This window comes from Phyllobates terribilis, unplaced genomic scaffold, assembly GCF_046119375.1.
Source record: "Phyllobates terribilis strain yellow unplaced genomic scaffold, ASM4611937v1 Scaffold_12__6_contigs__length_324123572, whole genome shotgun sequence".
NCBI lineage: Eukaryota > Metazoa > Chordata > Amphibia > Anura > Dendrobatidae > Phyllobates > Phyllobates terribilis.
Window position 1 is genome coordinate 90945178 of NW_027362772.1, and position 144179 is coordinate 91089356.

The 144179-nt window shown below is 46.8% G+C and overlaps 1 protein-coding gene across 2 annotated transcripts; it reads right to left on the reverse strand.

The window, feature by feature from the left end:
* Positions 1–6089: 6089 nt before the first annotated feature.
* ARHGEF19 (Rho guanine nucleotide exchange factor 19) lies at positions 6090–118153 on the reverse strand. 2 transcript variants are annotated; one of them, XM_073656133.1, is made up of 16 exons: positions 117800–118153; positions 73794–74284; positions 68228–68473; positions 67958–68051; positions 65987–66153; positions 37644–37891; positions 36401–36561; positions 35510–35662; positions 35159–35288; positions 34747–34821; positions 29360–29449; positions 29083–29246; positions 27044–27202; positions 26835–26914; positions 26614–26718; positions 6090–6826 (listed from the first exon to the last, which is right to left on the reverse strand). In XM_073656133.1, exons 1-16 carry the CDS (start codon positions 117802–117804, stop codon positions 6669–6671), a joined length of 2526 nt encoding a protein of 841 aa, XP_073512234.1. In that variant the 5' UTR covers positions 117805–118153; the 3' UTR covers positions 6090–6668. The 2 variants fall into 2 exon arrangements, with proteins under 2 accessions (XP_073512234.1, XP_073512233.1); XM_073656132.1 differs by having other exon boundaries at positions 68228–68530.
* Positions 118154–144179: the final 26026 nt, after the last annotated feature.

Below are 144179 nucleotides of genomic sequence, written 5' to 3' on the forward strand. Positions count from 1 at the left end.
CACAGTGACTGCACCAGCAGAATAGTGAGTGCAGCTCTGGAGTATAATACAGGATGTAACTCAGGATCAGTAATGTAATGTATGTACACAGTGATTGCACCAGCAGAATAGTGAGTGCAGCTCTGGAGTATAATACAGGATGTAACTCAGGATCAGTAATGTAATGTATGTACACAGTGACTGCACCAGCAGAATAGTGAGTGCAGCTCTGGAGTATAATACAGGATGTAACTCCAGATCAGTAATGTAATGTATGTACACAGTGACTGCACCAGCAGAATAGTGAGTGCAGCTCTGGGGTATAATACAGGATGTAACTCAGGATCAGTAATGTAATGTATGTACACAGTGACTGCACCAGCAGAATAGTGAGTGCAGCTCTGGAGTATAATACAGGATGTAACTCAGGATCAGTAATGTAATGTATGTACACAGTGACTGCACCAGCAGAATAGTGAGTGCAGCTCTGGAGTATAATACAGGATGTAACTCAGGATCAGTAATGTAATGTATGTACACAGTGACTGCACCAGCAGAATAGTGAGTGCAGCTCTGGAGTATAATACAGGAGGTAACTCAGGATCAGTAATGTAATGTATGTACACAGTGACTGCACCAGCAGAATAATGAGTGCAGCTCTGGAGTATAATACAGGATGTAACTCAGGATCAGTAATGTAATGTATGTACACAGTGACTGCACCAGCAGAATAGTGAGTGCAGCTCTGGGGTATAATACAGGATGTAACTCAGGATCAGTAATGTAATGTATGTATACAGTGACTGCACCAGCAGAATAGTGAGTGCAGCTCTGGAGTATAATACAGGATGCAACTCCGGATCAGTAATGTAATGTATATACACAGTGACTGCACCAGCAGAATAGTGAGTGCAGCTCTGGAGTATAATACAGGAGGTAACTCAGGATCAGTAATGTAATGTATGTATACAGTGACTGCACTAGCAGAATAGTGAGTGCAGCTCTGGAGTATAATACAGGATGTAACTCAGGATCAGTAATGTAATGTATATACACAGTGACTGCACCAGCAGAATAGTGAGTGCAGCTCTGGGGTATAATACAGGATGTAACTCAGGATCAGTAATGTAATGTATGTACACAGTGACTGCACCAGCAGAATAGTGAGTGCAGCTCTGGAGTATAATACAGGATGTAACTCAGGATAAGTAATGTAATGTATGTACACAGTGACTGCACCAGCAGAATAGTGAGTGCAGCTCTGGAGTATAATACAGGATGTAACTCAGGATCAGTAATGTAATGTATGTACACAGTGACTGCACCAGCAGAATAGTGAGTGCAGCTCTGGAGTATAATACAGGATGTAACTCAGGATCAGTAATGTAATGTATGTACACAGTGACTGCACCAGCAGAATAGTGAGTGCAGCTCTGGAGTATAATACAGGATGCAACTCAGGATCAGTAATGTAATGTATATAGACAGTGACTGCACCAGCAGAATAGTGAGTGCAGCTCTGGAGTATAATACAGGATGTAACTCAGGATCAATAATGTAATGTATGTACACAGTGACTGCACCAGCAGAATAGTGAGTACAGCTCTGGAGTATAATACAGGAGGTAACTCAGGATCAGTAATGTAATGTATGTACACAGTAACTGCTCCAGCAGAATAGTGAGTGCAGCTCTGGAGTATAATACAGGAGGTAACTCAGGGTCAGTAATGTAATGTATGTACACAGTAACTGCTCCAGCAGAATAGTGAGTGCAGCTCTGGAGTATAATACAGGATGCAACTCAGGATCAGTAATGGAATGTATATACACAGTGACTGCACCAGCAGAATAGTGAGTGCAGCTCTGGAGTATAATACAGGATGCAACTCAGGATCAGTAATGTAATGTATGTATACAGTGACTGCACTAGCAGAATAGTGAGTGCAGCTCTGGAGTATAATACAGGATGTAACTCAGGATCAGTAATGTAATGTATGTACACAGTGACTGCACCAGCAGAATAGTGAGTGCAGCTCTGGAGTATAATACAGGAGGTAACTCACGGTCAGTAATGTAATGTATGTACACAGTAACTGCTCCAGCAGAATAGTGAGTGCAGCTCTGGAGTATAATACAGGATGTAACTCAGGATCAGTAATGTAATGTATGTACACAGTAACTGCTCCAGCAGAATAGTGAGTGCAGCTCTGGAGTATAATACAGGAGGTAACTCAGGATCAGTAATGTAATGTATGTACACAGTGACTGCACCAGCAGAATAGTGAGTGCAGCTCTGGAGTATAATACAGGATGTAACTCAGGATCAGTAATGTAATGTATGTACACAGTAACTGCACCAGCAGAATAGTGAGTGCAGCTCTGGAGTATAATACAGGATGCAACTCAGGATCAGTAATGTAATGCATGTACACAGTGACTCCACCAGCAGAATAGTGAGTGCAGCTCTGGAGTATAATACAGGATGTAACCCAGGATCAGTAATGTAATGTATGTACACAGTGATTGCACCAGCAGAATAGTGAGTGCAGCTCTGGGGTATAATACAGGATGTAACTCAGGATCAGTAATGTAATGTATGTATACAGTGACTGTACCAGCAGAATAGTGAGTGCAGCTCTGGAGTATAATACAGGATGTAACTCAGGATCAGTAATGTAATGTATGTATACAGTGACTGTACCAGCAGAATAGTGAGTGCAGCTCTGGAGTATAATACAGGATGTAACTCCGGATCAGTAATGTAATGTATGTACACAGTGACTGCACCAGCAGAATAGTGAGTGCAGCTCTGGAGTATAATACAGGAGGTAACTCAGGATCAGTAATATAATGTATGTACACAGTGACTGCACCAGCAGAATAGTGAGTGCAGCTCTGGGGTATAATACAGGAGGTAACTCAGGATCAGTAATGTAATGTATGTACACAGTGACTGCACCAGCAGAATAATGAGTGCAGCTCTGGAGTATAATACAGGATGTAACTCAGGATCAGTAATGTAATGTATGTACACAGTGACTGCACCAGCAGAATAGTGAGTGCAGCTCTGGGGTATAATACAGGAGGTAACTCAGGATCAGTAATGTAATGTATGTACACAGTGACTGCACCAGCAGAATAGTGAGTGCAGCTCTGGGGTATAATACAGGATGTAACTCAGGATCAGTAATGTAATGTATGTACACAGTGACAGCACCAGCAGAATAGTGAGTGCAGCTCTGGAGTATAATACAGGAGGTAACTCAGGATCAGTAATGTATGTACACAGTGACTCCACCAGCAGAATAGTGAGTGCAGCTCTGGAGTATAATACAGGATGTAACTCAGGATCAGTAATGTAATGTATGTACACAGTGACTGCACCAGCAGAATAGTGAGTGCAGCTCTGGAGTATAATACAGGATGTAACTCAGGATCAGTAATGTAATGTATGTACACAATGACTCCACCAGCAGAATAGTGAGTGCAGCTCTGGAGTATAATACAGGATGTAACTCAGGATCAGTAATGTAATGTATGTACACAGTGATTGCACCAGCAGAATAGTGAGTGCAGCTCTGGAGTATAATACAGGATGTAACTCAGGATCAGTAATGTAATGTATGTACACAGTGACTGCACCAGCAGAATAGTGAGTGCAGCTCTGGGGTATAATACAGGATGTAACTCAGGATCAGTAATGTAATGTATGTACACAGTGACAGCACCAGCAGAATAGTGAGTGCAGCTCTGGAGTATAATACAGGATGTAACTCAGGATCAGTAATGTAATGTATGTACACAGTGACTGCACCAGCAGAATAGTGAGTGCAGCTCTGGAGTATAATACAGGAGGTAACTCAGGATCAGTAATGTAATGTATGTACACAGTGACTGCACCAGCAGAATAGTGAGTGCAGCTCTGGAGTATAATACAGGATGTAACTCAGGATCAGTAATGTAATGTATGTACACAGTGACAGCACCAGCAGAATAGTGAGTGCAGCTCTGGAGTATAATACAGGATGTAACTCAGGATCAGTAATGTAATGTATGTACACTGACTGCACCAGCAGAATAGTGAGTGCAGCTCTGGAGTATAATACAGGAGGTAACTCAGGATCAGTAATGTAATGTATGTACACAGTGACTGCACCAGCAGAATAGTGAGTGCAGCTCTGGAGTATAATACAGGATGTAACTCAGGATCAGTAATGTAATGTATGTACACAGTGACTGCACCAGCAGAATAGTGAGTGCAGCTCTGGAGTATAATACAGGATGTAACTCAGGATCAGTAATGTAATGTATGTACACAGTGACTGCAGCAGCAGAATAGTGAGTGCAGCTCTGAAGTATAATACAGGAGGTAACTCAGGATCAGTAATGTAATGTATGTACACTGTGACAGCACCAGCAGAATAGTGAGTGCAGCTCTGGAATATAATACAGGAGGTAACTCAGGATCAGTAATGTAATGTATGTACACTGTGACAGCACCAGCAGAATAGTGAGTGCAGCTCTGGAATATAATACAGGAGGTAACTCAGGATCAGTAATGTAATGTATGTACACAGTGACTGCACCAGCAGAATAGTGAGTGCAGCTCTGGAGTATAATACAGGAGGTAACTCAGGATCAGTAATGTATGTACACAGTGACTGCACCAGCAGAATAGTGAGTGCAGCTCTGGAGTATAATACAGGAGGTAACTCAGGATCAGTAATGTATGTACACAGTGACTGCACCAGCAGAATAGTGAGTGCAGCTCTGGAGTATAATACAGGAGGTAACTCAGGATCAGTAATGTAATGTATGTACACAGTGACTGCACCAGCAGAATAGTGAGTGCAGCTCTGGAGTATAATACAGGAGGTAACTCAGGATCAGTAATGTATGTACACAGTGACTGCACCAGCAGAATAGTGAGTGCAGCTCTGGAGTATAATACAGGAGGTAACTCAGGATCAGTAATGTATGTACACAGTGACTGCACCAGCAGAATAGTGAGTGCAGCTCTGGAGTATAATACAGGAGGTAACTCAGGATCAGTAATGTAATGTATGTACACAGTGACTGCACCAGCAGAATAGTGAGTACAGCTCTGGAGTATAATACAGGAGGTAACTCAGGATCAGTAATGTAATGTATGTACACAGTGACTGCACCAGCAGAATAGTGAGTACAGCTCTGGAGTATAATACAGGAGGTAACTCAGGATCAGTAATGTAATGTATGTACACAGTGACTGCACCAGCAGAATAGTGAGTACAGCTCTGGAGTATAATACAGGAGGTAACTCAGGATCAGTATGTATTAAAACCTCAAAGACATGAGCAAAAATCAAATAATAAAACAAGCTCCAACAGGCGAAAAGATGTCAGGGAACCCTGTATGAAGAAAGGGCACCAAGACCCTAATGAATCTGTACGCCGTCCCTGTCCGGTGATTATACAGTAGCTGCCGGCAGCGTCTCTGGACTTGTCTCCATCGAGCACATCGGGGACGTCACTGGTCGGTGATCACACAGGAGCTGCAGCGTCTCCGGAGTTGTCTCCATTGAGCACATCGGGGACGTCATTGGTCGGTGATTACACAGGAGCTGCTGGCAGCGGATCTTGATGATTTGTACAATCAGCGGCAGAACCTTCCTCAGACGACCATTAATGACCTCAGTGACAGCAGCCGAGGCCGGGGGTGCCGGGATTTCTGCACGTGGTGCATATGTGATCCTGAATTAATACAGAAGTGAAGTTTCCTTTTTCCATCATTTGCAGATCAGTAACGTCTCCGTCCGGTGATTTCCATCTTTCCGCGACTCTTCCTTCCTGGTCTCAATATTAAGGAATGGAGGAAGCCTCAACGTTCACTTTGTGGGCAGCAGGTCTTCAGGAAGAGTCTGAACTTCTTAACATTGATGAATTTTACTACAATGGACTTTGGATGAAGCGCCGATTTGTACAAATATCCCCATTTATCTGGTGCATGTAACGCCACACCCTCCGGCAGGGTTCCGGTTAATGCCGTGGACTGTGCAGATCTGTATAGGAATAACCGGAAGTAGTTGTGTTCTCGCCTCGCCGCCAAAGTCTGAGAAATAACAGAGACGCTAATCTGAAAAGATTTAATTACATGACAATGTAAATCTATGTACAGAACGCGGTGGAGGTGCCACGTCTTGCGGTGGTGCCACGTCTTGCGGTGGTGCCACGTCCTGTGGTGCAATCAGTAGCCTTGTGACCACCCAATAACAGGATTAGACATTTACGGTGTCTCTCGAGATGTTCTGCACACCCACAATGGCCGGAATATCTTATTACCGGCAAACTCTTGTCACGTGTGTCACTATCGTGCTGCAGATCTCCTGGTCCGACGGCGCCCAGGTCCGTTCTGGAAAGGATTGGTCGGGTAGTTCCTCCTGTAACGCCGCGGCTCCGGGGAGGATCCGGTCACTCGTCCTTCCTTGGATTAGGAGAAGTGAATCTCAGCAGTCCTGTGTGACAGGTTCAAAGGCCATCTCTATATCCCAAAAGATATGAGGGTCCCCCCCCCCACAAATGAGGGGCCACGTGAGCGAACAACAGGGAAAAGGTGAACTACAGGAAGACTGCTGAAATGTACAGGACATTGAAATGTTCTATGTGCGGACCACGACCCCCATGGTACATGTCACTGAGTGGTCTCTGGGTCTACGGGGGCTTCATCTCTAGTTTACTAGTGGCGTGTTTGATCCTCTTGTTCTCCCGCAGGTTGCGCAGCCGAGCGTTCTTACTGGTGATTTCCTCCACATGAGTCGCTGGCGCCCAGCCCCTCTCTCCATCCGAAAGTCGAATGCCTTCCATCCATCCTGCCAAAAAGTAAGACACGTGTTATACAATGGCCCCGAGCAAAGAGACACAGACATGTACAAGTCAAACCAGGACAGGAGCAAAACGTCAGCGACTTACAGCAATTGGAAGAAACAAAATATCACAAAGGAGGAAGCACAGAGTTCATTTACCCTACAAGAAACTTTCTCCTATGATCCGTTACTTCCCCTAGAAAACAACTACTGCCCCCAATGTACAAGTATAAAACTACTATAATACTGCCCCCTATGTACAAGAATATAACTACTAGAATACTGCCCCCTATGTACAAGAATATAACTACTATAATACTGCTCCTATGTACAAGAATATAACTACTATAATACTGCCCCTATGTACAAGAATATAACTACTATAATACTGCTCCTATGTACAAGAATATAACTACTATAATACTGCTCCTATGTACAAGAATATAACTACTATAATACTGCCCTTATGTACAAGAATATAACTACTATAATACTGCTCCCTATGTACAAGAATATAACTACTATAATACTGCTTCCTATGTACAAGAATATAACTACTATAATACTGCCCCTATGTACAAGAATATATCTACTATAATACTGCCCCTATGTACAAGAATATATCTACTATAATACTGCCCCCAATGTACAAGTATAAAACTACTATAATACTGCCCCCTATGTACAAGAATATAACTACTATAATACTGCCGCTATGTACAAGAATATAACTACTATAATACTGCTCCTATGTACAAGAATATAACTACTATAATACTGCTCCTATGTACAGGAATATAACTACTATAATACTGCCCCCTATATACAAGAATATAACTACTATAATACTGCCCCTATGTACAAGAATATAACTACTATAATACTGCCCCTATGTACAAGAATATAACTACTATAATACTGCCCCTATGTACAAGAATATAACTACTATAATACTGCCCCTATGTACAAGAATATAACTACTATAATACTGCCCCTATGTATAAGAATATAACTACTATAATACTGCTCCTATGTTCAAGAATATAACTACTATAATACTGCTCCTATGTACAAGAATATAACTACTATAATACTGCCCCTATGTACAAGAATATAACTACTATAATACTGCTCCTATGTACAAGAATATAACTACTATAATACTGCCCCTATGTATAAGAATATAACTACTATAATACTGCTCCTATGTTCAAGAATATAACTACTATAATACTGCTCCTATGTACAAGAATATAACTACTATAATACTGCCCCTATGTACAAGAATATAACTACTATAATACTGCCCCTATGTACAAGAATATAACTACTATAATACTGCCCCTATGTACAAGAATATAACTACTATAATACTGCCCCTATGTATAAGAATATAACTGCTATAATACTGCTCCTATGTACAAGAATATAACTACTATAATACTGCTCCTATGTACAAGAATATAACTACTATAATACTGCCCCCTATGTACAAGAATATAACTACTATAATACTGCCTCTATGTACAAGAATATAACTACTATAATACTGCCTCTATGTACAAGAATATAACTACTATAATACTGCCCCCTATGTACAAGAATATAACTACTATAATACTGCCCCTATGTACAAGAATATAACTACTATAATACTGCTCCTATGTACAAGAATATAACTACTATAATACTGCCCCCTATGTACAAGAATATAACTACTATAATACTGCCCCTATGTACAAGAATATAACTACTATAATACTGCTCCCTATGTATAAGAATATAACTACTATAATACTGCCCCTATGTACAAGAATATAACTACTATAATACAGCTCCTATGTACAAATATATAACTACTATAATACTGTTCCTATGTACAAGAATATAACTACTATAATACTGCCCCTATGTACAAGAATATAACTACTATAATACTGCCACTATATACAAGAATATAACTACTATAATACTGCCCCCTATGTACAAGAATATAACTACTATAATACAGCTCCTATGTACAAATATATAACTACTATAATACTGTTCCTATGTACAAGAATATAACTACTATAATACTGCCCCTATGTACAAGAATATAACTACTATAATACTGCCACTATATACAAGAATATAACTACTATAATACTGCTCCTATGTACAAGAATATAACTACTATAATACAGCTCCTATGTACAAATATATAACTACTATAATACTGTTCCTATGTACAAGAATATAACTACTATAATACTGCCCCTATGTACAAGAATATAACTACTATAATACTGCCACTATATACAAGAATATAACTACTATAATACTGCCCCTATGTACAAGAATATAACTACTATAATACTGCCACTATATACAAGAATATAACTACTATAATACTGCCCCCTATGTACAAGAATATAACTACTATAATACTGCTCCTATGTACAAGAATATAACTACTATAATACTGCCCCTATGTACAAGAATATAACTACTATAATACTGCCCCTATGTACAAGTATAAAACTACTATAATACTGCTCCTATGTACAAGAATATAACTACCATAATACTGCCCCTATGTACAAGAATATAACTACTATAATACTGCTCCTATGTACAAGAATATAACTACTATAATACTGCCCCTATGTACAAGTATAAAACTACTATAATACTGCCCCCTATGTACAAGACTATAACTACTATAATACTGCCCCTATTGTCAAGAATATAACTACTATAATACTGCCCCTATGTACAAGAATATAACTACTATAATACTGCTCCTATGTACAAGAATATAACTGCTATAATACTGCCCCCTATGTACAAGAATATAACTACTATAATACTGCTCCTATGTACAAGAATATAACTAGTATAATACTGCTCCCTATATACAAGTATATAACTACTATAATACTGCCCCCTATGTACAAGTATAAAACTACTATAATACTGCCCCCTATGTACAAGACTATAACTACTATAATACTGCCCCCTATGCACAAGAATATAACTACTATAATACTGCTCCTATGTACAAGAATATAACTACTATAATACTGCTCATATATACAAGAATATAACTACTATAATACTGCTCATATATACAAGAATATAAATACTATAATACTGCCCCCTATGTACAAGAATATAACTACTATAATACTGCCCCTATGTACAGGAATATAACTACTATAATACTGCTCCTATGTACAAGAATATAACTACTAGAATACTGCCCCTATGTACAGGAATATAACTACTATAATACTGCTCCCTATGTAAAAGAATATAACTACTATAATACTGCTCCCTATGTAAAAGAATATAACTACTATAATACTGCTCATATATACAAGAATATAACTACTATAATACTGCCCCCTATGTACAAGAATATAACTACTATAATACTGCTCATATATACAAGAATATAACTACTATAATACTGCTCCTATGTACAAGAATATAACTACTATAATACTGCTCATATATACAAGAATATAACTACTATAATACTGCTCATATATACAAGAATATAACTACTATAATACCGCTCCTATGTACAAGAATATAACTACTATAATACTGCTCCTATGTACAAGAATATAACTACTATAATACTGCCCCCTATGTACAAGAATATAACTACTATAATACTGCTCATATATACAAGAATATAACTACTATAATACTGCTCCTATATACAAGAATATAACTACTATAATACTGCCCCCTATGTACAAGAATATAACTACTATAATACTGCTCCTATATACAAGAATATAACTACTATAATACTGCCCCCTATGTACAAGAATATAACTACTATAATACTGCTCATATATACAAGAATATAACTACTATAATACTGCCCCTATGTACAAGACTATAACTACTAGAATACTGCTCCTATGTACAAGAATATAACTACTATAATACTGCTCCTATGTACAAGAATATAACTACTATAATACTGCCCCTATGTACAGGAATATAACTACTATAATACTGCTCCTATGTACAAGAATATAACTACTAGAATACTGCCCCTATGTACAGGAATATAACTACTATAATACTGCTCCCTATGTAAAAGAATATAACTACTATAATACTGCTCCTATGTATAAAAATATAACTACTATAATACTGCCCCCTATGTACAAGAATATAACTACTCTAATACTGCCCCGATGTACAAGAATATAACTACTATAATACTGCCCCTATGTACAAGAATATAACTACTATAATACTGCCCCTATGTACAAGAATATAACTACTATAATACTGCCCCTATGTACAAGAATATAACTACTATAATACTGCCCCTATGTATAAGAATATAACTACTATAATACTGCTCCTATGTTCAAGAATATAACTACTATAATACTGCTCCTATGTACAAGAATATAACTACTATAATACTGCCCCTATGTACAAGAATATAACTACTATAATACTGCTCCTATGTACAAGAATATAACTACTATAATACTGCTCCTATGTATAAGAATATAACTGCTATAATACTGCTCCTATGTACAAGAATATAACTACTATAATACTGCTCCCTATGTACAAGAATATAACTACTATAATACTGCTCCTATGTACAAGAATATAACTACTATAATACTGCTCCTATGTACAAGAATATAACTACTATAATACTGCCCCTATGTATAAGAATATAACTACTATAATACTGCTCCTATGTTCAAGAATATAACTACTATAATACTGCTCCTATGTACAAGAATATAACTACTATAATACTGCCCCTATGTACAAGAATATAACTACTATAATACTGCCTCCTATGTACAAGAATATAACTACTATAATACTGCCCCTATGTACAAGAATATAACTACTATAATACTGCCCCTATGTATAAGAATATAACTACTATAATACTGCTCCTATGTTCAAGAATATAACTACTATAATACTGCCCCTATGTACAAGAATATAACTACTATAATACTGCCTCCTATGTACAAGAATATAACTACTATAATACTGCTCCTATGTACAAGAATATAACTACTATAATACTGCCCCTATGTACAAGAATATAACTACTATAATACTGCTCCTATGTACAAGAATATAACTACTATAATACTGCCCCTATGTACAAGAATATAACTACTATAATACTGCTCATATATACAAGAATATAACTACTATAATACTGCTCATATATACAAGAATATAACTACTATAATACCGCTCCTATGTACAAGAATATAACTACTATAATACTGCTCCTATGTACAAGAATATAACTACTATAATACTGCTCCTATGTACAAGAATATAACTACTATAATACTGCCCCCTATGTACAAGAATATAACTACTATAATACTGCTCATATATACAAGAATATAACTACTATAATACTGCTCATATATACAAGAATATAACTACTATAATACTGCCCCCTATGTACAAGAATATAACTACTATAATACTGCTCCTATGTACAAGAATATAACTGCTATAATACTGCCCCCTATGTACAAGAATATAACTACTATAATACTGCTCCTATGTACAAGAATATAACTAGTATAATACTGCTCCCTATATACAAGTATACAACTACTATAATACTGCCCCCTATGTTCAAGTATAAAACTACTATAATACTGCCCCCTATGTACAAGACTATAACTACTATAATACTGCCCCCTATGCACAAGAATATAACTACTATAATACTGCTCCTATGTACAAGAATATAACTACTATAATACTGCTCATATATACAAGAATATAACTACTATAATACTGCTCATATATACAAGAATATAAATACTATAATACTGCCCCCTATGTACAAGAATATAACTACTATAATACTGCTCCTATATGCAAGAATATAACTACTATAATACTGCCCCCTATGTACAAGAATATAACTACTATAATACTGCTCATATATACAAGAATATAACTACTATAATACTGCTCCTATGTACAAGAATATAACTACTATAATACTGCCCCTATGTACAAGAATATAACTACTATAATACTGCTCATATATACAAGAATATAACTACTATAATACTGCTCATATATACAAGAATATAACTACTATAATACCGCTCCTATGTACAAGAATATAACTACTATAATACTGCTCCTATGTACAAGAATATAACTACTATAATACTGCCCCCTATGTACAAGAATATAACTACTATAATACTGCTCATATATACAAGAATATAACTACTATAATACTGCTCATATATACAAGAATATAACTACTATAATACTGCCCCCTATGTACAAGAATATAACTACTATAATACTGCTCCTATATACAAGAATATAACTACTATAATACTGCCCCCTATGTACAAGAATATAACTACTATAATACTGCTCATATATACAAGAATATAACTACTATAATACTGCCCCTATGTACAAGACTATAACTACTAGAATACTGCTCCTATGTACAAGAATATAACTACTATAATACTGCTCCTATGTACAAGAATATAACTACTATAATACTGCCCCTATGTACAGGAATATAACTACTATAATACTGCTCCTATGTACAAGAATATAACTACTAGAATACTGCCCCTATGTACAGGAATATAACTACTATAATACTGCTCCCTATGTAAAAGAATATAACTACTATAATACTGCTCCTATGTATAAAAATATAACTACTATAATACTGCCCCCTATGTACAAGAATATAACTACTCTAATACTGCCCCGATGTACAAGAATATAACTACTATAATACTGCCCCTATGTACAAGAATATAACTACTATAATACTGCCCCTATGTACAAGAATATAACTACTATAATACTGCTCCCTATGTACAAGAATATAACTACTATAATACTGCCCCTATGTACAAGAATATAACTGCTATAATACTGCCCCATGTACAACAATATAACTACTATAATACTGCCCCCTATATACAAGAATATAACTACTATAATACTGCCCCCTATGTACAAGAATATAACTACTATAATACTGCCCCCTATGTACAAGAATATAACTACTATAATACTGCCCCCTATGTACAAGAATATAACTACTATAATACTGCCCCTATGTACAAGAATATAACTACTAGAATACTGCCCCCTATGTACAAGAATATAACCCCTATAATACTGCTCCCTATGTACAGGAATATAACTACTATAATACTGCTCCTATGTACAAGAATATAACTACTAGAATACTGCCCCCTATGTACAAGAATATAACCCCTATAATACTGCTCCCTATGTACAGGAATATAACTACTATAATACTGCTCCTATGTACAAGAATATAACTACTAGAATACTGCCCCTATGTAAAAGAATATAACTACTATAATACTGCTCCTATGTATAAGAATATAACTACTATAATACTGCCCCCTATGTACAAGAATATAACTACTCTAATACTGCCCCGATGTACAAGAATATAACTACTATAATACTGCCCCTATGTACAAGAATATAACTACTATAATACTGCCCCTATGTACAAGAATATAACTACTATAATACTGCTCCCTATGTACAAGAATATAACTACTATAATACTGTCCCCTATGTACAAGAATATAACTACTATAATACTGCCCCTATGTACAAGACTATAACTACTATAATACTGCTCCTATGTACAAGAATATAACTGCTATAATACTGCCCCATGTACAACAATATAACTACTATAATACTGCCCCCTATATACAAGAATATAACTACTATAATACTGCCCCCTATGTACAAGAATATAACTACTATAATACTGCCCCCTATGTACAAGAATATAACTACTATAATACTGCCCCCTATGTACAAGAATATAACTACTATAATACTGCTCCTATGTACAAGAATATAACTACTATAATACTGCCCCCTATGTACAAGAATATAACTACTATAATACTGCCCCCTATGTACAAGAATATAACTACTATAATACTGCTCCTATGTACAAGAATATAACTACTATAATACTGCCCCTATGTACAAGAATATAACTACTATAATACTGCTCCTATGTACAAGAATATAACTACTATAATACTGCTCCTATGTACAAGAATATAACTACTATAATACTGCTCCTATGTACAAGAATATAACTACTATAATACTGCCTCCTATGTACAAGAACATAACTACTATAATACTACCCCCTATGTACAAGAATATAACTACTATAATACTGCCCCTATGTACAAGAATATAACTACTATAATACTGCCTCCTATGTACAAGAATATAACTACTATAATACTGCTCCCTATGTACAAGAATATAACTACTATAATACTGCCTCCTATGTACAAGAACATAACTACTATAATACTGCCCCCTATATACAAGAATATAACTACTATAATACTGCTCCTATGTACAAGAATATAACTACTATAATACTGCTCATATATACAAGAATATAACTACTATAATACTGCTCCTATGTACAAGAATATAACTACTATAATACTGCTCCTATGTACAAGAATATAACTACTATAATACTGCTCCTATGTACAAGAATATAACTACTATAATACTGCCCCCTATGTACAAGAATATAACTACTATAATACTGCCCCTATGTACAAGAATATAACTACTATAATACTGCTCCTATGTATAAGAATATAACTACTATAATACTGCTCCTATGTATAAGAATATAACTACTATAATACTGCCCCTATGTACAAGAATATAACTACTATAATACTGCTCCTATATACAAGAATATAACTACTATAATACTGCTCCTATGTATAAGAATATAACTACTATAATACTGCCCCCTATGTACAGGAGCATAGCTACTATAATACTGCTCCTATGTACAAGAATATAACTACTATAATACTGCCCCCTATGTACAAGACTATAACTACTATAATACTGCTCCTATGTACAAGAATATAACTACTATAATACTGCTCCTATGTACAAGAATATAACTGCTATAATACTACCCCCTATGTACAAGAATATAACTACTATAATACTGCTCCTATGTACAAGAATATAACTACTATAATACTGCTCCTATGTACAAGAATATAACTACTATAATATTGCTCCTATGTACAAGAATATACAGTGCCTACAAGTAGTATTCAACCCCCTGCAGATTTAGCTGGTTGACACATGCGGAAGTAACTTGGCATTGTGACATTTGTGCTGTAGATCAGCCTGGAAGTGGGAAATGCACTGCAGCAATTTTTTTTTTTTTTTTTTTAAAACGTTAAAAGTTAATTCCGAGTGTCATTTATTATTCAGCCCCTCAAACCACAAGAATTCTGTTTGGTCCCCCTAAAGTATTAAGAAGTAGATCAGGCACCAAGAATAATGAGCTTCACATGTGTGGATTAAAGATCTCTTTTGCCAGCCTTTTCTGACTATTTAAGACCCTCCCCAAACTTGTGAACAGCACTCAGACATGGTCAACATGGGAAAGACAAAGGAGCATTCCAAGGCCATCAGAGACAAGATCGTGGAGGGTCACAAGGCTGGCAAGGGGTACAAAACCCTTTCTAAGGAGTTGGGCCTACCTGTCTCCACTGTTGGGAGCATCATCCGTAAGTGGAAGGCTTATGGAACTACTGTTAGCCTTCCACGGCCAGGACAGCCTTTGAAAGTGTCCTCCCGTGCCGAGGCCAGGCTTGTCCGAAGAGTCAAGGCTAACCCAAGGACAACAAGGAAGGAGCTCTGGGAAGATCTCATGGCAGTGGGGACATTGGTTTCAGACAATACCATAAGTAACGTACTCCACTGCAATGGTCTCAGTTCCAGACGAGCCCGTAAGGTACCTTTACTTTCAAAGCGTCATGTCAAGGCTCGTCTACAGTTTGCTCATGATCACTTGGAGGACTCTGAGACAGACTGGTTCAAGGTTCTATGGTCTGATGAGACCAAGATAGAGATCTTTGGTGCCAACCACACACGTGACGTTTGGAGACTGGATGGCACTGCATACGACCCCAAGAATACCATCCCTACAGTCAAGCATGGTGGTGGCAGCATCATGCTGTGGGGCTGTTTCTCTGCCAAGGGGCCTGGCCATCTGGTCCGCATCCATGGGAAGATGGATAGCACGGCCTACCTGGAGATTTTGGCCAAGAACCTCCGCTCCTCCATCAAGGATCTTAAGATGGGTCGTAATTTCATCTTCCAACAAGACAACGACCCAAAGCACACAGCCAAGAAAACCAAGGCCTGGTTCAAGAGGGAAAAAGTCAAGGTGTTGGAGTGGCCTAGTCAGTCTCCTGACCTTAACCCAATTGAAAACTTGTGGAAGGAGCTCAAGAATAAAGTCCACATGAGACACCCAAAGAACCGAGATAACTTGGAGAAGATCTGCATGGAGGAGTGGGCCAAGATAACTCCACAGACCTGTGCCGGCCTGATCAGGTCTCATAAAAGACGATTATTAGCTGTAATTGCAAACAAGGGTTATTCCACAAAATATTAAACATAGGGGTTGTATAATAATTGACCCACACTTTTATGTTTAAAATTTAATAAAACTCAACTGAGCAACATAACTTTTTGGTTTGTAAGATTTATGCTTCTGTTCATAAAACCTACTCTCGTTTGCAGTTTGAAGGCTCTAACTTATTTGCATCTTATCAAACCAGCTAAATCTGCAGGGGGTTGAATACTACTTGTAGGCACTGTAACTACTATAATACTGCTCCTATGTACAAGAATATAACTACTATAATACTGCCCCTATATACAAGAATATAACTACTATAATACTGCCCCTATGTACAAGAGTATAACTACTATAATACTGCTCCCTATGTACAAGAATATAACTACTATAATACTGCTCCTATGTACAAGAATATAACTACTATAATACTGCCCCCTATATATATGAGATGATCTAGTGAATCCTGCTTTGAGCAGGGGGTTGGACCAAATGACCCAGGAGGTCCCTTCCAACTCTACCATTCTATGATTCTATACAAGAATATAACTACTATAATACTGCCCCCTATGTACAAGAATATAACTACTATAATACTGCCCCCTATGTACAAGAATATAACTACTATAATACTGCTCCTATGTACAAGAATATAACTACTATAATACTGCTCCTATATACAAGAATATAACTACTATAATACTGCTCCCTATGCACAAGAATATAACTACTATAATACTGCTCCCATGTACAAGAATATAACTACTATAATACTGCCCCTATGTACAAGAATATAACTACTATAATACTGCTCCTATGTACAAGAATATAACTACTATAATACTGCCTCCTATGTACAAGAATATAACTACTATAATACTGCTCCTATGTACAAGAATATAACTACTATAATACTGCTCCTATGTACAAGAATATAACTACTATAATACTGCCTCCTATGTACAAGAATATAACTACTATAATACTGCCTCCTATGTACAAGAATATAACTACTATAATACTGCTCCTATGTACAAGAATATAACTACTATAATACTGCTCCTATGTACAAGAATATAACTACTATAATACTGCCTCCTATGTACAAGAACATAACTACTATAATACTGCTCCCTATGTACAAGAATATAACTACTATAATACTGCTCCCTATGCACAAGAATATAACTACTATAATACTGCTCCTATGTATAAGAATATAACTACTATAATACTGCCCCTATGTACAAGAATATAACTACTATAATACTGCTCCTATGTACAAGAATATAACTACTATAATACTGCTCCTATGTACAAGAATATAACTACTATAATACTGCTCCTATGTACAAGAATATAACTACTATAATACTGCCTCCTATGTACAAGAACATAACTACTATAATACTACCCCCTATGTACAAGAATATAACTACTATAATACTGCCTCCTATGTACAAGAATATAACTACTATAATACTGCCCCTATGTACAAGAATATAACTACTATAATACTGCTCCCTATGTACAAGAATATAACTACTATAATACTGCCCCCTATGTACAAGAACATAACTACTATAATACTGCCCCTATGTACAAGAATATAACTACTATAATACTGCCTCCTATGTACAAGAACATAACTACTATAATACTACCCCCTATGTACAAGAATATAACTACTATAATACTGCCTCCTATGTACAAGAACATAACTACTATAATACTGCCCCCTATATACAAGAATATAACTACTATAATACTGCTCCTATGTAAAGAATATAACTACTATAATACTGCTCCTATGTACAAGAATATAACTACTATAATACTGCTCATATATACAAGAATATAACTACTATAATACTGCTCCTATGTACAAGAATATAACTACTATAATACTGCTCCTATGTACAAGAATATAACTACTATAATACTGCTCCTATGTACAAGAATATAACTACTATAATACTGCCCCCTATGTACAAGAATATAACTACTATAATACTGCCCCTATGTACAAGAATATAACTACTATAATACTGCTCCTATGTATAAGAATATAACTACTATAATACTGCTCCTATGTATAAGAATATAACTACTATAATACTGCCCCTATGTACAAGAATATAACTACTATAATACTGCTCCTATATACAAGAATATAACTACTATAATACTGCCCCTATGTACAAGAATATAACTACTATAATACTGCTCCTATATACAAGAATATAACTACTATAATACTGCTCCTATGTATAAGAATATAACTACTATAATACTGCCCCCTATGTACAGGAGCATAGCTACTATAATACTGCTCCTATGTACAAGAATATAACTACTATAATACTGCCCCCTATATACAAGAATATAACTACTATAATACTGCCCCCTATGTACAAGACTATAACTACTATAATACTGCTCCTATGTACAAGAATATAACTACTATAATACTGCCCCCTATGTACAAGAATATAACTGCTATAATACTACCCCCTATGTACAAGAATATAACTACTATAATACTGCTCCTATGTACAAGAATATAACTACTATAATATTGCTCCTATGTACAAGAATATACAGTGCCTACAAGTAGTATTCAACCCCCTGCAGATTTAGCTGGTTGACACATGCGGAATTAACTTGGCATTGTGACATTTGTACTGTAGATCAGCCTGGAAGTGGGAAATGCACTGCAGCAAATTTTCTTTTTTTTTTTTTTTTTTTTTTTTTAAAACGTTAAAAGTTAATTCAGAGTGTCATTTATTATTCAACCCCTCAAACCACAAGAATTCTGTTTGGTCCCCCTAAAGTATTAAGAAGTAGTTCAGGCACCAAGAATAATGAGCTTCACATGTGTGGATTAAAGATCTCTTTTGCCAGCCTTTTCTGACTATTTAAGACCCTCCCCAAACTTGTGAACAGCACTCAGACATGGTCAACATGGGAAAGACAAAGGAGCATTCCAAGGCCATCAGAGACAAGATCGTGGAGGGTCACAAGGCTGGCAAGGGGTACAAAACCCTTTCTAAGGAGTTGGGCCTACCTGTCTCCACTGTTGGGAGCATCATCCATAAGTGGAAGGCTTATGGAACTACTGTTAGCCTTCCACGGCCTGGACAGCCTTTGAAAGTGTCCTCCCGTGCCGAGGCCAGGCTTGTCCGAAGAGTCAAGGCTAACCCAAGGACAACAAGGAAGGAGCTCTGGGAAGATCTCATGGCAGTGGGGACATTGGTTTCAGACAATACCATAAGTAACGTACTCCACTGCAATGGTCTCAGTTCCAGACGAGCCCGTAAGGTACCTTTACTTTCAAAGCGTCATGTCAAGGCTCGTCTACAGTTTGCTCATGATCACTTGGAGGACTCTGAGACAGACTGGTTCAAGGTTCTATGGTCTGATGAGACCAAGATAGAGATCTTTGGTGCCAACCACACACGTGACGTTTGGAGACTGGATGGCACTGCATACGACCCCAAGAATACCATCCCTACAGTCAAGCATGGTGGTGGCAGCATCATGCTGTGGGGCTGTTTCTCTGCCAAGGGGCCTGGCCATCTGGTCCGCATCCATGGGAAGATGGATAGCACGGCCTACCTGGAGATTTTGGCCAAGAACCTCCGCTCCTCCATCAAGGATCTTAAGATGGGTCGTAATTTCATCTTCCAACAAGACAACGACCCAAAGCACACAGCCAAGAAAACCAAGGCCTGGTTCAAGAGGGAAAAAGTCAAGGTGTTGGAGTGGCCTAGTCAGTCTCCTGACCTTAACCCAATTGAAAACTTGTGGAAGGAGCTCAAGAATAAAGTCCACATGAGACACCCAAAGAACCGAGATAACTTGGAGAAGATCTGCATGGAGGAGTGGGCCAAGATAACTCCACAGACCTGTGCCGGCCTGATCAGGTCTTATAAAAGACGATTATTAGCTGTAATTGCAAACAAGGGTTATTCCACAAAATATTAAACATAGGGGTTGTATAATAATTGACCCACACTTTTATGTTTAAAATTTAATAAAACTCAACTGAGCAACATAACTTTTTGGTTTGTAAGATTTATGCTTCTGTTCATAAAACCTACTCTCGTTTGCAGTTTGAAGGCTCTAACTTATTTGCATCTTATCAAACCAGCTAAATCTGCAGGGGGTTGAATACTACTTGTAGGCACTGTAACTACTATAATACTGCTCCTATGTACAAGAATATAACTACTATAATACTGCCCCTATATACAAGAATATAACTACTATAATACTGCCCCTATGTACAAGAGTATAACTACTATAATACTGCTCCCTATGTACAAGAATATAACTACTATAATACTGCTCCTATGTACAAGAATATAACTACTATAATACTGCCCCCTATATATATGAGATGATCTAGTGAATCCTGCTTTGAGCAGGGGGTTGGACCAGATGACCCAGGAGGTCCCTTCCAACTCTACCATTCTATGATTCTATACAAGAATATAACTACTATAATACTGCCCCCTATGTACAAGAATATAACTACTATAATACTGCCCCCTATGTACAAGAATATAACTACTATAATACTGCCCCTATGTACAAGAATATAACTACTATAATACTGCTCCTATGTACAAGAATATAACTACTATAATACTGCCCCCTATGTACAAGAATATAACTACTATAATACTGCCCCCTATATATATGAGATGATCTAGTGAATCCTGCTTTGAGCAGGGGGTTGGACCAGATGACCCAGGAGGTCCCTTCCAACTCTACCATTCTATGATTCTATACAAGAATATAACTACTATAATACTGCCCCCTATGTACAAGAATATAACTACTATAATACTGCCCCCTATGTACAAGAATATAACTACTATAATACTGCCCCTATGTACAAGAATATAACTACTATAATACTGCTCCTATGTACAAGAATATAACTACTATAATACTGCCCCCTATGTACAAGAATATAACTACTATAATACTGCCCCCTATGTACAAGAATATAACTACTATAATACTGCTCCTATGTACAAGAATATAACTACTATAATACTGCTCCCTATGTACAAGAATATAACTACTATAATACTGCTCCCTATGTGCAAGAATATAACTACTATAATACTGCTCCCTATGTACAAGAATATAACTACTATAATACTGCCCCTATGTACAAGAATATAACTACTATAATACTGCTCCCTATGTAAAAGAATATAACTACTATAATACTGCCCCTATGTGCAAGAATATAACTACTATAATACTGCTCCCTATGTACAAGAATATAACTACTATAATACTGCCCCCTATGTACAAGAATATAACTACTATAATACTGCCCCCTATGTACAAGAACATAACTACTATAATACTGCTCCCTATGTACAAGAATATAACTACTATAATACTGCTCCCTATGTACAAGAATATAACTACTATAATACTGCTCCCTATGTACAAGAATATAACTACTATAATACTGCTCCTATGTACAAGAATATAACTACTATAATACTGCTCCTATGTACAAGAATATAACTACTATAATACTGCCCCCTATATATATGAGATGATCTAGTGAATCCTGCTTTGAGCAGGGGGTTGGACCAGATGACCCAGGAGGTCGCTTCCAACTCTACCATTCTATGATTCTATACAAGAATATAACTACTATAATACTGCCCCCTATGTACAAGAATATAACTACTATAATACTGCCCCCTATGTACAAGAATATAACTACTATAATACTGCCCCCTATGTACAAGAATATAACTACTATAATACTGCTCCTATGTACAAGAATATAACTACTATAATACTGCTCCTATATACAAGAATATAACTACTATAATACTGCCTCCTATGTACAAGAACATAACTACTATAATACTGCCCCTATGTACAAGAATATAACTACTATAATACTGCTCCTATATACAAGAATATAACTACTATAATACTGCCTCCTATGTACAAGAACATAACTACTATAATACTGCTCCCTATGTACAAGAATATAACTACTATAATACTGCTCCCTATGCACAAGAATATAACTACTATAATACTGCTCCTATGTATAAGAATATAACTACTATAATACTGCCCCTATGTGCAAGAATATAACTACTATAATACTGCTCCCTATGTACAAGAATATAACTACTATAATACTGCCCCCTATGTACAAGAATATAACTACTATAATACTGCCCCCTATGTACAAGAACATAACTACTATAATACTGCCCCCTATGTACAAGAATATAACTACTATAATACTGCCCCTATGTACAAGAATATAACTACTATAATACTGCCCCTATGTACAAGAATATAACTACTATAATACTGCTCCCTATGTACAAGAATATAACTACTATAATACTGCTCCCTATGTACAAGAATATAACTACTATAATACTGCCCCTATGTACAAGAATATAACTACTATAATACTGCTCCCTATGTAAAAGAATATAACTACTATAATACTGCCCCTATGTGCAAGAATATAACTACTATAATACTGCTCCCTATGTACAAGAATATAACTACTATAATACTGCCCCCTATGTACAAGAACATAACTACTATAATACTGCTCCCTATGTACAAGAATATAACTACTATAATACTGCTCCTATGTACAAGAATATAACTACTATAATACTGCCCCTATGTGCAAGAATATAACTACTATAATACTGCCCCTATGTACAAGAATATAACTACTATAATACTGCCCCTATGTGCAAGAATATAACTACTATAATACTGCTCCCTATGTACAAGAATATAACTACTATAATACTGCCCCCTATGTACAAGAATATAACTACTATAATACTGCCCCCTATGTACAAGAACATAACTACTATAATACTGCTCCCTATGTACAAGAACATAACTACTATAATACTGCTCCCTATGTACAAGAATATAACTACTATAATACTGCCCCTATGTACAAGAATATAACTATTATAATACTGCCCCTATGTACAAGAATATAGCTACTATAATACTGCCCCCTATATACAAGAATATAACTACTATAATACTGCCCCCTATGTATAAGAATATAACTACTATAATACTGCTCCTATGTACAAGAATATAACTACTATAATACTGCCCCTCTGTATAAGAATATAACTACTATAATACTGCCCCCTATGTACAAGAATATAACTACTATAATACTGCCCCCTATGTACAAGAATATAACTACTATAATACTGCCCCCTATGTACAAGAATATAACTAATATAATACTGCCCCCTATGTACAAGAATATAACTACTATAATACTGCCCCTATGTACAAGAATATAACTACTATAATACTGCCCCTATGTATAAGAATATAACTACTATAATACTGCTCCTATGTACAAGAATATAACTACTATAATACTGCTCCTATGTACAAGAATATAACTACTATAATACTGCTCCTATGTACAAGAATATAACTACTATAATACTGCCCCTATGTACAAGAACATAACTACTATAATACTGCCCCTATGTATAAGAATATAACTACTATAATACTGCTCCTATGTACAAGAATATAACTACTAGAATACTGCCCCCTATGTACAAGAATATAACTACTAGAATACTGCCCCCTATGTACAAGAATATAACTACTAGAATACTGCCCCTATGTACAAGAATATAACTACTATAATACTGCTCCCTATGTACAAGAATATAACTACTATAATACTGCCCCTATGTACAAGAATATAACTACTATAATACTGCTCCTATGTACAAGAATATAACTACTAGAATACTGCCCCCTATGTACAAGAATATAACTACTAGAATACTGCTCCTATGTACAAGAATATAACTACTAGAATACTGCCCCCTATGTACAAGAATATAACTACTAGAATACTGCCCCCTATGTACAAGAATATAACTACTAGAATACTGCCCCTATGTACAAGAATATAACTACTATAATACTGCTCCCTATGTACAAGAATATAACTACTATAATACTGCCCCCTATGTACAAGAATATAACTACTATAATACTGCTCCTATGTACAAGAATATAACTACTAGAATACTGCCCCCTATGTACAAGAATATAACTACTAGAATACTGCTCCTATGTACAAGAATATAACTACTAGAATACTGCCCCCTATGTACAAGAATATAACTACTAGAATACTGCCCCCTATGTACAAGAATATAACTACTAGAATACTGCCCCCTATGTACAAGAATATAACTACTATAATACTGCCCCCTATGTACAAGAATATAACTACTATAATACTGCCCCCTATGTACAAGAATATAACTACTATAATACTGCTCCTATGTACAAGAATATAACTACTATAATACTGCTCCTATGTACAAGAATATAACTACTATAATACTGCTCCTATGTACAAGAATATAACTACTATAATACTGCTCCTATGTACAAGAATATAACTACTATAATACTGCTCCTATGTACAAGAATATAACTACTATAATACTGCCCCTATGTACAAGAATATAACTATAATACTGCCCCTATAGACAAGAATATAACTACTATAATACTGCACCCTATGTACAAGAATATAACTACTATAATACTGCCCCTATGTACAAGAATATAACTACTATAATACTGCTCCTATGTACAAGAATATAACTACTATAATACTGCTCCTATGTACAAGAATATAACTACTATAATACTGCTCCTACGTACAAGAATATAACTACTATAATACTGCCCCCTATGTACAAGAATATAACTACTATAATACTGTTCCTATGTACAAGAATATAACTACTATAATACTGCCCCCTATGTACAAGAATATAACTACTATAATACTGCTCCTATGTACAAGAATATAACTACTATAATACTGTCCCCTATGTACAAGAATATAACTACTATAATACAGCCCCTATGTACAAGAATATAACTACTATAATACTGCCCCTATGTACAAGAATATAACTACTATAATACTGCTCCTATGTACTAGAATATAACTACTATAATACTGCCCCCTATATACAAGAATATAACTACTATAATACTGCTCCTATGTACAAGAATATAACTACTATAATACTGTCCCCTATGTACAAGAATATAACTACTATAATACAGCCCCTATGTACAAGAATATAACTACTATAATACTGCCCCCTATGTACAAGAATATAACTGAGAGGAGATATCCTGTGGCAGCAGATCAGCAGTGATTGCTCGGTGCGCGGCGCTCTCTCACCATCGGTGGTCTTGGCGGTGAGGCGGAGAATGTCGGCTTTCTCCAGGGTCAGCTCGTCGTGCTCCTGAGCCGTGTAACCCTTGATGCATTGCACTTGTGGGGCGTCTGGAAGGAGAGGGAGTATATTAGATGTCGCGCGTGTGTTGCATGTTATGGGGGGAGCAGCAGACACATGATTAGGAGGTGAGGCGCTTCCTTCTCATTATTCTCAGCGATCTCACCTTCACTTTCCGTCAGGTTCTCGAGGTCACTGAGTGGGTTTGAGGGACACATGGCCGAGATCCAGCGCTGCTTCTGACTCCTGAAGGGAGAGACAGTGAGGAACCATCATATATGGAGCAAGGACGGGTGACGTCTGCATTTATTGATCTCTGCTGTGGTCATGTAACCCCTGCTCCTGATGTAGTGCGGTGTACCCCCCCGCACTCACTCGCTCTGCGCTCGCAGTAGTATCTGGTGCTTGGGTTTCTGCTCGTGGCACAGCTGGACGTGGAAAACCTCCCCAGGAACCTCCTGCAGCTTCCAGCTCAGATCCGTCACTTTCAGGTCACACACCTGAGCGTGCGCAAAGACGGCGAAGCGGCCCAACCTGCGGAGCACAGAGAGCATTGACCAAAAGAAAGGAGACAATGTATCAACTGACAGCACAAACATAAAGCGTCAAAGTGGAGAGACCCAGGACCGTCATCCACGCTGGACCGTCTGTGCCACGTGGGGAGGTACAGGGAAAGGTCCATCTCACCAGCATCACTCTTCCCCAGGCCATGATCGCCTTTGCTCTCAGTCGCTGATGTATTATATCATCATTTTGGGGGTAATTTTAGCTGTTTCTTCGCAACCCAGGGCCTTGTCCTACTTTCAGCTCCTCACATATTTATACCCTGAGCAAAAGAGCAAGACGAAATGTAGAATTCTCCAACCCCCCCCCCCCCCCCCGACATGGAGCCTCACCCTGGGGCGACTCTTATATAGCACCATGTGGCAGCTTCCACTGAGAATCTCATTAATATACATGAACGGCAGTAATGTCCCTGGCGCCATATTTATTACTGGTGCATGAGTGATCCGTGGACATGGTGTGTATGGGGCGGCGGGGGCTCTCTGGGGCGGGGGGGGGGCTCTCTGGGACGGCCGGGCTCTCTGGGGCGGCGGGGCTCTCTGGGGCAGCCGGGCTCTCTGGGGCGGCGGGGGCTCTCTGGGGCGGCGGGGGCTCTCTGGGGCGGCGGGGCTCTCTGGGGCGGGGGGGGGGCTCTCTGGGACGGCCGGGCTCTCTGGGGCGGCGGGGCTCTCTGGGGCAGCCGGGCTCTCTGGGGCGGCGGGGGCTCTCTGGGGCGGCGGGGGCTCTCTGGGGCGGCGGGGGCTCTCTGGGACGGCGGGGCTCTCTGGGGCGGCCGGGCTCTCTGGGGCGGCGGGGCTCTCTGGGGCAGCCGGGCTCTCTGGGGCGGCGGGGCTCTCTGGGGCGGGGGGGCGGGGCTATCTGGGGCGGGGGGGGCTCTCTGGGACGGCGGGGCTCTCTGGGGCGGGGGGGGGGGGCTCTCTGGGGCGGCGGGGCTCTCTGGGGCGGCGGGGCTCTCTGGGGCGGCGGGGGCTCTCTGGGGCGGGCGGGGGCTCTCTGGGGCGGGGGGGGGCTCTCTGGGACTGCCGGGCTCTCTGGGGCGGCGGGGCTCTCTGGGGCGGCGGGGGCTCTCTGGGACGGCGGGGCTCTCTGGGGCGGCGGGGCTCTCTGGGGCAGCCGGGCTCTCTGGGGCGGCGGGGCTCTCTGGGACGGCGGGGCTCTCTGGGGCGGGGCTCTCTGGGGCGGGGCTCTCTGGGGCGGGGGGGCGGGGCTATCTGGGGCGGGGGGGGCTCTCTGGGGCGGCGGGGCTCTCTGGGACGATTGCTCAATTCTGTCCAAATTGTAAAGAACGCCAGGTCTTAAACCTTTCACAGGCGGCGCCCGAGCTATTTTCTGATTTCATGGGGTGGGGGGGTCTCTGTAGTTATACAGACTAGACTAACGCTTGCTTTACACTTGTCGAGCGCGACACGTAAGCCGATCGGTGCCGATTATGACACTGATTACTCCGGCCGACCGCACTTCCACCCACAGAACAGCTGTTAATATGATCGTTCTGTGCAGGACATTGTGTTGTCGGTGATTCTGCGCATCCTCGCTACCAGCAATGTCATCATCTCTCCACTCACTAATTACATACTGAGGGTCTGTTCATGTACAGCAGGGTATCTGAGTAAGCAGAGCTGCAGTGTAAAGCATGATGCAGGGACCAGAACCCTCTGATTACACAGTTCAGACTCCAATACACAGTGCGGCTAATCTGGAGTCACCGCTGTGCGCTATTGGAGCCTAACCAGCAGAAGATGTGTGCGGGCGGGACCGCACCTAGGCCAGACTGTCCTGTAATACACAGGTGTTGGGGGGTCCATTGGGGGGATGTCAGAGTGTTGGGGACACTTATTCATGGCACTCACTCCTTCTTTCTGGAGAGCAGGAGGCAGTCGTTAAACAGATGCAGATACACCGGTTTTGGGCACAGCTTAAACCGTGACCCGGCCGCGTTCGGAATCTGCATGTCCAGTTCTGTCAGTTCTCCATGCTTCACCAGCCAGCGAGACTGCGAGATCAGCGGGAAAATCTGCAGAGGACAAGATACAAGGTGCAGAGTGACGCATTACCGCATCCATCAGCATGGCAGCGCAGGGCAATCACCACCAGCACACGGGCAATCACCGGCACACGGGTCCTCACCTTACTCTCAAAGTGGATCTTCTTATTGAGATGAATGAGCTCCTCGGTTCTCTTCATGGACTGAACACTGGAATTACACTCCTTCACCAGCTGAGGAAGAAGAGGAGCCAATAAATATACTACAGTCACAAAGTCATCTATTACTGCGGACAACCAGCCTGTACACCATGTGAGACATAGTCAGCCCCGCCCTCTGTTACTGACAACCAGCCTGTACACCATGTGAGACATAGTCAGCCCCGCCCTCTGTTACTGACAACCAGCCTGTACACCATGTGAGACATAGTCAGCCCCGCCCTCTGTTACTGACAACCAGCCTGTACACCATGTGAGACATAGTCAGCCCCGCCCTCTGTTACTGACAACCAGCCTGTACACCATGTAAGACATAGTCAGCCCCGCCCTCTGTTACTGACAACCAGCCTGTACACCATGTGAGACATAGTCAGCCCCGCCCTCTGTTACTGACAACCAGCCTGTACACCATGTGAGACATAGTCAGCCCCGCCCTCTGATACTGACAACCAGTCTGTACACCATGTAAGACATAGTCAGCCCCGCCCTCTGTTACTGACAACCAGCCTGTACACCATGTGAGACATAGTCAGCCCCGCCCTCTGTTACTGACAACCAGCCTGTACACCATGTGAGACATAGTCAGCCCCACCCTCTGTTACTGACAACCAGCCTGTACACCATGTGAGACATAGTCAGCCCCGCCCTCTGTTACTGACAACCAGCCTGTACACCATGTGAGACATAGTCAGCCCCACCCTCTGTTACTGACAACCAGCCTGTACACCATGTGAGACATAGTCAGCCCCGCCCTCTGTTACTGACAACCAGCCTGTACACCATGTGAGACATAGTCAGCCCCGCCCTGTTACGGACAACCAGCCTGTACACCATGTGAGACATAGTCAGCCCCGCCCTCTGTTACTGACAACCAGCCTGTACACCATGTGAGACATAGTCAGCCCCGCCCTCTGTTACTGACAGCCAGCCTGTACACCATGTGAGACATAGTCAGCCCCGCCCTCTGTTACTGACAACCAGCCTATACACCATGTGAGAGGTCATCAGCCTCACCCCCTGGTGAAAACATCACTGATATATTATGAATGTGTTTAAGGCCCTAGCATACAATGTACACAGACAGACGCCTCTCAATCTTTGTGGTGGGTCAACAGTGGCTTGTGAAAGTATTCACCACCTTGGCATTTTTCGTGTTTTGCTACCTCAAAACCTAGAATTTCACTTTTTTTTTCAGGGTTTCCATCAGTTCTTGTAAAGAACATGCCGACAACTGTGAACATTTGGTTTTCTTTTTATTTTGACGCAAACAACAAATAGGAAAAAAGAACGAAAAACTTCAGTGTGCATAACTATTCACCACCCTAAAGCCAGTACTTTGTGGCCTTTTGCAGCAATTACAGCTGCAGGTCGCTTTGGATAAGTCTCTATGATCTTTCCACATCTGCCACTGGGGTTACTGCCCGTTCCTCAAGGCAAAACTGCTCCTTCTCCTTCAAGTTAGATGGTTTCCTTTGGTGAAAAGCGATCTTCACGTCTGACCACAGATTATCCATTGGATTAAGGTCTGGGCTGTGACTCAGCCACTCCAGAACATTTCCACGTTTCCCCTTACACCACTCGAGTGTTGCTTTACCAGTATGCTTTGGGTCATTGTCTTGTTGGAAAGTGAACTCCATCCCAGTCTCAAATCACTGACAGACAAACAGGTTTTGCTCAAGAATATCCCTGTATTTCACACCATCATCTTCCCCTCAACCTTTTTTCCTGTCCCTGCTGCTGAAAACCATCCCCACAGCATGATGCTGCCACCATCATGTTTCACTGTGGGGATGGTGTTCCTGGGGTGATGAGCTGTGTTGGTTTGGCGCCAGACATAGCGTTTACCTTGGTGGCCAAAAAGTTAAATTTTGGTCTCATCCGACCACAGCACCTTCCTCCATACATTTGGGGAGTCTCCCACATGTCTTTTGGCAAAGTCAAAACGAGCCTTACAATTTGTGTGTGTAAGTAAAGACTTTTTTCTGCCAACTCTTCTATAAAGGCCACCACTATGGAATGTACGGCTTATTGTGGTTGTATGGACAGATACTCTAGTCTCTGCTTGGGAACTCTGCAGCTCCTTCAGGGTTACCTTTGGTCTCTGTGCTGTCTCTCTGATTAATGCCCTTCTTGCCCGGGCTGAGAGTTTTGGTGGGCGCCCTCTCCTGGCAGATTTGTTGTGGTACTATGTTCTTTCCATTTGATGATAATGGATTTGATGGTGCTCCACGAGATCATTAGAGATTGGCTAACCCTGATTTGTACTTCTCAACAACTTTGTCCCTGACTTGTTTGGACATCTCCTTGGTCTTCATGGTGTTGTTTGGAGATCTCCTTGGTCTTCATGGTGTTGTTTGGAGATCTCCTTGGTCTTCCTGGTGTTGTTTGGAGATCTCTTTGGTCTTCCTGGTGTTGTTTGGAGATCTCCTTGGTCTTCCTGGTGTTGTTTGGAGATCTCCTTGGTCTTCATGGTGTTGTTTGGAGATCTCTTGTTGTTTGGAGCTCTCCTTGGTCTTCCTGGTGTTGTTTGGAGATCTCCTTGGTCTTCATGGTGTTGTTTGGAGATCTCCTTGGCCTTCATGGTGTTGTTTGGAGATCTCCTTGGCCTTCATGGTGTTGTTTGGAGATCTCCTTGGTCTTCATGGTGTTGTTTGGAGATCTCCTTGGTCTTCATGGTGTTGTTTGGAGATCTCCTTGGTCTTCATGGTGCTGTTTGGAGATCTCCTCGGTCTTCATTGTATTGTTTGGAGATCTCCTTGGCCTTCATGGTGTTGTTTGGAGATCTCCTCGGTCTTCATGGTGTTGTTTGGAGATCTCCCCGGTCTTCATGGTGTTGTTTGGAGATCTCCTTGGTCTTCATGGTGTTGTTTGGAGATCTCCTTGGTCTTCCTGGTGTTGTTTGGAGATCTCCTTGGTCTTCATGATGTTGTTTGGAGATCTCCTTGGCCTTCATGGTGTTGTTTGGAGATCTCCTTGGTCTTCATGGTGTTGTTTGGAGATCTCCTTGGTCTTCATGGTGTTGTTTGGAGATCTCCTTGGTCTTCATTGTATTGTTTGGAGATCTCCTCGGTCTTCATGGTGTTGTTTGGAGATCTCCTCGGTCTTCATGGTGTTGTTTGGAGATCTCCTTGGTCTTCATGGTGTTGTTTGGAGATCTCCTCGGTCTTCATGGTGGTTGGTTAGTGGTGCCTCCTGTTAATGGTGTTGCAGCCTCTGTGGGCTTTCAGAGAAGGTAAAGTATATACTGACCGACATGTGACATTAGATTGCACACAGGGGGACGTCCTGTCACTAATCAGGAACCTATGAAGGGAATTGCTTGCACTTCACAGTAAAAGGGGTGAACACATATGCACTTCCAATTTTTAGTTATTTGATCCCATAAATTTAATGTATGCCTATACACTCAAGGAAATAAGTATTTGATCCCTTGGTGTTTTTGTAAGTTTGCCCACTGACACAGACATGAACAGTCTATAATTTTAAGGGTCGGTTAATTTTAACATTGAGAGATAGAATATCCCCAAAAAAAAAATCAAGAAAATCACATTGTATGAATTAGATAAATGTATTTGCATTTTGCAGAAAGAAATAAGTATTTGATCCCCCTGGCAAACAACACTTAATACTTGGTAGCCCCTTGTTGGCAGCTCAGCAGTCAGACGTTGTTTGTAGTTGATGATGAGGGTTGTGCACATGTCAGGAGGAGTTTTGGTCCACTCCTCTTTGCCGATCATCTCTAAATCATTCAGATTTTGAGGCTGTCACTTGGCAACTGGGAGCTTCAACTCCCTCCATAAGTTTTCTATGGGATTAAGGTCTGGAGACTGGCTAGGCCACTCCATGACCTTACTGTGCTTCTTTTTGAGCCGCTCCTTTGTTGCCTTGGTTGTATGTTTTGGGTCATTGTCTTGCTGGAAGACTCAGCCACGACCCATTTTTAATGTCCTGGCGGAGGGAAGGAGGTTGTCACTCAGGATTTTACGGTACATGGCTGCATCCATTCTCCCATTGATGCGGTGAAGTAGTCCTGTGCCCTTAGCAGAGAAACACCCCGAGAACATAATGTTTCCACCTCCATGCTTGACAGTGGGGATGGTGTTCTTTGGGTCATATGCAGCATTTCTCTTCCTCCAAACACGGCAAGTTGAGCTAATGCCAAAGAGCTCAATTTTTGTCTCATCTGACCACAGCACCTTCTCCTAATAACTCACAGAATCATCCAGGTGTTCAGTGGTAAACTTCAGACGGGCCGGCACATGTGCCTTCTTCATCAGGGCGACCTTGCGGGCACTGCAGGATTTTAAACCTTTAAGGTGTAATGTGTTACCAATGGTTTTCTTGGTGACTGTGGTCTCAGCTGCCTGGAGATCATGAACAAGTTCCCCCTGTGTAGTTTTAGGCTGATCTCTCACCTTCCTCATCATCAAGGACACCCCACGAGGTGAGATTTTACATGGTGCTCCAGATCGATATAGATTGACAGTCATTTTGTATTTCATCCATTTTCTTACTATTGCACCAACAGTTGTCTCCTTCTCGCCCAGCGTCTTACTTATGGTTTTGTAGCCCATTCCAGCTTTCTGCAGGTCTATGATCTTGTCCCTGACATCCTTAGAAAGCTCTTTGGTCTTGCCCATGTTGTAGAGGTTAGATTCTGACTGATTAATTGAGTCTGTGGACAGGAGTCTTTTATACAGGTGACTATGTAAGACAGCTGTCTGTAATGCAGGTAACGAGTTCACTAGGAGCCAGAACTCATAATGGTTCGTAGGGGATCAAATACTTATTTCTCACTGCAAAATGCAAATACATTTATCTAATTTATACAATATGATGATTTTCTTGATTTTCAAATTAACATACGGTGACACTATAGCACACTGCTCCCATCTGCCGCACAGTCGAGCCGACGTCCAGGTGGCCTCCACATGTTCAGCCGTCCTGCCACATCCCCCCCCTGCCCAATAGTCACACCCGGGTGTCACATCTCAGCCGCCTGTCACCTCCAGTGCGACCACCAAGTCTACAACACCGCGCCAAGTACACAGAGACGCAATGACGAGGCGTCTGACCGCCGCGTCCTCCCCCACTGCCCATAAACCTGCATCACTGGCTCTATGTGAACGCTCCCCTGTACGGCCATTAGACTGTAAGCTCCTGAGGACAGAGATTGATGGGCAGGACGAGACGCATGCAGGAACTTTGGCGCCCGTCTGTGCTGGTCGCAGTTACACGGCCATCTACTATTCTTTTATATAGCGCCATTTACCCATAATCCCCCCCATCCCCAGCCCCCGCCATCCGCTTACCTTCTTGAGCTCAGTGAAGGCTTGGCTCGCCGTCTCTTCATTATGGGACCCGGGGGCCGTGTGTTTCAAGATGTTCTGCGGAGAAAGGGGGAACATGACAACTCTGACACAAAGTGGGGGAGGGGAAGGCTTGTAATAAATGATCTCCTATGTCACAGTTATATGTCCTACAGTCAGCGTCTCCCCAAGCTGATAACAGAAAGCAATAGATGGCAGTCTCCAGGTGAATGACAAAACGCTCTTATGATAGATGACTTGTCGGGAGCACCGTCCTCCGGCACTATGGATAACGTACCGAGCGATCATTAACGATCGTCCCCATACAGTTTATCATGTAAAAGCCATGAAGTGATCGCCGAGCGTCCATTAGTGTAAAGAGACCGAGCACATCCCCGGGATCCCCGCCACCTACCTCCACCAACATCTTCAGACGCATGATCCTCTGGAAAGGGAGGATGAGGAAGGAGGTCAGCGGCAGCCGCTGGCAAACCTGGTCTTCTTCCAACTTAGCCAGGACTCCACGAAAGCGAGTGTTCTCCTGTCTGTAGGGGCGATAATACAGCGCCGTATTACACCACATACAGAGCCCTGTTCACACTGCAACGTTGATGTTCACCCATTGCCTGCGCTTTGTCTTTCCGGGTGTTGCCGGTGCTGGTGATTACCATATCATCCTAATAATTCATCTCTTGTGACAACACTGTCCAGTACATGGAGAGGTCTCGGCTCGGCCATGCCGCTTGTGACGGGAGGTGGCACTTACAGCAGCCGCTGGTAGGTCTGTTCTTGGTAGGCCTGGTTGGTGACGTAGGGAAGGTAAACTCTCCGCAGCTCCGGACAGTGCAGCGACACGATGTCACAAACGTCAAATCTCAGGATGTCTTCCTCCAGACGCTCCTCCAGGTCCGCCAGGAACCTGTGGTCGTGGTGCAAGGGAGAAGCAACCATATAACGTAAGCATCCATCCTTTATGTTTAATATTCTGCCCCCTTGTGGTCAAAATTGGATAGAATTTTATCAAGCAGTTCTCGTTTTTGGTGTAAATTAATTGCACAAAAGTTTCACTTTTTTTTGTACCATGTTTGCCAAAAAGTTTTACACTGGAAAAATGGAGCAAATTTTGGTGCAAATCTGCAAGGTTGTGACTTTAGGACAGTCTAAAAGTGCAGCAAATTGAAGTATCGTGAATCACTTAATAACTTTTACGCCAAAGATCTCATTTTTTAAGACCGGCATAAACAAAACCAGTGTTAATCAATCTGTCCCAGTGGATTCTCCAGGTCCTAAACCAGGACAGGGCATATAAAGTCCAAAGGGAGACGTAAAGTGGGTCTACAGGCCAGACGGGAGCTATGGACATTGCAATCTATAAATGATGACCATCACTATCCTAGATACAGGCTCACACACCCTCAAAGAAAATCATGGATGCTGGAAAAAAAGTCCCCTATTTTTTGGGACTGTCCAGGAACTTTACAGAAAGTTTGCATAACTGACCAAAATGTCCAGGGAGAGTCAACAAAAGGTGAATGCAGAGGATGGAGAACAACAGTCCTCTGTGGTGATCTGAAATAAGTCACATATACCCCACTCTGTCCGAAATGGCGGTGAGGGGCAATAGAAAAGTTGATGCAAAGCTTCAAAATGTCCTCACCTCTCACTGATTTCCTTTACTTCTGGAAGTTTAGAGAAAAGCCACTGCTTCTCCTGAGCCCCTAGACATTCGTTGAGCTCTGGGGAGTTCAGAAAATGATCCACAACTATAGACAAACTATTAACATACGAAGCTTCTGAGGTCACCAACTCGAATTTAGCCTGAAGAGACAAAAACACATGAATGATGAGAAGAGACCGAGAACATGAAACATGGAGCCAGCAAATGGTGAGAAGAGACCAAGAACATGAGGCATGGAGCCAGCAAATGGTGAGAAGAGACCGGGAACATGAGACAGAGCCAGCAAAGGGTAAGAAGAGACCAAGAACATGAGGCATGGAGCCAGCAAATGGTGAGAAGAGACCGGGAACATGAGACATGGAGCCAGCAAATGGTGAGAAGAGACCGGGAACATGAGACAGAGCCAGCAAAGGGTAAGAAGAGACCAAGAACATGAGACATGGAGCCAGCAAATGGTGAGAAGAGACCAAGAACATGAGGCATGGAGCCAGCAAATGGTGAGAAGAGACCAAGAACATGAGGCATGGAGCCAGCAAATGGTGAGAAGAGACCGGGAACATGAGACATGGAGCCAGCAAATGGTGAGAAGAGACCGGGAACATGAGACATGGAGCCAGCGAATGGTGAGAAGAGACCGGGAACATGAGACATGGAGCCAGCAAATGGTGAGAAGAGACCGGGGACATGAGACATGGAGCAGGTTTGTGGTCCCGGCGTCAGTTCCTTGGAATTAATTTTTGGGCTGGTGTTGAGCACATGATATTATCTACATATAAAGATCAGCAAGCACCCAGATATATGGACGAATTAACTGACTCGCATCATTTTCTTGGGCTCAACCCACATCCAGAGCTGCATTCACAATTCTGCTGGCTTCTAGGGGACTTTGTGCTGCAGGGCTTCACCTTTCCTTGTGGCGCTCTGCATTGATGTGGTGCATTATGGGAGACAATAATGACAGTATTTAATTGGATGACTAATACAGCGGTGTGAAAGCTACTACTTCATCCACAATGTAATGCAACAGATGGCGGTACAACATAGGATGCTATGCTGTTCAGGGTGCGGCTGGGAGCTAACTTTCCAGTGCTAGCTAGCAGAATAGGGAATGCAGCTCTGGATGTCTGAATGCAGTAAATGTAGTCAGCTCTGCCCCTACATGAAGGTCTGTGTGACATTACAGAGGTGATAATGGCCGGGACACACTGTCTACATGTGGTACCTCCTGCAGTTTCCTCTCCTGGATGGTCAGGGTGTTGAGCAGGCCGCTGCCCCTCACATCCGGGATATCCTGCCATAGAGAGAAGGTAGAGCCTCGGGACGAGCGCTGGGAGCGGAAGGAGCTGCTGGGCGACAGGTTGCTCTTGGGACTTGCGGACACATCGTCTTCCTCCCCGGTGGCGTCTCCTCGCTTCTGCCTCTGTAGCTCTCGGTTTATGGCCACGTCACTGTACTCCTGATACAGGATTGCTGAAGACAAGACAGCAGCAGCAATATTACTGGGGAGCACAAGGGGGCGTATCATCAGCCGGGGGTCAATGTAGAGTCAGAGCACAGACAGACAGCCACGGGTAATCAGGACAGATAACAACGACCATACAAGAGGCAAAGGACAAGCCGGGCCCAAAGAGGACCACAAGAACACGGCCCAGTCTGCTGGAATCCTTTCCATTACTGTATTATACTCCAGAGCTGCACTCACTGTTCTGCTAGTGAAGTGACCGTGTATGTACATGACATAACTCAGGATCAGTACAGAATAAGTAATGTAATGTATGTACACAGTGACTGGACCAGCAGAATAGTGAGTGCAGCTCTGGAGTATAATACAGGATGTAACTCAGGATCAGTAATGTAATGTATGTACACAGTGACTGCACCAGCAGAATAGTGAGTGCAGCTCTGGAGTATAATACAGGATGTAACTCAGGATCAGTAATGTAATGTATGTACACAGTGACTCCACCAGCAGAATAGGGAGTGCAGCTCTGGGGTATAATACAGGAGGTGACTCAGGATCAGTAATGTAATGTATGTACACAGTGACTGCACCAGCAGAATAGTGAGTGCAGCTCTGGAGTATAATACAGGAGGTAACTCAGGATCAGTAATGTAATGTATGTACACAGTGACTGCACCAGCAGAATAGTGAGTGCAGCTCTGGAGTATAATACAGGAGGTAACTCAGGATCAGTAATGTAATGTATGTACACAGTGACTGCACCAGCAGAATAGTGAGTGCAGCTCTGGAGTATAATACAGGATGCAACTCAGGATCAGTAATGTAATGTATGTACACAGTGACTGCACCAGCAGAATAGTGAGTGCAGCTCTGGAGTATAATACAGGAGGTAACTCAGGATCAGTAATGTAATGTATGTACACAGTGACTGCACCAGCAGAGTAGTGAGTGCAGCTCTGGAGTATAATACAGGAGGTAACTCAGGATCAGTAATGTAATGTATGTACACAGTGACTGCACCAGCAGAATAGTGAGTGCAGCTCTGGAGTATAATACAGGATGCAACTCAGGATCAGTAATGTAATGTATGTACACAGTGACTGCACCAGCAGAATAGTGAGTGCAGCTCTGGAGTATAATACAGGATGTAACTCAGGATCAGTAATGTAATGTATGTACACAGTGACTGCACGAGCAGAATAGTGAGTGCAGCTCTGGAGTATAATACAGGAGGTAACTCAGGATCAGTAATGTAATGTATGTACACAGTGACTGCACCAGCAGAATAGTGAGTGCAGCTCTGGAGTATAATACAGGAGGTAACTCAGGATCAGTAATGTAATGTATGTACACAGTGACTGCACCAGCAGAATAGTGAGTGCAGCTCTGGAGTATAATACAGGATGTAACTCAGGATCAGTAATGTAATGTATGTACACAGTGACTGCACCAGCAGAATAGTGAGTGCAGCTCTGGAGTATAACACAGGATGTAACTCAGGATCAGTAATGTAATGTATGTACACAGTGACTGCACCATCAGAATAGTGAGTGCAGCTCTGGAGTATAATACAGGATGTAACTCAGGATCAGTAATGTAATGTATGTAAACAGTGACTGCAACAGCAGAATAGTGAGCGCAGCTCTGGAGTATAATACAGGATGTAACTCAGGATCAGTAATGTAATGTATGTACACAGTGACTGCACCAGCAGAATAGTGAGTGCAGCTCTGGAGTATAATACAGGAGGTAACTCAGGATCAGTAATGTAATGTATGTACACAGTGACTGCACCAGCAGAATAGTGAGTGCAGCTCTGGAGTATAATACAGGATGTAACTCAGGATCAGTAATGTAATGTATGTACACAGTGACTCCACCAGCAGAATAGGGAGTGCAGCTCTGGGGTATAATACAGGAGGTGACTCAGGATCAGTAATGTAATGTATGTACACAGTGACTGCACCAGCAGAATAGTGAGTGCAGCTCTGGAGTATAATACAGGAGGTAACTCAGGATCAGTAATGTAATGTATGTACACAGTGACTGCACCAGCAGAATAGTGAGTGCAGCTCTGGAGTGTAATACAAGAGGTAACTCAGGATCAGTAATGTAATGTATGTACACAGTGACTGCACCAGCAGAATAGTGAGTGCAGCTCTGGAGTATAATACAGGAGGTAACTCAGGATCAGTAATGTAATGTATGTACACAGTGACTCCACCAGCAGAATAGTGAGTGCAGCTCTGGAGTATAATACAGGATGTAACTCAGGATCAGTAATGTAATGTATGTACACAGTGACTGCACCAGCAGAATAGTGAGTGCAGCTCTGGAGTATAATACAGGATGTAAATCCGGATCAGTAATGTAATGTATATACACCGTGACTGCACCAGCAGAATAGTGAGTGCAGCTCTGGAGTATAATACAGGATGTAACTCAGGGTCAGTAATGTAATGTATGTACACAGTGACTGTACCAGCAGAATAGTGAGTGCAGCTCTTGAGTATAATACAGGATGTAAATCCGGATCAGTAATGTAATGTATATACACCGTGACTGCACCAGCAGAATAGTGAGTGCAGCTCTGGAGTATAATACTGGAGGTAAATCAGGATCAGTAATGTAATGTATGTGCTCAATGACTGCACCAGCAGAATAGTGAGTGCAGCTCTGGAGTATAATACAGGATGTAACTCAGGATCAGTAATGTAATGTATGTACACAGTGACTGCACCAGCAGAATAGTGAGTGCAGCTCTGGAGTATAATACAGGAGGTAACTCAGGATCATTAATGTAATGTATGTACACAGTGACTCCACCAGCAGAATAGTGAGTGCAGCTCTGGGGTATAATACAGGATGTAACTAAGGATCAGTAATGTAATGTATATACACCGTGACTGCACCAGCAGAATAGTGAGTGCAGCTCTGGAGTATAATACTGGAGGTAACTCAGGATCAGTAATGTAATGTATGTGCTCAGTGACTGCACCAGCAGAATAGTGAGTGCAGCTCTGGAGTATAATACAGGATGTAACTCAGGATCAGTAATGTAATGTATGTACACAGTGACTGCACCAGCAGAATAGTGAGTGCAGCTCTGGAGTGTAATACAGGATGTAACTCAGGATCAGTAATGTAATGTATGTACACAGTGACTGCACAAGCAGAATAGTGAGTGCAGCTCTGGAATATAATACAGGAGGTAACTCAGGATCAGTAATGTAATGTATGTACACAGTGACTGCACCAGCAGAATAGTGAGTGCAGCTCTGGAGTATAATACAGGATGTAACTCAGGATCAGTAATGTATGTACACAGTGACTGCACCAGCAGAATAGTGAGTGCTGCTCTGGAGTACAATACAGGATGTAACTCAGGATCAGTAATGTAATGTATGTACACAGTGACTGCACCAGCAGAATAGTGAGTGCAGCTCTGGTGTATAATTCAGGAGGTAACTCAGGATCAGTAATGTAATGTATGTACACAGTGACTGCACCAGCAGAATAGTGAGTGCAGCTGTGGAGTATAATACAGGAGGTAACTCAGGATCAGTAATGTATGTACACAGTGACTCCACCAGCAGAATAGTGAGTGCAGCTCTGGGGTATAATACAGGATGTAACTCAGGATCAGTAATGTAATGTATGTACACAGTGACTGCACCAGCAGAATAGTGAGTGCAGCTCTGGAGTATAATACAGGAGGTAACTCAGGATCAGTAATGTAATGTATGTACACAGTGACTGCACAAGCAGAATAGTGAGTGCAGCTCTGGAGTATAATACAGGAGGTAACTCAGGATCAGTAATGTATGTACACAGTGACTGCACCAGCAGAATAGTGAGTGCAGCTCTGGAGTATAATACAGGATGTAACTCAGGATCAGTAATGTAATGTATGTACACAGTGAGTGCACCAGCAGAATAGTGAGTGCAGCTCTGGATTATAATACAGGATGTAACTCAGGATCAGTAATGTAATGTATGTACACAGTGACTCCACCAGCAGAATAGTGAGTGCAGCTCTGGAGTACAATACAGGATGTAACTCAGGATCAGTAATGTAATGTATGTACACAGTGACTGCACCAGCAGAATAGTGAGTGCAGCTCTGGAGTATAATACAGGATGTAACTCCGGATCAGTAATGTAATGTATGTACACAGTGACTCCACCAGCAGAATAGCGAGTGCAGCTCTGGAGTATAATACAGGATGTAACTCAGGATCAGTAATGTAATGTATGTACACAGTGACTGCACCAGCAGAATAGTGAGTGCAGCTCTGGAGTATAATACAGGATGTAACTCCGGATCAGTAATGTAATGTATGTACACAGTGACTCCACCAGCAGAATAGCGAGTGGAGCTCTGGAGTATAATACAGGATGTAACTCAGGATCAGTAATGTAATGTATGTACACAATGACTGCACCAGGAGAATAGTGAGTGCAGCTCTGGAGTATAATACAGGATATAACTCAGGATCAGTAATGTAATGTATGTACACAGTGACTGCACCAGCAGAATAGTGAGTGCAGCTCTGGAGTATAATACAGGATGTAACTCAGGATCAGTAATGTAATGTATGTACACAGTGACTGCACCAGCAGAATAGTGAGTGCAGCTCTGGAGTATAATACAGGATGTAACTCAGGATCAGTAATGTAATGTATGTACACAGTGACTGCACCAGCAGAATAGTGAGTGCAGCTCTGGAGTATAATACAGGAGGTAACTCAGGATCAGTAATGTAATGTATGTACACAGTGACTGCACCAGCAGAATAGTGAGTGCAGCTCTGGAGTATAATACAGGATGTAACTCAGGATCAGTAATGTAATGTATGTACACAGTGACTGCACCAGCAGAATAGTGAGTGCAGCTCTGGAGTATAATACAGGAGGTAACTCAGGATCAGTAATGTAATGTATGTACACAGTGACTGCACCAGCAGAATAGTGAGTGCAGCTCTGGAGTATAATACAGGATGTAACTCAGGATCAGTAATGTAATGTATGTACACAGTGACTGCACCAGCAGAATAGTGAGTGCAGCTCTGGAGTATAATACAGGATGTAACTCAGGATCAGTAATGTAATGTATGTACACAGTGACTGCACCAGCAGAATAGTGAGTGCAGCTCTGGAGTATAATACAGGAGGTAACTCAGGATCAGTAATGTAATGTATGTACACAGTGACTGCACCAGCAGAATAGTGAGTGCAGCTCTGGAGTATAATACAGGATGTAACTTAGGATCAGTAATGTAATGTATGTGCAAAGTGACTGCACCAGCAGAATAGTGAGTGCAGCTCTGGAGTATAATACAGGATGTAACTCAGGATCAGTAATGTAATGTATGTACACAGTGACTGCACCAGCAGAATAGTGAGTGCAGCTCTGGAGTATAATACAGGATGTAACTCAGGATCAATAATGTAATGTATGTACACAGTGACTGCACCAGCAGAATAGTGAGTGCTGCTCTGGAGTATAATACAGGAGGTAACTCAGGATCAGTAATGTAATGTATGTACACAGTGACTGCACCAGCAGAATAGTGAGTGCTGCTCTGGAGTATAATACAGGATGTAACTCAGGATCAGTAATGTAATGTATGTACACAGTGACTGCACCAGCAGAATAGTGAGTGCAGCTCTTGAGTATAATACAGGATGTAACTCCGGATCAGTAATGTAATGTATATACACCGTGACTGCACCAGCAGAATAGTGAGTGCAGCTCTGGAGTATAATACTGGAGGTAACTCAGGATCAGTAATGTAATGTATGTGCTCAGTGACTGCACCAGCAGAATAGTGAGTGCAGCTCTGGAGTATAATACAGGATGTAACTCAGGATCAGTAATGTAATGTATGTACACAGTGACTGCACCAGCAGAATAGTGAGTGCAGCTCTGGAGTATAATACAGGAGGTAACTCAGGATCAATAATGTAATGTATGTACACAGTGACTGCACCAGCAGAATAGTGAGTGCAGCTCTGGAGTACAATACAGGATGTAACTCAGGATCAGTAATGTAATGTATGTACACAGTGACTGCACCAGCAGAATAGTGAGTGCAGCTCTGGTGTATAATTCAGGAGGTAACTCAGGATCAGTAATGTAATGTATGTACACAGTGACTGCACCAGCAGAATAGTGAGTGCAGCTCTGGAGTATAATACAGGATGTAACTCAGGATCAGTAATGTATGTACACAGTGACTGCACCAGCAAAATAGTGAGTGCAGCTGTGGAGTATAATACAGGAGGTAACTCAGGATCAGTAATGTATGTACACAGTGACTCCACCAGCAGAATAGTGAGTGCAGCTCTGGGGTATAATACAGGATGTAACTCAGGATCAGTAATGTAATGTATGTACACAGTGACTGCACCAGTAGAATAGAGTGCAGATCTGGAGTATAATACAGGATGTAACTCAGTATCAGTAATGTAATGTATGTACACAGTGACTGCACCAGCAGAATAGTGAGTGCAGCTCTGGAGTATAATACAGGATGTAACTCAGGATCAGTAATGTAATGTATGTACACAGTGACTGCACCAGCAGAATAGTGAGTGCAGCTCTGGGGTATAATACAGGATGTAACTCAGGATCAGTAATGTAATGTATGTACACAGTGACTCCACCAGCAGAATAGTGAGTGCAGCTCTGGGGTATAATACAGGATGTAACTCAGGATCAGTAATGTAATGTATGTACACAGTGACTGCACCAGCAGAATAGTGAGTGCAGCTCTGGAGTATAATACAGGAGGTAACTCAGGATCAGTAATGTATGTACACAGTGACTGCACCAGCAGAATAGTGAGTGCAGCTCTGGAGTATAATACAGGATGTAACTCAGGATCAGTAATGTAATGTATGTACTCAGTGACTGCACCAGCAGAATAGTGAGTGCAGCTCTGGAGTATAATACAGGAGGTAACTCAGGATCAGTAATGTAATGTATGTACACAGTGACTGCAGCAGCAGAATAGTGAGTGCAGCTCTGGGGTATAATACAGGAGGTAACTCAGGATCAGTAATGTATGTACACAGTGACTGCACCAGCAGAATAGTGAGTGCAGCTCTGGAGTATAATACAGGATGTAACTCAGGATCAGTAATGTAATGTATGTACACAGTGACTGCACCAGCAGAATAGTGAGTGCAGCTCTGGGGTATAATACAGGAGGTAACTCAGGATCAGTAATGTAATGTATGTACACAGTGACTGCACCAGCAGAATAGTGAGTGCAGCTCTGGAGTATAATACAGGATGTAACTCAGGATCAGTAATGTAATGTATGTACACAGTGACTGCACCAGCAGAATAGTGAGTGCAGCTCTGGAGTATAATACAGGAGGTAACTCAGGATCAGTAATGTAATGTATGTACACAGTGACTGCACCAGCAGAATAGTGAGTGCAGCTCTGGAGTATAATACAGGATGTAACTCAGGATCAGTAATGTAATGTATGTACACAGTGACTGCACCAGCAGAATAGTGAGTGCAGCTCTGGAGTATAATACAGGATGTAACTCAGGATCAGTAATGTAATGTATGTACACAGTGACTGCACCAGCAGAATAGTGAGTGCAGCTCTGGAGTATAATACAGGATGTAACTCAGGATCAGTAATGTAATGTATGTACACAGTGACTGCACCAGCAGAATAGTGAGTGCAGCTCTGGAGTATAATACAGGAGGTAACTCAGGATCAGTAATGTAATGTATGTACACAGTGACTGCACCAGCAGAATAGTGAGTGCAGCTCTGGAGTACAATACAGGATGTAACTCAGGATCAGTAATGTAATGTATTTACACAGTGACTGCACCAGCAGAATAGTGAGTGCAGCTCTAGAGTATAATACAGGAGGTTACTCAGGATCAGTAATGTAAAGTATGTACACAGTGACTGCACCAGCAGAATAGTGAGTGCAGCTCTGGAGTATAATACAGGAGGTAACTCAGGATCAGTAATGTAATGTATGTACACAGTGACTGCACCAGCAGAATAGTGAGTGCAGCTCTGGAGTATAATACAGGATGTAACTCAGGATCAGTAATGTAATGTATGTACACAGTGACTGCACCAGCAGAATAGTGAGTGCAGCTCTGGAGTATAATACTGGAGGTAACTCAGGATCAGTAACGTAATGTATGTGCTCAGTGACTGCACCAGCAGAATAGTGAGTGCAGCTCTGGAGTATAATACAGGATGTAACTCAGGATCAGTAATGTAATGTATGTACACAGTGACTGCACCAGCAGAATAGTGAGTGCAGCTCTGGAGTATAATACAGGAGGTAACTCAGGATCAATAATGTAATGTATGTACACAGTGACTGCACCAGCAGAATAGTGAGTGCAGCTCTGGAGTACAATACAGGATGTAACTCAGGATCAGTAATGTAATGTATGTACACAGTGACTGCACCAGCAGAATAGTGAGTGCAGCTCTGGTGTATAATTCAGGAGGTAACTCAGGATCAGTAATGTAATGTATGTACACAGTGACTGCACCAGCAGAATAGTGAGTGCAGCTCTGGAGTATAATACAGGATGTAACTCAGGATCAGTAATGTATGTACACAGTGACTGCACCAGCAGAATAGTGAGTGCAGCTGTGGAGTATAATACAGGAGGTAACTCAGGATCAGTAATGTATGTACACAGTGACTCCACCAGCAGAATAGTGAGTGCAGCTCTGGGGTATAATACAGGATGTAACTCAGGATCAGTAATGTAATGTATGTACACAGTGACTGCACCAGTAGAATAGAGTGCAGCTCTGGAGTATAATACAGGATGTAACTCAGTATCAGTAATGTAATGTATGTACACAGTGACTGCACCAGCAGAATAGTGAGTGCAGCTCTGGAGTATAATACAGGATGTAACTCAGGATCAGTAATGTAATGTATGTACACAGTGACTGCACCAGCAGAATAGTGAGTGCAGCTCTGGGGTATAATACAGGATGTAACTCAGGATCAGTAATGTAATGTATGTACACAGTGACTCCACCAGCAGAATAGTGAGTGCAGCTCTGGGGTATAATACAGGATGTAACTCAGGATCAGTAATGTAATGTATGTACACAGTGACTGCACCAGCAGAATAGTGAGTGCAGCTCTGGAGTATAATACAGGAGGTAACTCAGGATCAGTAATGTATGTACACAGTGACTGCACCAGCAGAATAGTGAGTGCAGCTATGGAGTATAATACAGGATGTAACTCAGGATCAGTAATGTAATGTATGTACTCAGTGACTGCACCAGCAGAATAGTGAGTGCAGCTCTGGAGTATAATACAGGAGGTAACTCAGGATCAGTAATGTAATGTATGTACACAGTGACTGCAGCAGCAGAATAGTGAGTGCAGCTCTGGGGTATAATACAGGAGGTAACTCAGGATCAGTAATGTATGTACACAGTGACTGCACCAGCAGAATAGTGAGTGCAGCTCTGGAGTATAATACAGGAGGTAACTCAGGATCAGTAATGTAATGTATGTACACAGTGACTGCACCAGCAGAATAGTGAGTGCAGCTCTGGAGTACAATACAGGATGTAACTCAGGATCAGTAATGTAATGTATTTACACAGTGACTGCACCAGCAGAATAGTGAGTGCAGCTCTAGAGTATAATACAGGAGGTTACTCAGGATCAGTAATGTAAAGTATGTACACAGTGACTGCACCAGCAGAATAGTGAGTGCAGCTCTGGAGTATAATACAGGAGGTAACTCAGGATCAGTAATGTAATGTATGTACACAGTGACTGCACCAGCAGAATAGTGAGTGCAGCTCTGGAGTATAATACAGGAGGTAACTCAGGATCAGTAATGTAATGTATGTACACAGTGACTGCAGCAGCAGAATAGTGAGTGCAGCTCTGGGGTATAATACAGGAGGTAACTCAGGATCAGTAATGTATGTACACAGTGACTGCACCAGCAGAATAGTGAGTGCAGCTCTGGAGTATAATACAGGATGTAACTCAGGATCAGTAATGTAATGTATGTACACAGTGACTGCACCAGCAGAATAGTGAGTGCAGCTCTGGGGTATAATACAGGAGGTAACTCAGGATCAGTAATGTATGTACACAGTGACTGCACCAGCAGAATAGTGAGTGCAGCTCTGGAGTATAATACAGGAGGTAACTCAGGATCAGTAATGTAATGTATGTACACAGTGACTGCACCAGCAGAATAGTGAGTGCAGCTCTGGAGTACAATACAGGATGTAACTCAGGATCAGTAATGTAATGTATTTACACAGTGACTGCACCAGCAGAATAGTGAGTGCAGCTCTAGAGTATAATACAGGAGGTTACTCAGGATCAGTAATGTAAAGTATGTACACAGTGACTGCACCAGCAGAATAGTGAGTGCAGCTCTGGAGTATAATACAGGAGGTAACTCAGGATCAGTAATGTAATGTATGTACACAGTGACTGCACCAGCAGAATAGTGAGTGCAGCTCTGGAGTATAATACAGGAGGTAACTCAGGATCAGTAATGTAATGTATGTACACAGTGACTCCACCAGCAGAATAGTGAGTGCAGCTCTGGAGTATAATACAGGATGTAACTCAGGATCAGTAATGTAATGTATGTACACAGTGACTGCACCAGCAGAATAGTGAGTGCAGCTCTGGAGTATAATACAGGATGTAACTCAGGATCAGTAATGTAATGTATGTACACAGTGACTGCACCAGCAGAATAGTGAGTGCAGCTCTGGAGTATAATACAGGAGGTAACTCAGGATCATTAATGTAATGTATGTACACAGTGACTCCACCAGCAGAATAGTGAGTGCAGCTCTGGAGTATAATACTGGAGGTAACTCAGGATCAGTAATGTCATGTATGTGCTCAGTGACTGCACCAGCAGAATAGTGAGTGCAGCTCTGGAGTATAATACAGGATGTAACTTAGGATCAGTAATGTAATGTATGTGCAAAGTGACTGCACCAGCAGAATAGTGAGTGCAGCTCTGGAGTATAATACAGGATGTAACTCAGGATCAGTAATGTAATGTATGTACACAGTGACTGCACCAGCAGAATAGTGAGTGCAGCTCTGGAGTATAATACAGGATGTAACTCAGGATCAGTAATGTAATGTATGTACACAGTGACTGCACCAGCAGAATAGTGAGTGCTGCTCTGGAGTATAATACAGGATGTAACTCAGGATCAGTAATGTAATGTATGTACACAGTGACTGCACCAGCAGAATAGTGAGTGCAGCTCTGGGGTATAATACAGGATGTAACTCAGGATCAGTAATGTAATATATGTACACAGTGACTGCACCAGCAGAATAGTGAGTGCTGCTCTGGAGTATAATACAGGATGTAACTCAGGATCAGTAATGTAATGTATGTACACAGTGACTGCACCAGCAGAATAGTGAGTGCTGCTCTGGAGTATAATACAGGATGTAACTCAGGATCAGTAATGTAATGTATGTACACAGTGACTGCACCAGCAGAATAGTGAGTGCTGCTCTGGAGTATAATACAGGATGTAACTCAGGATCAGTAATGTAATGTATGTACACAGTGACTGCACCAGCAGAATAGTGAGTGCAGCTCTGGGGTATAATACAGGATGTAACTCAGGATCAGTAATGTAATATATGTACACAGTGACTGCACCAGCAGAATAGTGAGTGCTGCTCTGGAGTATAATACAGGATGTAACTCAGGATCAGTAATGTAATATATGTACACAGTGACTGCACCAGCAGAATAGTGAGTGCTGCTCTGGAGTATAATACAGGATGTAACTCAGGATCAGTAATGTAATGTATGTACACAGTGACTGCACCAGCAGAATAGTGAGTGCTGCTCTGGAGTATAATACAGGATGTAACTCAGGATCAGTAATGTAATGTATGTACACAGTGACTGCACCAGCAGAATAGTGAGTGCAGCTCTGGGGTATAATACAGGAGGTAACTCAGGATCAGTAATGTAATGTATGTACACAGTGACTGCACCAGCAGAATAGTGAGTGCAGCTCTGGAGTATAATACAGGATGTAACTCAGGATCAGTAATGTAATGTATGTACACAGTGACTGCACCAGCAGAATAGTGAGTGCAGCTCTTGAGTATAATACAGGATGTAACTCAGGATCAGTAATGTAATATATGTACACAGTGACTGTACCAGCAGAATAGTGAGTGCAGCTCTTGAGTATAATACAGGATGTAAATCCGGATCAGTAATGTAATGTATATACACCGTGACTGCACCAGCAGAATAGTGAGTGCAGCTCTGGAGTATAATACTGGAGGTAAATCAGGATCAGTAATGTAATGTATGTGCTCAATGACTGCACCAGCAGAATAGTGAGTGCAGCTCTGGAGTATAATACAGGATGTAACTCAGGATCAGTAATGTAATGTATGTACACAGTGACTGCACCAGCAGAATAGTGAGTGCAGCTCTGGAGTATAATACAGGAGGTAACTCAGGATCATTAATGTAATGTATGTACACAGTGACTCCACCAGCAGAATAGTGAGTGCAGCTCTGGGGTATAATACAGGATGTAACTAAGGATCAGTAATGTAATGTATATACACCGTGACTGCACCAGCAGAATAGTGAGTGCAGCTCTGGAGTATAATACTGGAGGTAACTCAGGATCAGTAATGTAATGTATGTGCTCAGTGACTGCACCAGCAGAATAGTGAGTGCAGCTCTGGAGTATAATACAGGATGTAACTCAGGATCAGTAATGTAATGTATGTACACAGTGACTGCACCAGCAGAATAGTGAGTGCAGCTCTGGAGTATAATACAGGATGTAACTCAGGATCAGTAATGTAATGTATGTACACCGTGACTGCACAAGCAGAATAGTGAGTGCAGCTCTGGAATATAATACAGGAGGTAACTCAGGATCAGTAATGTAATGTATGTACACAGTGACTGCACCAGCAGAATAGTGAGTGCAGCTCTGGGGTATAATACAGGATGTAACTCAGGATCAGTAATGTAATGTATGTACACAGTGACTGCACCAGCAGAATAGTGAGTGCAGCTCTGGGGTATAATACAGGATGTAACTCAGGATCAGTAATGTAATGTATGTACACAGTGACTGCACCAGCAGAATAGTGAGTGCAGCTCTGGAGTATAATACAGGATGTAACTCAGGATCAGTAATGTATGTACACAGTGACTGCACCAGCAGAATAGTGAGTGCTGCTCTGGAGTACAATACAGGATGTAACTCAGGATCAGTAATGTAATGTATGTACACAGTGACTGCACCAGCAGAATAGTGAGTGCAGCTCTGGTGTATAATTCAGGAGGTAACTCAGGATCAGTAATGTAATGTATGTACACAGTGACTGCACCAGCAGAATAGTGAGTGCAGCTGTGGAGTATAATACAGGAGGTAACTCAGGATCAGTAATGTAATGTATGTACACAGTGAGTCCACCAGCAGAATAGTGAGTGCAGCTCTGGGGTATAATACAGGATGTAACTCAGGATCAGTAATGTAATGTATGTACACAGTGACTGCACCAGCAGAATAGTGAGTGCAGCTCTGGAGTATAATACAAGAGGTAACTCAGGATCAGTAATGTAATGTATGTACACAGTGACTGCACAAGCAGAATAGTGAGTGCAGCTCTGGAGTATAATACAGGAGGTAACTCAGGATCAGTAATGTATGTACACAGTGACTGCACCAGCAGAATAGTGAGTGCAGCTCTGGAGTATAATACAGGATGTAACTCAGGATCAGTAATGTAATGTATGTACACAGTGAGTCCACCAGCAGAATAGCGAGTGCAGCTCTGGAGTATAATACAGGATGTAACTCAGGATCAGTAATGTAATGTATGTACACAGTGACTGCACCAGCAGAATAGTGAGTGCAGCTCTGGATTATAATACAGGATGTAACTCAGGATCAGTAATGTAATGTATGTACACAGTGACTCCACCAGCAGAATAGTGAGTGCAGCTCTGGAGTACAATACAGGATGTAACTCAGGATCAGTAATGTAATGTATGTACACAGTGACTGCACCAGCAGAATAGTGAGTGCAGCTCTGGAGTATAATACAGGAGGTAACTCAGGATCATTAATGTAATGTATGTACACAGTGACTCCACCAGCAGAATAGTGAGTGCAGCTCTGGGGTATAATACAGGATGTAACTCAGGATCAGTAATGTAATGTATGTACACAATGACTGCACCAGGAGAATAGTGAGTGCAGCTCTGGAGTATAATACAGGATATAACTCAGGATCAGTAATGTAATGTATGTACACAGTGACTGCACCAGCAGAATAGTGAGTGCAGCTCTGGGGTATAATACAGGATGTAACTCAGGATCAGTAATGTAATGTATGTACACAGTGACTGCACCAGCAGAATAGTGAGTGCAGCTCTGGAGTATAATACAGGATGTAACTCAGGATTAGTAGTGTAATGTATAGACACAGTGACTGCACCAGCAGAATAGTGAGTGCAGCTCTGGAGTATAATACAGGATGTAACTCAGGATCAGTAATGTAATGTATGTACACAGTGACTGCACCAGCAGAATAGTGAGTGCAGCTCTGGAGTATAATACAGGATGTAACTCAGGATCAGTAATGTAATGTATGTACACAGTGACTGCACCAGCAGAATAGTGAGTGCAGCTCTGGAGTATAATACAGGATGTAACTCAGGATCAGTAATGTAATGTATGTACACAGTGACTGCACCAGCAGAATAGTGAGTGCAGCTCTGGAGTATAATACAGGATGTAACTCAGGATCAGTAATGTAATGTATGTACACAGTGACTGCACCAGCAGAATAGTGAGTGCAGCTCTGGAGTATAATACAGGAGGTAACTCAGGATCAGTAATGTAATGTATGTACACAGTGACTGCACCAGCAGAATAGTGAGTGCAGCTCTGGAGTATAATACAGGATGTAACTCAGGATCAGTAATGTAATGTATGTACACAGTGACTGCACCAGCAGAATAGTGAGTGCAGCTCTGGAGTATAATACAGGATGTAACTCAGGATCAGTAATGTAATGTATGTACACAGTGACTGCACCAGCAGAATAGTGAGTGCAGCTCTGGAGTATAATACAGGAGGTAACTCAGGATCAGTAATGTAATGTATGTACACAGTGACTGCACCAGCAGAATAGTGAGTGCAGCTCTGGAGTATAATACAGGATGTAACTCAGGATCAGTAATGTAATGTATGTACACAGTGACTGCACCAGCAGAATAGTGAGTGCAGCTCTGGAGTATAATACAGGAGGTAACTCAGGATCAGTAATGTAATGTATGTACACAGTGACTGCACCAGCAGAATAGTGAGTGCAGCTCTGGAGTATAATACAGGATGTAACTCAGGATCAGTAATGTAATGTATGTACACAGTGACTGCACCAGCAGAATAGTGAGTGCAGCTCTGGAGTATAATACAGGATGTAACTCAGGATCAGTAATGTAATGTATGTACACAGTGACTGCACCAGCAGAATAGTGAGTGCAGCTCTGGAGTATAATACAGGATGTAACTCAGGATCAGTAATGTAATGTATGTACACAGTGACTGCACCAGCAGAATAGTGAGTGCAGCTCTGGAGTATAATACAGGATGTAACTCAGGATCAATAATGTAATGTATGTACACAGTGACTGCACCAGCAGAATAGTGAGTGCTGCTCTAGAGTATAATACAGGATGTAACTCAGGATCAGTAATGTAATGTATGTACACAGTGACTGCACCAGCAGAATAGTGAGTGCAGCTCTTGAGTATAATACAGGATGTAACTCCGGATCAGTAATGTAATGTATATACACAGTGACTGCACCAGCAGAATAGTGAGTGCAGCTCTGGAGTATAATACAGGATGTAACTCAGGATCAGTAATGTAATGTATGTACACAGTGACTGCACCAGCAGAATAGTGAGTGCAGCTCTGGGGTATAATACAGGATGTAACTCAGGATCAGTAATGTAATGTATGTACACAGTGACTCCACCAGCAGAATAGTGAGTGCAGCTCTGGGGTATAATACAGGATGTAACTCAGGATCAGTAATGTAATGTATGTACACAGTGACTGCACCAGCAGAATAGTGAGTGCAGCTCTGGAGTATAATACAGGAGGTAACTCAGGATCAGTAATGTATGTACACAGTGACTGCACCAGCAGAATAGTGAGTGCAGCTATGGAGTATAATACAGGATGTAACTCAGGATCAGTAATGTAATGTATGTACTCAGTGACTGCACCAGCAGAATAGTGAGTGCAGCTCTGGAGTATAATACAGGAGGTAACTCAGGATCAGTAATGTAATGTATGTACACAGTGACTGCAGCAGCAGAATAGTGAGTGCAGCTCTGGGGTATAATACAGGAGGTAACTCAGGATCAGTAATGTATGTACACAGTGACTGCACCAGCAGAATAGTGAGTGCAGCTCTGGAGTATAATACAGGAGGTAACTCAGGATCAGTAATGTAATGTATGTACACAGTGACTGCACCAGCAGAATAGTGAGTGCAGCTCTGGAGTACAATACAGGATGTAACTCAGGATCAGTAATGTAATGTATTTACACAGTGACTGCACCAGCAGAATAGTGAGTGCAGCTCTAGAGTATAATACAGGAGGTTACTCAGGATCAGTAATGTAAAGTATGTACACAGTGACTGCACCAGCAGAATAGTGAGTGCAGCTCTGGAGTATAATACAGGAGGTAACTCAGGATCAGTAATGTAATGTATGTACACAGTGACTGCACCAGCAGAATAGTGAGTGCAGCTCTGGAGTATAATACAGGAGGTAACTCAGGATCAGTAATGTAATGTATGTACACAGTGACTGCAGCAGCAGAATAGTGAGTGCAGCTCTGGGGTATAATACAGGAGGTAACTCAGGATCAGTAATGTATGTACACAGTGACTGCACCAGCAGAATAGTGAGTGCAGCTCTGGAGTATAATACAGGATGTAACTCAGGATCAGTAATGTAATGTATGTACACAGTGACTGCACCAGCAGAATAGTGAGTGCAGCTCTGGGGTATAATACAGGAGGTAACTCAGGATCAGTAATGTATGTACACAGTGACTGCACCAGCAGAATAGTGAGTGCAGCTCTGGAGTATAATACAGGAGGTAACTCAGGATCAGTAATGTAATGTATGTACACAGTGACTGCACCAGCAGAATAGTGAGTGCAGCTCTGGAGTACAATACAGGATGTAACTCAGGATCAGTAATGTAATGTATTTACACAGTGACTGCACCAGCAGAATAGTGAGTGCAGCTCTAGAGTATAATACAGGAGGTTACTCAGGATCAGTAATGTAAAGTATGTACACAGTGACTGCACCAGCAGAATAGTGAGTGCAGCTCTGGAGTATAATACAGGAGGTAACTCAGGATCAGTAATGTAATGTATGTACACAGTGACTGCACCAGCAGAATAGTGAGTGCAGCTCTGGAGTATAATACAGGAGGTAACTCAGGATCAGTAATGTAATGTATGTACACAGTGACTCCACCAGCAGAATAGTGAGTGCAGCTCTGGAGTATAATACAGGATGTAACTCAGGATCAGTAATGTAATGTATGTACACAGTGACTGCACCAGCAGAATAGTGAGTGCAGCTCTGGAGTATAATACAGGATGTAACTCAGGATCAGTAATGTAATGTATGTACACAGTGACTGCACCAGCAGAATAGTGAGTGCAGCTCTGGAGTATAATACAGGAGGTAACTCAGGATCATTAATGTAATGTATGTACACAGTGACTCCACCAGCAGAATAGTGAGTGCAGCTCTGGAGTATAATACTGGAGGTAACTCAGGATCAGTAATGTCATGTATGTGCTCAGTGACTGCACCAGCAGAATAGTGAGTGCAGCTCTGGAGTATAATACAGGATGTAACTTAGGATCAGTAATGTAATGTATGTGCAAAGTGACTGCACCAGCAGAATAGTGAGTGCAGCTCTGGAGTATAATACAGGATGTAACTCAGGATCAGTAATGTAATGTATGTACACAGTGACTGCACCAGCAGAATAGTGAGTGCAGCTCTGGAGTATAATACAGGATGTAACTCAGGATCAGTAATGTAATGTATGTACACAGTGACTGCACCAGCAGAATAGTGAGTGCTGCTCTGGAGTATAATACAGGATGTAACTCAGGATCAGTAATGTAATGTATGTACACAGTGACTGCACCAGCAGAATAGTGAGTGCAGCTCTGGGGTATAATACAGGATGTAACTCAGGATCAGTAATGTAATATATGTACACAGTGACTGCACCAGCAGAATAGTGAGTGCAGCTCTGGGGTATAATACAGGAGGTAACTCAGGATCAGTAATGTAATGTATGTACACAGTGACTGCACCAGCAGAATAGTGAGTGCAGCTCTGGAGTATAATACAGGATGTAACTCAGGATCAGTAATGTAATGTATGTACACAGTGACTGCACCAGCAGAATAGTGAGTGCAGCTCTTGAGTATAATACAGGATGTAACTCAGGATCAGTAATGTAATATATGTACACAGTGACTGTACCAGCAGAATAGTGAGTGCAGCTCTTGAGTATAATACAGGATGTAAATCCGGATCAGTAATGTAATGTATATACACCGTGACTGCACCAGCAGAATAGTGAGTGCAGCTCTGGAGTATAATACTGGAGGTAAATCAGGATCAGTAATGTAATGTATGTGCTCAATGACTGCACCAGCAGAATAGTGAGTGCAGCTCTGGAGTATAATACAGGATGTAACTCAGGATCAGTAATGTAATGTATGTACACAGTGACTGCACCAGCAGAATAGTGAGTGCAGCTCTGGAGTATAATACAGGAGGTAACTCAGGATCATTAATGTAATGTATGTACACAGTGACTCCACCAGCAGAATAGTGAGTGCAGCTCTGGGGTATAATACAGGATGTAACTAAGGATCAGTAATGTAATGTATATACACCGTGACTGCACCAGCAGAATAGTGAGTGCAGCTCTGGAGTATAATACTGGAGGTAACTCAGGATCAGTAATGTAATGTATGTGCTCAGTGACTGCACCAGCAGAATAGTGAGTGCAGCTCTGGAGTATAATACAGGATGTAACTCAGGATCAGTAATGTAATGTATGTACACAGTGACTGCACCAGCAGAATAGTGAGTGCAGCTCTGGAGTATAATACAGGATGTAACTCAGGATCAGTAATGTAATGTATGTACACCGTGACTGCACAAGCAGAATAGTGAGTGCAGCTCTGGAATATAATACAGGAGGTAACTCAGGATCAGTAATGTAATGTATGTACACAGTGACTGCACCAGCAGAATAGTGAGTGCAGCTCTGGGGTATAATACAGGATGTAACTCAGGATCAGTAATGTAATGTATGTACACAGTGACTGCACCAGCAGAATAGTGAGTGCAGCTCTGGGGTATAATACAGGATGTAACTCAGGATCAGTAATGTAATGTATGTACACAGTGACTGCACCAGCAGAATAGTGAGTGCAGCTCTGGAGTATAATACAGGATGTAACTCAGGATCAGTAATGTATGTACACAGTGACTGCACCAGCAGAATAGTGAGTGCTGCTCTGGAGTACAATACAGGATGTAACTCAGGATCAGTAATGTAATGTATGTACACAGTGACTGCACCAGCAGAATAGTGAGTGCAGCTCTGGTGTATAATTCAGGAGGTAACTCAGGATCAGTAATGTAATGTATGTACACAGTGACTGCACCAGCAGAATAGTGAGTGCAGCTGTGGAGTATAATACAGGAGGTAACTCAGGATCAGTAATGTAATGTATGTACACAGTGAGTCCACCAGCAGAATAGTGAGTGCAGCTCTGGGGTATAATACAGGATGTAACTCAGGATCAGTAATGTAATGTATGTACACAGTGACTGCACCAGCAGAATAGTGAGTGCAGCTCTGGAGTATAATACAAGAGGTAACTCAGGATCAGTAATGTAATGTATGTACACAGTGACTGCACAAGCAGAATAGTGAGTGCAGCTCTGGAGTATAATACAGGAGGTAACTCAGGATCAGTAATGTATGTACACAGTGACTGCACCAGCAGAATAGTGAGTGCAGCTCTGGAGTATAATACAGGATGTAACTCAGGATCAGTAATGTAATGTATGTACACAGTGAGTCCACCAGCAGAATAGCGAGTGCAGCTCTGGAGTATAATACAGGATGTAACTCAGGATCAGTAATGTAATGTATGTACACAGTGACTGCACCAGCAGAATAGTGAGTGCAGCTCTGGATTATAATACAGGATGTAACTCAGGATCAGTAATGTAATGTATGTACACAGTGACTCCACCAGCAGAATAGTGAGTGCAGCTCTGGAGTACAATACAGGATGTAACTCAGGATCAGTAATGTAATGTATGTACACAGTGACTGCACCAGCAGAATAGTGAGTGCAGCTCTGGAGTATAATACAGGAGGTAACTCAGGATCATTAATGTAATGTATGTACACAGTGACTCCACCAGCAGAATAGTGAGTGCAGCTCTGGGGTATAATACAGGATGTAACTCAGGATCAGTAATGTAATGTATGTACACAATGACTGCACCAGGAGAATAGTGAGTGCAGCTCTGGAGTATAATACAGGATATAACTCAGGATCAGTAATGTAATGTATGTACACAGTGACTGCACCAGCAGAATAGTGAGTGCAGCTCTGGGGTATAATACAGGATGTAACTCAGGATCAGTAATGTAATGTATGTACACAGTGACTGCACCAGCAGAATAGTGAGTGCAGCTCTGGAGTATAATACAGGATGTAACTCAGGATTAGTAGTGTAATGTATAGACACAGTGACTGCACCAGCAGAATAGTGAGTGCAGCTCTGGAGTATAATACAGGATGTAACTCAGGATCAGTAATGTAATGTATGTACACAGTGACTGCACCAGCAGAATAGTGAGTGCAGCTCTGGAGTATAATACAGGATGTAACTCAGGATCAGTAATGTAATGTATGTACACAGTGACTGCACCAGCAGAATAGTGAGTGCAGCTCTGGAGTATAATACAGGATGTAACTCAGGATCAGTAATGTAATGTATGTACACAGTGACTGCACCAGCAGAATAGTGAGTGCAGCTCTGGAGTATAATACAGGATGTAACTCAGGATCAGTAATGTAATGTATGTACACAGTGACTGCACCAGCAGAATAGTGAGTGCAGCTCTGGAGTATAATACAGGAGGTAACTCAGGATCAGTAATGTAATGTATGTACACAGTGACTGCACCAGCAGAATAGTGAGTGCAGCTCTGGAGTATAATACAGGATGTAACTCAGGATCAGTAATGTAATGTATGTACACAGTGACTGCACCAGCAGAATAGTGAGTGCAGCTCTGGAGTATAATACAGGATGTAACTCAGGATCAGTAATGTAATGTATGTACACAGTGACTGCACCAGCAGAATAGTGAGTGCAGCTCTGGAGTATAATACAGGAGGTAACTCAGGATCAGTAATGTAATGTATGTACACAGTGACTGCACCAGCAGAATAGTGAGTGCAGCTCTGGAGTATAATACAGGATGTAACTCAGGATCAGTAATGTAATGTATGTACACAGTGACTGCACCAGCAGAATAGTGAGTGCAGCTCTGGAGTATAATACAGGAGGTAACTCAGGATCAGTAATGTAATGTATGTACACAGTGACTGCACCAGCAGAATAGTGAGTGCAGCTCTGGAGTATAATACAGGATGTAACTCAGGATCAGTAATGTAATGTATGTACACAGTGACTGCACCAGCAGAATAGTGAGTGCAGCTCTGGAGTATAATACAGGATGTAACTCAGGATCAGTAATGTAATGTATGTACACAGTGACTGCACCAGCAGAATAGTGAGTGCAGCTCTGGAGTATAATACAGGATGTAACTCAGGATCAGTAATGTAATGTATGTACACAGTGACTGCACCAGCAGAATAGTGAGTGCAGCTCTGGAGTATAATACAGGATGTAACTCAGGATCAATAATGTAATGTATGTACACAGTGACTGCACCAGCAGAATAGTGAGTGCTGCTCTAGAGTATAATACAGGATGTAACTCAGGATCAGTAATGTAATGTATGTACACAGTGACTGCACCAGCAGAATAGTGAGTGCAGCTCTTGAGTATAATACAGGATGTAACTCCGGATCAGTAATGTAATGTATATACACCGTGACTGCACCAGCAGAATAGTGAGTGCAGCTCTGGAGTATAATACTGGAGGTAACTCAGGATCAGTAATGTAATGTATGTGCTCAGTGACTGCACCAGCAGAATAGTGAGTGCAGCTCTGGAATATAATACAGGATGTAACGCAGGATCAGTAATGTAATGTATGTACACAGTGACTGCACCAGCAGAATAGTGAGTGCAGCTCTGGAGTACAATACAGGATGTAACTCAGGATCAGTAATGTAATGTATTTACACAGTGACTGCACCAGCAGAATAGTGAGTGCAGCTCTAGAGTATAATACAGGAGGTTACTCAGGATCAGTAATGTAAAGTATGTACACAGTGACTGCACCAGCAGAATAGTGAGTGCAGCTCTGGGGTATAATACAGGAGGTAACTCAGGATCAGTAATGTAATGTATGTACACAGAGACTGCACCAGCAGAATAGTGAGTGCAGCTCTGGAGTATAATACCGGATGTAACACAGGATCAGTAATGTAATGTATGTACACAGTGACTGCACCAGCAGAATAGTGAGTGCAGCTCTGGGGTATAATACAGGATGTAACTCAGGATCAGTAATGTAATGTATGTACACAGTGACTGCACCAGCAGAATAGTGAGTGCAGCTCTGGAGTATAATACAGGATGTAACTCAGGATCAGTAATGTAATGTATGTACACAGTGACTGCACCAGCAGAATAGTGAGTGCAGCTCTGGAGTATAATTCAGGAGGTAACTCAGGATCAGTAATGTAATGTATGTACACAGTGACTGCACCAGCAGAATAGTGAGTGCAGCTCTGGAGTATAATACAGGAGGTAACTCAGGATCAGTAATGTAATGTATGTAGACAGTGACTGCACCAGCAGAATAGTGAGTGCAGCTCTGGAGTATAATACAGGAGGTAACTCAGGATCAGTAATGTAATGTATGTACACAGTGACTGCACCAGCAGAATAGTGAGTGCAGCTCTGGAGTATAATACAGGAGGTAACTCAGGATCAGTAATGTAATGTATGTACACAGTGACTGCACCAGCAGAATAGTGAGTGCAGCTCTGGGGTATAATACAGGAGGTAACTCAGGATCAGTAATGTAATGTATTTACACAGTGACTGCACCAGCAGAATAGTGAGTGCAGCTCTGGAGTATAATACAGGATGTAACTCAGGATCAGTAGTGTAATGTATATACACAGTGACTGCACCAGCAGAATAGTGAGTGCAGCTCTGGAGTATAATACAGGATGTAACTCAGGATTAGTAGTGTAATGTATATACACAGTGACTGCACCAGCAGAATAGTGAGTGCAGCTCTGGAGTATAATACAGGAGGCAACTCAGGATCAGTAATGTAATGTATGTACACAGTGACTGCACCAGCAGAATAGTGAGTGCAGCTCTGGAGTATAATACAGGATGTAACTCAGGATCAGTAATGTAAAGTATGTACACAGTGACTGCACCAGCGGAATAGTGAGTGCAGCTCTGGAGTATAATACAGGATGTAACTCAGGATCAGTAGTGTAATGTATATACACAGTGACTGCACCAGCAGAATAGTGAGTGCAGCTCTGGAGTATAATACAGGATGTAACTCAGGATTAGTAGTGTAATGTATATACACAGTGACTGCACCAGCAGAATAGTGAGTGCAGCTCTGGAGTATAATACAGGAGGCAACTCAGGATCAGTAATGTAATGTATGTACACAGTGACTGCACCAGCAGAATAGTGAGTGCAGCTCTGGAGTATAATACAGGATGTAACTCCGGATCAGTAATGTAATGTATGTACACAGTGACTGCACCAGCAGAATAGTGAGTGCAGCTCTGGAGTATAATACAGGATGTAACTCAGGATCAGTAATGTAATGTATGTACACAGTGACTGCACCAGCAGAATAGTGAGTGCAGCTCTGGAGTATAATACAGGAGGTAACTCAGGATCAGTAATGTAATGTATGTACACAGTGACTGCACCAGCAGAATAGTGAGTGCAGCTCTGGAGTATAATACAGGATGTAACTCAGGATCAGTAATGTAATGTATGTACACAGTGACTGCACCAGCAGAATAGTGAGTGCAGCTCTGGAGTATAATACAGGAGGTAACTCAGGATCAGTAATGTAATGTATGTACACAGTGACTGCACCAGCAGAATAGTGAGTGCAGCTCTGGAGTATAATACAGGATGTAACTCAGGATCAGTAATGTAATGTATGTACACAGTGACTGCACCAGCAGAATAGTGAGTGCAGCTCTGGAGTATAATACAGGATGTAACTCAGGATCAGTAATGTAATGTATGTACACAGTGACTGCACCAGCAGAATAGTGAGTGCAGCTCTGGAGTATAATACAGGATGTAACTCAGGATCAGTAATGTAATGTATGTACACAGTGACTGCACCAGCAGAATAGTGAGTGCAGCTCTGGAGTATAATACAGGATGTAACTCAGGATCAATAATGTAATGTATGTACACAGTGACTGCACCAGCAGAATAGTGAGTGCAGCTCTTGAGTATAATACAGGATGTAACTCCGGATCAGTAATGTAATGTATATACACCGTGACTGCACCAGCAGAATAGTGAGTGCAGCTCTGGAGTATAATACTGGAGGTAACTCAGGATCAGTAATGTAATGTATGTACACAGTGACTGCACCAGCAGAATAGTGAGTGCAGCTCTGGAGTATAATACAGGATGTAACTCAGGATCAGTAATGTAATGTATGTACACACTGACTGCACCAGCAGAATAGTGAGTGCAGCTCTGGAGTATAATACAGGATGTAGCTCAGGATCAGTAATGTAATGTATGTACACAGTGATTGCACCAGCAGAATAGTGAGTGCAGCTCTGGAGTATAATACAGGATGTAACTCAGGATCAGTAATGTAATGTATGTACACAGTGACTGCACCAGCAGAATAGTGAGTGCAGCTCTTGAGTATAATACAGGATGTAACTCCGGATCAGTAATGTAATGTATATACACCGTGACTGCACCAGCAGAATAGTGAGTACAGCTCTAGAGTATAATACAGGATGTAACTCAGGATCAGTAATGTAATGTATGTACACAGTGACTGCACCAGCAGAATAGTGAGTGCAGCTCTTGAGTATAATACAGGATGTAACTCCGGATCAGTAATGTAATGTATATACACCGTGACTGCACCAGCAGAATAGTGAGTGCAGCTCTGGAGTATAATACTGGAGGTAACTCAGGATCAGTAATGTAATGTATGTGCTCAGTGACTGCACCAGCAGAATAGTGAGTGCAGCTCTGGAATATAATACAGGATGTAACGCAGGATCAGTAATGTAATGTATGTACACAGTGACTGCACCAGCAGAATAGTGAGTGCAGCTCTGGAGTACAATACAGGATGTAACTCAGGATCAGTAATGTAATGTATTTACACAGTGACTGCACCAGCAGAATAGTGAGTGCAGCTCTAGAGTATAATACAGGAGGTTACTCAGGATCAGTAATGTAAAGTATGTACACAGTGACTGCACCAGCAGAATAGTGAGTGCAGCTCTGGGGTATAATACAGGAGGTAACTCAGGATCAGTAATGTAATGTATGTACACAGAGACTGCACCAGCAGAATAGTGAGTGCAGCTCTGGAGTATAATACCGGATGTAACACAGGATCAGTAATGTAATGTATGTACACAGTGACTGCACCAGCAGAATAGTGAGTGCAGCTCTGGGGTATAATACAGGATGTAACTCAGGATCAGTAATGTAATGTATGTACACAGTGACTGCACCAGCAGAATAGTGAGTGCAGCTCTGGAGTATAATACAGGATGTAACTCAGGATCAATAATGTAATGTATGTACACAGTGACTGCACCAGCAGAATAGTGAGTGCAGCTCTGGAGTATAATACAGGAGGTAACTCAGGATCAGTAATGTAATGTATGTACACAGTGACTGCACCAGCAGAATAGTGAGTGCAGCTCTGGAGTATAATACAGGAGGTAACTCAGGATCAGTAATGTAATGTATGTAGACAGTGACTGCACCAGCAGAATAGTGAGTGCAGCTCTGGAGTATAATACAGGAGGTAACTCAGGATCAGTAATGTAATGTATGTACACAGTGACTGCACCAGCAGAATAGTGAGTGCAGCTCTGGAGTATAATACAGGAGGTAACTCAGGATCAGTAATGTAATGTATGTACACAGTGACTGCACCAGCAGAATAGTGAGTGCAGCTCTGGGGTATAATACAGGAGGTAACTCAGGATCAGTAATGTAATGTATTTACACAGTGACTGCACCAGCAGAATAGTGAGTGCAGCTCTGGAGTATAATACAGGATGTAACTCAGGATTAGTAGTGTAATGTATATACACAGTGACTGCACCAGCAGAATAGTGAGTGCAGCTCTGGAGTATAATACAGGAGGCAACTCAGGATCAGTAATGTAATGTATGTACACAGTGACTGCACCAGCAGAATAGTGAGTGCAGCTCTGGAGTATAATACAGGATGTAACTCAGGATCAGTAATGTAAAGTATGTACACAGTGACTGCACCAGCGGAATAGTGAGTGCAGCTCTGGAGTATAATACAGGATGTAACTCAGGATCAGTAGTGTAATGTATATACACAGTGACTGCACCAGCAGAATAGTGAGTGCAGCTCTGGAGTATAATACAGGATGTAACTCAGGATTAGTAGTGTAATGTATATACACAGTGACTGCACCAGCAGAATAGTGAGTGCAGCTCTGGAGTATAATACAGGAGGCAACTCAGGATCAGTAATGTAATGTATGTACACAGTGACTGCACCAGCAGAATAGTGAGTGCAGCTCTGGAGTATAATACAGGATGTAACTCCGGATCAGTAATGTAATGTATGTACACAGTGACTGCACCAGCAGAATAGTGAGTGCAGCTCTGGAGTATAATACAGGATGTAACTCAAGATCAGTAATGTAATGTATGTACACAGTGACTGCACCAGCAGAATAGTGAGTGCAGCTCTGGAGTATAATACAGGATGTAACTCAGGATCAGTAATGTAATGTATGTACACAGTGACTGCACCAGCAGAATAGTGAGTGCAGCTCTGGAGTATAATACAGGATGTAACTCAGGATCAGTAATGTAATATATGTACTCAGTGACTGCACCAGCAGAATAGTGAGTGCAGCTCTGGGGTATAATACAGGAGGTAACTCAGGATCAGTAATGTAATGTATTTACACAGTGACTGCACCAGCAGAATAGTGAGTGCAGCTCTGGGGTATAATACAGGATGTAACTCAGGATCAGTAATGTAATGTATGTACACAGTGACTGCACCAGCAGAATAGTGAGTGCAGCTCTGGAGTATAATACAGGATGTAACTCAGGATCAGTAATGTAATGTATGTACACAGTGACTCCACCAGCAGAATAGTGAGCACAGCTCTGGAGTATAATACAGGATGTAACTCAGGATCAGTAATGTAATGTATGTACACAGTGACTGCACCAGCAGAATAGTGAGTGCAGCTCTGGAGTATAATACAGGATGTAACTCAGGACCAGTAATGTAATGTATGTACACAGTGACTGCACCAGCAGAATAGTGAGTGCAGCTCTGGGGTATACTATTTGTTGCACACAGATATTCCAGACTCAGGTTTTGGGACCTGTAATTGCTGGATGAGTTCTTGTGTCTCTTTTCCTTATACATTGACAAGAAATGTTCACAATTACCTATGGACGTGTCCAGCACATAAAGACAAATAATAATGAAGTCTTACAGCTCAGTAGGAAGCGAGACTGTCTCCTTTCACAGTATGACTGTCTTCTGTCTGTCTGGTCTGGGTCACGGTGACTTGTGGGTGACCGTCTCATGTGGCTGCGACTCTCGGCCTCCTGGCTGGGTGGTCTTGCTGGACTGGACTCTGCACCATCTGTCAGTTTGTTCCTGAAAGGGTGAAAAGACTCAGTGAGGCCTCAGTAGCCGGGGGACGTAGGGAGTGGAGGCTGCGGGGACACAATTGAAGGGCAAGTGCGAAAAATTCCTTTAAATGGAGCAAACAAAGAGTCTGTTCTGCGAACAGTAAGACAAGGAAACATAATGAACAAATCCTTCAAATACAGAAAACTCCCCCACATCAGACCTGTGGATGGAGGTCTGACATGTGGCGAGATGTAGTATGAGAGGTTCATCTGTGGAAGGTAAGAACCAGCAAACTCCGCAGTGTGACAGCACCATCCTCTCTTATCTGTCTGCATCTATAGCTGCTCTATCAGGCATCTCTTTAGACTGACCACAGACATTAAATAAAACCGTCCGACAGACTGAGGAGAAAAGGTGGGACCGTCAGATGGGGGGAGCAACGGGGACCGTCTGCCAGACAGAGGGGAAAGGAAGGGAGCGTCCTCCAGACGGGGGGGAAAAGAAAGGTGCGTCAGCCAGACGGAGAGGAAAAGAAAGGAGCATCAGCCAGACGGAGGGGAAAAGAAAGGAGTGTCCGCCACATGGAGGGGAAAAAAAGGGAGCGTCCGCCAGACGGAGGAGAAAAGAAAGGAGCGTCCGCCAAACGGAGAGGAAAAGAAAGGAGCGTCAGCCAGACGGAGGGGAAAAGAAAGGAGTGTCCGCCACATGGAGGGGAAAAGAAGGGAGCGTCCGCCAGACGGAGGAGAAAAGAAAGGAGCGTCCGCCAGACGGAGGAGAAAAGTAGGGAGCATCCTCCAGACGGAGGGGAAAAGAAAGGAGTGTCCGCCACATGGAGGGGAAAAGAAGGGAGCGTCCGCCAGACAGAGGAGAAAAGAAGGGAGCGTCCGCCAGACGGAGGGGAAAAGAAAGGAGCGTCCGCCATATGGAGGGGAAAGGAAGGGAGCGTCCTCCAGACGGGGGGGAAAAGAAAGGAGCGTCAGCCAGACGGAGAGGAAAAGAAAGGAGCATCAGCCAGACGGAGGGGAAAAGAAAGGAGTGTCCGCCACATGGAGGGGAAAAAAAGGGAGCGTCCGCCAGACGGAGGAGAAAAGAAAGGAGCGTCCGCCAAACGGAGAGGAAAAGAAAGGAGCGTCGGCCAGACGGAGGGGAAAAGAAAGGAGTGTCCGCCACATGGAGGGGAAAAGAAGGGAGCGTCCGCCAGACGGAGGAGAAAAGAAAGGAGCGTCCGCCAGACGGAGGAGAAAAGTAGGGAGCATCCTCCAGACGGAGGGGAAAAGAAAGGAGTGTCCGCCACATGGAGGGGAAAAGAAGGGAGCGTCCGCCAGACAGAGGAGAAAAGAAGGGAGCGTCCGCCAGACGGAGGGGAAAAGAAAGGAGCGTCCGCCATATGGAGGGGAAAAGAAGGGAGCGTCTGCCAGAAGGAGGGGAAAAGAAGGGAGCGTCTGCCAGACGGAGGGGAAAAGAAAGGAGCGTCCGCCACATGGAGGGGAAAAGAAGGGAGCGTCCGCCAGACAGAGGAGAAAAGAAGGGAGCGTCCGCCAGACAGAGGACTGATCACTTGTACGACCTTGTTTTGGTCTAACATTATACTCATTCACGCCCCTGTCTAGAGGTTGTCAGATGTTTCAGCGACCGCGGGGCGTAAATTAACAATTCATAATATCACCTAATTGACGGGTGCGATTCAGCAGATCTTTTTTTGACAGATTCCCTAAAGAAAGTAACCAATTAATGGTCGGCACCTCATTGGACCCCGCTATATTTGGAAAGTGATCCCCCTTCAGCATGAGCTACTAGATATGGAACCCAGAGCCGAGTTTTCATTTACCTGAGCCACGAGGGGTCCGTGTCCACCGGGGCCGGCTGGTGAAGTCCCGTCACCCCAGCACTGTTGCATCTCCGTTCCCTTCTACCAGATTTTCCTATAGATTGAGAACACAGTTTGTGATGGTGTCAGTGAAGCACACAACACTACAACCCCCATCATGTGATACTCCATCCACCATCATGCACTGCTCGTATATATCTCATGCCATCATGTATATAGAAGAATCACACGCTATGCCAGGTTAGTTGCCCTGGCCGCCTGTATACGCACCCTCCTGGCCAGCAGACGCCCCTCGTTCTCTCAGCGTGATCTTGGTGGACAGCGACTTGCCGATCCTGGCAGTGAAGTTGTTCCTCCGCTGAGTGAGCTGTAGTTTGGAGATGAGCTCCGTGGCCGAGAACCTCCATCTCTCCTGTTCCACTTTACCGGGGGGCGACGTCACCTCCGGGACCTCTCTCACCTCAGCCGCTGGAGGACTGGGATCTTCATGTTCAGAAAACACGGAGTCCTCCACACCTGATGGAGAAGGTAGGGAGCTGCTGGGATCGGGGAGGTACAAACGCAGTTTACGCCCTGTAGGGAATAAGTTTGGTGGTTCTGTCAGCTGCCTGATGTATTGACATGAGTGTAAAAGACACAAAGTGGCTGCAGACTAGTCAGATGCTCTATAGTGAGGCTGCAGACTAGTCGGATGCTCTATAGTGAGGCTGCAGACTAGTCAGATGCTCTATAGTGAGGCTGCAGACTAGTCAGATGCTCTATAGTGAGGCTGCAGACTAGTCAGATGCTCTATAGTGAGGCTGCAGACTAGTCAGATGCTCTATAGTGAGGCTGCAGACTAGTCAGATGCTCTATAGTGAGGCTGCAGACTAGTCAGATGCTCTATAGTGAGGCTGCAGACTAGTCAGATGCTCCATAGTGAGGCTGCAGACTAGTCAGATGCTCCATAGTGAGGCTGCAGACTAGTCAGATGCTCTATAGTGAGGCTGCAGACTAGTCAGATGCTCCATAGTGAGGCTGCAGACTAGTCAGATGCTCCATAGTGAGGCTGCAGACTAGTCAGATGCTCCATAGTGAGGCTGCAGACTAGTCAGATGCTCTATAGAGAGGCTGCAGACTAGTCAGATGCTCCATAGTGAGGCTGCAGACTAGTCAGATGCTCTATAGTGAGGAAGACCACCGCTATACAGAACAGCACAGGGATTGGACATGCACATTAGTCCACAACCCCTGAACTACGCAGCTAACGCTATATACATTGACGAGACAGTCACTGCCGACTAGGAGAGCGACAATTTACAGAATTGAATGTATGTAACATCCCGAGTCCTACACACGACACGTGGTCGGTGTATGATAGTGGGGGGAGCACGTCTGATCAAGAAACTTGGGGCTTCTTGGACTTCAGACATATTAGATTAAAGTCTTGCAAACTCACTACTTATAACAGGAGCAGCCGGCCATCTTATGTGTATGGGGGCTTCCAACTCTCCTCCACCCTTTAGTCCTCCCTGGAGATTTGCAGCTGCTATAGTGGTCTGGAGGGGGACAAAGGAGACTGCGGGACGACCGAGGGGTTTACAGGGGTCTGGAAGGCGGAGAAAAAGGACAGAAGAGTTTACAGGGGTCTGGGAGGCGGAGAAGAAGGACAGAAGAGTTTACAGGGGTATGGGAGGAGAAGAAGGACAGAAGAGTTTACAGGGGTCTGGGAGGCGGAGAAGAAGGACAGAAGAGTTTACAGGGGTATGGGAGGAGAAGAAGGACAGAAGAGTTTACAGGGGTCTGGGAGGCGGAGAAGAAGGACAGAAGAGTTTACAGGGGTCTGGGAGGAGAAGAAGGACAGAAGAGTTTACAGGGGTATGGGAGGAGAAGAAGGACAGAAGAGTTTACAGGGGTCTGGGAGGAGAAGAAGGACAGAAGAGTTTACAGGGGTCTGGGAGGAGTAGAAAAAGGACAGAGGAGTTTACAGGGGTCTGGAAGGAGGAGAAGGACAGAGGAGTTTATAGGGGTCTGGGAGGAGGAGAACAAGGACAGAGGAGTTTACAGGGGTCTGGGAAGCGGAGAAGAAGGACAGAAGAGTTTACAGGGGTCTGGGAGGCGGAGAAGAAGGACAGAAGAGTTTACAGGGGTCTGGGAGGAGAAGAAGGACAGAAGAGTTTACAGGGGTCTGGGAGGAGTAGAAAAAGGACAGAGGAGTTTACAGGGGTCTGGAAGGAGGAGAAGGACAGAGGAGTTTATAGGGGTCTGGGAGGAGGAGAACAAGGACAGAGGAGTTTACAGGGGTCTGGAAGGAGGAGAAGGACAGAGGAGTTTATAGGGGTCTGGGAGGAGGAGAACAAGGACAGAGGAGTTTACAGGGGTCTGGAAGTAGGAGGAAAAGGACAGGAGTGTGGAAGAGAGGCAGAGGTGTCTAGACGGAGAACAGAGGAGGGTGGAAGGAGGACAAAATAATAATAATCTTTTTATTTATATAGCGCCAACATATTTCGGAGGGCATTAGGCTATGTGCACACACGTTGTGTTTTTCTCCACCAAAATCTGCATGAAATCTGCTGACAACTTTTCTCTGGCAGGAGATTAGCTGCGTCAAAAACACAGGGTTAGCTGCATTTTTTGTTGCGTTTTTGCAGTGTTTTTTAACTGTCCTTCCGTCTCTATTTAGTAATGCACATAAAGTTCTGTGAAAAAAAAAGACTTCCATTCTATTTTGCCATCAAAAACGTTGCAAATACGCAGCAAAATACGCAGGTGAGTTTTTTGGTGCGTATTTGTAGCATTTTTTCATTCCCCCATTGCTTCCTATGGGTGAAAAAACACTGAAAAAATGCTGAAAAAGCACTGAAAGAAGTGACATGGGAACAGTGATTTCTAGTTTCTCATAGACTTTGCTGATACTGGAAGACGCAGCTGAAAATTTGAATAAAAATCTGCAGCAAAACACGTGTGTGCACATACCCTTACAATTTACAGACATTACAGGCACTGTCCCCATTGGCGCTCACAATCTAGATTCCCTATCAGTCTTTGGAAGGAAACCGGAGAATCCGGAGGAAACCCAGGCAAACACGGGGAGAACATACAAACCCCTTGCAGATGTCGTCCTTGGTGGGATTTGAACCCAGGACCCCCAGCCCTGCAAGGCTGCAGTGCTAACCACTGAGCCACCGTGCCGACCGGAAAAGGGTGGCGTGGGTAAACATGTCTGGTGGAGACAGAAGACTTTAAATGGGACAGAGGAGTCTGAAGAGACTAGATGAGGACAGAGGTGTGGAGGGAACAGAAGTGTCTGGAGGCGACAGTAACTGGGTGGGTGACCGAGGTGTCTGGGGGGAACAGAAGTGTCTGGAGGCGACAGTAACTGGGTGGGTGACCGAGGTGTCTGGGGGGAACAGAAGTGTCTGGAGGCGACAGTAACTGGGTGGGTGACCGAGGTGTCTGGAGGCGACAGTAACTGGGTGTGTGACCGAGGTGTCTGGGGGGAACAGAAGTGTCTGGAGGCGACAGTAACTGGGTGGGTGACCGAGGTGTCTGGGGGGAACAGAAGTGTCTGGAGGCGACAGTAACTGGGTGTGTGACCGAGGTGTCTGGGGGGAACAGAAGTGTCTGGAGGTGACAGTAACTGGGTGGGTGACCGAGGTGTCTGGGGGGAACAGAAGTGTCTGGAGGTGACAGTAACTGGGTGGGTGACCGAGGTGTCTGGGGGGAACAGAAGTGTCTGGAGGTGACAGTAACTGGGTGGGTGACCGAGGTGTCTGGGGGGGAACAGAAGTGTCTGGAGGCGACAGTAACTGGGTGGGTGACCGAGGTGTCTGGAGGCGACAGTAACTGGGTGTGTGACCGAGGTGTCTGGGGGGAACAGAAGTGTCTGGAGGCGACAGTAACTGGGTGGGTGACCGAGGTGTCTGGGGGGAACAGAAGTGTCTGGAGGTGACAGTAACTGGGTGGGTGACCGAGGTGTCTGGAGGGAACAGAAGTGTCTGGAGGCGACAGTAACTGGGTGGGTGACCGAGGTGTCTGGAGGCGACAGTAACTGGGTGGGTGACCGAGGTGTCTGGGGGGAACAGAAGTGTCTGGAGGTGACAGTAACTGGGTGGGTGACCGAGGTGTCTGGGGGGAACAGAAGTGTCTGGAGGTGACAGTAACTGGGTGGGTGACCGAGGTGTCTGGGGGGAACAGAAGTGTCTGGAGGCGACAGTAATTGGGTGGGTGACCGAGATGTCTGGGGGGAACAGAAGTGTTTGGAGGCGACAGTAACTGGGTGGGTGACCGAGGTGTCTGGGGGGAACAGAAGTGTCTGGAGGCGACAGTAACTGGGTGGGTGACCGAGGTGTCTGGAGGCGACAGTAACTGGGTGGGTGACCGAGGTGTCTGGGGGGAACAGAAGTGTCTGGAGGCGACAGTAACTGGGTGGGTGACCGAGGTGTCTGGGGGGAACAGAAGTGTCTGGAGGTGACAGTAACTGGGTGGGTGACCGAGGTGTCTGGAGGGAACAGAAGTGTCTGGAGGCGACAGTAACTGGGTGGGTGACCGAGGTGTCTGGAGGCGACAGTAACTGGGTGGGTGACCGAGGTGTCTGGGGGGAACAGAAGTGTCTGGAGGTGACAGTAACTGGGTGGGTGACCGAGGTGTCTGGGGGGAACAGAAGTGTCTGGAGGTGACAGTAACTGGGTGGGTGACCGAGGTGTCTGGGGGGAACAGAAGTGTCTGGAGGCGACAGTAATTGGGTGGGTGACCGAGATGTCTGGGGGGAACAGAAGTGTTTGGAGGCGACAGTAACTGGGTGGGTGACCGAGGTGTCTGGGGGGAACAGAAGTGTCTGGAGGCGACAGTAACTGGGTGGGTGACCGAGGTGTCTGGAGGCGACAGTAACTGGGTGGGTGACCGAGGTGTCTGGGGGGAACAGAAGTGTCTGGAGGTGACAGTAACTGGGTGGGTGACCGAGGTGTCTGGGGGGAACAGAAGTGTCTGGAGGCGACAGTAACTGGGTGGGTGACCGAGGTGTCTGGAGGCGACAGTAACTGGGTGGGTGACCGAGGTGTCTGGGGGGAACAGAAGTGTCTGGAGGTGACAGTAACTGGGTGGGTGACCGAGGTGTCTGGGGGGAACAGAAGTGTCTGGAGGCGACAGTAATTGGGTGGGTGACCGAGATGTCTGGGGGGAACAGAAGTGTTTGGAGGCGACAGTAACTGGGTGGGTGACCGAGGTGTCTGGAGGCGACAGTAACTGGGTGGGTGACCGAGGTGTCTGGGGGGAACAGAAGTGTCTGGAGGCGACAGTAACTGGGTGGGTGACCGAGGTGTCTGGGGGGAACAGAAGTGTCTGGAGGTGACAGTAACTGGGTGGGTGACCGAGGTGTCTGGGGGGAACAGAAGTGTCTGGAGGCGACAGTAACTCGGTGGGTGACCGAGGTGTCTGGGGGGAACAGAAGTGTCTGGAGGCGACAGTAATTGGGTGGGTGACCGAGGTGTCTGGAGGCGACAGTAACTGGGTGGGTGACCGAGGTGTCTGGAGGCGACAGTAACTGGGTGGGTGACCGAGGTGTCTGGGGGAAACAGAAGTGTCTGGCAGCTGCTTTCTTCTCTTATTATACTTCCTTTGCTGCAGATTATTTGCTTTCAACCCCATTGCCTCTTATAAGAGTAGAGGAGGCTAGAAAAGAAGCTTTGTCGAGGAGTCTTAACAGGCACGAGATTTATTAATAGAATGTACCAAATATTTTGGCACAAACTATTGGTGGAAAGTCAGCCATCTGAGCGGTATCGTATGTATATGTGTCCATCAGATCAGTGACACATATTTAGGGGGATCTGTCAGTATACGGTGGTGGATCACTTACAGGCTGATTTGGCTCTGTCTGAACTGTGCGATGTTCTGCAGAGAGGTCGGAGACTCTCCTGGATGGGGACAGATGGAGTTTCGGGATGGTCACTTTCACCCTCCGTGCTGGTCTTCCTCCCGTCCTGTAGGGTGAGGTCCTCTAAGAGATGATGTTGGTCTCTGTATGGGCTCTGGGGCTCCATGACTTGGTCTACACCTTTGCTGTGGAAGCCCATGATCCAGTGATCCGGTATGTGGTTTGTGATCCCGGTGCTGAGAGGACTCTGCACAGCGCTGAACCCAAACTGTCTCTCAGTGCAAAGAGGGGGAACAGCACCGAAAGCCAAACTCTCCTGCTGGTACATCACCACCCGGTGCCTCTCTCTGGGGGGAGCGTCTCCAATGCCGGACACCATACTGCCTTCACGCCCATAGGGTATCGGGCTGTGGTGGGGCTGGAAGTCAGGGAGGGCTTGATAATCCATGGATATCGTGTTAGGGAGACCGGGCCTGTGGAAAAAAAAGACAAAATCAGGCCCTGATATAGCGAGAAATATACACGGACCATATCTGGAGACCGGACGGTGCACAATGACCCAGACTGAGCGGGGATTTATCTCTCTACATCGTATCGACTCCTGGAGTCTACAATATGGAGTCAATCCCTGATGGCGTGTCGTATCATACAGCTGGGGGATTACTGTGCAGACCAGGGGTGCACAAATGAAACTCTGTGCAGCCCCCCCAATGCCGTTCTCTGCGGCCCCCCAGTGCCGGTCTCTGGTGGTTGTGTAGGCACCGATGGTGCCAGCAATCAGCTATGGTCAGTGACCGATGTGCCGGACAACAAGTGTAATGTTCAGGATGTGGCAGCAGTATAGCGAGGGTGCTCTTCAGGATATAGGGCTATACAATGTGGTGGAAATTCAGTGATACCGCCGGCTGGACATACAGCAGTAACCCATGTGCCGTCTGCCACGTCCATATTCTGCCATGGTCTGTATTGCGACATCAGGGCCCAGAATGCAGCTCTGCTCGTTATATACATGGGAAGGATCCGGCATCTGCCCCGAGTGTAAATGATGAAATTCTTCATCTCAGATTATACGAACTAGCACCGTCACTGCCTGGACCTGCACAGCCCCGAGCGGATACCGCCGCGCAACCGTCAGACGCAATTACCATTACAAGTCAGCCGCGTCTGGGTGTATTACGAGTACAAGATCAGCTGTTACCCACTCCCAGAGGCGTCATCATTCAGGCTGCACCCAGGAACATCATCCAGTGCCCAAATATTTCATCGTGTTTCCCAGGTGGGCCGCCGCGCGTCCCACGCCCCCAGGTGGGCCGCCGGGCGCCCCACGCCCCCAGGTGGGCCGCCGGGCGCCCCACGCCCCCAGGTGGGCCGCCGCGCGTCCCACGCCCCCAGGTGGGCCGCCGCGCGTCCCACGCCCCCAGGTGGGCCGCCGCGCGCCCCACGCCCCCAGGTGGGCCGCCGCGCGCCCCACGCCCCCAGGTGGGCCGCCGCGCGCCCCACGCCCCCAGGTGGGCCGCCGCGCGCCCCACGCCCCCAGGTGGGCCGCCGCGCCTCCCACGCCCCCAGGTGGGCCACCGCGAGTCCCACACACCCAGGTGGGCCACCGCGCGTCCCACACACCCAGGTGGGCCACCGCGCGCCTCACACCAGATTTCCCCGTTACTGAAAAGGGAGATGACAGTTTGTGCTTGTAAAGTTCTATAGAGGGGAAGGGGGAGGAGCTAGAGGCACCACTGACATTCTACTGCAAGTTCTCCAGAAAATTCAGTGAGTTTTCCATAGAACTTCACGAGCACCAACTGTAGTAATAGGAAAATCTGTTTCTATTGAAGACAGATTGTACTCGTGAATTGAGAATGAAAGATCAGCCCTGGAGAATAAAGAGGCACAATTTCCTGATACAAAGTTTCTTATTTTCACAAGTACTAATGGTTTATGAAAATAAATTAAAACTACTGTTACTCTTAACTCTAAATTGTTATGAACAATGATCAGATGGGTATTGCAAACAATTTCAAAGTCAATCCTTGCCATGAAAATTAACTTAAACCCAAAAAAAAACATTTCCATTGAATTTCAGCCCTGCCACAAAATGACCTGCTTACAGCGATCTTCTCGTTAGCGCTGGAAAAAGTGTTAACAAGGACAAGGCAGCTGGCGTCACTCTGCCATCCTGATTGAACTATAAGAGCAGACTGGTGGCTTTAAAAGGTGACCGGTGCTTGAAATCGTTGTCTTCTGCGAACCATGGTTACCTCTAAAGAAACATGTGCAATCATCATTGCTGTGCATCAAAACAGCTTTACAGGCAAGGACATTGCTGCTTGTAAGAAAATCAACCATTTATCAGATCATCAAAAAACGTCAGCGAGAGAATTAATTGCAGAAGGCTTCAGGGCATCCAAGAAAGCCTAGGAAGTGCCAGGACCGTCTCCAAAAGAGGATTCAGCTACGTGATTGGTTCAGCCCCAGGAATCGCAGTGGGCAGGCATTAGTGCCTCTGCCCGCACAGTGAGGTGAACACTTGTGGAGGCGGCCTGGTGTCAAGAAGGGCAGCAAAGAAGCCACTTATCTACAAAAAAACATCAAGGACAGATTGATATTCTGCAGGAAGTACAGGGATTTAACTGCAGAGGACGGTGGTAACATTGTATTCTCTGATGAACAATGCTTCTTCCAGCGTGATGGAGACCGTGCAAAAGTGAGAACCAAGTGGTTCAGTGAGCAAAACATGGACATTTTGTGTCCACGGCAGGAAACTTTCCAGATCTCAGTCCTCTTTAGAATCTGTGGTCAATACTCAAAAATCGACAAACAAAAACTCAGAAATTGTAATAACTCAGAGCCCTGATGAGACAAGAACGGGCGGCCACCAGCCAGGATCTGCCCAGAAGCCGATGTCCAGCTGCCAGGGAAAGGGCAGGAGCGTGGAGGAATAAGGGGCAGGAGCGTGGAGAAATAAGGGGCAGGAGCGTGGAGAAATAAGGGGCAGGAGCGTGGAGGAATAAGGGGCAGGAGCGTGGAGGAATAAGGGGCAGGAGCGTGGAGAAATAAGGGGCAGGAGCGTGGAGAAATAAGGGGCAGGAGCGTGGAGGAATAAGGGGCAGGAGCGTGAAGAATAAGGGGCAGGAGCGTGGAGGAATAAGGGGCAGGAGCGTGGAGAAATAAGGGGCAGGAGCGTGGAGAAATAAGGGGCAGGAGCGTGGAGGAATAAGGGGCAGGAGCGTGGAGGAATAAGGGGCAGGAGCGTGGAGGAATAAGGGGCAGGAGCGTGGAGGAATAAGGGGCAGGAGCGTGGAGGAATAAGGGGCAGGAGCGTGGAGGAATAAGGGGCAGGAGCGTGGAGGAAAAAGGGGCAGGAGCGCGGAGAAATAAGGGGCAAGAGCGTGGAGAATAAGGGGCAGGAGAGTGGAGAAATAAGGGGCAGGAGAGTGGAGAAATAAGGGGCAGGAGCGTGGAGAAATAAGGGGCAGGAGCGTGGAGGATAAGGGGCAGGAGCGTGGAGGAATAAGGGGCAGGAGCGTGGAGGAATAAGGGGCAGGAGCGTGGAGGAATAAGGGGCAGGAGCGTGGAGGAATAAGGGGCAGGAGCGTGGAGGAATAAGGGGCAGGAGCGTGGAGGAATAAGGGGCAGGAGCGTGGAGGAATAAGGGGCAGGAGCGTGGAGGAATAAGGGGCAGGAGCGTGGAGAATAAGGGGCAGGAGCGTGGAGAATAAGGGGCAGGAGCGTGGAGGAATAAGGGGCAGGAGCGTGGAGGAATAAGGGGCAGGAGCGTGGAGGAATAAGGGGCAGGAGCGTGGAGAATAAGGGGCAGGAGCGTGGAGAATAAGGGGCAGGAGCGTGGAGGATAAGGGGCAGGAGCGTGGAGAAATAAGGGGCAGGAGCGTGGAGAATAAGGGGCAGGAGCGTGGAGGATAAGGGGCAGGAGCGTGGAGGAATAAGGGGCAGGAGCGTGGAGGAATAAGGGGCAGGAGCGTGGAGGAATAAGGGGCAGGAGCGTGGAGGAATAAGGGGCAGGAGCGTGGAGGAATAAGGGGCAGGAGCGTGAAGAATAAGGGGCAGGAGCGTGGAGGAATAAGGGGCAGGAGCGTGAAGAATAAGGGGCAGGAGCGTGGAGGAATAAGGGGCAGGAGCGTGGAGGAAAAAGGGGCAGGAGCGCGGAGAAATAAGGGGCAAGAGCGTGGAGAATAAGGGGCAGGAGAGTGGAGAAATAAGGGGCAGGAGAGTGGAGAAATAAGGGGCAGGAGAGTGGAGAAATAAGGGGCAGGAGCGTGGAGAATAAGGGGCAGGAGCGTGGAGGATAAGGGGCAGGAGAGTGGAGGAATAAGGGGCAGGAGCGTGGAGGATAAGGGGCAGGAGCGTGGAGAAATAAGGGGCAGGAGCGTGGAGAATAAGGGGCAGGAGCGTGGAGGATAAGGGGCAGGAGCGTGGAGGAATAAGGGGCAGGAGCGTGGAGGAATAAGGGGCAGGAGCGTGGTGGAATAAGGGGCAGGAGCGTGGAGGAATAAGGGGCAGGAGCGTGGAGGAATAAGGGGCAGGAGCGTGGAGGAATAAGGGGCAGGAGCGTGGAGAAATAAGGGGCAGGAGCGTGGAGGAATAAGGGGCAGGAGCGTGGAGAAATAAGGGGCAGGAGCGTGGAGAAATAAGGGGCAGGAGCGTGGAGAAATAAGGGGCAAGAGCGTGGAGAATAAGGGGCAGGAGCGTGGAGAAATAAGGGGCAAGAGCGTGGAGAAATAAGGGGCAGGAGCGTGGAGAAATAAGGGGCAGGAGCGTGGAGAAATAAGGGGCAGGAGCGTGGAGAAATAAGGGGCAGGAGCGTGGAGGAATAAGGGGCAGGAGAGTGGAGGAATAAGGGGCAGGAGCGTGGAGGAATAAGGGGCAGGAGCGTGGAGGAATAAGGGGCAGGAGCGTGGAAGAATAAGGGGCAGGAGAGTGGAAGAATAAGGGGCAGGAGCGTGGAAGAATAAGGGGCAGGAGCGTGGAGGAATAAGGGGCAGGAGCGTGGAGGAATAAGGGGCAGGAGCGTGGAGAAATAAGAGGCAGGAGCGTGGAGAAATAAGAGGCAGGAGCGTGGAGAAATAAGAGGCAGGAGAGTGGAAGAATAAGGGGCAGGAGCGTGGAGGAATAAGAGGCAGGAGCGTGGAGGAATAAGGGGCAGGAGCGTGGAGGAATAAGGGGCAGGAGCGTGGAGGAATAAGGGGCAGGAGCGTGGAGGAATAAGGGGCAGGAACGTGGAGGATAAGGGGCAGGAGCGTGGAGGATAAGGCGCAGGAGCGTGGAGAAATAAGAGGCAGGAGCGTGGAGAAATAAGAGGCAGGAGTGTGGAGAATAAGGGGCAGGAGCGTGGAGAATAAGGGGCAGAAGCGTGGAGAATAAGGGGCAGGAGCATTGAGGAATAAGGGGCAGGAGCGTGGAGGATAAGGGGCAGGAGCGTGGAGGATAAGGGGCAGGAGCGTGGAGAATAAGGGGCAGGAGCGTGGAGAATAAGGGGCAGGAGCGTGGAGAATAAGGGGCAGAAGCGTGGAGAATAAGGGGCAGGAGCGTGGAGAAATAAGGGGCAGGAGCGTGGAGAAATAAGGGGCAGGAGCGTGGAGAAATAAGGGGCAGGAGCGTGGAGGAAAAAGGGGCAGGAGCGTGGAGGAAAAAGGGGCAGGAGCGTGGAGGAAAAAGGGGCAGGAGCGTGGAGGAAAAAGGGGCAGGAGCGTGGAGGAAAAAGGGGCAGGAGCGTGGAGAAAAAAGGGGCAAGAGCGTGGAGAATAAGGGGCAGGAGAGTGGAGAAATAAGGGGCAGGAGAGTGGAGAAATAAGGGGCAGGAGAGTGGAGAAATAAGGGGCAGGAGCGTGGAGGATAAGGGGCAGGAGCGTGGAGGATAAGGGGCAGGAGCGTGGAGGAATAAGGGGCAGGAGCGTGGAGGAATAAGGGGCAGGAGCGTGGAGGAATAAGGGGCAGGAGCGTGGAGAATAAGGGGCAGGAGCGTGGAGAATAAGGGGCAGGAGCGTGGAGGAATAAGGGGCAGGAGCGTGGAGGATAAGGGGCAGGAGCGTGGAGAATAAGGGGCAGGAGCGTGGAGAATAAGAGGCAGGAGCGTGGAGAAATAAGAGGCAGGAGCGTGGAGAAATAAGAGGCAGGAGCGTGGAGAATAAGGGGCAGGAGCGTGGAGAATAAGGGGCAGGAGCGTGGAGAATAAGGGGCAGGAGCGTTGAGGAATAAGGGGCAGGAGCGTGGAGGATAAGGGGCAGGAGCGTGGAGGATAAGGGGCAGGAGCGTGGAGGATAAGGGGCAGGAGCGTTGAGAATAAGGGGCAGGAGCGTGGAGGATAAGGGGCAGGAGCGTGGAGGATAAGGGGCAGGAGCGTGGAGAATAAGGGGCAGGAGCGTGGAGAATAAGGGGCAGGAGCGTGGAGAATAAGGGGCAGGAGCGTGGAGGAATAAGGGGCAGGAGCGTGGAGGATAAGGGGCAGGAGCGTGGAGGATAAGGGGCAGGAGCGTGAAGGATAAGGGGCAGGAGCGTGGAGAATAAGGGGCAGGAGCGTGGAGGATAAGGGGCAGGAGCGTGGAGGATAAGGGGCAGGAGCGTGGAGGATAAGGGGCAGGAGCGTGGAGGATAAGGGGCAGGAGTGTGGAGAATAAGGGGCAACGCTGCCGGGAATATTGAGGGGTCACAGAAACTTCAAGGATTTGTCAATAAAATGTAACAACTTCTGGAATGTTTACAATTGTACATCAGTAACCATAGAAACAGCAACTAAGACTATGTGCCCACGTTGCATAAATGAAGCAGAAAATTTCTGCTTCATTTCTGCAAGTCCTCTCCCAGAAAAACGCATGCGGAATTCCGCACGCGTTTATCGCGCATTTTTCGCGCGTTTATCACGCGTTTTCCACATGCGGAATTGCCTTGCGTTTTTTATGCATTGGACAAAGGCAATTCTGCTTGCGGAAACGCAAAATTAATTGACATGCTGCGGATTTTTGAACGCAGCATAAACGCTGCGGAAAAATCCGCATCAAAAACGCTTGACAAACGCTACGTGGGCACACAGCCTAAAAGAGCGAAAACACTGAAGAGGCAAAATGTGTAAACAACCTTTGTGTCAGTCTCACTACTTTCGGCCAGAACTCTATCGTCCAGCATCTGACACCCAGACACCCCGTCCATCCCGCATCTGACACCCAGACACCCCGTCCATCCCGCATCTGACACCCAGACACCCCGTCCATCCCGCATCTGACACCCAGACACCCCGTCCATCCCGCATCAGACACCCAGTCCATCCCGCATCTGACACCCAGACACCCCGTCCATCCCGCATCAGACACCCAGACACCCCGTCCATCCCGCATCAGACACCCAGACACCCCGTCCATCCCGCATCAGACACCCAGACACCCCGTCCATCCCGCATCAGACACCCAGACACCCCGTCCATCCCGCATCAGACACCCAGACACCCCGTCCATCCCGCATCAGACACCCAGACACCCCGTCCATCCCGCATCAGACACCCAGACACCCCGTCCATCCCGCATCAGACACACGGTCCATCCCGCATCTGACACCCAGACACCCCGTCCATCCCGCATCAGACACCCAGTCACCCCGTCCATCCTGCATCTGACACCCAGACACCCCGTCCATCCCGCATCTGACACCCAGACACACGGTCCATCCCGCATCCGACACCCAGACACCCCGTCCATCCCGCATCCGACACCCAGACACCCCGTCCATCCCGCATCAGACACACGGTCCATCCTGCATCCGACACCCAGACACCCCGTCCATCCTGCAACAGACACACGGTCCATCCTGCAACAGACACACGGTCCATCCCGCATCAGACACACGGTCCATCCTGCATCCGACACCCAGACACACGGTCCATCCCGCATCCGACACCCAGACACACGGTCCATCCCGCATCAGACACCCAGACACACGGTCCATCCTGCATCCGACACCCAGACACACGGTCCATCCCGCATCCGACACCCAGACACACGGTCCATCCAGCATCCGACACCCAGACACACGGTCCATCCCGCATCAGACACCCAGACACACGGTCCATCCAGCATCCGACACCCAGACACACGGTCCATCCCGCATCAGACACACGGTCCATCCTGCATCCGACACCCAGACACACGGTCCATCCCGCATCAGACACCCAGACACACGGTCCATCCCGCATCAGACACCCAGACACACGGTCCATCCCGCATCAGACACCCCGTCCATCCCGCATCCGACACCCAGACACAAGGTCCATCCCGCATCAGACACCCAGACACAAGGTCCATCCCGCATCAGACACCCAGACACACGGTCCATCCCGCATCAGACACCCAGACACACGGTCCATCCAGCATCCGACACCCAGACACACGATCCATCCCGCATCCGACAACCAGACACACGGTCCATCCCGCATCCGACACCCAGACACACGGTCCATCCTGCATCTGACACCCAGACACCCCGTCCATCCCGCATCCGACACCCAGACACACGGTCCATCCCGCATCAGACACCCAGACACCCCGTCCATCCCGCATCTGACACCCAGACACCCCGTCCATCCCGCATCTGACACCCAGACACCCCGTCCATCCCGCATCTGACACCCAGATACACGGTCCATCCCGCATCAGACACCCAGATACACGGTCCATCCCGCATCAGACACCCAGATACACGGTCCATCCCGCATCAGACACCCAGATACACGGTCCATCCCGCATCAGACACCCAGATACACGGTCCATCCCGCATCAGACACCCAGATACACGGTCCATCCCGCATCTGACACCCAGACACCCCGTCCATCCCGCATCAGACACCCAGACACCCCGTCCATCCCGCATCTGACACCCAGACACCCCGTCCATCCCGCATCTGACACCCAGACACCCCGTCCATCCCGCATCTGACACCCAGATACACGGTCCATCCCGCATCAGACACCCAGACACACGGTCCATCCCGCATCAGACACCCAGACACACGGTCCATCCCGCATCAGACACCCAGACACACGGTCCATCCAGCATCCGACACCCAGACACACGGTCCATCCCGCATCCGACACCCAGACACACGGTCCATCCCGCATCCGACACCCAGACACACGGTCCATCCTGCATCTGACACCCAGACACCCCGTCCATCCCGCATCCGACACCCAGACACACGGTCCATCCCGCATCTGACACCCAGACACCCCGTCCATCCCGCATCAGACACCCAGACACCCCGTCCATCCCGCATCTGACACCCAGACACCCCGTCCATCCCGCATCTGACACCCAGACACCCCGTCCATCCCGCATCTGACACCCAGACACACGGTTCATCCCGCATCCGACACCCAGACACCCCGTCCATCCCGCATCCGACATCCAGACACCCCGTCCATCCCGCATCCGACACTCAGATACACGGTCCATCCCGCATCTGACACCCAGACACCCCGTCCATCCCGCATCAGACACCCAGTTCATCCCGCATCTGACACCCAGACACCCCGTCCATCCCGCATCTGACACCCAGACACCCCGTCCATCCCGCATCTGACACCCAGACACCCCGTCCATCCCGCATCTGACACCCAGACACCCCGTCCATCCCGCATCAGACACCCAGACACCCCGTCCATCCCGCATCTGACACCCAGACACCCCGTCCATCCCGCATCTGACACCCAGACACCCCGTCCATCCCGCATCTGACACCCAGACACACGGTCCATCCCGCATCCGACACCCAGACACAAGGTCCATCCCGCATCAGACACACGGTCCATCCTGCATCCGACACCCAGACACCCCGTCCATCCTGCATCAGACACACGGTCCATCCTGCATCCGACACCCAGACACCTCGTCCATCCCGCATCCGACACCCAGACACACGGTCCATCCCGCATCCGACACCCAGACACACGGTCCATCCTGCAACAGACACCCAGACACACGGTCCATCCTGCATCTGACACCCAGACACCTCGTCCATCCCGCATCCGACACCCAGACACACGGTCCATCCCGCATCCGACACCCAGACACCCCGTCCATCCTGCATCCGACACCCAGACACACGGTCCATCCTGCATCCGACACCCAGACACATGGTCCATCCCGCATCAGACACCCAGACACACGGTCCATCCAGCATCCGACACCCAGACACACGGTCCATCCCGCATCCGACACCCAGATACACGGTCCATCCCGCATCCGACACCCAGACACACGGTCCATCCTGCATCTGACACCCAGACACCCCGTCCATCCCGCATCCAACACCCAGACACACGGTCCATCCCGCATCCGACACCCAGACACCCCGTCCATCCTGCATCCGACACCCAGACACACGGTCCATCCCGCATCCGACACCCAGACACATGGTCCATCCCGCATCAGACACCCAGACACACGGTCCATCCTGCATCCGACACCCAGACACATGGTCCATCCCGCATCTGACACCCAGACACACGGTCCATCCCGCATCAGACACCCAGACACACGGTCCATCCCGCATCCGACACCCAGACACCCCGTCCATCCTGCATCCGACACCCAGACACACGGTCCATCCTGCATCCGACACCCAGACACACGGTCCATCCCGCATCCGACACCCAGACACCCCGTCCATCCTGCATCCGACACCCAGACACACGGTCCATCCTGCATCCGACACCCAGACACACGGTCCATCCTGCATCAGACACCCAGACACACGGTCCATCCCGCATCCGACACCCAGACACACGGTCCATCCCGCATCCGACACCCAGACACCCCGTCCATCCTGCATCCGACACCCAGACACACGGTCCATCCTGCATCAGACACCCAGACACACGGTCCATCCCGCATCCGACACCCAGACACACGGTCCATCCCGCATCAGACACCCAGATACACGGTCCATCCCGCATCAGACACCCAGATACACGGTCCATCCCGCATCAGACACCCAGATACACGGTCCATCCCGCATCAGACACCCAGATACACGGTCCATCCCGCATCAGACACCCAGATACACGGTCCATCCCGCATCTGACACCCAGACACCCCGTCCATCCCGCATCAGACACCCAGACACCCCGTCCATCCCGCATCTGACACCCAGACACCCCGTCCATCCCGCATCTGACACCCAGACACCCCGTCCATCCCGCATCTGACACCCAGATACACGGTCCATCCCGCATCAGACACCCAGACACACGGTCCATCCCGCATCAGACACCCAGACACACGGTCCATCCCGCATCAGACACCCAGACACACGGTCCATCCAGCATCCGACACCCAGACACACGGTCCATCCCGCATCCGACACCCAGACACACGGTCCATCCCGCATCCGACACCCAGACACACGGTCCATCCCGCATCCGACACCCAGACACACGGTCCATCCTGCATCTGACACCCAGACACCCCGTCCATCCCGCATCCGACACCCAGACACACGGTCCATCCCGCATCTGACACCCAGACACCCCGTCCATCCCGCATCAGACACCCAGACACCCCGTCCATCCCGCATCTGACACCCAGACACCCCGTCCATCCCGCATCTGACACCCAGACACCCCGTCCATCCCGCATCTGACACCCAGACACACGGTTCATCCCGCATCCGACACCCAGACACCCCGTCCATCCCGCATCCGACATCCAGACACCCCGTCCATCCCGCATCCGACACTCAGATACACGGTCCATCCCGCATCTGACACCCAGACACCCCGTCCATCCCGCATCAGACACCCAGTTCATCCCGCATCTGACACCCAGACACCCCGTCCATCCCGCATCTGACACCCAGACACCCCGTCCATCCCGCATCTGACACCCAGACACCCCGTCCATCCCGCATCTGACACCCAGACACCCCGTCCATCCCGCATCAGACACCCAGACACCCCGTCCATCCCGCATCTGACACCCAGACACCCCGTCCATCCCGCATCTGACACCCAGACACCCCGTCCATCCCGCATCTGACACCCAGACACACGGTCCATCCCGCATCCGACACCCAGACACAAGGTCCATCCCGCATCAGACACACGGTCCATCCTGCATCCGACACCCAGACACCCCGTCCATCCTGCATCAGACACACGGTCCATCCTGCATCCGACACCCAGACACCTCGTCCATCCCGCATCCGACACCCAGACACACGGTCCATCCCGCATCCGACACCCAGACACACGGTCCATCCTGCAACAGACACCCAGACACACGGTCCATCCTGCATCTGACACCCAGACACCTCGTCCATCCCGCATCCGACACCCAGACACACGGTCCATCCCGCATCCGACACCCAGACACCCCGTCCATCCTGCATCCGACACCCAGACACACGGTCCATCCTGCATCCGACACCCAGACACATGGTCCATCCCGCATCAGACACCCAGACACACGGTCCATCCAGCATCCGACACCCAGACACACGGTCCATCCCGCATCCGACACCCAGATACACGGTCCATCCCGCATCCGACACCCAGACACACGGTCCATCCTGCATCTGACACCCAGACACCCCGTCCATCCCGCATCCAACACCCAGACACACGGTCCATCCCGCATCCGACACCCAGACACCCCGTCCATCCTGCATCCGACACCCAGACACACGGTCCATCCCGCATCCGACACCCAGACACATGGTCCATCCCGCATCAGACACCCAGACACACGGTCCATCCTGCATCCGACACCCAGACACATGGTCCATCCCGCATCTGACACCCAGACACACGGTCCATCCCGCATCAGACACCCAGACACACGGTCCATCCCGCATCCGACACCCAGACACCCCGTCCATCCTGCATCCGACACCCAGACACACGGTCCATCCTGCATCCGACACCCAGACACACGGTCCATCCCGCATCCGACACCCAGACACCCCGTCCATCCTGCATCCGACACCCAGACACACGGTCCATCCTGCATCCGACACCCAGACACACGGTCCATCCTGCATCAGACACCCAGACACACGGTCCATCCCGCATCCGACACCCAGACACACGGTCCATCCCGCATCCGACACCCAGACACCCCGTCCATCCTGCATCCGACACCCAGACACACGGTCCATCCTGCATCAGACACCCAGACACACGGTCCATCCCGCATCCGACACCCAGACACACGGTCCATCCCGCATCCGACACCCAGACACCCCGTCCATCCTGCATCCGACACCCAGACACACGGTCCATCCCGCATCCGACACCCAGACACCCCGTCCATCCTGCATCCGACACCCAGACACACGGTCCATCCTGCATCCGACACCCAGACACACGGTCCATCCCGCATCAGACACCCAGACACATGGTCCATCCTGCATCTGACACCCAGACACATGGTCCATCCTGCATCTGACACCCAGACACACGGTCCATCCTGCATCTGACACCCAGACACCCTGTCCATCCCGCATCCGACACCCAGACACACGGTCCATGCTGCATCAGACACCCAGACACAAGGTCCATCCTGCATCTGACACCCAGACACACGGTCCATCCTGCATCAGACACCCAGACACAAGGTCCATCCTGAATCTGACACCCAGACACACGGTCCATCCCGCATCTGACACCCAGACACACGGTCCATCCCGCATCTGACACCCAGACACACGGTCCATCCTGCATCTGACACCCAGACACCCTGTCCATCCCGCATCCGACACCCAGACACATGGTCCATCCCGCATCTGACACCCAGACACACGGTCCATCCTGCATCAGACACCCAGACACAAGGTCCATCCTGAATCTGACACCCAGACACACGGTCCATCCTGCATCTGACACCCAGACACCCTGTCCATCCCGCATCCGACACCCAGACACACGGTCCATCCTGCATCAGACACCCAGACACAAGGTCCATCCTGAATCTGACACCCAGACACACGGTCCATCCTGCATCTGACACCCAGACACACGGTCCATCCTGAATCTGACACCCACACACACGGTCCATCCTGCATCTGACACCCAGACACACGGTCCATCCTGAATCTGACACCCAGACACACGGTCCATCCTGAATCTGACACCCAGACACACGGTCCATCCTGAATCTGACACCCAGACACACGGTCCATCCTGAATCTGACACCCAGACACACGGTCCATCCTGAATCTGACACCCAGACACACGGTCCATCCTGAATCTGACACCCAGACACACGGTCCATCCTGCATCCGACACCCAGACACACGGTCCATCCCGCATCCGACACCCAGACACACGGTCCATCCAGCATCCGACACCCAGACACACGGTCCATCCCGCATCCGACACCCAGATACACGGTCCATCCCGCATTAGACACCCAGACACACGGTCCATCCTGCATCCGACACCCAGACACAAGGTCCATCCTGCATCTGACACCCAGACACACGGTCCATCCTGAATCTGACACCCAGACACACGGTCCATCCTGCATCCGACACCCAGACACACGGTCCATCCCGCATCCGACACCCAGACACACGGTCCATCCCGCATCAGACACCCAGACATATGGTTCATCCTGCATCAGACACCCAGACACACGGTCCATCCCGCATCCGACACCCAGACACACGGTCCATCCTGCATCCGACACCCAGACACACGGTCCATCCCGCATCCGACACCCAGACACAAGGTCCATCCTGCATCCGACACCCAGACACACGGTCCATCCCGCATCCGACACCCAGACACACGGTCCATCCAGCATCCGACACCCAGACACACGGTCCATCCAGCATCCGACACCCAGACACACGGTCCATCCCGCATCCGACACCCAGACACACGGTCCATCCCGCATCCGACACCCAGACACACGGTCCATCCCGCATCCGACACCCAGACACCCCGTCCATCCCGCATCTGACACCCAGACACACGGTCCATCCCGCATCCGACACCCAGACACAAGGTCCATCCCGCATCAGACACACGGTCCATCCTGCATCCGACACCCAGACACCCCGTCCATCCTGCATCAGACACACGGTCCATCCTGCATCCGACACCCAGACACCCCGTCCATCCTGCAACAGACACCCAGACACACGGTCCATCCTGCATCTGACACCCAGACACCTCGTCCATCCCGCATCCGACACCCAGACACACGGTCCATCCCGCATCCGACACCCAGACACCCCGTCCATCCTGCATCCGACACCCAGACACACGGTCCATCCCGCATCCGACACCCAGATACACGGTCCATCCCGCATCCGACACCCAGACACACGGTCCATCCTGCATCTGACACCCAGACACCCCGTCCATCCCGCATCCAACACCCAGACACACGGTCCATCCCGCATCCGACACCCAGACACCCCGTCCATCCTGCATCCGACACCCAGACACACGGTCCATCCCGCATCCGACACCCAGACACATGGTCCATCCCGCATCAGACACCCAGACACACGGTCCATCCTGCATCCGACACCCAGACACATGGTCCATCCCGCATCAGACACCCAGACACACGGTCCATCCCGCATCCGACACCCAGACACCCCGTCCATCCTGCATCCGACACCCAGACACACGGTCCATCCTGCATCCGACACCCAGACACACGGTCCATCCTGCATCAGACACCCAGACACACGGTCCATCCCGCATCCGACACCCAGACACACGGTCCATCCCGCATCCGACACCCAGACACCCCGTCCATCCTGCATCCGACACCCAGACACACGGTCCATCCTGCATCAGACACCCAGACACACGGTCCATCCCGCATCCGACACCCAGACACACGGTCCATCCCGCATCCGACACCCAGACACCCCGTCCATCCTGCATCCGACACCCAGACACACGGTCCATCCCGCATCAGACACCCAGACACATGGTCCATCCTGCATCTGACACCCAGACACACGGTCCATCCCGCATCAGACACCCAGACACATGGTCCATCCCGCATCAGACACCCAGACACATGGTCCATCCCGCATCCGACACCCAGACACACGGTCCATCCTGCATCTGACACCCAGACACCCTGTCCATCCCGCATCCGACACCCAGACACACGGTCCATCCTGCATCTGACACCCAGACACAAGGTCCATCCTGCATCAGACACCCAGTCCATCCTGCATCTGACACCCAGACACAAGGTCCATCCTGCATCAGACACCCAGACACAAGGTCCATCCTGCATCAGACACCCAGTCACAAGGTCCATCCTGCATCAGACACCCAGACACAAGGTCCATCCTGCATCTGACACCCAGACACACGGTCCATCCCGCATCAGACACCCAGACACACGGTCCATCCCGCATCCGACACCCAGACACACGGTCCATCCCGCATCAGACACCCAGACACACGGTCCATCCCGCATCCGACACCCAGACACACGGTCCATCCCGCATCCGACACCCAGACACACGGTCCATCCTGCATCCGACACCCAGACACATGGTCCATCCCGCATCCGACACCCAGACACACGGTCCATCCCGCATCCGACACCCAGACACACGGTCCAACCTGCATCTGACACCCAGACACAAGGTCCATCCTGCATCAGACACCCAGACACACGGTCCATCCTGCATCTGACACCCAGACACACGGTCCATCCCGCATCAGACACCCAGACACATGGTCCATCCCGCATCCGACACCCAGACACACGGTCCATCCTGCATCTGACACCCAGACACACGGTCCATCCTGAATCTGACACCCAGACACACGGTCCATCCTGAATCTGACACCCAGACACACGGTCCATCCCGCATCCGACACCCAGACACACGGTCCATCCTGCATCCGACACCCAGACACACGGTCCATCCCGCATCAGACACCCAGACACACGGTCCATCCTGCATCCGACACCCAGACACACGGTCCATCCTGCATCAGACACCCAGACACACGGTTCATCCTGCATCAGACACCCAGACACACGGTCCATCCTGCATCAGACACCCAGACATATGGTTCATCCTGCATCAGACACCCAGACACACGGTCCATCCCGCATCCGACACCCAGACACAAGGTCCATCCTGCATCTGACACCCAGACACACGGTCCATCCCGCATCCGACACCCAGACACAAGGTCCATCCTGCATCTGACACCCAGACACAAGGTCCATCCTGCATCTGACACCCAGACACACGGTCCAACCTGCATCTGACACCCAGACACAAGGTTCATCCTGCATCAGACACCCAGACACACGGTCCATCCCGCATCCGACACCCAGACACAAGGTCCATCCTGCATCTGACACCCAGACACACGGTCCATCCTGCATCTGACACCCAGACACAAGGTCCATCCTGCATCCGACACCCAGACACACGGTCCATCCCGCATCCGACACCCAGACACACGGTCCATCCCGCATCCGACACCCAGACACACGGTCCATCCCGCATCCGACACCCAGACACAAGGTCCATCCTGCATCTGACACCCAGACACACGGTCCATCCTGCATCCGACACCCAGACACAAGGTCCATCCTGCATCTGACACCCAGACACACGGTCCATCCTGCATCTGACACCCAGACACACGGTCCATCCTGCATCTGACACCCAGACACACGGTCCATCCTGCATCTGACACCCAGACACACGGTCCAACCTGCATCTGACACCCAGACACACGGTCCATCCTGCATCTGACACCCAGACACAAGGTCCATCCTGCATCTGACACCCAGACACACGGTCCAACCTGCATCTGACACCCAGACACACGGTCCATCCTGCATCCGACACCCAGACACATGGTCCATCCCGCATCAGACACCCAGACACACGGTCCATCCTGCATCCGACACCCAGACACACGGTCCATCCCGCATCCGACACCCAGACACACGGTCCATCCTGCATCCGACACCCAGACACACGGTCCATCCTGCATCCGACACCCAGACACAAGGTCCATCCTGCATCTGACACCCAGACACACGGTCCATCCTGAATCTGACACCCAGACACACGGTCCATCCTGCATCCGACACCCAGACACACGGTCCATCCCGCATCCGACACCCAGACACACGGTCCATCCCGCATCAGACACCCAGACATATGGTTCATCCCGCATCAGACACCAAGACACACGGTCCATCCTGCATCTGACACCCAGACACACGGTCCATCCCGCATCAGACACCCAGACACACGGTCCATCCTGCATCCGACACCCAGACACACGGTCCATCCCGCATCCGACACCCAGACACACGGTCCATCCTGCATCAGACACCCAGTCCATCCTGCATCCGACACCCAGACACATGGTCCATCCCGCATCAGACACCCAGACACACGGTCCATCCCGCATCAGACACCAAGACACACGGTCCATCCCGCATCAGACACCCAGACACACGGTCCATCCCGCATCCGACACCAAGACACACGGTCCATCCCGCATCAGACACCCAGACATACGGTCCATCCCGCATCCGACACCCAGACACACGGTCCATCCTGCATCAGACACCCAGACACACGGTCCATCCTGCATCCGACACCCAGACACATGGTCCATCCCGCATCAGACACCCAGACACACGGTCCATCCCGCATCAGACACCCAGACACACGGTCCATCCCGCATCAGACACCCAGACACACGGTCCATCCTGCATCCGACACCCAGACACATGGTCCATCCCGCATCCGACACCCAGACACACGGTCCATCCCGCATCCGACACCCAGTGACATGGTCCATCCCGCATCCGACACCCAGACATATGGTTCATCCTGCATCCGACACCCAGACACACGGTCCATCCCGCATCCGACACCCAGACACACGGTCCATCCTGCATCCGACACCCAGACACACGGTCCATCCTGCATCCGACACCCAGACACACGGTCCATCCTGCATCCGACACCCAGACAAACGGTCCATCCCGCATCCGACACCCAGACACATGGTCCATCCCGCATCCGACACCCAGACACACGGTCCACCCCGCATCAGACACCAAGACACACGGTCCATCCCGCATCAGACACCAAGACACACGGTCCATCCTGCATCCGACACCCAGACACACGGTCCATCCTGCATCCGACACCCAGACACACGGTCCATCCCGCATCCGACACCCAGACACACGGTCCATCCTGCATCCGACACCCAGACACACGGTCCATCCCGCATCCGACACCCAGACACACGGTCCATCCTGCATCAGACACCCAGACACACGGTCCATCCTGCATCCGACACCCAGACACATGGTCCATCCCGCATCAGACACCCAGACACACGGTCCATCCCGCATCAGACACCCAGACACACGGTCCATCCTGCATCCGACACCCAGACACACGGTCCATCCCGCATCAGACACCCAGACACACGGTCCATCCTGCATCCGACACCCAGACACATGGTCCATCCCGCATCCGACACCCAGACACACGGTCCATCCCGCATCCGACACCCAGTGACATGGTCCATCCCGCATCCGACACCCAGACATATGGTTCATCCTGCATCCGACACCCAGACACACGGTCCATCCCGCATCCGACACCCAGACACACGGTCCATCCTGCATCCGACACCCAGACACACGGTCCATCCTGCATCCGACACCCAGACACACGGTCCATCCCGCATCCGACACCCAGACACATGGTCCATCCCGCATCCGACACCCAGACACACGGTCCATCCCGCATCAGACACCAAGACACACGGTCCATCCCGCATCAGACACCCAGACACACGGTCTATCCCGCATCCGACACCCAGACACACGGTCCATCCCGCATCAGACACCAAGACACACGGTCCATCCCGCATCCGACACCAAGACACATGGTCCATCCCGCATCCGACACCCAGACACACGGTCCATCCCGCATCAGACACCCAGACACACGGTCCATCCCGCATCAGACACCCAGACACACGGTCCATCCTGCATCCGACACCCAGACACATAAGTACTCGGATACATTGTGCTACACCGCAGTCCCATCCTGTATAAATATATATGACTGAGCCTGAATAATATTCTGCTCTATATTCTATAGACTCTTTGGTCGGTTTCTGGCGATGATCGTCTGTCGTCACCTCCACACAGGAGGCCATTCTGGAAGGACGTCTCCAATCTCCACACCTGTCGTATGGGGCAGAGGTGAAGGTGCAGGAAGCGAGGTCAGCACCTTCTCCAGGTCAGCACCTTCTCCAGGTCAGCACCTTCTCCAGGTCAGCACCTTCTTCAGGTCAGCACCTTCTCCAGGTCAGCACCTTCTCCAGGTCAGCACCTTCTCCAGGTCAGCACCTTCTCCAGGTCAGCACCTTCTTCAGGTCAGCACCTTCTCCAGGTCAGCACCTTCTCCAGGTCAGCACCTTCTTCAGGTCAGCACCTTCTCCAGGTCATGGTCATTAACAAGACAGGAAAAGGTTAGCTCTAGAAGGTCAGATGTGAAAATACTCAGAAATCCAGAAGCCGGAGGCAGCGGCGCTGACTCACGGACTCTGCGAGCAGCATCAGCTTCTAGGATTATATCCCCAGGGGACAAAAAGCAGATTCCTCTCAGGATGTGGCAAGTGAAGGTGCGTTCTCTAGCTGCTCCTTCACCACAGGGGAATCCTGGGTGGAAAATGTCGGATGATGGCTGTGTGCAGAAGCAGCATTGCCAAATGATCACAAGTAGAAAAAGGAGTCGATAGAAGGTGCAAATAATCCGTGTGGCCGGGACAGAAGTCATCGGAAGCTTCGCATCAAACAACGCGTTTTGGGATCTCAGTCTCTAATCAGTAAACAGAAGCGGTAACCCAGAGCTCAAATGGCGCCAAGACGAGGTCCATGGAGATCCCTCCCAAGATAGACGTGGTCCAATATATCCGGTATTTAAAAACACAAATACATTCATACCTAAAATAAGTCCAATCAATCCACAGGATAAAACGAGAAGATTCAAGAATAATGTACAATAAAGTGTAAGTCTCATCATAAAGAGTTACAGGGATTGTCCACTTTCAGGAAAGTTGGTCCTAAACTTTGTAAAATACCTAAAGCTAGTCACCCACTCCGAGTCCAGCGCCGGCCCCCGCAGATGAAGTGGTCTCAGCTTTTTAGCTGGAGCCGATAGTCCAGAATTGTACCAAAATTTGCCCAAATTACTGGAGATAAGTGAACCCTCTTTGTATCGGGAACTCTAGCTCTGAGTTGCTTCCTTTTCTCTTCCTCCTCAGCCGATATCAGTAAAACTTGTTTCAGGCCCAATGCCTGAGGCTGCACTACTGAGACAGAGTCCTCTGCTGAGCTTTATGGTCACAGAGAATTGGGGTGCATCACATCACCGTAACCATCACCACCCGCATCATCATCATCCACCCCATCCTCCCCTCACCCTGACTACAGAACATAACGAACAGCCGGGTGGGCGATGGTCACCGCTCAGTCTGTGTCACACGTGTGATATTACACGGGGGGGAGCGTCTGTATTACACCTGTGATATTACACGGGGGAGTGTCTGTATTACACCTGTGATATTACACGGGGGGAGCGTCTGTATTACACCTGTGATATTACACGGGGGGAGTGTCTGTATTACACCTGTGATATTACACGGGCGGAGTGTCTGTATTACACCTGTGATATTACACGGGGGGAGCGTCTGTATTACACCTGTGATATTACACGGGGGGAGCGTCTGTATTACACCTGTGATATTACACGGGGGGGAGCGTCTGTATTACACCTGTGATATTACACGGGGGGGAGCGTCTGTATTACACCTGTGATATTACACGGGGGAGTGTCTGTATTACACCTGTGATATTACACGGGGGGAGTGTCTGTATTACACCTGTGATATTACACGGGGGGAGTGTCTGTATTACACCTGTGATATTACACGGGGGGAGCGTCTGTATTACACCTGTGATATTACACGGGGGGAGTGTCTGTATTACACCTGTGATATTACACAGGGGGAGCGTCTGAATTACACCTGTGATATTACACGGGGGGAGTGTCTGTATTACACCTGTGATATTACACGGGGGGGAGCGTCTGTATTACACCTGTGATATTACACGGGGGGAGTGTCTGTATTACACCTGTGATATTACACGGGGGGAGTGTCTGTATTACACCTGTGGTATTACACGGGGGGAGTGTCTGTATTACACCTGTGATATTACACGGGGAGAGCGTCTGTATTACACCTGTGATATTACACGGGGGAGTGTCTATATTACACCTGTGGTATTACACGGGGGGAGTGTCTGTATTACACCTGTGATATTACACGGGGGGAGCGTCTGAATTACACCTGTGATATTACACGGGGGGGAGCGTCTGTATTACACCTGTGATATTACACGGGGGGAGTGTCTGTATTACACCTGTGATATTACACGGGGGGAGCGTCTGTATTACACCTGTGATATTACACGGGGGGAGCGTCTGTATTACACCTGTGATATTACACGGGGGGAGCGTCTGTATTACACCTGTGATATTACACGGGGGGAGCGTCTGTATTACACCTGTGATATTACACGGGGGGGAGTGTCTGTATTACACCTGTGATATTACACAGGGGGAGCGTCTGTATTACACCTGTGATATTACACGGCGGAGCGTCTGTATTACACCTGTGATATTACACGGGGGAGGTGTCTGTATTACACCTGTGATATTACACGGGGGAAGCGTCTGTATTACACCTGTGATATTACACGGGGGACGCGTCTGTATTACACCTGTGATATTACACGGGGGAGTGTCTGTATTACACCTGTGATATTACACGGGGGAGTGTCTGTATTACACCTGTGATATTACACAGGGGGAGCGTCTGAATTACACCTGTGATATTACACGGGGGGGAGCGTCTGTATTACACCTGTGATATTACACGGGGGGAGCATCTGTATTACACCTGTGATATTACACGGGGGGAGCGTCTGTATTACACCTGTGATATTACACGGGGGGAGCGTCTGTATTACACCTGTGATATTACACGGGGGGGAGTGTCTGTATTACACCTGTGATATTACACGGGGGGAGAGTCTGTATTACACCTGTGATATTACACGGGGGGAGTGTCTGTATTACACCTGTGATATTACACGGGGGGAGTGTCTGTATTACACCTGTGATATTACACGGGGGGAGCGTCTGTATTACACCTGTGATATTACACGGGGGGAGTGTCTGTATTACACCTGTGATATTACACGGGGGGGAGCATCTGTATTACACCTGTGATATTACACGGGGGAGTGTCTGTATTACACCTGTGATATTACACGGGGGGGGAGCGTCTGTATTACACCTGTGATATTACACGGGGGGAGCGTCTGTATTACACGTGTGATATTACACGGGGGGAGCGTCTGTATTACACGTGTGATATTACACGGGGGGAGCGTCTGTATTACACCTGTGATATTACACGGGGGGAGCGTCTGTATTACACGTGTGATATTACACGGGGGGAGCGTCTGTATTACACGTGTGATATTACACGGGGGGAGTGTCTGTATTACACCTGTGATATTACACGGGGGAGTGTCTGTATTACACCTGTGATATTACACGGGGGAGTGTCTGTATTACACCTGTGATATTATACGGGGGGAGCGTCTGTATTACACCTGTGATATTACACGGGGGGAGCGTCTGTATTACACGTGTGATATTACACGGGGGGAGCGTCTGTATTACACCTGTGATATTACACGGGGGGAGCGTCTGTATTACACGTGTGATATTACACGGGGGGAGCGTCTGTATCACACCTGTGATATTACACGGGGGGGAGCGTCTGTATTACACCTGTGATATTACACGGGGAGTGTCTGTATTACACCTGTGATATTACACGGGGGGAGTGTCTGTATTACACCTGTGATATTACACGTGTGATATTACACGGGGGGGAGCGTCTGTATTACACACGTGATATTACACGGGGGGAGCGTCTGTATTACACGTGTGATATTACACGGGGGGAGCGTCTGTATCACACCTGTGATATTACACGGGGGGGAGCGTCTGTATTACACCTGTGATATTACACGGGGGGAGTGTCTGTATTACACCTGTGATATTACACGGGGGGAGTGTCTGTATTACACCTGTGATATTACACGTGTGATATTACACGGGGGGGAGCGTCTGTATCACACCTGTGATATTACACGGGGAGGAGCGTCTGTATTACACCTGTGATATTACACGGGGGGAGTGTCTGTATTACACCTGTGATATTACACGTGTGATATTACAAGGGGGGAGCGTCTGTATCACACCTGTGATATTACACGGGGGGGAGCGTCTGTATTACACGTGTGATATTACACGGGGGAGCGTCTGTATCACACCTGTGATATTACACGGGGGGAGCGTCTGTATTACACCTGTGATATTACACGGGGGAGTGTCTGTATTACACCTGTGATATTACACGGGGGGGGCGTCTGTATCACACCTGTGATATTACACGGGGGGGAGCGTCTGTATTACACCTGTGATATTACACGGGGGGAGTGTCTGTATTACACCTGTGAAATTACACGTGTGATATTACACGGGGGGGAGCGTCTGTATCACACCTGTGATATTACACGGGGGGGAGCGTCTGTATTACACGTGTGATATTACAGGGAGCGTCTGTATCACACCTGTGATATTACACGGGGGGGGCGTTTGTATTACACGTGTGATATTACACAGAGGAGCGTCTGTATTACACCTGTGATATTACACGGGGGGAGAGTCTGTATTACACCTGTGTTATTACACGGGGGAGAGTCTGTATTACACCTGTGATATTACACGGGGGGGAGCGTCTGTATTACACCTGTGATATCACACGGGGGGGAGCGTCTGTATCACACCTGTGATATTACACGGAGGAGTGTCTGTATTACACCTGTGATATTACACGGGGGGAGTGTCTGTATTACACCTGTGATATTACACGGGGGAGTGTCTGTATTACACCTGTGATATTACACAGGGGGAGTGTCTGTATTACACCTGTGATATTACACGGGGGGAGTGTCTGTATTACACCTGTGATATTACACGGGGGGAGTGTCTGTATTACACCTGTGATATTACACGGGGGGGAGCGTCTGTATTACACCTGTGATATTACACGGGGGGGAGCGTCTGTATTACACCTGTGATATTACACGGGGCGAGAGTCTGTATTACACGTGTGATATTACACAGGGGAGTGTGTCTGTATTACACGTGTGATATTACATGGGGGGAGTGTCTGTATTACACCTGTGATATTACACGGGGGGAGTGTCTGTATTACACCTGTGATATTACACGGGGGAGTGTCTGTATTACACCTGTGATATTACACAGGGGGGAGCGTCTGTATTACACCTGTGATATTACACGGGGGGAGCGTCTGTATTACACGTGTGATATTACACAGGGGGAGTGTCTGTATTACACCTGTGATATTACACGGGGGGAGTGTCTGTATTACACCTGTGATATTACACGGGGGGAGCGTCTGTATTACACCTGTGATATTACACGGGGGGAGTGTCTGTATTACACCTGTGATATTACATGAGGGGAGTGTCTGTATTACACCTGTGATATTACACGGGGGGGGGAGCGTCTGTATTACACCTGTGATATTACACGGGGGGAGCGTCTGTATTACACCTGTGATATTACACGGGGGGAGCGTCTGTATTACACCTGTGATATTACACGGGGGGAGCGTCTGTATTACACCTGTGATATTACACGGGGGGAGCGTCTGTATTACACCTGTGATATTACACGGGGGGAGCGTCTGTATTACACCTGTGATATTACACAGGGGAGTGTCTGTATTACACCTGTGATATTACATGGGGGGAGCGTCTGTATTACACCTGTGATATTACACGGGGGGAGCGTCTGTATTACACGGGGGGAGCGTCTGTATTACACCTGTGATATTACACGGGGGCAGTGTCTGTATTACACCTGTGATATTACACGGGGGGAGCGTCTGTATTACACCTGTGATATTACACGGGGGGAGCGTCTGTATTACACCTGTGATATTACACAGGGGCAGTGTCTGTATTACACCTGTGATATTACACGGGGGGTGTATCTGTATTACACCTGTGATATTACACGGGGGCAGCGTCTGTATTACACCTGTGATATTACACGGGGGGAGCGTCTGTATTACACCTGTGATATTACACGGGGGGAGCGTCTGTATTACACGGGGGAGTGACTGTATTACACCTGTGATATTACACGAGGGCAGTGTCTGTATTACACACGTGATATTACACGGGGGGAGCGTCTGTATTACACCTGTGATATTACACGGGGGGAGCGTCTGCATCACACCTGTGATATTACACGGGGGGAGCGTCTGCATCACACCTGTGATATTACACGGGGGATGAGTCTGTATTACACCTGTGATATCACGGAGGAGCGTCTGTATCACACCTGTGATATTACATGGGGGAGTGTCAGTATTACACACGTGATATTACACGGGGGGAGTGTCTGTATCACACGTGTAATATTACATGGGGGGAGCGTCTGCATCACACCTGTGATATTACACGGGGGGAGCGTCTGCATCACACCTGTGATATTACACGGGGGGAGCGTCTGTATTACACCTGTGATATTACACGGGGGGAGTGTCTGTATTACACCTGTGATATTACACGGGGGGAGCGTCTGTATCACACCTGTGATATTACACGGGGGGAGTGTCTGTATTACACCTGTGATATTACACGGGGGGAGCGTCTGTATTACACCTGTGATATTACACGGGGGGAGCGTCTGTATTACACCTGTGATATTACACGGGGGGAGCGTCTGCATCACACCTGTGATATTACACGGGGGATGAGTCTGTATTACACCTGTGATATCACGGAGGAGCGTCTGTATCACACCTGTGATATTACATGGGGGAGTGTCAGTATTACACACGTGATATTACATGGGGGGAGCGTCTGCATCACACCTGTGATATTACACGGGGGGAGCGTCTGCATCACACCTGTGATATTACACGGGGGGAGCGTCTGTATTACACCTGTGATATTACACGGGGGGAGTGTCTGTATTACACCTGTGATATTACACGGGGGGGGCGTCTGTATCACACCTGTGATATTACACGGGGGGAGCGTCTGTATTACACCTGTGATATTACACGAGGGCAGTGTCTGTATTACACCTGTGATATTACACGGGGGGAGTGTCTGTATTACACCTGTGATATTACACGGGGGGGGAGCGTCTGTATTACACCTGTGATATTACACGGGGGGAGTGTCTGTATTACACGTGTGATATTACACGGGGGGAGCGTCTGTATTACACCTGTGATATTACACGGGGGAGTGTCTGTATTACACCTGTGATATTACACGGGGGGGAGTGTCTGTATCACACGTGTGATATTACATGAGGGGAGCGTCTGTATTACACGTGTGATATTACACGGGGGGGAGCATCTGTATTACACCTGTGATATTACACGCTGGGAGCGTCTGTATTACACCTGTGATATTACACGGGGGGAGCGTCTGTATTACACCTGTGATATTACACGGAGGGAGCGTCTGTATCACACCTGTGATATTACACGGGGGGAGAGTCAGTATTACACCTGTGATATTACACGGGGGGAGTGTCTGTATCACACGTGTGATATTACACGGGGCGGAGTGTCTGTATTACACCTGTGATATTACACGGGCGGAGTGTCTGTATTACACCTGTGATATTACACGGGGGGAGTGTCTGTATTACACCTGTGATATTACACGGGGGGAGTGTCTGTATTACACCTGTGATATTACACGGGCGGAGCGTCTGTATTACACCTGTGATATTACACGGGCGGAGCGTCTGTATTACACCTGTGATATTACACGGGGGGAGAGTCAGTATTACACCTGTGATATTACATGGGGGGAGTAACTGTATCACACCTGTGATATTACATGGGGGGAGCGTCTGTATTACACCTGTGATATTACATGGGGGGAGCGTCTGTATTACACGTGTAATATTACACACTGGGAGCGTCTGTATTACACCTGTGATATTACACGGGCGGGAGTGTCTGTATCACACGTGTGATATTACATGAGGGGAGCGTCTGTATTACACCTGTGATATTACACGGGGGGAGCGTCTGTATCACACTTGTGATATTGCACGGGGGGGAGCGTCAGTATTACACCTGTGATATTACACGGGGGGAGCGTCTGTATCACACCTGTGATATTACATGGGGGGAGCGTCTGTATTACACCTGTGATATTACACGGGGGGAGCGTCTGTATTACACGTGTAATATTACACACTGGGAGCGTCTGTATTACACGTGTGATATTACACGGGAGGAGTGTCTATATTACACCCGTGATATTACATGGGGGGAGCGTCTGTATCACACCTGTGATATTACACGGGGGGAGCGTGTGTATTACACGTGTGATATTACACGGGAGGAGTGTCTATATTACACCCGTGATATTACACGGGGGGAGCATCTGTATCACACCTGTGATATTACACGGGGGGAGCGTCTGTATTACACGGGGGGAGCGTGTGTATTACACCCGTGATATTACACGGGGGGAGTGTCTGTATTACACCCGTGATATTACACCGGGGGAGTGTCTGTATTACACCTGTGATATTACACGGGGGGAGTGTCTGTATTACACACGTGATATTACACAGGGGAGTGTCTGTATTACATACGTGATATTACACGGGAGGAGCGTCTATATTACACCCGTGATATTACATGAGGGGGGAGGGGGCGTGTGTATTACACCCGTGATATTACACGGGGGGAGCGTGTGTATTACACCCGTGATATTACACGGGGGGAGCGTGTGTATTACACCCGTGATATTACACGGGGGGAGCGTGTGTATTACACCTGTGATATTACACGGGGGGAGCGTGTGTATTACACCCGTGATATTAAACGAGAGGAGTGCCTATATTACACGTGTGATATTACACGGGGGGAGTGTCTGTATTACACGTGATATTACACGGGGGGAGTGTCTGTATTACACCCGTGATATTACACAGGGGAGTGTCTATATTACACCCGTGATATTACATGAGGGGGAGCGTGTGTATTACACCCGTGATATTACACGGGGGGAGCGTGTGTATTACACCCGTGATATTACACGGGGGGAGCGTGCGTATTACACCCGTGATATTACACGGGGGGAGCGTGTGTATTACACCCGTGATATTACACGGGGGGGGTGTCTGTATTACACCCGTGATATTACACGGGGGGAGCGTGTGTATTACACCCGTGATATTAAACGAGAGGAGTGTCTATATTACACGTGTGATATTACACGGGGGGAGTGTCTATATTACACCCGTGATATTACACGGGGGGAGCGTGTGTATTACACCCGTGATATTAAACGAGAGGAGTGTCTATATTACACGTGTGATATTACACGGGGGGAGTGTCTATATTACACCCGTGATATTACACGGGGGGAGCGTGTGTATTACACCCGTGATATTAAACGAGAGGAGTGTCTATATTACACCTGTGATATTACACCTGTGATATTACACGGGGGGGAGTGTCTGTATCACACCTGTGATATTACACGGGGGAGAGTGTCTGTATTATACCTGTGATATTACACGGGGGGGGGGTGTCTGTATTACACCTGTGATATTACATGGGGGGGGGTGTCTGTATTACACCTGTGATATTACACGGGGGGAGCGTCTGTATTACACGTGATATTACACGGGGGGAGCGTCTGTATTACACCTGTGATATTACACGGGGGGGAGTGTCTGTATTACACGTGTGATATTACACGGGGGGAGCGTCTGTATTACACCTGTGATATTACACGGGGGGGGAGTGTCTGTATTACACGTGTGATATTACACGGGGGGAGCGTCTGTATTACACCTGTGATATTACACGGGAGGAGCGTCTGTATTACACCTGTGATATTACACGGGGGGCGTGTCTGTATTACACCTGTGATATTACACGGGGGGGGGAGTGTCTGCATCACACCTGTGATATTACACGGGGGGGGAGTGTCTGCATCACACCTGGGATATTACACGGGGGGGGAGCGTCTGTATTACACCTGTGATATTACACGGGGGGAGCGTCTGTATTACACCTGTGATATTACACGGGGGGAGCGTCTGTATTACACCTGTGATATTACACGGGGGGGAGTGTCTGAATTACACCTGTGATATTACACGGGGGGAGCGTCTGTATTACACCTGTGATATTACACGGGGGGAGCGTCTGTATTACACCTGTGATATTACACGGGGGGAGCGTCTGTATTACACCTGTGATATTACACGGGGGGGAGTGTCTGAATTACACCTGTGATATTACACGGGGGGAGCGTCTGTATTACACCTGTGATATTACACGGGGGCAGTGTCTGTATTACACCTGTGATATTACACGGGGGGGAGCGTCTGTATTACACCTGTGATATTACACGGGGGAGCGTCTGTATTACACCTGTGATATTACACGGGGGGAGCGTCTATATTACACCTGTGATATTACATGGTGGGGAGCGTCTATATTACACCTGTGATATTACATGGTGGGGAGCGTCTGTATTACACCTGTGATATTACACGAGGGAGTGTCTGTATTACACCTGTGATATTACACGGGGGGGAGCGTCTGTATTACACCTGTGATATTACACGGGGGAGTGTCTGTATTACACCTGTGATATTACACGGGGGAGTGTCTGTATTACACCTGTGATATTACACGGGGGGGAGCGTCTGTATTACACCTGTGATATTACATGGGGGGAGCGTCTGTATTACACCTGTGATATTACACGGGGGGGAGCGTCTGTATTACACCTGTGATATTACACGGAGGGGAGCGTCTGTATTACACCTGTGATATTACACGGGGGGGAGCGTCTGTATTACACCTGTGATATTACACGGGGGGAGCGTCTGTATTACACCTGTGATATTACACGGGGGGGAGCGTCTGTATTACACCTGTGATATTACACGGGGGGAGCGTCTGTATTACACACGTGATATTACACGGGGGGAGCGTCTGTATTACACACGTGATATTACACGGGGGGAGCGTCTGTATTACACCTGTGATATTACACGGGGGGAGCGTCTGTATTACACCTGTGATATTACACGGGGGGGAGCGTCTGTATTACACCTGTGATATTACACGGGGGGGAGCGTCTGTATTACACCTGTGATATTACACGGGCGGAGTGTCTGTATTACACCTGTGATATTACACGGGGGGAGTGTCTGTATTACACCTGTGATATTACACGGGGGGAGTGTCTGTATTACACCTGTGATATTACACGGGCGGAGCTTCTGTATTACACCTGTGATATTACACGGGGGGGAGCGTCTGTATTACACCTGTGATATTACACGGGCGGAGTGTCTGTATTACACCTGTGATATTACACGGGGGGAGTGTCTGTATTACACCTGTGATATTACACGGGGGGAGTGTCTGTATTACACCTGTGATATTACACGGGGGGAGTGTCTGTATTACACCTGTGATATTACACGGGGGGAGTGTCTGTATTACACCTGTGATATTACACGGGGGGAGTGTCTGTATTACACCTGTGATATTACACGGGGGGGAGCGTCTGTATTACACCTGTGATATTACACGGGGGGGAGTGTCTGTATTACACCTGTGATATTACACGGGGGGAGCGTCTGTATTACACCTGTGATATTACACGGGGGGAGCGTCTGTATTACACACGTGATATTACACGGGGGGAGCGTCTGTATTACACCTGTGATATTACACGGGGGGGAGCGTCTGTATTACACCTGTGATATTACACGGGGGGGAGCGTCTGTATTACACCTGTGATATTACACGGGGGGAGCTTCTGTATTACACCTGTGATATTACACGGGGGGAGCGTCTGTATTACACCTGTGATATTACACGGGGGGAGCGTCTGTATTACACCTGTGATATTACACGGGGGGAGCTTCTGTATTACACCTGTGATATTACACGGGGGGGAGCGTCTGTATTACACCTGTGATATTACACGGGGGGAGCGTCTGTATTACACCTGTGATATTACACGGGGGGGAGCGTCTGTATTACACCTGTGATATTACACGGGGGGAGCGTCTGTATTACACGTGATATTACATGGGGGGAGCGTCTGTATTACACGTCTTCTCGTGTATAAACCACATTGATCCCCAGCTTTGTGCGCCGTCAGCCAAGTTGGTTCCTGATAGGACGTCTGTTGTGCGCAGATGAAATGCGTCCCCTGTCCGCAGCGTCTCCCTTATTCTCACAGTTGCTGTTTAGCAGTCTCAGGAGAGACCACATGACCGATGTACACACGCAGCAGCCGCGGGCGAGGCGATAATCGGGGCGACTCTCAGCAACGTGTTTACAGGAGACTCACTCAGACGAGGATAATGATTGTGACTATGGAGGATTTACAGAGGCTGCAGCTTCTGAGGTTTCATGCATCGCGGCCTAAGGACAAGATAAAAGAGCGGCCCCCGGCATGTTATAGACTGAAGAATGTGTGGCCCCCACCCCAACCCGTGTCAGGTGACAAGACGCTCACCTGCAGAGGACAAGAAGCGTGGAGGAAGTGCCGGAGACCGTGCTAATAGGGATGTATCACACATGATGGGATTAGATACAGCTGCCATGTTTGTTATACAGGTCTCTATAAATCTTTTATAGATTTTATATTACTACTCCTCTCCCGCCCCTGTCCCGGGCGGGTCCTCTGCCGCCCCTGTCCCGGCTCGGGCGGGTCCTCTGCCGCCCCCGTCCCGGCTCGGGCGGGTCCTCTGCCGCCCCTGTCCCGGCCCGGGCGGGTCCTCTGCCGCCCCTGTCCCGGCCCGGGCGGGTCCTCTGCCGCCCCTGTCCCGGCCCGGGCGGGTCCTCTGCCGCCCCTGTCCCGGCCCGGGCGGGTCCTCTGCCGCCCCCGTCCCGGCTCGGGCGGGTCCTCTGCCGCCCCCGTCCCGGCCCGGGCGGGTCCTCTGCCGCCCCTGTCCCGGCCCGGGCGGGTCCTCTGCCGCCCCTGTCCCGGCCCGGGCGGGTCCTCTGCCGCCCCTGTCCCGGCTCGGGCGGGTCCTCTGCCGCCCCTGTCCCGGCTCGGGCGGGTCCTCTGCCGCCCCTGTCCCGGCTCGGGCGGGTCCTCTCCCGCCCATGTATATATTTATACAAAATTACACAAAAGTTTTAGGCAGATGAAGAACGCCGCAGAGTAAAGAGCTTTCTGTAATGGAAGTGATAAAAATAAACTATCAATAAAATGTAAAGTGTAACAAAAAGAGAAATGTATATCCGATCAACACAAGTGATAATGATCATCATTTTCATATCGAGGTTGAAACACAATCATTAACCGACACAGAAACAGCCATGTAGGAGGAATAAAACTGGGAGAGGAACTGCTAAAAAACTGAGGGTGTGGAGGACAGACCACATCACAGGTCATACACCAAGGCAAGGCTAAGCGCAGCAACAAGACCCTAGGTAGTTATACTGCATCAGCAAGGTTTCTCCCAGGAAAGATTTCACAACTACTGGGCTGTTAAAGAAGAAGAAGAAGAAGCACCAAGAAATGGGAAATGTTGAGACGCAGTGGTCAGCCAAAGAAACTGCAGGTAAAATGACATCGTACATTTCTTCAAAATCGGAAGAAGATGTCCAGCAGTGTCATCAGCTCAGAACTATCAGCAACTTATCCATCATGTAATACCGTCAGGAGGCATCTGATCAACTCCAAATTTATTCTGCAGCCGGACAACGACCCCCAACATCTAGTCAATGTCATTAAGAACGAGGAGTCCAGGGGGTGATGATCGGGCCCCACATAGCCCTGATCTCACATCATCCCGTCTGTCTGAGGTCACATGAAGAGACAGAAGGATCCGCACAAGCCTCATACACAGAAGATCTGGGGTCAGTTCTCCTAAGATGTTTGGCAAAACCTCCTGCCGAGATCCTCCATAACCAGTGTACAAGTGACGAGAAGAAGTGATGGAGGCGACGGGCGGTCCCCAGATACTGATGATGGAGGCGACGGGCGGTCCCCAGATACTGATGATGGAGGCGACGGGCGGTCCCCAGATACTGATGATGGAGGCGACGGGCGGTCCCCAGATACTGATGATGGAGGCGACGGGCGGTCCCCAGATACTGATGATGGAGGAGACGGGCTGTCCCCAGATACTGATGATGGAGGAGACGGGCTGTCCCCAGATACTGATGATGGAGGCGACGGGAAGTCCCCAGATACTGACGATGGAGGCAAAGGGTGGTCACCAGATACTGATGATGGAGGCGACAGGCGGTCACCAGATACTGACGATGGAGGTGACCGGCGGTCCCCAGATACTGATGATGGAGGCGACGGGCGGTCCCCAGATACTGACGATGGAGGCGACGGGCGGTCACCAGATACTGACGATGGAGGCGACGGGCGGTCACCAGATACTGATGATGGAGGCGACGGGCGGTCCCCAGATACTGATGAGGGAGGCGACGGGCGGTCACCAGATACTGATGATGGAGGCGACGGGCGGTCCCCAGATACTGACGATGGAGGTGACCGGCGGTCCCCAGATACTGATGATGGAGGCGACGGGCGGTCCCCAGATACTGATGATGGAGGCGACGGGCGGTCACCAGATACTGATGATGGAGGCGACAGGCGGTCACCAGATACTGACGATGGAGGTGACCGGCGGTCCCCAGATACTGATGATGGAGGCGACGGGCGGTCACCAGATACTGATGAGGGAGGCGACGGGCGGTCCCCAGATACTGACGATGGAGGCGACGGGCGGTCCCCAGATACTGATGATGGAGGCGACGGGCGGTCCCCAGATACTGACGATGGAGGCGACGGGCGGTCACCAGATACTGATGATGGAGGCGACGGGCGGTCCCCAGATACTGACGATGGAGGCGACGGGCGGTCACCAGATACTGATGATGGAGGCGACGGGCGGTCCCCAGATACTGATGGGATTTATCATGCCTTAAAAAAAAGTCTTCATATCCCATGAACTTTTCCACATTTTTCACTTTACACCCAGAAACTTAAATGTATTTTATTGGGATTTTCTGTGATACAAATACCAATAACAAGTATTAGTGACGTGTAAAGGAAATTATACGAGGTCACTATTATACAAATATAAATCTGAAAATTGCAAGGTGCATTTCTATTCAGCTCCCAAAGTCAATACTCTTTTGGGGTCTGTCTCTCCAGCTTTCTCTGCAGTCTTTTGGGGTCTGTCTCTCCCAGCTTTCTCTGCAGTCTTTTGGGGTCTGTCTCTCCAGCTTTCTCTGCAGTCTTTTGGGGTCTGTCTCTCCAGCTTTCCCTGCTGTCTTTTGGGGTCTGTCTCTCCAGCTTTCCCTGCAGTCTTTTGGGGTCTGTCTCTCCACCTTTCTCTGCAGTCTTTTGGGGTCTGTCTCTCCAGCTTTCCCTGCAGTCTCTTGGGACCTGTCTCTCCAGCTTTCTCTGCAGTCTCTGGGGTCTGTCTCTCCAGCTTTCTCTGCAGTCTCTGGGGTCTGTCTCTCCAGCTTTCTCTGCAGTCTCTTGGGGTCTGTCTCTCCCACCTTTCCCTGCAGTCTCTTGGGACCTGTCTCTCCAGCTTTCTCTGCAGTCTCTGGGGTCTGTCTCTCCAGCTTTCTCTGCAGTCTCTGGGGTCTGTCTCTCCAGCTTTGCCCCCTCGCTCTCGCTCAGTGATTGGATGGAGACGTCTGTGATCAGTGATTTTCACGTCTGGTCACAGATTCTCTGGGATTTGGGTCTGGACTGTGACTGCGCCGTTCACACACAGGAATATGCTCTGATGTAAACCCTCCATTGTAGTTCTGCAGGATGTTGAGGGTTGTTGTCCTGCTGGAACGTGAACCTCCGCCCCGGTCTCAGGTCTTCTGCAGCCTATAACAGGTTTTCCTCCAGGATTATCCTGTATTTAGCTCCATCCATCTTCCCATCACCTCTGACCAGCTTCCCTGCCCCTGCTGTAGAGAAACCTCACCACAGCATGATGCTGTCACCACCATGTGTGACTGTGGGGATGGTGTTTTCAGGGTGATGTGAAGTTTTAGTTTTCTGCCACACATAGCGTTTCGCATTTAGCCTAAAAATGTCTCCTTTGGTCTCATCTGACCAGAGCCCCTTCTTCCACTTGCTCGCTGTGCCTCCTACATAGGACTTCTTATGGCTTCTTCTTGCCACTCTTCCGTAAAGGCCAGATTTGTGGAGTATACGACTAAGGCCACGTCCACACGATCAGTATTTTATCAGTATTTGTAAGCCAAAACCAGGAGTGGACAAAAAATACAGAAGTAGTGATGTGTTTCTACAACCCCTGACAAAAATTATGGAATCACCGGGCTCGGAGGATGTTCATTCAGTTGTTTAATGTTGTTGAAAAAAAGCAGATCACAAACATGGCACAAAACTAAAGTCATTTCAAATGGCAACTTTAGGGCTTTAAGAAACACTAAAAGAAATCAAGATTAAAAATGTGGAACTCAGTAACGGTAATTTTTTTCAGACCAAGCAGAGGGAAAAGATTATGGGATCACTCAATTCTGAGGAAAAAATTATGGAATCACCCTGTAAATTTTCATTTCCAAAACTAACACCTGCATCAAATTAGATCTGCTCGTTAGTCTGCATCTAAAAAGGAGTGATCACACCTTGGAGAGCTGTTGCACCAAGTGGACTGACATGAATCATGGCTCCAACACGAGAGATGTCAATTGAAACAAAGGAGAGGATTATCAAACTCTTAAAAGAAGGTAAATCATCACGCAATGTTGCAAAAGATGTTGGTTGTCAGCTGTGTCTAAAATCTGGACCAAATACAAACAACATGGGAAGGTTGTTAAAGGCAAACATACTGGTAGACCAAGGAAGACATCAAAGCATCAAGACCGGAAACGTAAAGCAATATGTCTCCAAAACAGGAAACAAATGAGGAACGAATGGGAGGAAACTGGAGTCAATGTCTGTGACCGAACTGTAAGAAACCGCCTAAAGGAAATGGGATTTACATACAGAAAAGCTAAACATAAGCCATCATTAACACCTAAACAGGAAAAAACAAGGTTACAATGGGCTAAGGAAAAGCAATCGTGGACTGTGGATGACTGGATGAAAGTCATATTCAGTGATGAATCGCGAATCTGCATTGGGCAAGGTGATGATGCTGGAACTTTTGTTTGGGGCCGTTCCGATGAGATTTATAAAGATGACGGCATGAAGAGAACATGCAAATTCCCACAGTCATTGATGATATGGGGCTGCATGTCAGGTAAAGGCACTGGGGAGATGGCTGTCATTACATCTGCAATAAATGCCCAAGTTTACATTGATATTTTGGACAGTCTTCTTATCCCATCAATTGAAAGGATGTTTGGGGAGGATGACATCATTTTTCAAGATGATAATGCGTCCTGCCATAGAGCAAAAACTGTGAAAACATTCCTTGAAAGAAGACACATAAGGTCAATGTCATGGGCTGCAAATAGTCCGGATCTCAATCCAATTGAAAATCTTTGGTGGAAGTTGAAGAAAATGGTCCATGACAAGGCTCCAACCTGCAAAGCTGATCTGGCAACAGCAATCAGAGAAAGTTGGAGCCAGATTGATGAAGAGTACTGTTTGTCACTCATTAAGTCCATGCCTCAGAGACTGCAAGCTGTTATTAAAGCCAAAGGTGGTGCAACAAAATACTAGTGATGTATTGGAGTGTTTTTTGGGTGTTTGTTTTTCATAATTCCATATTTTTTTTTCCTCAGAATTGAGCGATTCCATAATTTTTTCCCTCGGCTTGGTCTGAAAAAAATTGCCCTTACTGAGTAGCACATTTTTAATCTTGATTTCTTTTAGTGTTTCTTAAAGCCCTAAAGTTGCCATTTGAAATTACTTTAGTTTTTTTTTCAACAACATTAAACAACTGAATGAACATCCTCCGAGCCCGGTGATTCCAGAATTTTTGCCAGGGGTTGTATTCTACTTTTCCTCTAATTGTTTCACTCCTGGTTACAAATACTGATGTAAAATACAGACCAAATACTGAAATGTGTGAGCATGGCTTAAAAAGGTGCCCTGTGGACAGATTCTGCCCCTGAGTTGTGGATCTGCAGCTCCTCAGTGACCATGGACCTCTCGGCTGCTTCTCTCATTAGCGCTCTCCTTGCTGGGATGTCAGGTCATGTCTTGGTAGGTTTATAGTTGTGCCATACTCCTTCCATTTTTGGATGATGGATTGCACAGTGCCCTGTGAGATGTTCAGAACTCATGCTATTATTTATAACCAACCCTGCTTTACTGTTCTCCACAGCTTTATCCCTGACCTGTCTGGTGGGCTCCTTGGCTTTCAGCTTTATCCCTGACCTGTCTGGTGGGCTCCTTGGTTTTCATCATGCTGTTTGATCCCTAATGTTCTCACACAAACCTACAGAACAGCTGTAGTTATACTGGGGATAAATCACACCCAGGTGGACACAATGTACTAATAATGTGACTTCTGGAGGCGATTGGTCACTAAGGATGTTATTTAGGGGCATCAGACTACAGGGGGCTGAATACTAATGAATCTCACAATTGTCAGATTTATATTTATAAGATAGTTAGAAAACCTTGCATCATTTCTTTTACTCGTCACTAATACTCGTTACTTTGTGTTTGTATCACAGAAAATCCCAATAAAATACATTTAAGTCTGTGGGTGTAACGTGAAAAAATGCAGAAAAGCTCACGGGGTGTGAAGACTTTTTCAGCGCACTGGACATTTTTCTTTTACTTCATCCACTTTGCATTTTGTTGACTGATAAAAAATAAACTATTAACCCTTCTATTGTAGATGGTTTCTTACTCTGCAGCATTTCTGCAGGGCTGTGATGTCATCACGAAGGTTGTGAGCTCAGGGCTGTGATGTCATCACGAGGGTTGTGAGCTCAGGGCTGTGATGTCATCACGAGGGTTGTGAGCTCAGGGCTGTGATGTCATCACGAGGGTTGTGAGCTCAGGGCTGTGATGTCATCACGAGGGTTGTGAGCTCAGGGCTGTGATGTCATCACGAGGGTTGTGAGCTCAGGGCTGTGATGTCATCACGAGGGTTGTGAGCTCAGGGCTGTGATGTCATCACGAGGGTTGTGAGTCAACCAATAACTATTTCCATGACAAGTGGCAGTGACTGCTGTCCTTGCTGTCAGTGAATGTGGCCAGGTAGTTGCAGGTAGAGGCGCACAGCCTTGTCCTATCCTGGCCGGGGCTCGGCAGGTGGATCCGCGCTCTCTGAATGGGATCTGGAGGGACTTTACCTCTGAATGCCCTATTCTCTGCATTCACTGACAGCAAACAAAGGTTTTGATGGAGAGTCTTTCATAAGCTTTATCCACATTAGTCAGGACACCTGCCGCAATGGGACCAATATAAACCTATAGACCATATAGTGTGGAACATTGTATCCAGCCGGAGCCCGGACCCCCCCTGCAGCCCCTCACCCCAGAAGATCTGCCCCAGTTTAGCCCCCCGATCCCGGGAGCAGCTATGCCCTCTTCATTGTCCCAGCAGAGGAACAAAAGGAGAGGGAACAGTGAGACCTTGGAGCTGCCTCCTGCACTCAGCCCCTCCATCTGCAGCACTAGCCCCCCTGCACTCAGCCCCCCATCTCCAGCACTAGCCCCCCTGCTCTCAGCCCCCCATCGGCAGCACTAGCCCCCCTGCACTCAGCCCCTCCATCTGCAGCACTAGCCCCCCTGCACTCAGCCCCCCATCTGCAGCACTAGCCCCCCTGCACTCAGCCCCTCCATCGGCAGCACTAGCCCCCCTGCACTCAGCCCCTCCATCGGCAGCACTAGCCCCCCTGCACTCAGCCCCTCCATCGGCAGCACTAGCCCCCCTGCACTCAGCCCCTCCATCTGCAGCACTAGCCCCCCTGCACTCAGCCCCCCATCTCCAGCACTAGCCTCCCTGCTCTCAGCCCCCCATCGGCAGCACTAGCCCCCCTGCACTCAGCCCCCCATCTGCAGCACTAGCCCCCCTGCACTCAGCCCCTCCATCTGCAGCACTAGCCCCCCTGCACTCAGCCCCTCCATCTGCAGCACTAGCCCCCCTGCACTCAGCCCCTCCATCTGCAGCACTAGCCCCCCTGCACTCAGCCCCTCCATCTGCAGCACTAGCCCCCCTGCACTCAGCCCCTCCATCGGCAGCACTAGCCCCCCTGCACTCAGCCCCTCCATCTGCAGCACTAGCCCCCCTGCACTCAGCCCCTCCATCTACAGCACTAGCCCCCCTGCACTCAGCCCCTCCATCTGCAGCACTAGCCCCCCTGCACTCAGCCCCCCATCGGCAGCACTAGCCCCCCTGCTCTCAGCCCCCCATCGGCAGCACTAGCCCCCCTGCACTCAGCCCCCCATCTGCAGCACTAGCCCCCCTGCACTCAGCCCCTCCATCTGCAGCACTAGCCCCCCCTGCACTCAGCCCCTCCATCTGCAGCACTAGCCCCCCTGCACTCAGCCCCTCCATCGGCAGCACTAGCCCCCCTGCACTCAGCCCCTCCATCGACAGCACTAGCCCCCCTGCACTCAGCCCCTCCATCCGCAGCACTAGCCCCCCTGCACTCAGCCCCTCCATCCGCAGCACTAGCCCCCCTGCACTCAGCCCCTCCATCCGCAGCACTAGCCCCCCTGCACTCAGCCCCTCCATCCGCAGCACTAGCCCCCCTGCACTCAGCCCCTCCATCTGCAGCACTAGCCCCCCTGCACTCAGCCCCTCCATCTGCAGCACTAGCCCCCCTGCACTCAGCCCCTCCATCTGCAGCACTAGCCCCCCTGCACTCAGCCCCCCATCGGCAGCACTAGCCCCCCTGCACTCAGCCCCCCATCTGCAGCACTAGCCCTCCTGCTCTCAGCCCCCCATCTGCAGCACTAGCCCCCCTGCACTCAGCCCCTCCATCTGCAGCACTAGCCCCCCTGCACTCAGCCCCTCCATCTGCAGCACTAGCCCCCCTGCACTCAGCCCCTCCATCTGCAGCACTAGCCCCCTGCACTCAGCCCCTCCATCTGCAGCACAGCCCCCTTGCACTCAGCCCCCCATCTGCAGCACTAACCCCCTTGCACTCAGCCCCCCATCTCCAGCACTAACCCCCCTGCACTCAGCCCCCCATCTGCAGCACTAACCCCCCTGCACTCAGCCCCCCATCTGCAGCACTAACCCCCTGCACTCAGCCCCCCACTGCAGCACTAACCCCCTGCACTCAGCCCCCCATCTGCAGCACTAGCCCCCCTGCACTCAGCCCCCCATCTGCAGCACTAGCCCCCCTGCACTCAGCCCCCCATCTGCAGCACTAGCCCCCCTGCACTCAGCCCCCCATCTGCAGCACTAACCCCTCTGCACTCAGCCCCCCATCTGCAGCACTAACCCCCCTGCACTCAGCCCCCCATCTGCAGCACTAACCCCCCTGCACTCAGCCCCCCATCTGCAGCACTAACCCCCCTGCACTCAGCCCCCCATCTGCAGCACTAACCCCCCTGCACTCAGCCCCCCATCTGCAGCACTAACCCCCCTGCACTCAGCCCCCCATCTCCAGCACTACCCCCCTTGCACTCAGCCCCCCATCTCCAGCACTAACCCCCCTGCACTCAGCCGCCCATCTGCAGCACTAACCCCCTTGCACTCAGCTCCCCATCTGCAGCACTAACCCCCCTGCACTCAGCCCCCCATCTGCAGCACTAACCCCCTGCACTCAGCCCCCCATCTGCAGCGCTAGCCCCCCTGCACTCAGCCCCCCATCTGCAGCACTAGCCCCCCTGCACTCAGCCCCCCATCTGCAGCACTAACCCCCCTGCACTCAGCCCCCCATCTGCAGCACTAACCCCCTGCACTCAGCCCCCCATCTGCAGCACTAGCCCCCCTGCACTCAGCCCCCCATCTGCAGCACTAGCCCCCCTGCACTCAGCCCCCCATCTGCAGCACTAACCCCCCTGCACTCAGCCCATCTCCAGCACTACCCCCCTTGCACTCAGCCCCCCATCTCCAGCACTAACCCCCCTGCACTCAGCCGCCCATCTGCAGCACTAACCCCCTTGCACTCAGCTCCCCATCTGCAGCACTAACCCCCCTGTACTCAGCCCCCCATCTGCAGCACTAACCCCCTTGCACTCAGCTCCCCATCTGCAGCACTAACCCCCCTGCACTCAGCCCCCCATCTGCAGCACTAACCCCCCTGCACTCAGCCCCCCATCTGCAGCACTAACCCCCCTGCACTCAGCCCCCCATCTGCAGCACTAACCCCCCTGCACTCAGCCCCCCATCTCCAGCACTACCCCCCTTGCACTCAGCCCCCCATCTCCAGCACTAACCCCCCTGCACTCAGCCGCCCATCTGCAGCACTAACCCCCTTGCACTCAGCTCCCCATCTGCAGCACTAACCCCCCTGCACTCAGCCCCCCATCTGCAGCACTAACCCCCTGCACTCAGCCCCCCATCTGCAGCGCTAGCCCCCCTGCACTCAGCCCCCCATCTGCAGCACTAGCCCCCCTGCACTCAGCCCCCCATCTGCAGCACTAACCCCCCTGCACTCAGCCCCCCATCTGCAGCACTAACCCCCTGCACTCAGCCCCCCATCTGCAGCACTAGCCCCCCTGCACTCAGCCCCCCATCTGCAGCACTAGCCCCCCTGCACTCAGCCCCCCATCTGCAGCACTAACCCCCCTGCACTCAGCCCATCTCCAGCACTACCCCCCTTGCACTCAGCCCCCCATCTCCAGCACTAACCCCCCTGCACTCAGCCGCCCATCTGCAGCACTAACCCCCTTGCACTCAGCTCCCCATCTGCAGCACTAACCCCCCTGTACTCAGCCCCCCATCTGCAGCACTAACCCCCTTGCACTCAGCTCCCCATCTGCAGCACTAACCCCCCTGCACTCAGCCCCCCATCTGCAGCACTAACTCTCTGCACTCAGCTCCCCATCTGCAGCACTAACCCCCCTGCACTCAGCCCCCCATCTGCAGCACTAACTCCCTGCACTCAGCCCCCCATCTGCAGCGCTAACCCCCCTGCACTCAGCCCCCCATCCGCAGCACTAACCCCCCTATCTGCAGCACTAGCCCCCCTGCACTCAGCCGCCCATCTGCAGCACTAACTCTCTGCACTCAGCTCCCCATCTGCAGCACTAACCCCTCTGCACTCAGCCCCCCATCTGCAGCACTAACCCCCTGCACTCAGCCCCCCATCTGCAGCACTAACCCCCCTATCTGCAGCACTAGCCCCCCTGCACTCAGCCCCCCATCTCCAGCGCTAACCCCCCTGCACTCAGCCCCCCATCTGCAGCACTAACCCCCCTATCTGCAGCACTAGCCCCCCTGCACTCAGCCCCCCATCTGCAGCACTAACCCCCCTGCACTCAGCCCCCCATCTGCAGCACTAACCCCCTGCACTCAGCCCCCCACTGCAGCACTAACCCCCTGCACTCAGCCCCCCATCTGCAGCACTAACCCCCCTATCTGCAGCACTAGCCCCCCTGCACTCAGCCCCCCATCTGCAGCACTAACCCCCCTGCACTCAGCCCCCCATCTGCAGCACTAACCCCCCTGCACTCAGCCCCCCATCTGCAGCACTAACCCCCCTATCTGCAGCACTAGCCCCCCTGCACTCAGCCCCCCATCTGCAGCACTAACTCCAGGCCCTTCTGACAACTTGCTGGAAGTTTGCGGATCAACAAGTGGAGGCTTCTGGGAGGCCCCGCACGCAACAAAAGTGCCATTGATGGGGCCCAGCAGCCCACAGTACCTCATTGTGCGGCTCCTCCTTCCTGGGGGTCTTCAGACGACACATGGCACAGGGGCTGCAGATCCCGGGGGTCTCGTCCTTTCCAGCAGGTGCTCTGCGGCCTCTGGCATCCCCTCCCTGGGGTTGTGTGGCTGCGCCCGGCTGCATCTCCTGCGCCCCCCGGCTTAGCGCATCCTCAGCACCTGCCGCCCGGGCTGCACTGTACACAGGGGGAGTCTACACTGAATGCAGGGGGAGGAGGAGGAGGAGGGCGAGCAGCGCTGTGCTGACATGTCCCAGCCCCCTCCTCCTGCTCCAGACCCTCCAGACATGTCTCTGCTGCTCACAAGCTCAGAACTGGTTTGGCAGCTCCCGAAATAACAGGGAGATTCTGGGAGGAAGAGACATCACACAAGAGAGGAGCCCTGCTGCCAGCGGGAGGAGGAGGAGGAGGAGGGGGCTCCGCTCCGGACAGCAAGGGGTTAAGGGGGGTCGGCTGCCAGCAAACTCCACAAACTGCCTGAAACTTTTTTTTTTCTATGCAAACAAAAGGCTGAAAGCAACAAAATGCAACTCATACCCCCATCCCCAAGTCCTCTGCCCCCCACCACATAGAGAACTGGATCCAGGGTTAATGTTATAGGGACTGATAAAAGAGATGAGACCTATCGCACCCGGTACTGATTATAGGGAAAGTCCCATAAAGACAATTAGCAGCTATTGTAAACTACTTTCTACGGTTTCCACACTACTACACGGTTTTTCATTGTTTCATATTTTTTCTCTCCTGTGCCCCTCTCAGCACCACAGCTAATCCCTGCTATTGAGGGGGCTGCCCAGCAGTCACATGACCCATTCCTCTGTTTTCTGCCTACAGAATCCTTTACATTAACTCCATATGTCTTGGATTCCCTTCTGCTCCACTTGACCACCAGTCCGTCTCCTTCCCCTTCTGGAGGCTGAAACCCCAGAAAGTCACTTTTTTTCTTCTCTGGTAGTTGTAAGTATAGGCAGTAGGGTCTTTAGTTGTTCTCCTTCCCCTTCTGGCAGCCGTAAATCTACAGTATAGAAAAATTACTAGTGGGACAATCCAGTCTAAAGAAAGGTAAAATGTAACACACACATAAATAGCGTGATCCTGAGTTACATGCTGTATTATACTGCAGAGCTGCACTCACTGTGTACATACATTACATTACTGATCCTGAGTTACCTCCTGTATTATACTCCAGAGCTGCACTCACTATTCTGCTGGTGTAGTCACTGTGTACATACATTACATTACTGATCCCGAGTTACATCCTGTATTATATTCCAGAGCTGCACTCACTATTCTGCTGGTGCAGTCACTGTGTACATACATTACATTACTGATCCTGAGTTACATCCTGTATTATACCCCAGAGCTGCACTCACTATTCTGCTGGTGGAGTCACTGTGTACATACATTACATTACTGATCCTGAGTTACATCCTGTATTATACCCCAGAGCTGCACTCACTATTCTGCTGGTGTAGTCACTGTGTACATACATTACATTACTGATCCTGAGTTACATCCTGTATTATACTCCAGAGCTGCACTCACTATTCTGCTGGTGCAGTCACTGTGTACATACATTACATTACTGATCCTGAGTTACATCTTGTATTATACTCCAGAGCTGCACTCACTATTCTGCTGGTGCAGTCACTGTGTACATACATTACATTACTGATCCTGAGTTACATCTTGTATTATACTCCAGAGCTGCACTCACTATTCTGCTGGTGCAGTCACTGTGTACATACATTACATTACTGATCCTGAGTTACCTCCTGTATTATACTCCAGAGCTGCACTCACTATTCTGCTGGTGCAGTCACTGTGTACATACATTACATTACTGATCCTGAGTTACCTCCTGTATTATACTCCAGAGCTGCACTCACTATTCTGCTGGTGCAGTCACTGTGTACATACATTACATTACTGATCCTGAGTTACATCCTGTATTATACCCCAGAGCTGCACTCACTATTCTGCTGGTGCAGTCACTGTGTACATACATTACATTACTGATCCTGAGTTACCTCCTGTATTATACTCCAGAGCTGCACTCACTATTCTGCTGGTGCAGTCACTGTGTACATACATTACATTACTGATCCTGAGTTACATCCTGTATTATACTCCAGAGCTGCACTCACTATTCTGCTGGTGCAGTCACTGTGTACATACATTACATTACTGATCCTGAGTTACATCTTGTATTATACTCCAGAGCTGCACTCACTATTCTGCTGGTGCAGTCACTGTGTACATACATTACATTACTGATCCTGAGTTACCTCCTGTATTATACTCCAGAGCTGCACTCACTATTCTGCTGGTGCAGTCACTATGTACATACATTACATTACTGATCCTGAGTTACATCCTGTATTATACTCCAGAGCTGCACTCACTATTCTGCTGGTGCAGTCACTGTGTACATACATTACATTACTGATCCTGAGTTACATCTTGTATTATACTCCAGAGCTGCACTCACTATTCTGCTGGTGCAGTCACTGTGTACATACATTACATTACTGATCCTGAGTTACCTCCTGTATTATACTCCAGAGCTGCACTCACTATTCTGCTGGTGCAGTCACTGTGTACATACATTACATTACTGATCCTGAGTTACATCCTGAATTATACTCCAGAGCTGCACTCACTATTCTGCTGGTGCAGTCACTGTGTACATACATTACATTACTGATCCTGAGTTACCTCCTGTATTATACTCCAGAGCTGCACTCACTATTCTGCTGGTGCAGTCACTATGTACATACATTACATTGCTGATCCTGAGTTACATCCTGTATTATACTCCAGAGCTGCACTCACTATTCCGCTGGTGGAGTCACTGTGTACATACATTAAATTACTGATCCTGAGTTACATCCTGTATTATACTCCAGAGCTGCACTCACTATTCCGCTGGTGGAGTCACTGTGTACATACATTACATTACTGATCCTGAGTTATATCCTGTATTATACTCCAGAGCTGCACTCACTATTCTGCTGGTGCAGTCACTGTGTACATACATTACATTACTGATCCTGAGTTACATCTTGTATTATACTCCAGAGCTGCACTCACTATTCTGCTGGTGGAGTTACTGTGTACATACATTACATTACTGATCCTGAGTTACCTCCTGTATTATACTCCAGAGCTGCACTCACTATTCTGCTGGTGCAGTCACTGTGTACATACATTACATTACTGATCCTGAGTTACATCCTGTATTATACTCCAGAGCTGCACTCACTATTCTGCTGGTGCAGTCACTGTGTACATACATTACATTACTGATCCTGAGTTACCTCCTGTATTATACTCCAGAGCTGCACTCACTATTCTGCTGGTGCAGTCACTGTGTACATACATTACATTACTGATCCTGAGTTACATCCTGTATTATACTCCAGAGCTGCACTCACTATTCTGCTGGTGCCGTCACTGTGTACATACATTACATTACTGATCCTGAGTTACATCCTGTATTATACTCCAGAGCTGCACTCACTATTTTGCTGGTGCAGTCACTGTGTACGTACATTACATTACTGATCCTGAGTTACCTCCTGTATTATACTCCAGAGCTGCACTCACTATTCTGCTGGTGCAGTCACTGTGTACATACATTACATTACTGATCCTGAGTTACATCCTGTATTATACTCCAGAGCTGCACTCACTATTCTGCTGGTGCCGTCACTGTGTACATACATTACATTACTGATCCTGAGTTACCTCCTGTATTATACTCCAGAGCTGCACTCACTATTCTGCTGGTGCAGTCACTGTGTACATACATTACATTACTGATCCTGAGTTACATCCTGTATTATACTCCAGAGCTGCACTCACTATTCTGCTGGTGCCGTCACTGTGTACATACATTACATTACTGATCCTGAGTTACATCCTGTATTATACTCCAGAGCTGCACTCACTATTCTGCTGGTGCCGTCACTGTGTACATACATTACATTACTGATCCTGAGTTACCTCCTGTATTATACTCCAGAGCTGCACTCACTATTCTGCTGGTGCAGTCACTGTGTACATACATTACATTACTGATCCTGAGTTACATCCTGTATTATACTCCAGAGCTGCACTCACTATTCTGCTGGTGCCGTCACTGTGTACATACATTACATTACTGATCCTGAGTTACATCCTGTATTATACTCCAGAGCTGCACTCACTATTTTGCTGGTGCAGTCACTGTGTACGTACATTACATTACTGATCCTGAGTTACCTCCTGTATTATACTCCAGAGCTGCACTCACTATTCTGCTGGTGCAGTCACTGTGTACATACATTACATTACTGATCCTGAGTTACATCCTGTATTATACTCCAGAGCTGCACTCACTATTCTGCTGGTGCCGTCACTGTGTACATACATTACATTACTGATCCTGAGTTACCTCCTGTATTATACTCCAGAGCTGCACTCACTATTCTGCTGGTGCAGTCACTGTGTACATACATTACATTACTGATCCTGAGTTACATCCTGTATTATACTCCAGAGCTGCACTCACTATTCTGCTGGTGCCGTCACTGTGTACATACATTACATTACTGATCCTGAGTTACCTCCTGTATTATACTCCAGAGCTGCACTCACTATTCTGCTGGTGCAGTCACTGTGTACATACATTACATTACTGATCCTGAGTTACATCCTGTATTATACTCCAGAGCTGCACTCACTATTCTGCTGGTGCCGTCACTGTGTACATACATTACATTACTGATCCTGAGTTACATCCTGTATTATACTCCAGAGCTGCACTCACTATTTTGCTGGTGCAGTCACTGTGTACGTACATTACATTACTGATCCTGAGTTACCTCCTGTATTATACTCCAGAGCTGCACTCACTATTCTGCTGGTGCAGTCACTGTGTACATACATTACATTACTGATCCTGAGTTACATCCTGTATTATACTCCAGAGCTGCACTCACTATTCTGCTGGTGCAGTCACTGTGTACATACATTACATTACTGATCCTGAGTTACCTCCTGTATTATACTCCAGAGCTGCACTCACTATTTTGCTGGTGCAGTCACTGTGTACGTACATTACATTACTGATCCTGAGTTACCTCCTGTATTATACTCCAGAGCTGCACTCACTATTCTGCTGGTGCAGTCACTGTGTACATACATTACATTACTGATCCTGAGTTACATCCTGTATTATACTCCAGAGCTGCACTCACTATTCTGCTGGTGCCGTCACTGTGTACATACATTACATTACTGATCCTGAGTTACCTCCTGTATTATACTCCAGAGCTGCACTCACTATTCTGCTGGTGCCGTCACTGTGTACATACATTACATTACTGATCCTGAGTTACCTCCTGTATTATACTCCAGAGCTGCACTCACTATTTTGCTGGTGCAGTCACTGTGTACGTACATTACATTACTGATCCTGAGTTACCTCCTGTATTATACTCCAGAGCTGCACTCACTATTCTGCTGGTGCCGTCACTGTGTACATACATTACATTACTGATCCTGAGTTACCTCCTGTATTATACTCCAGAGCTGCACTCACTATTTTGCTGGTGCAGTCACTGTGTACGTACATTACATTACTGATCCTGAGTTACCTCCTGTATTATACTCCAGAGCTGCACTCACTATTCTGCTGGTGCAGTCACTGTGTACATACATTACATTACTGATCCTGAGTTACCTCCTGTATTATACTCCAGAGCTGCACTCACTATTCTGCTGGTGCAGTCACTGTGTACATACATTACATTACTGATCCTGAGTTACATCTTGTATTATACTCCAGAGCTGCACTCACTATTCTGCTGGTGCAGTCACTGTGTACATACATTACATTACTGATCCTGAGTTACCTCCTGTATTATACTCCAGAGCTGCACTCACTATTCTGCTGGTGCAGTCACTATGTACATACATTACATTGCTGATCCTGAGTTACATCCTGTATTATACTCCAGAGCTGTACTCACTATTCCGCTGGTGGAGTCACTGTGTACATACATTAAATTACTGATCCTGAGTTACATCCTGTATTATACTCCAGAGCTGCACTCACTATTCCGCTGGTGGAGTCACTGTGTACATACATTACATTACTGATCCTGAGTTATAGCCTGTATTATACTCCAGAGCTGCACTCACTATTCTGCTGGTGCAGTCACTGTGTACATACATTACATTACTGATCCTGAGTTACATCTTGTATTATACTCCAGAGCTGCACTCACTATTCTGCTGGTGCAGTCACTGTGTACATACATTACATTACTGATCCTGAGTTACCTCCTGTATTATACTCCAGAGCTGCACTCACTATTCTGCTGGTGGAGTTACTGTGTACATACATTACATTACTGATCCTGAGTTACCTCCTGTATTATACCCCAGAGCTGCACTCACTATTCTGCTGGTGCAGTCACTGTGTACATACATTACATTACTGATCCTGAGTTACCTCCTGTATTATACTCCAGAGCTGCACTCACTATTTTGCTGGTGCAGTCACTGTGTACATACATTACATTACTGATCCTGAGTTACCTCCTGTATTATACTCCAGAGCTGCACTCACTATTCTGCTGGTGCAGTCACTGTGTACATACATTACATTACTGATCCTGAGTTACATCCTGTATTATACTCCAGAGCTGCACTCACTATTTTGCTGGTGCAGTCACTGTGTACATACATTACATTACTGATCCTGAGTTACCTCCTGTATTATACTCCAGAGCTGCACTCACTATTTTGCTGGTGCAGTCACTGTGTACATACATTACATTACTGATCCTGAGTTACATCCTGTATTATACTCCAGAGCTGCACTCACTATTCTGCTGGTGCCGTCACTGTGTACATACATTACATTACTGATCCTGAGTTACCTCCTGTATTATACTCCAGAGCTGCACTCACTATTCTGCTGGTGGAGTCACTGTGTACAGACATTACATTACTGATCCTGAGTTACCTCCTGTATTATACTCCAGAGCTGCACTCACTATTCTGCTGGTGCAGTCACTGTGTACATACATTACATTACTGATCCTGAGTTACATCCTGTATTATACTCCAGAGCTGCACTCACTCTTCTGCTGGTGCCGTCACTGTGTACATACATTACATTACTGATCCTGAGTTACCTCCTGTATTATACTTCAGAGCTGCACTCACTATTCTGCTGGTGCAGTCACTGTGTACATACATTACATTACTGACCCTGAGTTACCTCCTGTATTATACTCCAGAGCTGCACTCACTATTCTGCTGGTGCCGTCACTGTGTACATACATTACATTACTGATCCTGAGTTACCTCCTGTATTATACTTCAGAGCTGCACTCACTATTCTGCTGGTGCAGTCACTGTGTACATACATTACATTACTGACCCTGAGTTACCTCCTGTATTATACTCCAGAGCTGCACTCACTATTCTGCTGGTGCCGTCACTGTGTACATACATTACATTACTGATCCTGAGTTACCTCCTGTATTATACTCCAGAGCTGCACTCACTATTCTGCTGGTGGAGTCACTGTGTACATACATTACATTACTGACCCTGAGTTACCTCCTGTATTATACTCCAGAGCTGCACTCACTATTCTGCTGGTGCAGTCACTGTGTACATACATTACATTACTGATCCTGAGTTACATCCTGTATTATACTCCAGAGCTGCACTCACTATTCTGCTGGTGCAGTCACTGTGTACATACATTACATTACTGATCCTGAGTTACATCCTGTATTATACTCCAGAGCTGCACTCACTATTCTGCTGGAGCAGTCACTGTGTACATATATTACATTACTGATCCTGAGTTACATCCTGTATTATACTCCAGAGCTGCACTCACTATTCTGCTGGTGGAGTCACTGTGTACATACATTACTGATCCTGAGTTACCTCCTGTATTATACTCCAGAGCTGCACTCACTATTCTGCTGGTGGAGTCACTGTGTACATACATTACATTACTGATCCTGAGTTACATCCTGTATTATACTCCAGAGCTGCACTCACTATTCTGCTGGAGCAGTCACTGTGTACATATATTACATTACTGATCCTGAGTTACATCCTGTATTATACTCCAGAGCTGCACTCACTATTCTGCTGGTGCAGTCACTGTGTACATACATTACATTACTGATCCTGAGTTACATCCTGTATTATACTCCAGAGCTGCACTCACTATTCTGCTGGTGCAGTCACTGTGTACATACATTACATTACTGATCCTGAGTCACCTCCTGTATTATACTCCAGAGCTGCACTCAGTATTCTGCTAATGCAGCAGGGCCGGGACAAAGTATTTTGATGCCCTGTGCCCCTCCTCCCCCAATGAACTCTCAGCCCCAAATACAGAAATGGGTCAGAGACTAGGGGAAAAGGTCTCTTAATCCCCCTCTCTGACGACCACTTCAACTAGAATTGTTACCGTTTTCACCCAAAAATACAAGTAAAACTATATTGGTGCATTTTAGGGGTGAGGCTGTAGAATCATTCATTGTTTGCAGACCATTGACACAATACGAGGGGCAAATAACTATGTTCATCTCTGACATCCTACATGGACGGTCATGGAAACTAATATAGCTTACCTGCCGTTTAATGGGGGCCGTTTGGTTTCAGTTAAGGTGTCCAGTATTTGGCAAATATCCTGATGGAAACTAAGCAGACCCTATTATAGTCGTCATGCGACAAATACAGTTTGCAACAAAAATTATAGTGGTTCTAATGGCTTATTAATGTGCGGATGGTGGTTCTTTTGACATATTCTTGTAGTGATGGATGTTCTGGTAATGTATTCATCACCGGAACCATCATCAGTACAAGAATGCGAAACCAAAATCATCATCAGTACATAAATAGAACACCAGAGCCATCAATTATATATAAATACGGTGTTATGGGTCCGGATGGTGGAACCACTATGCCGTGGTACAAGGAGGGACCAGAGGGACGTAACTAAGAGCCTACCCGGACCGACCCTGGCTACATGGCGGCTTAGTCAACTCCGTGAGCCAAGGAGGGACCGGAAAGGTGGACCAGGTGCCACTCTGGGACCGACCTTGAGAGAGCAGGCGACTCCCACGGGATTGGCAGCCGAAGCGGACAGGCACAGCAGATGGTCTGGCAGATGAGCACGGCTGGTAGGCAGGCAGGTGGTGCAGGAAGACGGACAGACTCGGCTGATAGGCAGGCGGGCACGCGGCTAACAGACAGGCTGGCGGGCACGGCTGATAGGCTGGCGGGCACGCGGCTAACAGACAGGCTGGCGGGCACAGCTGATAGGCTGGCGGGCACGGCTGATAGACAGGTCGGCGGGCACGGCTGATAGACAGGTTGGCGGGCACGGCTGATAGACAGGCTGGCGGGCACGGCTGATAGACAGGCTGGCGGGCACGGCTGATAGACAGGCTGGCGGGCACGGCTGATAGGCTGGCGGGCAAGCACTGGGACCTGAGGGCTGGAGAGAGTGTTAGAAAAACAAACTACAACAATGAACAGGCACCTCCATTTTGGAGGAGGTGCCTTATATAGCAGATGTCCTCCGGCCATTGGCCAGAGACATTTTAGGACGGTGCGCACGACCCCTGTAAGAAGTAGGGAGCGCGTGCGCGCGTGTCCTAAGAGCAGTGCCCGTGATCTTCGCGTGGTGCGCGCACCCAAGGCAAACACGGCTTGGGAGCAGGAGGGAGGAGCGGAGGATGCCGGACCAGGGCCGCGGCGGTAAGGGGAGCAGCTTCTCTGCCGGGCAGGAGGCAGAGACGCTGACGCTACAGTACCCCCCTTCCCCTTTACGCCCCCTCTTCTTCAAGCCTGCAAGAATTTTTTTCAGAAGAAGAGGAGCATGAATGTTCTCCCTGAGCTCCCAAGATCTATCCTCAGGACCAAACCCCTTCCAATCCACAAGATAGAAAGTCTTTCCTCTTACCCTCTTGGTAGCCAAAATGTTCTCTATCTCAAAAACGTCTTCAGCGGAGACCGGAGGAGGAGTGGTTCCTGAATCGTCAGAGAAGGAATTGAGGATGACAGACTTGAGGAGAGATACGTGGAAGGTATTGGGGATCTGTAACAAGGCAGGGAGTTTCAACTTGTACGCCATCGATTGATTCGACTCAAAATTTCGGAAGGACCGATGAACCGCGGACCCAACTTGTAAGAAGGTATCTTGAGGCGACCATACTTGGATGATAACCAGACCTTGTCCCCTGGACGGAATAGAGGCGGGTCCAGATGTCTCTTATCGGCATGTCTCTTCATCCGCTCAGAAGACTTTAGCAAGCTCTGGCGCAGAGGGTAGACCAGGTAGAGGAATGAAGTGAGCCATCTTGGGGAAGCGGTCAGCAACCACCCAAATGACCGTACACCCGGCCGATACAGGAAGATCCGTGATGAAATCCATCGCAATATGCTGCCATGGAGCGGAAGACACGGGTAAAGGAAGCAGTCAACCTGACGGAAGTTGCCTAGGAGTCTTGTTTTGGGCAAAGGAAGAGCAGGCAGAGACGAAATACACAATCCTTGTGTAGGGTCGGACATCAATAATGTCGGGAAATAACCAGGAATGTTTTCCTCTGTCTGGCGTGGCCTGCCAGTTTGGATGAATGACCCCAGAGTAGGACCCTCTTCCTTTCCGGAGCCGCCACGAAAGTCTTACCTGGGGGAAGATGAGACAGATCAAACGGAGCAACATTATTTTGGAGGACTCGATGTGTTGAGGCTCCTCCTCTTAGTCAGTCGACAGAAACGATCTGGAGAGCGCGTCTGCCTAGATATTCTTATCTCCCGGCCGGAAGTGGAGAATGAAAAAAAAAAAAAACAGGGACCATCTGGCCTGACGAGGATTGAGTCGTTGAGCGGACTGCAAGTAGGCAAGATTTTTGTGGTCCGTGTAGATGACCACTGGATGCAGGGACCCCTCCAGTAGGAACCACCACTCTACCAGCGCCAGTTTGATGGCCAGCAGTTCCCGATCTCCAGTGGAATAGTTGCATTCCGAGGGCGAGAAGAGCTTGGAAAAGAAGCCGCAGGTCACCATTCATCCAGACGAGGATTTCTGGGTGAGAACTGCTCCGGCCCCTGAGGAAGAGGCATCAACCTCCAGGAAGAACTGCTTGTTACAGTCAGGACGATGAAGCACCAGAGCAGAAGAGAAGGCTTGTTTCAAGGACACAAAGGCTTCTTCTGCCTCTGGAGTCCATCCCTTGGGATTGACCCCTTTGCGGGTCAGGGCGGAGATGGGAGCAGTCCGGGAGGAAAAATTAGGAATGAATAGGCAATAATAATTAGCAAATCCCAGAAACCGCTGTATAGCCTTCAACCCCTTAGGTCGGGGCCACTTTAGGACAGCAGACACCTTCTCGGGACCCATCATGAGCCCGGTCTCTGAGATTATGTAACCCAGGAAGGAAAGAGATGTCTGTTCGAAAACACATTTCTCGAATTTGGCATACAGACGATTCCTCCTGAGCCTCTGCAATACCTGTCGACTGTCTCTTCGATGAGAGGGCAGATCCGAAGAGAACACCAGGATATTGTCCAGGTACACTACCACGCATGAGTATAGAGGATCTCGGAAGATGTCATTCACCTGTTCCTAGAAGAATGCTGGTGCGTTGCAGAGTCCGAAGGACATCACGCGGTACTCGTAGTGGCCATCCCGAGTGTTGAATGCCGTCTTCCACTTGTCACCTTGGCGAATCCGGATCAGATTCTATGCGCCACGGAGATCGAGCTTAGTAAAGACCTTGGCGCCCTTGAGGCGATCAAACAACTCGGAGATGAGAGGCAGAGGATACTTGTTTTTGATGGTAATCTGATTTAGACCCCTATAGTTGATACAAGGGCGAAGAGAGCCATCCTTCTTCTTGACGAAAAAGAATCCTGCTCCAGCCGGAGAGGTGGATTTCTGAATAAATCCCCTAGCAAGATTCTCCTCGATGTATTCGGACATGGCACTGGTCTCGGCCAACGACAGGGGGTAAATTCGACCTCGGGGTGGTAAGGCACCAGGAATGAGATCGATAGGACAGTCATACGGCCTATGAGAATGAAGTGTCTCAGCCTACTTCTTGTCGAAGATGTCAGCGTATGACCAGTAGGGTGCTGGCAAGCTGGGCAAATTAGCTAAAGTGGATGGAGGTCGAGCAGGACGGACAGGAACCAAGCAGGTCTTGTGGCCCTCCTGGCCCCAGCGGAGCACCTCTCCCGAACTCCAATTCAAGACTGGCTCGTGTCTCTGAAGCCAAGGCAGTCCAAGCAGCAAAGGATGAGAGAGGCTGGACAGCACGTAGAGGGAGATTTTCTCCGTGTGTAGCATACCGATCTGGAGAAATACAGGCTCGGTGACAAACATGATGGACTCGGAAAGGGGCCTCCCATCCACTCAAAAAACTGCCAACGGTTCCGAAAGATGTTGAATGGGGATCTGATACTGCTCCACAATGGCCTGTTGAATAAAATTCCCAGCGGCACCAGAATCCAGATAGGCAATCTCGAAAAAATGTATCTTACCACAGGCTATCGATACAGACAGAGTCAGGGATGGAGAGGAAGGATTTTTGCCCAGGACGACCCCTCCAAGCGATCCTAGGCACTGGAGTTTCCCGGTCTTTCTGGACAAGAGCGAATTAGATGCTCCGAACTGAAACAGTAAAAGCATCTTCCCTCGGCGTGGCGGGCCTCCTGGCGAGACTTCACCATCTTTACCTGGTCTACCTGCATAGATTCAGGGATGGATGCCGAGGCAGGGGCTTATGGAGAGACTGGCCTTTGGAAGGTTGGTGCAAGGCGCAGAGATTTCCTCTCACGGATCACCTCCTTAGAACGCTCCTGAATCCTGATGTCGATACGTGTGGCCAAAGACACCAGGTCGTCCAGAGAGGTGGGTATGTCACAACCGGCTAGTTCATCCTTGATTCGCCCTGAAAGACCTTCTCAAAAGGTAGACACCAGAGCCTCGTTGTTCCAGGCAAGTTCAGATGCAAGGGTGCGGAAACGCACAGCGTACTGGCCCACCGTGAGGTTCCCTTGGCGTAGACGAAGAAAAGAGGAGGCAGTCGAGGATGTGCGGTTGGGCTCATCGAAAACCCTCCGGAAGGCCACAAGGAAAGCCTGGAGGTTGGACACCAGAGGATCCCCTCTCTCCCATAGGGAATTGAGCCACAGCAACGCCTCTCCGGTGAGGTGAGACATGACGGATGCCACTGTTGCCCGGTCAGAAGCGAACTGATGAGCCAGGAGCTCAAAGTGCAGCGTGCACTGGTTGATGAAACCCCGACATAGAGCGGGATCACCGCCAACGCGTGGAGGGGCAGATAGTCGGGGTCCAAAGCTGGATGCCACTCCGCCACTGGGTAGAGGTGCCGCCAGAGCGGATGCCGCTTGGTTAGAGGCGGACACAGCCTGGACGGACAGTGCATCCAAGCAGGAGTTTACAGTCCGCAGATAGGACAGAATTGTATCCTGTTGAGATCTCTGGCGGGAGACCTCTTGGTACAGGTGTGAGAGCGAGGGAGCCTGGGAGCCACCGGATTCCATGGCCTGTGCAACCTGTTACGGGTCCGGATGGTGGAACCACTGTGCCGTGGTACAAGGAGGGACCAGAGGGGCGTAACTAAGGACCCACCTGGACCGACCCTGGCTACACGGCGGCTTAGTCGACTCCGTGAGCCAAGGAGGGACTGGGAAGGTGGACCAGGTGCCACTCTGGGACCGACCTTGAGAGAGCAGGTGACTCCCAAGGGATTGGCAGCCGAAGCGGACAGGCACGGCAGATGGTCTGGCAGATGAGCACGGCTGGTAGGCAGGCAGGTAGTGCAGGAAGACTGACAGACTTGGCTGATAGACAGGCTGGCGGGCATGGCTGATAGACAGGCTGGGGGGAACGGCTGATAGACAGGCTGGCAGGCAAGCACTGGGACCCGAGGGCTGGAGAGAGTGTTAGAAATACAAACTACAACATTGCACAGGCACCTCCATTTTGGAGGAGGTGCCTTATATAGCAGATGTCCTCCGGCCATTGGCTGGGGACATTTTAGGAGAGCGCGTGCGGCCCCTTTTAGAAACAGGGAGCGCGCCTGCGTGCCCTAAGAACAGTGCCCGAGGATGTGCGCGTGGTGCGCGTAACCCGGGCAGACTTGGCGTGGGAGCAGGAGGGAGGAGCGGAGGATGCCAGACCAGGGCTGCGGCGGTAAGAGGAGCGGCGTCTCTCCCGGGCAGGAGGCAGAAACACCGACGCTACATAACCAGAACCATCATCAGTAAATAAATAGGTTACTAGAACCAACATCAGTACATGAATACGACACCAGAGTCACCATCAGTAGATAAATGCATCACCAGAACTACCATCAATACATGAATATATCACCACAACCATAATCAGTACATGAATATATCACAAGAACCATGTCAGTAAATAAATGCACCAGTACCATCATTAGTACATGAATACTTCACCAGAACCACCATCAGTACATGACTACCATCACCAAGCTTAGTACAGCAATTAGTTGTAATGTCAAGTGAGGCCCATATACATTTGTATCTCATGAACCTACAACTCCCAGTATGTCTTTAACAATGGTAAGGAGATGCTAGGAGTTGTTGTTATCGGTCATTATCCGACTGCGGACCTTACAGGAAGCACAGTACCGATGAGACGTAGTTGGTATCAACAAGTAAACATTTACACCCAGGTACCTTATAGGTGACATTTTCTCTGATTTAGTTGTTTCTTTCCTTTCATTTCCATCTTGTCCAGATGCCATGATGACTTTTCAAATCAACAGCTCTTCTCTCCAGACTTACCTCTTCTCCTCTTCTGCAGCACATCCCACAGCCAGCCCCTCATAATATCCCCACATCGAGCCCCTCATAATGTCTACATAGCAAGTTCTCCATAATGTCTCCACATCCAGCACCTCATAATGCCCCCACAGCCCAGCCCCTCATAAAGCCCCCACATCCAGCCCCTCATAATGTCCCCACAGCCTGATCCTAAGTTACCTCCAGTATTATACTCCAGAGCTGCACTCACTATTCTGCTGGTGCAGTCACTGTCTATATACATTACATTACTGATCCTGAGTTACATCCTGTATTATACTCCAGAGCTGCACTCACTATTCTGCTGGTTCCGTCACTGTGTACATACATTACATTACTGATCCTGAGTTACATCCTGTATTATACTCCAGAGCTGCACTCACTATTCTGCTGGTGCAGTCACTGTGTACATACATTACATTACTGATCCTGAGTTACCTCCTGTATTATACTCCAGAGCTGCACTCACTATTCTGCTGGTGCAGTCACTGTGTACATACATTACATTACTGATCCTGAGTTACCTCCTGTATTATACTCCAGAGCTGCACTCACTATTCTGCTGGTGCAGTCACTGTGTACATACATTACATTACTGATCCTGAGTTACCTCCTGTATTATACTCCAGAGCTGCACTCACTATTCTGCTGGTGCAGTCACTGTGTACATACATTACATTACTGATCCTGAGTTACCTCCTGTATTATACTCCAGAGCTGCACTCACTATTCTGCTGGTGCAGTCACTGTGTACATACATTACATTACTGATCCTGAGTTACATCCTGTATTATACTCCAGAGCTGCACTCAGTATTCTGCTGGCGCAGTCACTGTGTACATACATTACATTACTAATCCTGAGTTACATCCTGTATTATACTCCAGAGCTGCACTCACTATTCTGCTGGTGCAGTCACTGTGTACATACATTACATTACTGATCCTGAGTTACATCCTGAATTATACTCCAGAGCTGCACTCACTATTCTGCTGGTGCAGTCACTGTGTACATACATTACATTACTGATCCTGAGTTATATCCTGTATTATACTCCAGAGCTGCACTCACTATTTTGCTGGTGCAGTCACTGTGTACGTACATTACATTACTGATCCTGAGTTACCTCCTGTATTATACTCCAGAGCTGCACTCACTATTCTGCTGGTGGAGTCACTGTGTACATACATTACATTACTGATCCTGAGTTACCACCTGTATTATACTCCAGAGCTACACTCACTATTCTGCTGGTGCAGTCACTGTGTACATACATTACATTACTGATCCTGAGTTACATCCTGTATTATACCCCAGAGCTGCACTCACTATTCTGCTGGTGCAGTCACTGTGTACATACATTACATTACTGATCCTGAGTTACATCCTGTATTATACTCCAGAGCTGCACTCACTATTCTGCTGGTGCAGTCACTGTGTACATACATTACATTACTGATCCTGAGTTACATCCTGTATTATACTTCAGAGCTGCACTCACTATTCTGCTGGTGCAGTCACTGTGTACATACATTACATTACTGATCCTGAGTTACATCCTGTATTATACCCCAGAGCTGCACTCACTATTCTGCTGGTGCAGTCACTGTGTACATACATTACATTACTGATCCTGAGTTACATCCTGTATTATACTCCAGAGCTGCACTCACTATTCTGCTGGTGCAGTCACTGTGTACATACATTACATTACTGATCCTGAGTTACCTCCTGTATTATACTCCAGAGCTGCACTCACTATTCTGCTGGTGCAGTCACTGTGTACATACATTACATTACTGATCCTGAGTTACATCCTGTATTATACTTCAGAGCTGCACTCACTATTCTGCTGGTGCAGTCACTGTGTACATACATTACATTACTGATCCTGAGTTACATCCTGTATTATACTCCAGAGCTGCACTCACTATTCTGCTGGTGAAGTCACTGTGTGCATACATTACTGATCCTGAGTTACATCCTGTATTATACTCCAGAGCTGCACTCACTATTCTTCTGGTGCAGTCACTGTGTACATCCATTACATTACTGATCCTGAGTTACCTCCTGTATTATACTCCAGAGCTGCACTCACTATTCTGCTGGTGCAGTCACTGTGTACATACATTACATTACTGATCCTGAGTTACATCCTGTATTATACTCCAGAGCTGCACTCACTATTCTGCTGGTGCAGTCACTGTGTACATACATTACATTGCTGATCCTGAGTTACATCCTGTATTATACCCCAGAGCTGCACTCACTATTCTGCAGGTGAAGTCACTGTGTACATACATTACATTACTGATCCTGAGTTACATCCTGTATTATACTCCAGAGCTGCACTCACTATTCTGCTGGTGAAGTCACTGTGTACATACATTACTGATCCTGAGTTACATCCTGTATTATACTCCAGAGCTGCACTCACTATTCTGCTGGTGAAGTCACTGTGTACATACATTACTGATCCCGAGTTACATCCTGTATCATACCCCAGAGCTGCACTCACTATTCTGCTGGTGCAGTCACTGTGTACATCCATTACATTGCTGATCCTGAGTTACCACCTGTATTATACTCCAGAGCTGCACTCACTATTCTACTGGTGCAGTCACTGTGTACATTACATTACTGATCCTGAGTTACATCCTGTATCATACAACAGAGCTGCACTCACTATTCTGCTGGTGCAGTCACTGTGTACATCCATTACATTACTGATCCTGAGTTACCACCTGTATTATACTCCAGAGCTGCACTCACTATTCTGCTGGTGCAGTCACTGTGTACATACATTACATTACTGATCCTGAGTTACCTCCTGTATTATACTCCAGAGCTGCACTCACTATTCTGCTGGTGCAGTTACTGTGTACATACATTACATTACTGATCCTGAGTTACATCCTGTATTATACTCCAGAGCTGCACTCACTATTCTGCTGGTGGAGTCACTGTGTACATACATTACATTACTGATCCTGAGTTACCTCCTGTATTATACTCCAGAGCTGCACTCACTATTCTGCTGGTGGAGTCACTGTGTACATACATTACATTACTGATCCTGAGTTACATCCTGTATTATACTCCAGAGCTGCACTCACTATTCTGCTGGTGCAGTCACTGTGTACATACATTACATTACTGATCCTGAGTTACCTCCTGTATTATACCCCAGAGCTGCACTCACTATTCTGCTGGTGCAGTCACTGTGTACATACATTACATTACTGATCCTGAGTTACCTCCTGTATTATACTCCAGAGCTGCACTCACTATTCTGCTGGTGCAGTCACTGTGTACATACATTACATTACTGATCCTGAGTTATATCCTGTATTATACTCCAGAGCTGCACTCACTATTCTGCTGGTGCAGTCACTGTGTACATACATTACATTACTGATCCTGAGTTACATCCTGTATTATACTCCAGAGCTGCACTCACTATTCTGCTGGTGCAGTCACTGTGTACATACATTACATTACTGATCCTGAGTTACATCCTGTATTATACTCCAGAGCTGCACTCACTATTCTGCTGGTGCAGTCACTGTGTACATACATTACATTACTGATCCTGAGTTACATCTTGTATTATACTCCAGAGCTGCACTCACTATTCTGCTGGTGCAGTCACTGTGTACATACATTACATTACTGATCCTGAGTTATATCCTGTATTATACTCCAGAGCTGCACTCACTATTCTGCTGGTGCAGTCACTGTGTACATACATTACATTACTGATCCTGAGTTACATCCTGTATTATACTCCAGAGCTGCACTCACTATTCTGCTGGTGCAGTCACTGTGTACATACATTACATTACTGATCCTGAGTTATATCCTGTATTATACTCCAGAGCTGCACTCACTATTCTGCTGGTGCAGTCACTGTGTACATACATTACATTACTGATCCTGAGTTACATCCTGTATTATACTCCAGAGCTGCACTCACTATTCTGCTGGTGCAGTCACTGTGTACATATATTACATTACTGATCCTGAGTTACCTCCTGTATTATACTCCAGAGCTGCACTCACTATTCTGCTGGTGCAGTCACTGTGTACATACATTACTGATCCTGAGTTACATCCTGTATTATACTCCAGAGCTGCACTCACTATTCTGCTGGTGAAGTCACTGTGTACATACATTACTGATCCTGAGTTACATCCTGTATTATACCCCAGAGCTGCACTCACTATTCTGCTGGTGCAGTCACTGTGTACATACATTACATTACTGATCCTGAGTTACATCCTGTATTATACTCCAGAGCTGCACTCACTATTCTGCTGGTGCAGTCACTGTGTACATACATTACATTACTGATCCTGAGTTACATCCTGTATTATACTTCAGAGCTGCACTCACTATTCTGCTGGTGCAGTCACTGTGTACATACATTACATTACTGATCCTGAGTTACATCCTGTATTATACCCCAAAGCTGCACTCACTATTCTGCTGGTGCAGTCACTGTGTACATACATTACATTACTGATCCTGAGTTACATCCTGTATTATACTCCAGAGCTGCACTCACTATTCTGCTGGTGCAGTCACTGTGTACATACATTACATTACTGATCCTGAGTTACCTCCTGTATTATACTCCAGAGCTGCACTCACTATTCTGCTGGTGCAGTCACTGTGTACATACATTACATTACTGATCCTGAGTTACATCCTGTATTATACTTCAGAGCTGCACTCACTATTCTGCTGGTGCAGTCACTGTGTACATACATTACATTACTGATCCTGAGTTACATCCTGTATTATACTCCAGAGCTGCACTCACTATTCTGCTGGTGAAGTCACTGTGTGCATACATTACTGATCCTGAGTTACATCCTGTATTATACTCCAGAGCTGCACTCACTATTCTGCTGGTGAAGTCACTGTGTACATACATTACTGATCCTGAGCTACATCCTGTATTATACCCCAGAGCTGCACTCACTATTCTGCTGGTGCAGTCACTGTGTACATACATTACATTGCTGATCCTGAGTTACATCCTGTATTATACCCCAGAGCTGCACTCACTATTCTGCAGGTGAAGTCACTGTGTACATACATTACATTACTGATCCTGAGTTACATCCTGTATTATACTCCAGAGCTGCACTCACTATTCTGCTGGTGCAGTCACTGTGTACATACATTACATTACTGATCCTGAGTTACATCCTGTATTATACTCCAGAGCTGCACTCACTATTCTGCTGGTGCAGTCACTGTGTACATACATTACTGATCCTGAGTTACATCCTGTATTATACTCCAGAGCTGCACTCACTATTCTGCTGGTGCAGTCACTGTGCACATACATTACATTACTGATCCTGAGTTACCTCCTGTATTATACTCCAGAGCTGCACTCACTATTCTGCTGGTGCAGTCACTGTGTACATTACATTACATTACTGATCCTGAGTTACATCCTGTATTATACTCCAGAGCTGCACTCACTATTCTACTGGTGCAGTCACTGTGTACATACATTACATTACTGATCCTGAGTTATATCCTGTATTATACTCCAGAGCTGCACTCACTATTCTGCTGGTGCAGTCACTGTGTACATACATTACATTACTGATCCTGAGTTACCTCCTGTATTATACTCCAGAGCTGCACTCACTATTCTGCTGGTGCAGTCACTGTGTACATACATTACATTACTGATCCTGAGTTACATCCTGTATTATACTCCAGAGCTGCACTCACTATTCTGCTGGTGCAGTCACTGTGTACATACATTACATTACTGATCCTGAGTTACATCCTGTATTATACTCCAGAGCTGCACTCACTATTCTGCTGGTGCAGTCACTGTGTACATACATTACATTACTGATCCTGAGTTACATCCTGTATTATACTCCAGAGCTGCACTCACTATTCTGCTGGTGCAGTCACTGTGTACATACATTACATTACTGATCCTGAGTTACCTCCTGTATTATACTCCAGAGCTGCACTCACTATTCTGCTGGTGCAGTCACTGTGTACATACATTACATTACTGATCCTGAGTTACATCCTGTATTATACTCCAGAGCTGCACTCACTATTCTGCTGGAGCAGTCACTGTGTACATACATTACATTACTGATCCTGAGTTACCTCCTGTATTATACTCCAGAGCTGCACTCACTATTCTGCTGGTGCAGTCACTGTGTACATACATTACATTACTGATCCTGAGTTACATCCTGTATTATACTCCACAGCTGCACTCACTATTCTGCTGCTGCAGTCACTGTGTACATACATTACATTACTGATCCTGAGTTACATCCTGTATTATACTCCAGAGCTGCACTCACTATTCTGCTGGTGCAGTCACTGTGTACATACATTACATTACTGATCCTGAGTTACATCCTGTATTATACTCCAGAGCTGTACTCACTATTCTGCTGGTGCAGTCACTGTGTACATACATTACATTACTGATCCTGAGTTACATCCTGTATTATACTCCAGAGCTGCACTCACTATTCTACTGGTGCAGTCACTGTGTACATACATTACATTACTGATCCTGAGTTATATCCTGTATTATACTCCAGAGCTGCACTCACTATTCTGCTGGTGCAGTCACTGTGTACATACATTACATTACTGATCCTGAGTTACCTCCTGTATTATACTCCAGAGCTGCACTCACTATTCTGCTGGTGCAGTCACTGTGTACATACATTACATTACTGATCCTGAGTTACATCCTGTATTATACTCCAGAGCTGCACTCACTATTCTGCTGGTGCAGTCACTGTGTACATACATTACATTACTGATCCTGAGTTACATCCTGTATTATACTCCAGAGCTGCACTCACTATTCTGCTGGTGCAGTCACTGTGTACATACATTACATTACTGATCCTGAGTTACATCCTGTATTATACTCCAGAGCTGCACTCACTATTCTGCTGGTGCAGTCACTGTGTACATACATTACATTACTGATCCTGAGTTACCTCCTGTATTATACTCCAGAGCTGCACTCACTATTCTGCTGGTGCAGTCACTGTGTACATACATTACATTACTGATCCTGAGTTACATCCTGTATTATACTCCAGAGCTGCACTCACTATTCTGCTGGAGCAGTCACTGTGTACATACATTACATTACTGATCCTGAGTTACCTCCTGTATTATACTCCAGAGCTGCACTCACTATTCTGCTGGTGCAGTCACTGTGTACATACATTACATTACTGATCCTGAGTTACATCCTGTATTATACTCCACAGCTGCACTCACTATTCTGCTGCTGCAGTCACTGTGTACATACATTACATTACTGATCCTGAGTTACATCCTGTATTATACTCCAGAGCTGCACTCACTATTCTGCTGGTGCAGTCACTGTGTACATACATTACATTACTGATCCTGAGTTACATCCTGTATTATACTCCAGAGCTGTACTCACTATTCTGCTGGTGCAGTCACTGTGTACATACATTACATTACTGATCCTGAGTTACATCCTGTATTATACTCCAGAGCTGCACTCACTATTCTGCTGGTGCAGTCACTGTGTACATACATTACATTACTGATCCTGAGTTACATCCTGTATTATACCCCAGAGCTGCACTCACTATTCTGCTGGTGCAGTCACTGTGTACATACATTACATTACTGATCCTGAGTTACCTCCTGTATTATACTCCAGAGCTGCACTCACTATTCTGCTGGTGCAGTCACTGTGTACATACATTACATTACTGATCCTGAGTTACCTCCTGTATTATACCCCAGAGCTGCACTCACTATTCTGCTGGTGCAGTCGCTGTGGAGTGTCAGGATGGGCTGCTGGTATACACTCATATATATATACTGTACTCTGTACTGGCTTCATGTGACTGCTCTGTCCCCGTTGTTCTCTTCTCCGGTCATTGGTATACACCCATATATATATATATATATATATACTATACTGTATACTGGCTTCATGTGACTGCTCTGTCCCCGTTGTTCTCTTCTCCGGTCATTGGTATACACCCATATATATATATATACTATACTGTGTACTGGCTTCATGTGACTGCTCTGTCCCCATTGTTCTCTTCTCCGGTCATTGGTATACACCCATATATATATATATATACTATACTGTGTACTGGCTTCATGTGACTGCTCTGTCCCCATTGTTCTCTTCTCCGGTCATTGGTATACACCCATATATATATATATATATATATATATATATATACTATACTGTGTACTGGCTTTATGTGACTGCTCTGTCCCCGTTGTTCTCTTCTCCGGTCATTGGTATACACCCATATATATATATATATATATATATATATATATACTGTAGTCTGTACTGGCTTCATGTGACTGCTCTGTCCCCGTTGTTCTCTTCTCCGGTCATTGGTATACACCCATATATATATATATACTATACTGTGTACTGGCTTCATGTGACTGCTCTGTCCCCGTTGTTCTCTTCTCCGGTCATTGGTATACACCCATATATATATATATATATATACTGTACTCTGTACTGGCTTTATGTGACTGCTCTGTCCCCGTTGTTCTCTTCTCCGGTCATTGGTATACACCCATATATATATATATACTATACTGTGTACTGGCTTCATGTGACTGCTCTGTCCCCGTTGTTCTCTTCTCCGGTCATTGGTATACACCCATATATATATATATATATATATATATATATATATATATATATATATATATACTATACTGTGTACTGGCTTCATGTGACTGCTCTGTCCCCGTTGTTCTCTTCTCCGGTCATTGGTATACACCCATATATATATATATATATATATATATATATATATACTGTACTCTGTACTGGCTTTATGTGACTGCTCTGTCCCCGTTGTTCTCTTCTCCGGTCATTGGTATACACCCATATATATATATATATATATATACTGTACTCTGTACTGGCTTCATGTGACTGCTCTGTCCCCGTTGTTCTCTTCTCCGGTCATTGGTATACACCCATATATATATATATATATATATATATATATATATACTGTACTCTGTACTGGCTTTATGTGACTGCTCTGTCCCCGTTGTTCTCTTCTCCGGTCATTGGTATACACCCATATATATATATATATATATATATATATATATATATACTGTACTCTGTACTGGCTTCATGTGACTGCTCTGTCCCCGTTGTTCTCTTCTCCGTTCATTGGTATACACCCATATATATATATATATATATATATATATATATACTGTACTCTGTACTGGCTTCATGTGACTGCTCTGTCCCCGTTGTTCTCTTCTCCGGTCATTGGTATACACCCATATATATATATATATATATATATATATATATATATACTGTACTCTGTACTGGCTTCATGTGACTGCTCTGTCCCCGTTGTTCTCTTCTCCGGTCATTGGTATACACCCATATATATATATATACTGTACTCTGTACTGGCTTCATGTGACTGCTCTGTCCCCATTGTTCTCTTCTCCGGTCATTGGTATACACCCATATATATATATATATATATATATACTATACTGTGTACTGGCTTCATGTGACTGCTCTGTCCCCGTTGTTCTCTTCTCCGGTCATTGGTATACACCCATATATATATATATATATACTGTACTCTGTACTGGCTTCATGTGACTGCTCTGTCCCCGTTGTTCTCTTCTCCGGTCATTGGTATACACCCATATATATATATATATATATATATATATACTATACTGTGTACTGGCTTCATGTGACTGCTCTGTCCCCGTTGTTCTCTTCTCCGGTCATTGGTATACACCCATATATATATATATATATATATATATATACTATACTGTGTACTGGCTTTATGTGACTGCTCTGTCCCCGTAGTTCTCTTCTCTGGTCATTGGTATACACCCATATATATATATATATATATATATATATATATATATATATATACTGTACTCTGTACTGGCTTCATGTGACTGCTCTGTCCCCGTTGTTCTCTTCTCTGGTCATTGGTATACACCCATATATATATATATATATATACTATACTGTGTACTGGCTTCATGTGACTGCTCTGTCCCCATTGTTCTCTTCTCCGGTCATTGGTATACACCCATATATATATATATATACTATACTGTGTACTGGCTTCATGTGACTGCTCTGTCCCCGTTGTTCTCTTCTCCGGTCATTGGTATACACCCATATATATATATATATACTATACTGTGTACTGGCTTCATGTGACTGCTCTGTCCCCATTGTTCTCTTCTCCGGTCATTGGTATACACCCATATATATATATATACACTATACTGTGTACTGGCTTCATGTGACTGCTCTGTCCCCATTGTTCTCTTCTCCGGTCATTGGTATACACCCATATATATATATATATATATACTGTGTACTGGCTTCATGTGACTGCTCTGTCCCCGTTGTTCTCTTCTCCGGTCATTGGTATACACCCATATATATATATATATATATATATATATATATACTGTAGTCTGTACTGGCTTCATGTGACTGCTCTGTCCCCGTTGTTCTCTTCTCCGGTCATTGGTATACACCCATATATATATATATATACTATACTGTGTACTGGCTTCATGTGACTGCTCTGTCCCCATTGTTCTCTTCTCCGGTCATTGGTATACACCCATATATATATATATATATATACTGTACTCTGTACTGGCTTCATGTGACTGCTCTGTCCCCGTTGTTCTCTTCTCCGGTCATTGGTATACACCCATATATATATATATATACTATACTGTGTTCATGTGACTGCTCTGTCCCCATTGTTCTCTTCTCCGGTCATTGGTATACACCCATATATATATATATACTATACTGTGTACTGGCTTCATGTGACTGCTCTGTCCCCATTGTTCTCTTCTCCGGTCATTGGTATACACCCATATATATATATATATATATATATATATATACTGTGTACTGGCTTCATGTGACTGCTCTGTCCCCGTTGTTCTCTTCTCCGGTCATTGGTATACACCCATATATATATATATATATATATACTATACTGTATACTGGCTTCATGTGACTGCTCTGTCCCCATTGTTCTCTTCTCCGGTCATTGGTATACACCCATATATATATATATATATATATATATATATATATATATACTGTACTCTGTACTGGCTTCATGTGACTGCTCTGTCCCCGTTGTTCTCTTCTCTGGTCATTGGTATACACCCATATATATATATATATATATACTATACTGTGTACTGGCTTCATGTGACTGCTCTGTCCCCATTGTTCTCTTCTCCGGTCATTGGTATACACCCATATATATATATATATATATATATATATATATATATATATATATACTGTACTCTGTACTGGCTTTATGTGACTGCTCTGTCCCCGTTGTTCTCTTCTCCGTTCATTGGTA

Excerpts from the sequence above, each read along its gene's own strand:
- ARHGEF19 (XM_073656132.1), bottom strand. Across the intron at positions 36,562-37,643 it reads AGGAGAGGAAACTGCAGGAG|GCTAAATTCGAGTTGGTGAC; the intron begins GTACCACATGTA and ends TTGTCTCTTCAG. Across the intron at positions 26,915-27,043 it reads CTACTGCGAGCGCAGAGCGA|GAGTCAGAAGCAGCGCTGGA; the intron begins GTGAGTGCGGGG and ends CTCTCCCTTCAG.